General features: G+C 38.8%; 15 protein-coding genes and 1 pseudogene across 16 annotated transcripts; 11 read left to right on the forward strand and 5 right to left on the reverse strand.

Annotated features, from left to right (window-relative positions):
- Nucleotides 1–6464: 6464 nt before the first annotated feature.
- Nucleotides 6465–7409, forward strand: LOC311179988 (olfactory receptor 5M10; the record flags this gene model as incomplete). The annotated part of the gene is made up of 1 exon (XM_084247663.1): nucleotides 6465–7409. The coding sequence occupies one exon, from the start codon at nucleotides 6465–6467 to the stop codon at nucleotides 7407–7409; it is 945 nt and encodes a 314-aa protein (XP_084103789.1).
- A 6054-nt stretch (nucleotides 7410–13463) lies between these two features.
- LOC311179995 (olfactory receptor 5M11) lies at nucleotides 13464–14417 on the forward strand (the record flags this gene model as incomplete). The annotated part of the gene is made up of 1 exon (XM_084247671.1): nucleotides 13464–14417. The coding sequence occupies one exon, from the start codon at nucleotides 13464–13466 to the stop codon at nucleotides 14415–14417; it is 954 nt and encodes a 317-aa protein (XP_084103797.1).
- Nucleotides 14418–23103: 8686 nt separating this feature from the next.
- On the forward strand, nucleotides 23104–24060 carry LOC311170436 (olfactory receptor 5M5; the record flags this gene model as incomplete). Its single annotated transcript, XM_084232810.1, has 1 exon — nucleotides 23104–24060. One exon carries the CDS (start codon nucleotides 23104–23106, stop codon nucleotides 24058–24060), a length of 957 nt encoding a protein of 318 aa, XP_084088936.1.
- Nucleotides 24061–28691: 4631 nt separating this feature from the next.
- LOC311171525 (olfactory receptor 5M8-like) lies at nucleotides 28692–29617 on the forward strand (the record flags this gene model as incomplete). Its single annotated transcript, XM_084234463.1, is given in 2 exon segments — nucleotides 28692–29475; nucleotides 29478–29617. Coding segments are annotated over 2 exon segments (924 nt in total).
- A 5199-nt stretch (nucleotides 29618–34816) lies between these two features.
- Nucleotides 34817–68122, forward strand: LOC311180005 (uncharacterized protein; the record flags this gene model as incomplete). Its single annotated transcript, XM_084247683.1, has 4 exons — nucleotides 34817–35743; nucleotides 35864–35949; nucleotides 53657–53778; nucleotides 67179–68122. The coding sequence occupies 4 exons, from the start codon at nucleotides 34817–34819 to the stop codon at nucleotides 68120–68122; spliced, it is 2079 nt and encodes a 692-aa protein (XP_084103809.1).
- Nucleotides 43042–44001, forward strand: LOC311170399 (olfactory receptor 8U3; the record flags this gene model as incomplete). Its single annotated transcript, XM_084232763.1, has 1 exon — nucleotides 43042–44001. One exon carries the CDS (start codon nucleotides 43042–43044, stop codon nucleotides 43999–44001), a length of 960 nt encoding a protein of 319 aa, XP_084088889.1.
- Nucleotides 48569–49510, reverse strand: LOC311170907 (olfactory receptor 5AL1-like; the record flags this gene model as incomplete). The annotated part of the gene is made up of 1 exon (XM_084233400.1): nucleotides 48569–49510. One exon carries the CDS (start codon nucleotides 49508–49510, stop codon nucleotides 48569–48571), a length of 942 nt encoding a protein of 313 aa, XP_084089526.1.
- A 4634-nt stretch (nucleotides 68123–72756) lies between the features above and the next one.
- On the reverse strand, nucleotides 72757–73698 carry LOC311170880 (olfactory receptor 8K3-like; the record flags this gene model as incomplete). Its single annotated transcript, XM_084233364.1, has 1 exon — nucleotides 72757–73698. The coding sequence occupies one exon, from the start codon at nucleotides 73696–73698 to the stop codon at nucleotides 72757–72759; it is 942 nt and encodes a 313-aa protein (XP_084089490.1).
- Nucleotides 73699–77768: 4070 nt separating this feature from the next.
- On the reverse strand, nucleotides 77769–78710 carry LOC311170875 (olfactory receptor 8K3-like; the record flags this gene model as incomplete). The annotated part of the gene is made up of 1 exon (XM_084233350.1): nucleotides 77769–78710. The coding sequence occupies one exon, from the start codon at nucleotides 78708–78710 to the stop codon at nucleotides 77769–77771; it is 942 nt and encodes a 313-aa protein (XP_084089476.1).
- A 5734-nt stretch (nucleotides 78711–84444) lies between these two features.
- On the reverse strand, nucleotides 84445–85392 carry LOC311170556 (olfactory receptor 8J2; the record flags this gene model as incomplete). Its single annotated transcript, XM_084232958.1, has 1 exon — nucleotides 84445–85392. The coding sequence occupies one exon, from the start codon at nucleotides 85390–85392 to the stop codon at nucleotides 84445–84447; it is 948 nt and encodes a 315-aa protein (XP_084089084.1).
- A 5764-nt stretch (nucleotides 85393–91156) lies between these two features.
- LOC311171818 (V-type proton ATPase subunit G 1-like) lies at nucleotides 91157–91504 on the reverse strand (annotated as a pseudogene). Its single transcript has one exon. The product of its transcript is annotated as a V-type proton ATPase subunit G 1-like (transcript).
- A 7555-nt stretch (nucleotides 91505–99059) lies between these two features.
- Nucleotides 99060–100019, forward strand: LOC311168367 (olfactory receptor 5T3-like; the record flags this gene model as incomplete). Its single annotated transcript, XM_084229768.1, has 1 exon — nucleotides 99060–100019. One exon carries the CDS (start codon nucleotides 99060–99062, stop codon nucleotides 100017–100019), a length of 960 nt encoding a protein of 319 aa, XP_084085894.1.
- Nucleotides 100020–102536: 2517 nt separating this feature from the next.
- LOC311170578 (olfactory receptor 8H1-like) lies at nucleotides 102537–103484 on the forward strand (the record flags this gene model as incomplete). Its single annotated transcript, XM_084232974.1, has 1 exon — nucleotides 102537–103484. One exon carries the CDS (start codon nucleotides 102537–102539, stop codon nucleotides 103482–103484), a length of 948 nt encoding a protein of 315 aa, XP_084089100.1.
- A 3525-nt stretch (nucleotides 103485–107009) lies between these two features.
- On the forward strand, nucleotides 107010–108159 carry LOC311170410 (olfactory receptor 5T3-like; the record flags this gene model as incomplete). Its single annotated transcript, XM_084232774.1, has 1 exon — nucleotides 107010–108159. The coding sequence occupies exon 1, from the start codon at nucleotides 107200–107202 to the stop codon at nucleotides 108157–108159; it is 960 nt and encodes a 319-aa protein (XP_084088900.1). The 5' UTR covers nucleotides 107010–107199.
- A 2852-nt stretch (nucleotides 108160–111011) lies between these two features.
- LOC311170655 (olfactory receptor 8H1-like) lies at nucleotides 111012–112042 on the forward strand (the record flags this gene model as incomplete). Its single annotated transcript, XM_084233031.1, has 1 exon — nucleotides 111012–112042. One exon carries the CDS (start codon nucleotides 111012–111014, stop codon nucleotides 111957–111959), a length of 948 nt encoding a protein of 315 aa, XP_084089157.1. The 3' UTR covers nucleotides 111960–112042.
- Nucleotides 112043–116220: 4178 nt separating this feature from the next.
- On the forward strand, nucleotides 116221–117068 carry LOC311168440 (olfactory receptor 8H1-like; the record flags this gene model as incomplete). The annotated part of the gene is made up of 2 exons (XM_084229913.1): nucleotides 116221–116725; nucleotides 116878–117068. The coding sequence occupies 2 exons, from the start codon at nucleotides 116221–116223 to the stop codon at nucleotides 117066–117068; spliced, it is 696 nt and encodes a 231-aa protein (XP_084086039.1).
- Between the last annotated feature and the right edge of the window lie 27111 nt (nucleotides 117069–144179).

A 144179-nucleotide genomic window follows, 5' to 3' on the forward strand; every position in this document is an offset into this window, starting at 1 on the left:
GATAGAGCCTTGTATCTACTTTAGAGTTTAGACTGGATGCTGACCCCTTTCCAAAAGTCCAGCTTTGCAATGACTCTGTCAAAATGCTGTCTCATTAAAATTTCACCTGTAAGCTACCCTTCCTCCAATTCCTGTGTGGTGGTATTTCTTTATGCAATGGTTCAATAAACCTGAGCATATCTAATTACAGGATTTTTCCCCTAAGATTTATTTATTTATGCATACCAGAACTGGGGAACAGGCCAGAGGTGTGGGGGTGGGGGGGTGAGAGGATTCACCAGAGACAGAGTGAGGAATAGAACAGGCAGACTCCCTGAAATACACTGCTGAGGGGAGCTGGGGTGAGACAGAAGAGTTCTGGGCAAGACAGGAGAGGTCTGCTGCACCATGTGGATTGCTCCCTGGCTGGCCAGAGATCGAACTCATGCTGCAGAGGCTGTGGATAGCTTCATAGTGCTGTGCTTAACCCCTTGCACCACCGGGAAGCCCCTAATTATAGGATTTTAGCTCTAGGTTGTAAGCTGACTCTGTGGACAGGAGAATAGCAAGGATCAGAAACTGAATATTTGGTCAGATGTTAATTAATGGATCATTAATTCATTTGCAATGTACCATCATTTCTGCAGTGTAGTGGTCACAACTTTCATTACATACTACTGAATGACTGCATAAAGTAACATTAAATATAATAGACATATTTCCATTCCTCTCATATACATAAACATATACAATACACGCACTTAGACTGGCAAATTGTGATAAATACCCAGAGGAAATAATCATTGCTGGTGGGTAGGGTGACCTACCAAGGCTGGAAGCAGAGGTAGAAATAAGACAGAGAAGAGCTTTCTTGGTAGATGATGGCTATGAATAAAGATTGTGGAGTTTTGAGAGTTTTCTGTTTGAGGAAATAAAAGAAACTAGTGAGATGGAGAGCAGAATGGTGCAGGACTGATGGGCAGGCAGCAACCAAACCATGCAGCTGGGTTCACTGTAGCAAAGAGCAAGGATTTACTCTTGGAAAACACAAATATTATAAAAAAGTGTGGTATGATGCTACTTAGGTTTTTGAAAGATTTTCTGCATGTGGAATGGAGGACATGTACACACACACACATATATATATATATTCACACACATGTTTCACAAATTTGTGTAAATAAGTGTTTACTGTGCTTTGATGTTTTTCAACCATATCTTTGAGAATAATTATTTTCTGAATTAAGAGAAGAGTAAAACATAATTTAGCATTAATATACCTAATAAGCTTAAATATGGCCTGAAATAGAGACTGTTTCTAAAATTATTTTTCAGTTGCTTACTCACAATTTAGGGTAAAATTAAAAGGATGTGAGATAATCAGCAACTAAAATGCAGGCATCTTCTCACTGAAAATAAAGATTATACACAATCAGTAAGTGAAGTGTCTCTGATGTGATAGGTAAAGTCACATCACCGGTTTAAAAATTATTCAAAAGTAAAAAGAATTTGTGACAACATGGGTAGATCTTGAGGGCATTATACTAAATGATATATGAGAAATATATAGACAAATATATGATCCCACATATATGTGGAATCTAAAAATATGAAAAATTAAAGATATAAACTAACAAAATTAAAAAAAATACAACCTTATACATTCTGAGAACAGGCTAGTGACTGTTAGAGGTGAGGGAGGGTGTTGAGCAAAATAGGTGAAGGTGAAAACTTCCAGGTATAAAATAAATATGTGATAGCAAGTGGTTTACAGGCTTGTGACTATAGTTAGCAAAACTGTATTGCATATTTTGAAAGTTAAGAGAATAAATCTTAAAATTTTCATCACAATATAGGAAGTATATTGTAAGTATATGTGGTGATGGATGGTAATTAGACTTGTAATAATTTCACAATATATAAAATTATCAAAGCATATGCTGTATATTTGAAACTAATATATCAATTATACCTTAATAAAATAATTTTAAAAAGGGAAAAAAGATCACCAACCTAGTAGTCAAATTGATTATACAATAGAGCTTTTTGTTGTATATTTGTCTTGATATACAAATGACTTAATATAGTGGATATTTGTTTAAAACATGAGTGGAAATTGGAAACACTTACTTCTAAACAACTTTCTTCTGAAAAATTTATTTAAAGTTAGGTGGTAGCATGTTAAACTCCCAAGATTATTAAATTAAAACATTATTAAATAATGTTTAGTTGGTTATTTATAAAGGTAAGCTTGAAATAGAAGTATTGAATGTCTTTTTCTTATATCTATTTGTCTAAACAAATTTGCTTCTTGTTTGCCTGAGAGTCAGTGAAGTTTAGAGACCAACCTGTGGTGGTCTAGTGGCCAGGACCCAGCACTGCCCACGAAGCCTGGGATCAATTCCTGGCTGGGAAACTAAACCTGAAAATCTGAAATTATGGTAGCATCAGCACAGACAGACTTTTTGATCTATCCTTGCCTCATGTGTCTGTTCCTGATGTCCTCCAAAGTGGCTGCTTTCATTTTAAGTTGTTAGCATCAGTCACTTCATTTCAATTATACCCATTTTCTGTCAGTCAGGATCATTATATTATCAATATCAATAACAAACACACCCTCATCAACTGATCCTTGCAATTGTAGCAGAGTGACATTACCTAAGGAAGTCACATGTTCAAGTATAATTCAAACAGTGTTTTCTGAAGATTTTCTAGGAAAATAAAGTAAGAATGCATAAAACTGTTCCTGGAGTTAATATTATCTAGCTAAATAAAGACACTGGATGAAATCAGTTCTGACTGGTTCAAAACAACTGAAACTGAAACCAATTGAAACTGGTTCCCACTGGCTTAAACCAGTTCTGACCAACTCAAAGCAATTCTGACCAGTTCAAACTAGCTGAAACTGGTTCCAGGTGGCTCAAACTGGTTCTGACTGGTGCAAACCAGCTGAAACTGGCTCTGACCGGCTTAAACCTCCCTGACCAAACTGACTGGTTCCAACCAACTGAAACTGAAACCAACTGACATCAACTGAAATGGTTCCAATTCATTCAAACTGGATGAAACTGGTTCGAATGACCCATGCTGACTGGTTCAAACTGTCTAAACAAGCTGAAAACAGTTCTGAGTGGTTCAAACCAACTGAAACTGAAATTGGCTAGTTTCAACTGAAACCCATTCAGACCTGAACAGACTGGCTCAAACCTGTTCTGACTGGTCCAAATGGGCTGAAGCCAGCTCCAACTGGATCAAGCCAGCTGAAACTGGCTCTGAGTGGGTCAAACCAACTGAAATTGATTCTAACCTTCCCAAAGCAGTTCTGACCAGTCCAAACTGAAACCAGTTCTGACTTAGTTCAAATCAAGTGAAACAAACTGAAACTTAAACCAATAGAGACCAGTTCCCATTGGCTCAAACTGGCTGAAACTGGTCCCAACCATCAAAAAATAACAAAATATCTATTATCTTTAAAAAAACACATACAAAATATTGGGGAGTCTGGTAAGAAACAAAAGAAAAAAGACACTGGCATGAACTTGCCCACTTATTCACAACCAGTTTATATTTATATGAAAATAAAGACTATGGTAATTGAATTAGTAAAAGTGATACATAAACTTAATTCAATGCTTCTTATATTGCTAAAAGAGATGTTGCTAACAGAGATGCAGCTCATCGATCTCCATTTCTCCTCCCCATCCTTTTCTTAGGTTAATGCATCACTGCCTAGATACATCAGCAACAAACACCATCATCACAGACTGTAAAATATAGTGACAAAAAAGAGATATTATAATATTAACTTCATGGTATATGGTCTATTACAGCTACATAAATTATTTCAATACTTGAGTCTGTAGGAAAAGGTTTAGTCAGTTTCAGTTTCAGTTGGTTTGGACCAGTTGGAACAGTTTCAGCCAGTTTGAGCAATTTCAGTTTCAGTTTGTTTGAAACAGTCAGCACAGGTTTCAGCCAGTTTGAACAAGTCAGAGCTGGTTTCAGCCAGTTTGAACCAGTCAGAGCTGGTTTCAGCCAGTCAGAACCAGTCACCACTCTTTTCAGGCAGTTTGAACCCCTTTCAACCAATTTGAACCAGTCAGAACCGGTTTTAGCCAGTTTGAACCAGTCAGCACTGGTTCCATCTGGTCAGAACCAGTTTCAGCCAGTCAGAACTGGTTTCAGCCAGTTTGAGCCAGTCAGCACCAGTTCCAGCCAGATTGAACCAGTCAGAGCCGGTTCCAGCCAGTCAGAACCAGTTTCAGCTAGTCTGAATCAGTCAGACCCAGTTTGAGCTGTTGTTCCAGTTGGAATCAGGATTCAGAAACTGCGTTCTGAAAGGATTATGAGCATACAATGTTGATTCATAATGAGGCACACCTGAAATTTACATAATGTTATAATGCAGTATTACAGCAATACAAATGTATATATTTTTAAATGTTCATTTAAAAGTTTGGTATGAGAAAATGCTTTCAGCACCACAGAAAAGTAAATTCTAAGTTTATATTTAGAACAAAACTCCAAAACAAAGGGCTCCAAGTATCTCTACCAAATAAATATTCTCAAAAAAAATGTTAGTTTCTGGGCCTCCCCTGGTGGCGCAGTGGTTGAATGCTGGGCTGTGAAGCTGCCCGCAGCCTCTGCAGTGCCACTTCGATCCCTGGCTGCCGGCGTGGGTCCCGCTGCTCCCCTCAGCAGTGTGTTTCGTCAGTCTGCCTGTTCTCTTCCCCACTCTGGCTCTGGTGAATTCTCTCACCCTCCCGCGCTTCTGACTGTACCCAGTGCTTGTATAAATAAATAAATCAATCTAAAGACAAAAGTTAGTTTCCTTCCTCTGTACACTAACCCATGGCCACAAACAAGATCAAATTTCATTAATTTGGTTTTGTTATATTTACTTTCAAACATGTGTTCCCTCTACCAGATTCTCTGAGATTAAAATATATATAATATATATTTATAATAAATATAATATATACATACAAATATAAAATATATAATTAAAATTGGCTATGTAGCCATTTGCCACCCTTTGCACAACAGTACTGGATGTCCAGGAACATTTGTATCTCTCTAGTCATCATCCCTTACAATTTTGGCTTCCATAACACAAAAAATATCATTCTATTTTTCTTTTCTTACTGAGATAACACTGGTTTACAATGCCATGTGTGACCCAGCGGTATAGGATCACACCTTTTCAGTTACATGTCACCAACATCATTCTCTTTGAAAGGACTTTTAAGAATTAGCAAACATATTTTTCCAAATTATTGTCAAACTCACTCCATGTAGTAGCTCTGGGCTTGTAGAAATAGTCTGTGACTCAATAATTGCAACTAGAGCATCAGAAAAAAATTCCCTTGTGTTTCAATTTATCACTAAGGTTGAAGAGAGTGAAACTCCTTAGAGGAATTTCATCAAATCTGTGAGTCTCCCGTGAGTGCAGAGATCACTTCATCCTATTGCATTGGGAGATTATTGGTGACTCTGAAACTTAAATACTTCCTCAACACAGGAATAAAGGGGGATAAGCAAGGAGCTCAGAGACAACAATCAGAGCCAGTCACTATCTATGGATTCTTCAGTATAATCCACCAAGAGAAGAGGAGCCATTCAACTTCTCACCCACTGATAGAAACCAGGTCAGGAAACTATTGCACTTCTTTGAACATTGTGATCCATCTGTGTTCCAAGTCTAAGCAATATTATGATATAGAAATTGGGGTAGAAGCCAAATATCCTGAAAGTTGAAAGCTTGTCAGGCATTCATGCAATTGGAGGATCCAGTAGAATAATGTATGTCTCTGTCAACAAGACTAAAGAACATTTTAATGAACAACCTGCTAAAGATCTATTTGCAGAGATTTGTTGAAAAGAGCAACAGGTCTATTTCACAAAATGAAATTAAATTTTCTAAGGCAGTTGCTGGGAATCTGATTTCTAAACTAAATGCCTCAATGATCCTTATTTTAAGAAAGTTTGAAAATCATTACACTAGTTTGTATATTACTGAACAAGAACTGGCTGCAACATTAGCAACATATATTAAAGCTTCATAATCAAAACCATAAAAGAAAGCAATTGTATATATGCACACAAATCTCTGTCCCTAGATAGATTTAAAGATATATACATATATGTATATTTAACCCTGGTTGTATTCATGAAGATTCTGCCTCAGTGTGCTTGGACACCACTATTGGGACTACAAAGTTACAAAATACCAACATATTAATTTGTTAAAATAATGCTCACAAAAGCTAAATATTAGCACAAGGAATTTAGAACTGTTTTCTGAAATGTGACTCAAGTTTGCTTAACTTCAAATCCAACGTGGGGAATAATTTGAAGTTTCTACATGGTGGGGAAGAGGGTAGATAAAAGTCTTCCATATCCATAAATTACCTGGATGGAATAAATGCACACTCTGGGTCAGAACTCACTTTCTTTGTCACTTTCACTTTTCAAGGCATTGGAAAATGTCTTCCCCAAACCACACTGTAGTGACAGAATTCATTCTCATGGGACTCACCGACGACCCAGTGCTAGAGAGGATCCTGTTTGGAGTGTTCCTGGTGATCTACATCATCACACTGGCAGGGAACCTGTGCATGATCATGCTGATCAGGACCAATTCCCACCTTCACACTCCCATGTATTTCTTCCTCAGTCACCTCTCCTTTGTAGACATTTGCTATTCTACTAATGTCACCCCCAATATGCTATATGACTTCTTGTCAGACCAGAAGACCATCTCCTATGCTGGATGCTTCACACAGTGTCTCCTCTTCATTGCCCTGGTGATCACTGAGTTTTATATCCTAGCTTCAATGGCCTTGGATCGCTATGTAGCCATTTGCAGCCCTTTGCACTACAGTACCCGGATGTCCAAGAACATTTGCATCTCTCTAGTCATCGTCCCTTACACTTTTGGCTTCCTTAATGGACTGTCTCAGACACTGCTCACTTTTCACTTGTCCTTCTGCTCTCTTGAAATCAATCATTTCTACTGCGCTGACCCTCCCCTCATTATGCTGGCCTGCTCTGACATCTACATAAAAAAAATGGCGATGTTCATAGTTGCTGGATTTACCCTCTCAAGCTCTCTCTTCATCATTCTCCTGTCCTACCTATTCATCATCAGAGCCATCTTGAGGATCCATTCGGCTGAAGGCAGGTACAAAGCCTTTTCTACCTGTGGTTCCCACCTGACAACAGTCACTGTATTTTATGGAACCCTCTTCTGCATGTACGTGAGGCCCCCCTCTGAGAAGTCGGTGGAGGAGTCCAAAATATTTGCCATCTTTTATACTTTCTTGAGCCCAATGTTGAACCCGTTGATCTACAGTCTGAGAAACAAGGATGTGATTCGTGCCTTGCAGCAAATGATTATGGGAAATATCTTCCATAAAACCGCAGCATAGACATCAGTTTACTTGATGTAAACCTCTGAAAACATAGTGTTGAAACCTAAGAGTAGCACAGGATCCTCACCATGATAGAGTCCCTGGCTCCAATGTCTTTTTGAGGATTACCAGCATTTTCCCTGGGACTTTCCTTTAACTTATAATAAACTTCACTTTTTTCATATATAGTTAAAAATTTTAAAGTGTATTTAGCTTCCCAAGATTTTGTTTGTTATGAATACTTTTAATAGGCACATTTTTTGTGCTTACAGAATATCAGAGCACTGATATTAGCTATTCCCTTGAAAGCATACTGGGATTCCTTTTATAAACACTTTTTAATTGATGTAATATTGCTCAACAGCACTGTGTATGATTCAGAGGCACAGATTCACAGCTCTTCGGATGTATGTCACCACCCCACACCCAACACAGAGGCATTCAGAGTTAATTTGCCTTTTTTTAAAAAAAGATTTATTTATTTATGCATACAAGAGCTGGGGTACAGGCCAGAGGTATGGGAGATGAGAGGATTCACCAGAGACTGAGTGAGGAACAGAACAGGCAGACTAACTGAAATACACTGCTGAGGAGAGCAGCAGGTGTCATGAGAGGTCTGCAGCGCCATATGAATAGCTCCCTGGCTGGTAATGGAACTCGCGCTGCAGAGGCTGTGGACAGCTTCACAGCGCTGCACTCAACCCCTTGCGCCACCAGGGAGGCCCCTCTATTTGCCTTTTTGATCAGCAAAGAGTGTGTTTCCAACTTGAAGTAACCAGAATGTACTAACATCCAGATGTATAATCCTATTTGGAAAATGTATTTTTGAATCATTGCAAAAACATTCTATATTTTCCCTAAGTAATTGCAGGCTTCCTTTAACTTTTCCATTTTGGAAACTACTATGGCTTTTAGGAAGCAAACTTAAAATCAATCCTTGTCACTCTCTTAATCCAAATGGAATACTAATGTAATCTGCCTTTCATTGTATTCTATTGATTTATTTCTGCTGGGATTTAATTTTTTTCATTGTGTAAGTCTTTAGGTGAAAGTCAGTGCAGAAATTCTTTAGAGCTAGGGTAGAACATAAACCAACATGCATAAAATAATTATAAGTGACACGGTTATAGTTTAGTGTTCACTTTCAATTCACGACTTAATTTAACCCTCATACAATAACTAGTGAGAATTTTATTTTCTTCATTTATAACATTTGGAGTCTTTGGCACAAAGAGATTATTTAATTATTAATTATTTTGGCTTACTCAAAGTCACTCGGCCACTAAGTACCACAAAGGCAAATTTCTTGATTCTGAATTCTCTTTCCAAATAATGCTGTAGTGATTGCATTTCTGGGCACACTGCAAATGCTGAATGGGATGTTAGAGATGATGACCAGATGAGATTATGTTCTAGATGAAATCTGCTAGTGTTGATAATGTAGAGTTGATGTGGGTTGCCTCTGACATTTCATGTAAACCAATAATTTGTGTGCAATATAAATAGAATTGTCTATTGTTCCATATAATATAGGTGATTTTAATATACACAGACATATTTAGACTGTACATATTAATTTATTTTCCAGATTACAAAACAACATACACTCACTATAAATAAATAAAAATGCAGACTGATATAAAACAGTATGGTTATGTCTTAAAGCAATGGATACTTTTATTTTTTTGCGTTCTTACATTTCTCCTCAATAATTTTATATACAGATGTATTATAATTTATAAAGCAATCATATTCCATATACAAATTTAAAGACTGATTTTCTCTTGATAGTATATGCTTGCATTTCTTTCGGACTAAATATTTCTGGTGCATAGCACTTTTAATGTCCTAAATTATTTAATAAATTATACTTAATTCTAAATAAAGCCTGTTGACTTTAGGAAAGCAAACTGGGAGATAATGAAGATGCAAAGAATAAGAGCAAAATTTACTTGTAATGTCTTGCCTAAAGAAAGCTCTCTCAATATTTTGGTTTATTTTTTTCCACTTTGTTTATCTTGCAAACCATTATCATGCATGTCAGTACAGCCTATTATTTTTAAGATTAGCTTGAATTTCTATGTAATTTTACCATTGATTGTTCTTTAGGATACATTCTTAGAAGTGTATCTGCTGAATAAAATATTTTGAACATCTTCAAAGCTTTTGCTAAATTTTCCATGGCTAAATGTTTTTTCTACAGTATTTCTAACAATTCATACCTGTGACTGGTAATGTACTATGTTGATATTAGAAAATACCTAAAATTATTAGATTTTTGTTGTTGTCCCAATGGCTATTCTTAGGGAAGACAAAATGTAGGTTTTTTTTTTTTTTAAGATTTATTTATTTATTCATACAAGAACTGAAGTACAGACCAGATATGTGGGAGGGTGAGAGGACTCACCAGAGACAGAGCAGGGAACAGAACAGGCAGACTGATGAAATACACTGCTGAGGGGAGCAGCAGGCAAGATAGGAGAGGTCTGCCACGCCATGTGGGATCTTTGCTGGCCAGCAGGCCGGGATAGAACCAGTGCTGCAGAGGCTGCAGACAGCTTCGCAGCGCTGCGCTCAACCACCTGCACCACCAAGAGAGGCCCAAAATGTACATATTTTTATACAAGGATGTGGGAGGTAGAGACCATCTCTTAATGCAAATCTCAGAAGGATTTTTATTTGGACAAAAACATATTTGAAACATTTTAACAAATAAAAGAAATTCATGTCTTAGATGATTGTCTTCCCTGCTACTTCTGATGATTCCTCCCATGAAAAATATTTTTATTTGGAAAAATCTTACTGATTTTGTTTATTGTGCAGCTTTCCTTCATTCTAAAAAGTTGCATTCCCATGCTTTTCTTTACGTCATCTGATGGAGGAGCACATTTATTTGAAATCCTCAAAATGACTACTACCCTCATCCCTTGAGTACTTACTAGACACCACTCACCACTATGACAAAAGTATTGGGGCAGATGTTTCAAATGACTTTGGAGAGAACATTTTCTGGAGGACATTTCAGGTTCTTATTGCTGTACCTGCCTGCCTCCTCACCTCAGTGAGGTACGTGGAGATCGGTGAGATTATGAAGAAGATGCTCACATCTGCCTGGTTGTCTATCCAGATCATCCTCTCTATGTCATTGATACACACCTTTTGTCTCAGTCAAACATGCTGATTGGTGAAGGCTATAGAGAGACAGGAAAGGAACAAGAGTTTTCCTACTACTTTGTGTGTCTTAGTGACCTCAGTTGAGAAGCAAAGAACAGAAAGTGTGTCTAAGTCACATCTCAAACCCAGGTTCACCTGTAATAATGCTAGTAACACAAACATCTCACTCCTGTTTAGTCCTCAAGTGATTCAGGATCCAGATTCAATGCCCACTCAAGCTTCTGTAACATAGATTAATCCAGAAATATCCCCCAATTTTAACAAAATGTGTCATAACATTGTAATAATTATTACCGCTGTAACAACCTTTGCAACATTACTGAAAAACTATCATGTGTTGTCCATTCCCAGTCCTGAAGTGTCCAGGCAATGGTTTCTCTCCTCAGACCCTAATGAGAGTTAGAAACAGGAACAAAGTCCTTGGTCACATTTCTCCCCTACACACATCTCACAGTTTTCCCTGGAAATAGTAAATTTGAAATTATGACAACTATGACTAAGGCATAAAATTAGCTTTCTCATTTCAGATCATTCTAATTAAACCCAGAGGGGTAATTCTTGATATAACAGTCTCACTGCTACTCTTAAATCCTTCTGAGATTTGCTTTAAGAGATGGTCTCTACCTCCCACATCCTGGTATAAAAATATCTACATTTTACAGTCTAGAAAGGCATTAAGAAACTTCCTTAAGAGGCTAAGAAAATAGGTTCATACCAGAACTGGAAGTAAGTCTTTGTGTTTTTACTTTCATATTAGTCGACAGGAATTTGTTTTAAAACTCCAAATGGAGGCCCACAGATTATACGAAATTTCATGCTTAAAAAACAGGTTTTTCTGACTTTGAAAATCAGTGGGGCTCATAAACTGTCACTTCTGAGAGCCTCTGCACTCATTGCAGAGCTGGTTTGTTTTTAAGAGTCCCTTAAGCTAGGTTTCATGCTCTGTGATTACTTTGTTGCTGTTATTCTTAATTTTTTGAACATGGGTCACTTACAATTTCATCTTGTACTTCATCCTGACATTATGTCCTAGAAACTATGCGTAGCTTTCTGCTGTCCTATTGCTTCTGTCTCCATCCAATAAAAAGTCTCTCCTGGTAGTGAACTAGAAAACCCCCAAGTGCCTGGCTCAGAAGATACTCTCTCTCTTTTTTTTTTTTTCTGCCCTGAGGGAAGCAATGGATCCTTGGTGTTTATTTCCTCACTAAATACAGGTGATTCATGCTATTTACCTCTCTTCACTTATTAGTACATCTGTTACCGGATTCTGGGTTCTGAGATTTCTGAGAAACAGAAGCATTGGAGATTCTAGTCCTGCAGGTGCCAAGTAAGAACTGATGAAAACTTCTGCAATTCTGAATGTGAATGCCAGCAAGCCTATGGTTTTGAAGGTTGCATTTTGCTGCTGCAGTTTCTAACACAACACGTGGAGTGTTGATGAATATTTGTTTTCTGACCTTCTTGATGTCCACAACCACTTGAGAGGGAGGTAGAAAGACATCGTGGGAAGCAGGTGGCCCACAGTTAAGGATCCTTATATGTTATTAATACTCTTATTAGTGTATTTAGTAAATGTTTACAATATACTTTCTATTTAGATAAAGGAGACATAGGTCCAAAAGTGCTTTTACTACTGTCTTTCTAATACTTACATTAAAGTCAATTTTAGTAACTCCTTTTGAAATGAGAGGGGAATTAACAGTTAAAAAGATTAAGTATGAGGGAAAGGACAAAAACAAGACAGCGTCTTGAGAGAAAGGAAGAAGGGATTCAGCATTAATTGTGACAGTAAATGAGAGAAAAAATAGAAATGGTCATGCCTTTAGAGATCCAACTTGTGATTAATAGCCTAAATAGTATGGACACAAAATATCCTTCTTTTCTGCATTAAAACATCACATTATTGCTGTAGACCATTCTCAAGAAACTGAGTATATATACTCAATATACTGAGTATGTGTCATTGGATTTAAAGGTTGTTCATTTATTTGCCATCTGTTTATGGGATCGCTGTGTCTCTAGCTTTTAAGGTTTAATTCTAGGAACAACTGCATTAGAATCATCTGGATGATTGTTAAATATAAACATTCAGCTATCTCTCATAAGATTTTCTGAAACAAACCTTTTGTGAATTTGCTTGATTGACAAGCTTTCCAAGAATTGCTTTATACACTAAAGTTCAGAACACATTTTTTTTTTTCTCCTAAGAAAATGACACTATGAAATCTTCCTTTCTACATTAGAAAAGTTATAAGTAGAGATGAATCAGATACAGGGCTGAGTAAAACATTGCAACTTAGTCATTCTTAAATGCTTAGACTATTTCTTTTCTTTTCTCTCTAATTCAGTATACAAACAAGTGTTGCAGCTACAACATATTGACGGACTGAAATTTATTCATACCCTTGAAAAACTAACCTATGAGTAAATGCATTCTGGTGCTCTGTATGATCAGGAATAAATTAGAGGTTTATGGGGGTACTTTGGAAGGATGAAACAGAAAGGGTTTAATGCAACCTCATCGATGACAGGAGTGGAGTGAGAAAGGCTCTTAAAACAAGTTTTATTTGATAAGTAGAGTTTGAGAAGTGAAAAGTAGTGCAGGGATATAAAGGATATTTGACTCAGTTGTATTATGTGATAAAGGTATGGTAATAAACACTGTTAAGGTACAGTCATAAGTACAACTGTAGTTACAGAGATAGAAATGGGTAGCTATTCAGTAATCAGGAAAGGGAGAAGAGGTCTTAGTAGAAGTACAAAGTCAGCTCTCCTTTTGCTCCTTTTGCATGTCATATGGAGGTTTAGAGAAAAGGCATTTCACTGGGCAGTAGTCTGATTTGCACCTGCATGTCTGCTTAATTTCTGTTTTTCAGTGCAAACACTGACTCTCAGAAAATGCCCATCATTAATGGCAGTCTAATAACAGAATTCATTCTCCTGGGGCTCACGGATCGCCCCGAACTCCAGCCCGTCCTCTTTGTGCTGTTTCTGGTGGTCTACCTCATCACCCTCTTAGGCAACTTGGGCATGATTCTGTTGATCAGATTGGACTCTCGCCTTCACACACCCATGTACTTCTTCCTCACAAACTTAGCCTTTGTCGATGTGTGTTACACCACCAATGCGACACCACAGATGCTGGTTAACTTCTTATCAGAGAAGAAGACCATCACCTTTGTTGGATGCTTCATGCAGTGTTACATCTTCATTGCTCTTCTCCTCACTGAGTTTTACATGTTGGCAGCAATGGCCTATGACCGCTACGTGGCCATTTGCAACCCTCTGCGCTACAGTGTGAAGATGTCCAGAGGAGTCTGCATCTGCTTGGCCACATTTCCCTTTGTCTATGGCTTCTCAGATGGGCTGTTCCAGTCCATCCTGACCTTCCGCCTGACCTTCTGTAGGTCCAATGTCATCAACCACTTCTACTGTGCTGACCCGCCCCTCATTAAGCTTTCTTGCTCTGATACTTACATCAAAGAGCATGCCATGCTCATATCAGCAGGCTTCAACCTGTCCAACTCCCTCACCATCATCCTGGTGTCCTATGCCTTCATTCTTGCTGCCATCCTCCGCATCAAATCAGCAGAGGGAAGGCGTAAGGCATTCTTCACCTGTGGTTCACACATGATGGCTGTTACCCTTTTTTATGGGACACTTTTCTGCATGTATGTGAGACCACCAACAGATAAGACTGTGGAGGAATCCAAAATAATAGCTGTGTTTTACACTTTTGTAAGTCCAGTGCTTAATCCATTGATCTACAGTCTCAGGAACAAAGATGTAAAGCAGGCATTGAAGAATGTTCTCATGCGAAACGTGGTCACTAAGATGGCAAGCAAACATTGAAAGTTTGCTTCAAATGTCCTTGTATTATCAATGAGTTTTGATCTTCTATGGATTTGTCTCAAATATTTTAGATAAGGAGCACAGGTCTGGGTAAAAATGAGTTGCAGCTATTAGTGTAGGATCTAAGTTCTTCCACCTCTGGTCCACGAACTAGCAGCAACAGAATTGCCTTGAGTTGTGATTAGCAATGTAGTTTTACCTTCTGTACCTTTATTTTTTTAAATATATTTTTAAAGATTAATTTATGCATACAAGAACTGGGGTACAGGCTACATGTGTGGGAAGGTGAGAGGATTCACCAGAGATAGATCAGGGAATAGAATAGGCAGACTGACTGAAATACACTGCTAAGGGAGCAGTAGGCAAGACAGGAGAGGTCTGCTGTGCCATGTGGGTATCTTCCAGCCCAGCCAGGATCAAAACTGTGCTGCAGAGGCTGCAGACAGATTCACAGTGCTGCACTCAACTGTCTGAGCCTCCTGGGAGGCAAACCTTCTGTACCTTCCATTGCCTATTTGCCAATCTGTATTTCAACCAAGTCCTAGGTGATTTATAAGCAAACGAACTTCTGTGAGAATTTTCCCCTTGTTGTGTCCTGCCACACTGTTGTGATGTCATTGTTTACAACATTAAACAGGATAAATGTGCTCTCAATTGGATACCTTGAATTCATTCTATTCTATCATCATCTATCAATTGGGGCTAGGAGTCTTTAAATTATATTCTCCTCTACTCCTCCTCTCACTTACGAAGTGAAAGATATCTTGGGTCATGCAGCAGCTTCCTGTTAATTACCAGTGTGCTTCTGTAATGGTTGGCATAACAAAATGGATATTACTAGAAATATTAAAATCTCATGGAGCTATTTGCCTATGGGAAGGAGTGGGAATGGGTGTAGGAAGTCATGGGTGATTTAGAGATTTCTGCAATGCATCAAAAGATGAAAAATAGTAAGATGATTGAAACAGAGTTTTGGAAATGACTTTGGAGGAAAGGTATTAGGGAATAGTTTGGATTTCTCTTCTTATACCTCCACATAACTATCTCAGTGTTTTGAGATTGGTGAGCTAATGAAGGACTGTTGCAGTTTCCTGGCTTTTAACACAAGGCATGCTTTTCTCCTTTTAAATATTGATGCTTCTCTATCAGGCATGCTATTTTGTCCTGGCTCTGGAATGGGAAGGATGGAGCAAGACTTAGCCTATTGCTCAGCTACATATGAGGGACTTTAATCAGAGGAAAGGAGCAGAAAGCATGTCTAAGCTGCATTCTCCAATCTTTCTTACCCAAGATACACCTCAGTAGGAGTTTTGTTTGGAAGAATGCCATCAATCTTTCATCTTAAACTTAAGCTGGGAGAGAATAAGAAAAATAGTTGAGATACTCTATCTCCCACCTCTAGCATCTTGCTAGTTTCTCCATTGGATCAAACTCAAGTGGAAACTAGACATAAAACTCAACTGGAAACTATGATCCACAACATTTGGTTAAATTCCAGGTGGACAAAGGAAAGTAGAGAGGAAAAGACAACAGGTCTGGATGGACAGGGTGACAAAGGGTGAATCACCAGCATGTGGGTATCATCTGTAGCTGCATAATATTGACATACTTTTATATTTTTATTTCTATTAAAAAGATAAAACACAAAGCTCTGAATCAAGAAATAACTAATCTAAGCTTACAAAAATTAAAGTTTTTCCAGATTCCAAAACTAACCCTATACAATGAGCTTTGCTATCTTACATTTTATAAACAAGAGAACTTAATATTTCCCTCAGTCAACAAATATCAAATCATTCAGGTATAATTTAAAATCAATAATAAATCCCCCTTGCTTCAACATTCTCAGGAGATTTGATTCCCTGATGATACTGGGGAGTTTTCAGAGGACAAGCTTAATATTTTCCAAAGGATAAAGATAGTGGCTGTTGTTATTCTGAATGACTTTGTGCTAGAAATAATTGAACCACAGGGATTTGGTTCCCTCTATGACAATACTTTTATAAACTCTTCAGCTCTTCCTACCTAGCATGCCATTGGGAACCTACTCTTCTTTCACAGATAGGATTTGTTATTGTCAAAATATATTCTGGTAATAAATATTTTAATTGATGAATATGAAATTATGGGCAGAAAGTGTTCTGATGAAGTAATTGATGTCTTGATTTAAATTCTGCGATTCTGAGACTGCTAATATTTGTAATCGTACAGTAGAGTGGGTCCTTATAATGAAAAGAAACCAGACAAAGAGAATATTTAATCCATCAAAAATTATTAATTGTCCATATTTGGGAAAACACTCCTCTAGGTAGTACTGAGGCTGAGTTACAGATTAGGTTCTTGTCCTTGGCCTAAAGGTACTCGTACCTTCTATACTCTTTGGGTGACTGGGTAGTGGCAGCAAGCATCTGCTTGAGTGACCCTCAGGGCAAGGCTTAATGTCAAGAGTGCAAAGAATGCAATGACAAGAAGAGCCACTTTCGTCCACTTGCAAATACTTCTCTCAGGGGTTCCTTGCTCAAATCATGTAGGATGTTGTGTTTTATTTCTTCAAAGGATGGTTATTACATTAAGCACTCAGTTAAATTATTTGGAATGTCCATTGCTTGCATTGCCTCATTTTCTCAGAATAAAAAAAAAATGAATAGAGATTTTAAGTATCTGGCTCAATTAAAATTTCAATAAATAGATGCTTATTAAGCTTACATCTTTTTTTGGGTAAAGATTTATTCATTTAAGCATACAAGAGCCAGGGTGCAGGCCAGAGGTATGGGGGGTTGGGAGGATTCACCAGAGACAGAGTGGGGAGCAGGACAGATACTCTGCTGAGGGGAGCAGTGGGCAAGACAGGATAAGTCTGCTGCGCCATGTGGGTCACCTCCCTGGCAGGGGATTGAATTTATGCTGCGGTGGCTGTGGATAGCTTCACAGTGCTGCATCCAACACGCTGTACCACTGAGGATGCCCTATAATGTCACCTTTTAAAAGTCTGATCTGGAAGAATCTGCGTTAGAATCTCTTGGATAATTAATAAAAATGAAGATGACAGTATCCCTCATAATGTTTTTTGAAATAAATTACCTGTTAATTCGCTAGATTAGTAAACTCCTAAGCAATTGTTTCATACACTAAAGTTGGAACCGGACTTCATTCTCCTAAATTTATGCTATCTTGACAAAGTCATTGGGAATACAGAGATGAGAAAGCCTTCCAGTGTATCATTCTTTTTTGTTTACAATATTTTGTCTTTTAAAAAAAAGTTCAATATACAAATGTGTGCTTAGATTTCATAGTAAAATAAGGAGATGGAATTTGTTCCTATCCCTGATGAATTAATAGTAAGAACATTCTGGTGGTGTGCATGCTAAAGAATAAATGAGAGGATTATAGGGTGCTCTGGAAGCAGAGAGAGAAAGGGATAAATGCAATCTCATGTATGACAGTAGTAGAGTGAGAAAAGCTTTTCAATCAGGACTTTAAACTGGGACTTACAGGATAAGTAGAGCTTGGGAGGCAAAATATAGTGCAGGGAAATCAGTTGTATATGTGATAAAGGTATGGTAATAAGCACTGTTATTTGTAGGTAAAAAAAAAAATCTGTAGGTACAGTCATAGGTACAACTGTAGTAACAAAGATAGAAATGGGTAGCTATTAAGTAATCAGGAAAGGGAGAAGAGGTCTTAGCAGAAGTACAAAGTCAGCTCTCCTTGTGTTCCTTTTGCATGTCCATCCTCTTTGTGCTGTTTCTGGTGGTTTACCTCATCACCCTCTAAGGCAACCTGGGCATGATTCTGTTGATCAGACTGGACTCTCCTCACAAACTTAGCCTTTGTCGATGTATGTTACACCACCAAGATGACACCACAGATGCTGGTTAATCTCTTTTCAGAGAAGAAGACCATCACATTTGTTGGCTGCTTTCTACAGTGTTACATCTTCATCACTCTTCTCCTCACTGAGTATTACATGCTGGCAGCAATGACCTATGATGGCTATGTGTGAAGATGTATGCCATGCTCATATCAGCAGGCTTCAACCTGTCCAACTCCCTCACCATCATCCTGGTGTCCTATGCCTTCATTCTTGCTGCCATCCTCCACATCAAATCGGCAGAGGGAAGACGCAAGGCATTCTCCACCTGTGGTTCACACATGATGGCTGTTACCCTCTTTTGTGGGATGCCCTTCTCTCTGTATGTAAGACCTCCAACAGATAAGAGTGTGGAGGAATCCAAAATAATAGCTGTGTTCTACACTTTGTAAGTCCAGTGCTTAATCCATTGATCTACAGTCTGTGGAACAAAGATGTAAAACAGGTCTTGAGGGATGTACTCAGACAAAATGTGGTCACTAAGATGGCAATGCCATAAACCATAACTGTGAAGGTTTGTTTCGAGCATCTTTGCATTATATGATGACTGTTGATCTATGGATTTGTCTCAAATATTTCAGCTAAAGCTCACGGAGTGGGTAAAAATGACCTGAACCTGTTAGTGTAGACCCTAGGTCCTCTACCTGAGGTCCATGAACTCGCAACAAGTGCATTGCCTTGGGCGGGCGGTGGTTAGATATTTGTCATATATATGTAATTTAGTTCTGTTGTCATAGAACATGATATCTTGTGATTTGAATATTAAAAATTTGTTGAGAAGCATTTCTCCAACTTTACTGATATATAATTGAAACATGACCCTGTAAGTTTAAGGAATATAACATAATGGCCTGATACACTTAACTACTTTTAAAATAATTATCGCAAAAAAATTAGTGAAACCCTGTATTGCAATGCATACTTATTTCTAGTATTATCCAAGTAAAAATTACAAAATCATAACCCATTTAAATTGATATTAATAATATCTGAACATTAAACACAGCAATGGAGATATTTTCATCATTCCCAAACTTAATTTTTATTCCCCTGCAACAACTCTTTCCCTGCATATGCAAAGCTTTGATAATCATAGATCTACTTTTCTACCTATAGTTCATGTAAATGAAATCAAAACATAAATAGTGCTGGATGTGTGGGTTCTTTAACCTAATAAAATGTTTTTTTTTAGAATCATCCAGTTGTTGCAAGGATCAGTAATTTGAAGCATTTTCTATAACTGAATAGGATTACATTATAAATTATTTCTTAATCCATCTGTTATTAGATTCTAGGTTGTTTCATAAGGGTCAAACTGTCTTAAGTGTCAGGTTTAACGATGGTGTGATGGTGGGGTGAAATGCATATACTTCCACCAAAGTGATATACATTTACATGGAACATATGTGTTTATGACAACGAAAAATCATAACTTTCTGCCTTTATATGTGGAAAAATGTCCTGTTCTCTCTTCTTCACCTAATAAAGGCACTGTGGCTAGAAAGTCAGCACCTCTGAGTTCTCTTGTTAGACTTTTGTGGGTAGAGTGATCACTTTCTGAATTGTTTCTCTCTTCTATTTTGTAGCAGAAAATTTTAGTGCATCTCATACCATGTACAATACTGTGATAAAAAACCAAATTTGTAAAGTTGGGTTGGCTGTTAATAATAAAAGTTTAGTTGTCACAAGACCAGAATGTCTAGATAAGTGGCAGAGGGAGAGAGTGACAAAGAATGCAGAGACCATGGTAAGATCTTTGCAGATATCAGTGGGAGAATGAGTCACCAGTGAAGTGTTGACATATCTCTCTTCTTTACAAGTACATTAAGGAGTATTTGAGCTCAAGAATCAGATAATTTGTATCTCTTGGTTGAGGATGAGTGGATAATTAGATACTTGATAAATGAGAAAAAAAAGGTAGCACACTGTTTTCACTTCTACCTATTTGTTCTATGTGTGGGGAAATAAATAACACAATGCTGAATTACATTTTCCAAGTTTTTCATAAATTACTACTTTCTAATACTTGAACGTAAGACCTTGAACTATTTCTACTACAACTCATTATGGTTCTTGTCCAAATGACTTTAATTATAGGTTTTATATTTTAACAATTTTATCCTAGATATAAAAAATTCACTCACTAAACATTCATTCAATGGTCCTTTTGTGTACCAAAACAAACAAAAAACCCAAAACCAAAATCAAAAGTCAGACTGAAAAGGTATGACAGAAACATCAAAATCCATGAACTTATCATTATTTTATATCTTTATTAATTATGCTATTCATTGGATTGGAATAGATGATAATCTGTCATGCAAAAAATCCCATGAGAATAAACCCTTGATCACCCACAGAAATCAGATCAAAAAGATTACAAGCTAGTGCAATCACATTGTGTAAATCCCAAGACTCTAATCCATGTGAGTCTATATAAATTATTTTTTTCCCTGGAGTTTTCACTTGTAGATAACATTGCAATTATAATTTTTAGGATGAGTTGAAAATACTTTAGGGACTCCAGATTTGAAGACTCCAAATTGCAAGTTGGGTATAAATCATTCCCAGCATCTCATCCCTTGGACCACTAGTGTCTGTGAGAGTCTTTTCTGGAGTCAGGTAGGAATGAAAATTCTGACTTCTATAGTTGCACTTTCTGTTTTTGTTTCAATTGTGGATCTTTATCAATAGGAGTCAGATGACAACAAAAGCAGATTTACATGTTAGCTTAATTTCTTAGCCAGTTAAAATGAATCAATGTGTATATCTTATTTAGATTGGTCACTAGAAAACATTTAAAAAATGGAATTATTTTTACACTAATTTTGGGTTCATGCATTTTATCAGCCACTGTACTTTGCTCTTATATGTGTGAGATGCTGGAATAAAAACCAAGGTGAGGGGGAGGAAAATACAGAGGTGTGATTTTTTTAAAAGAGCATCAGTGGAATACCTTCAAGAGAGAAAAATTAAAATGTGTGCAAATTATATGAGATTATTTAAAATATTTAGAACTGTCTCATGGGATTTTTGCATATATGCTAATTTGCCATATGTCTTATCTCAGATAGACAACTAATAAGCAACCATTGTCAATTGTTAAAGATGAGATGATGAGCAAACAATTTAGGGCTATTATTTAGGGCTTAGCTGTTCAGATTCTGTGTTTAAGGGTAGAACAGGCTTATATCTTCCTGTGATTAATATATAAGCTCCGGTATAACATATTCCATTTCCTCTGAGTGCTTAGATTTTTTTCCTGCCCATTCATATTCCCTCCCCATTTATGGGGTGCCTCTTCCAAGCTCAATCTTTCCTCCAAGCAATTTTTTTTTTTGATCATGATAAATTTAAAAGTGCCTTAAATTTAGTATCTCACCAGTGGTATTACTGAACAGAGTTTCATAACTAATGCAGAGTATATCTCCTTGTACTTTGTTTAACTGTTGAGATACAATGAATTTCACAGTCTTTGGGGCTTGCTCAGAGTGGAGTGAAAGATCCTTGGCCTAAGGAGAACACTGGAGATGCTACAGGCTCCTTCAACGAGTAAGCATACAAAAGGTTGCATATTCTGCCCACCATCTATAGTTTCCTAACTCACTTGCTTACATAAAAGACTTGGACATTTACTGCAATGTAGAAACCACATTTTGAGTTGGGGAAACTGTTATATTGGAGTTTGGAGGTGAAGATGGTGGGGGGAGGGTGGTCTAATTCTGAAACCTTGCTATGTAGTTAAAAAGGTTGTGAAAAGAGTAACTAAACCAGTCATGATTGGTGTATTTCTTAGCTATAAATCAGGGTTGTTAGGTGTGATAAATTTTGCCCATGAATCCTCCTTGGTCTTACCTTGCCTTGAGACAAGACATTAGCCCCAGCCGGACTGTGGATGGCAGAAATGCAGTGTTGTTGCTCTGGGGACTTGTGAGAGCCATTTCCTGTCCTGATAACCTGATCTTTGCAAAAAGAATGATTCTCCCTTGATTAGCTTTTGTTTTATAGCTTCTGGACATTTCAGTGTGTGATAAAGAAGGTTGAACTAGTAACATATGCTGCTAAAAAGCATGAAATACAATTGTTGTTCCACCAGTAGCACCCCGTAAATGCTTTCTGGGGTAAAGGAAAACAATGGGATAAACGAAATTCTGGTCTAAGTTTTGGTGCCTCCCCTTTCCCCGTATCCTTCTTTCTTTTACGTCATTCATACAAACTCTTCTGAGTGAAATTCCTTCATCAATAATTCAGAGATTTGTTGTGTCCAAGTTTGGGGTCTTCATCTAGGAATATTATGATTTCCTGTATTTTATGGATATAGCAGTAAAACTGGTCTCAGAATATTTCTTTCAAATACCTATAATTTATGACTCTCAAAGGCTGAACTTCTAAATATGTATGCACTGTAAATGAGTGTAAAGTATCGTATTTTCAAATACATCACCATTTTTTTGAAACTAATCATGGGCTCAATGATTAATCCCATGAATTTATAGCGAACAGTAAGTGGTAGTTAGTTGGTGGTGCAATCTAATTTTAAACAAATTTTGGGTCATAAGTCCCCCATTCCAAAATAAGTTGATGGCACAGGGACTGTTCTCTTTGGAAATCATCTGTGTATTTACGCCCAAATAGTAGGGGCCATGACATTTCTGAAAGTGCCAGAACCCATATTCTCAGACTTTGTCTCATAACTGCTATTTGTGGACATGAATGAGAGAGAAAGAAAAAGAGGGAGAATGAGAGAATGAAAAGAAACATAAGATGGACTGCTCACTCACTTTTTAAATTTATTTTAATTCATTTAAGTCAACAATGCTGGCATCTAAGAAAATAATGAGAGGGAATTCCACCCTGGTGACTGAATTTATTCTCTTGGGATTGACTGATCGTCCAGAGCTTCAGCCTGTCCTCTTCGTGCTGTTCCTGGTGATATACTTGATCACTGTAGGGGGAAACCTGGGGATGTTGATATTGATCAGGATAGATTCCCACCTCCACACCCCCATGTACTTCTTTCTTGCCAGTTTGTCCTGCTTGGATTTGTGCTATTCCACTAACGTGACTCCCAAAATGTTGGTGAATTTTCTATCAGAGAAAAAAACCATTTCCTATGCTGCTTGTTTAGTCCAATGTTATTTTTTCATTGCCATGGTGATTACTGAATACTACCTGCTGGCTGTGATGGCTTATGACAGGTACATGGCCATCTGTAACCCTTTGCTTTACAGTAGCAAGATGTCCACCGGGGTGTGCGTTCGCCTGATTGTGGGTTCCTATGTCTATGGGTTCCTGAGTGGCCTGATGGAAACCATGTGGACCTACCAGCTGACCTTCTGTGACTCCAATATCATTAACCACTTCTATTGCGCCGACCCGCCCCTCATCCGACTCTCTTGCTCTGACACTTTCATTAAGGAGACATCCATGTTTGTGGTAGCAGGATTTAACCTCTCCAACTCCCTGCTCATAATTCTCATCTCCTACGTCTTCATTCTCTTGGCTATTCTGAGGATGCGTTCAGTGGAAGGCAGACGCAAGGCATTTTCTACCTGTGGATCCCATCTGGTGGCGGTGACTGTGTTCTACGGGACACTGTTCTGCATGTATGTTCGACCTCCCACGGACAAGTCAGTGGAACAGTCCAAAATCATCGCTGTGTTCTATACCTTTGTAAGTCCTATGTTAAACCCCATCATTTATAGTCTGAGGAACAAGGATGTGAAACAAGCTTTCTGGAAACTCATCAGAGGAAACGTGCTTTTGAAGTAAAAATCACAGTGTGTCTTTCTTTATAAACTAAATAAAAGATATATTTATGAGAACCGGATCCAACGTTAACTGCTTTGACAGTAAAGTCGATTTTAAGTTGGTGATGAAAGGTATAATCTAAGGACAAAGCATGAAAGACATGGGTCTCAAAGATCCACTATTTTATGTGTAACATAAGAGTAGATTTTGTATGTGAAGAGTTGAAAGTTAAGTATATTAAATACAGAGAGGACTTCCTTTATACGCTTTTAACTTTATAAATGTACATGTTACTTTTACATTATAAAAATGATGTTCTTGCAGTAACAGATGCAGTCTCTCATAGAGTATAAAGTCAGAGTTAAATATCTCCTCCCCGCCCACTCTAATCTTCCATTCTTACCTCCCCAATTCCTGCTATTAAGTTTCTTATGTTTCCAGATAATCTCTGCCTACCTACAAACCGTTATATGATCATATATGCACACAGGTACATAAAATTTTTCACACTCATGTTGACTGTAAGGAGCTAATTTTAGTACCTTAAGATTCTGTAGCATTTACTATGCAGGGGCTTTAATCCATGGGTAGGGGGGTGACACTAGTGCCATTCTAGTGCTGGTGAGACTTGCTGCCACCTCCAGGAGAGAGAACTGATGATAACATCTTCTGCCCACACCTGATATCTTGTCCTGGAAATTGAGAGTCACTTTTCAGCAGCTGCATACCTATGGGTGCTATTACAATGTTATGCCAGACTAGTCAGAATCTGAAAAAGAAAAATGTTAGAACCTGTTGTGCTCACACAGGTAGAGGCTACTTTCAATGAAAAAAGAAGTCAAAAACTGTAATCAGTCATGCCTCCAACAGAAACGTTCTCTTGATTGTACTTCAAAACTTGCTTTTCTACCTTATGGCTTATTTCTGTTCAGGATTTCCTAAAGGGTAACATTTTTGTTTTCATTAATTTTATATTACCCCATATAATTCATTCACATTTTTATTACTTGGGGCTGTTAGTTAAATACATTTTGAAAGTCAAATTGCCTGCAAATATTTTGAAACACACATACAAAAATATAACTGCTTTAAAAAATAGTAATATTCAATTACTAGTTAATTACTATGCTAAACTTACTATTAATTAATTACCTATAATTACTATACTATACATGATCTATTACTATTAAAGTACACACATACCTGTTCAGTTATGGAAATGTTCCAAACTTTCTGATTTCTGGGTCCATGTGTCCTCTTTTATGGTGAAACTTGGCACAAATAAAAATTCAATAATGATTGCAGTATAAAAAAAAAAAGTGAATCCCCTGCTGCAGGGCCTGGCAATGGCTTGATAGTGCTGTCTTTAACCCCTGCACCACCAGGAAGGTCCTGATTTAATTATTGAATGAATCTTTTGGAGTTTAAAGTGCACTTTAGAAGTGGGGTGATGCTCTGATGCATGAACTTAGAAAATCAGAAAGCCTGAGAAAGGAACCATCGATTTGGGAATTGCAATAGATCTAAAAGCATTATTCTGATGATCTTGGGTTAGGAGATCTATCATAATAGAGGTTTCTAGAATATTTGGTTACCTTATTTGTAACCGGTTTCACCTGGGCAGGACCAACTTGTTATATTGATGTCAAATAAAATGATTAACTTACTTTTTTGACTGCAGCGCCTCCTGCTGAGTGTTGGAGGCACTGCAGAGCTCATGCCCAGCAGTGCCTGGATGGCAAGCAGTGGTGAGATCACTACCAAGGGAGATGAAGAAGAAAACACAGAAGAAATGCTTACATCATTCTTAACTTCCATGGTGCAGTCCCTGAGCTATCTTCAAGAAACTTTTAATTGGCAGAATAATTGCTCAATCTTGATTTTTCTTATGCCATAGGGGGCAGGAATCAAACTTATAAATGCAAGCTATAATTTCCCTCACTATTTTTGGAGGCCTATTGATGATTTTCCCTCTGTTCATAGGTAGGCTTCTCTATTTGTTTGTGTTAAGTACTATTCAATGTGTTTCTGTGGTTACTTGAGATCCAAACTCTTTTGATAACAAGTGTATGGTTAGATGTAATGATGTTCATAATTGGAGAATTTTTGTTTCTTCTAAATATTAAACAAAGGGGAGACAGAAAGTATGAAATTCTTGTGATGGACATTTATGTTTCACACATGGCCTAGCATTTACATAAATTAAAACTTTTACATCCTCAGGGGAAAAAAATCACCCTGCAACAACTTCTTCAAGGTGAGAACACTAAGGTTTATTAAGGTCACATTTTCTACAATTGTAGAGCTAATATGTAACACAGTTGTAAGTTTGCAAATCAAATCTTCCTGGTTCCAAAATCTATGAATTCATAAAACTATGAGTTATTCTGTGAGCTGAAGAGCAGCAATAAGCATACCAGAGACATAGTAGCATGACTAATTTTTAAAATTTGGGGAAGTGAAAAGATACAGCAGTAGACCATGTTTCAGAAGTTTGCATCTAAGACTAGGGCTTGGGCGCCTGGAAGGGTATGAATGATTCAGTTTCAGCTTCTCTGCTTAGAGATGATAAAAGACAGGGAGACCCCCCCCAGCACACAGACTGCATGAAAACACATGTACACATGCTGAACAAAAGGCAGCTGCTCAAAAGACATGGGGAGGAAGACAAGGAGTTCTTGAGGTTATTCCAGAAGTGAAGAGAGGAGGTGAGAAGTAGTCAGGGTTGGTGGAGAGAGGAGAGCCAGACCTATGTTGTCAAGTTGGAGATTAAGTTCTGCAAACAGCCAGTGGAAAAGTCATCTGTGGTTAGGGTATGAGAGGAAATTTAAAGAATAAATATGCCTAATGCTTATATTTCATTTTTCATTCTTTGGCAGCAAATACTTTCTTTTTCCTGCACTCCATAGACATGCTCTGTGTGTGTGTGTATGTGTGTGTAAGCATTTTGGATTTCTAAATAGCCTAAATTAATAAATTAATAGAAAGACGTTTTAAGGAAATTTTAAAAGGTCTCAGGAGGTTATCATCTGCATTATCTAAGCATTAACAGTTTTAAAGTCACAGTGAGTTTTTTGAGCATAAACCTCTGAGGGATTAATTAAATTCTAACTAATAACTTTCACTGGATATAACATTATCTTATACAGTCAGCCTTATGGTGATCTTGAACCCTAATTCGAGAAGTTCGTATTAGACAATGATTTCAATTCCTGCAAGAGCAAAAGAAAATGATGGTTAAACAAGGTATTCAGTTCTCATTTATGCAAAAGTCTGAGCTGGTCTGTCAGTTAAATTGTGCCCTATTTCAGGCATTCTGACACATTTACGCCGATTTTTCTGCCGTTTCACTTGATGACCCCCGTGTCTCACCTCTACCTCCACTGTCGGTCTCCCAGGGGAAGGCAAAGGAGCAGAGAAATCTTAGAAAGGGGGAGGGGATCAGAAGTGCACATATCTCTTTCATGACGTCACTTCATTAGAACCTAGTTTTTGTTGTAGCAAATTTAGCTTGAGAATAAGGGAAGAAAAAGGATGTTTTTGTGTTTGTCTTGCTTTATTTACTTTGGCTTTGCTGTATTTTTAAGACCCATGTAGCTCCCAGGACCAGCACGTGGGGTCAGGGGCTTCTGTGAGCTCTGCCCCATGTTGCTCTTCCTTCCCTTTTCACAACTGTGGACAAAATACTGGACAACATCATTTCTGTGGTCAGCGTCATTTTGGGTTGATGATCTAAAAATCCAACTTTGCCAAGGTGTTTTGAACTAACTGCAAGTTTTAGAAGATTTTTTGAAGGCTTGCCTATACATTATATTGGTTGCTATTCATGACAAGATATTGTACATGATAGGTGATAAGAGTCAATCTTTTAGATTTCTCTGTTTCTACTTTTCCTCCAAATAACATCAAGTAATGCTAAAATAATAAAAAAATGGCTTTTTATAACTTTTAATTTATCATTTAACTCCCTTTCTCACACACACACACACACACACAAAAAAAAAAAAAAAAAAAAAACAACCTAAGGGATTGTTTTGTATTATGATCTGGAAAAAAAACTATTATCTGGACAAGAACTTCTGGTGTCAGATTCTCTAATTCTTATTCAGTTATCCAGTAAATTCATTTAGATACCTGGTGAATGATGCTTAATGGCACAATCTGGAATGAAAAAAATTGATTGAGATTAGAAAAAAATTGAGTGAGGTTAGGTAAAAATGCAGAACATAGACTAAGTAGAAATGGAGTTGGGCAAGAAATATAGTCATAGGAACTAAAACAGAGAAAGGGTCAGGAGGACAATTAGCAAAGGAAAAGACTTACTAGTAATGGAGACCCAGAGTCATTTTGAGAGTTTGCTAGCATTTAATAAGGTCCTGGCCTAATTAAGCCACTGTCTAGTGTCTCCTGGGACAAGACAGTCAGAGCAAAGAAAAGAAATGCAGAGAATAAAACTAAAACAATGTATGAAGACAATATGACATTTCTTTCTTTTAAAAAATGTCCGGGAGTTAGTCTACTGGAGCTCTTCCAGGTGTATGGGGGTCTTCAGGTTATCCTCAAGCTTCATTTCACATTTTTGCCAGTCAAGAAAGAATGGATGAATGAATGAATGTCCTGATCCAAAATTCTCATTTCCATTTAAGGAAATTATGAGAAGAAACTTGACTTCAGTGTCTGAGTTCATCCTCCTGGGACTGACCAATTGCCGGGAACTGCAGATTCTCCTCTTCCTGCTGTTCCTGGCTGTTTACCTGGTCACCGTGGCTGGGAACCTGGGCATGATCATCCTCATCCAGGTCCATGCCCGGCTCCACACACCCATGTACTTTTTCCTGGGCCACCTGGCCTTCGTGGATCTGTGCTTCTCTTCCAATGTGACCCCAAAGATGCTGGAGATTTTTGTATCAGAGAAGAAAACCATTTCCTACCCTGCTTGTCTGGTGCAGTGTTACTTTTTTATTGCCCTGGTCCACGTGGAGATCTATATCCTGGCTGTCATGGCCTTTGATCGCTACATGGCCATCTGTAGCCCTCTGCTTTATGGCAGCAAAATGTCTAGGAGTGTGTGCATGTCACTCATCATGGTGCCTTATGTGTATGGAGCCCTCACTGGCTTCATGGAGACCATGTGGACCTACAACCTGGTCTTCTGTGGTGCCAATGAAATTAATCACTTCTACTGTGCCGACCCCCCACTGATCAAGCTGGCCTGCTCTGATACCTACAACAAAGAAACATCCATGTTTGTGGTAGCTGGATGCAACCTTTCCTTTTCTCTCCTCATCATCCTGATTTCCTACCTTTATATTTTTCCTGCCATCCTCAGGATTCGCTCCACTGAAGGCAGGCGCAAAGTGTTCTCCACCTGTGGCTCCCACCTGACAGCTGTGACCATATTCTATGCCACCCTCTTCTTCATGTATCTCAGACCCCCTCAGAGGAATCTGTGGAGCAGGGGAAAATGGTGGCTGTGTTTTATACCACAGTGATCCCCATGCTGAACCCTATGATTTATAGCCTCAGAAATAAAGATGTGAAGGAAGCCTTAACAAAGGAACTGGTCAGGAGAAAATGATTTATTTAAAAAAAAAAAAAAAACAACACAGAGAGAACTGTGTCCCCAAACTATTAGTCCCCAAATTATTCTTAGATTTTTTTTTGTTCAATTTCCAGAAAAGAATTGGTGATAAAATGAAAAAAAAATATATGGGCACCAAAGGGAGATTCTGTTTTTCGTTTTTTTTTTTTTTTTTTTTTTTAAAGCTGTAATGCCTTTTTAAAAATACAAATACAAAAAATAAAATTTTAATGACAAATGTTTGCATGTCATTCAATTTGCCCACCAGTGATATTTTTCATTTCCTTCCCTTCTGTGCACATGATAGCTTTACAAATTCTTTACATGGAGTGTTGAGGTGGGGTAATATCACTAAAAAATGAGTTAGATTGTAATTCTTATGTGTCACTTTTCAGTTGGGTATTTCATTGTTGAAGGAGAACACTTTTCTCCTGCTCTGGTGACCAATGGACATGCTCTTGAGTGAGCACACGGAATAGATCATCAACCATCTCACAAGAAAAATAGACAAAGGACAAGAAATGCTCTTGTTTTCACAAGCAACCAGGGTATGTTAAGTTGCTTTTTTCTACAGCACCGTTCACCTCTTCTAAATGATACATATTCATTCTATAAAATCCAAGTATACAGAAGTATAGAAAACAGAAATTAAACTCTACTCCCCTCAAAGAAATAAAATTGAGATTTTATGATCTTCTAGCCTTTTTTTCTATATTTTTACATATAAGCATGTGCTAGTTAAAATTACTTATAATCATTATGTAAAATTACTAGTGTAAAACATGCATATTGCATGTCCTTCAGTCCTCATAGATAACATATTCTTGTTATTTCCTTTGGTAATGAACTCATTAAATTATATGCTTATAGAGACATGACTGATTGGCACCATTTTATTAAAGATAAAATGTTAACATTTTCCCACCATCCTCTGCATCCTTATCCCATTTCTTTAACCGTCATCTTCACAATAAAATCACATTAGAATTTTTCTTAATATTTATTGTTTAACAAATGTTGGCGAGGTTCTGGAGAAAAAGGAACTCTCCTGCACTGTTGGTGGGAGTGCAAACGGGTCCAACCACTATGGAGAGCTGTGTGGAGATTTCTTGACCTACTAAATATAGAGCTTCCATATGATCCAGCAATTCCACTCCTAGGTATTTACCCAAAGGACACAGAAACATCAATTCCAAAGAGCACCTGCACCCCTATGTTTATAGCAGCACTATTTCCAATAGCTAAGCTTTGGAAACAAACCAAATGCCCAAAAGTAGATGACTGGATTGAGAAGATGTGGTACATATACACCATGGAATATTACTCAGCATTCAAAAAAGATAAACACAAGCAATTTGCAGCAACATGGATGGAGCTGGAAGGGATCATGCTCAGCGAAATAAGCCAGAAAGAAAAAGAAAAAATACCAGATGGTCTCATTCATAGCAGGAATCTAGAAAACTTAAATAAGGGACCAGGAAAAAGAATAACTATAAGAAAGAAAATATCAAAACAACAAACAACTATGAACCAGAGACGCTCTATGGGGGTTGGGGGCCAGGGAAAGGAGGGGTTCGGGTCAAAATAAGGGGGTTGTAATTGTATGGGGAATATAAAAATAAAATTTAAATAAAACATATTTTTTGTTTAATATTGCTGTGAATATATAATTAGTTATAGTATGAGCAACACAATGAACAGTATTAACATTAACAATAATTATTAATATTATGAGCAATATTATAAATAAAATTCTCTTTTTACATATTTCTGTTTTCCATGGAGTTAATATTTGTCTTAAATTTTGATTTGTTTTTGAACCTACTTTCCTCTCAATTCCACAGAACTATAAAGCAATTTTCATAGGGTTAAACCCAATAGAAGACCTACAGTTTCCACATTTTCTCCTTGGAAGTGCTCTGTCTGCCTATTGGATTCTGCCCTGGCTGATCTCTGTGTCCACTGCAGGATTATTATTTGAAAACAGTGATTCTAACATTGATTCAAGTGTTTCAGTCATTTAATCTATGTTGAATACTGATGAATACATTAGAAAAGGAATGGAAAAGTTATAAACAAGAGAGAAAACATTTTATTTATTTATTTTTTATAGAGGCATTTTTTTTTTTTATTTGTTTGTTTGTTCGTTTTGTTGTGTTTATACATGCACTGGGTACAGTCAGAAGCACGGGAGGGTGAGAGAATTCACCAGAGCCAGAGCGGGGAGCAGAGCAGGCAGAAGGACCGAAGTACACTGCTGAGGGGAGCAGCGGGCGGCAGGAGAGGTCTGCGCGCCATGTGGGCCCCTCCTCTGGTGGCTGGGGGGCAGCCGGGGATCGAACCGGCGCCGCAGAGGTCGCGGGCAGCTTCGCAACCCAGCGCTCAACCGCTGCGCCACCGGGGAGGACTCTTTAGTACATTTTAAATGTAGGTGTGTGTAATGGAGTTAGATAGCTGGATATCTAAACAAAAAATTAGCAAAATATTTCAGGTATTGATAAGTCCATGGTGAAGGTAAAGATAATTGTTCACAGTATTTCCTCATACTCATAGCAAACTATTGACTTGAACTCCAGTGAGCTATACAATAAGAATTAAACAAAAACTTGATGTGAGAAAGCATATTGTAAACAATTAGTATTTCTGTCTATGAGTATTTCCACTGAGATTCCACTTTTAATTGCTTCTAGTTGAAACATTTGGGGATTCTCCAGAGATAAATGTTGATGTCAACAACTTAGGTATAAATCCTATTGCAATGACTAGGATTTGACCTCTGGGGTCATTACCAAGACATTTTCACAGGTAGGAGAGGAAATGTGTTTGTGTTGTAGCTTTCAATATGTAGTTGTGTATTCTCTTCATTAAATTGTATACATTTTAGATAGTGATGTGGTTAAATAGGTTCTTTTAGGGGAAATTTGCATAGACAATGCATTTTCTGTGAAAATATAAAGGGTACTTACTCAGTTTGGTTTTTCTCTTTCATGATATATCAGTGTTTTTGGATTATCTTGGTAGAATTATATAACATGGAACTCTAGCAGATGCTTCACTATAAATACTTTGAAATGATATTCTTTTTGTGTTTTCCATGTGCCTAATGCTTGGTGTGGTAATTGTCAGAAGAAAAAGACACATTGGAACTAACTTGGAACTTTGCAATTTATTAATGCTTTAAATGTTTCTGACCTCAAGAAGTAAAGTGTAGGGCTTCCCCCGGTGGCGCAGCGGTTGAGCGCTGGGTTTCTAAGCTGCCCGCCGCCTCTGCAGCGCCGGTTCGATTCCCGGCTGCTCCCCGGCCACCGGAGGAGGGTCCCACATGGCGCGCAGACCTCTCCTGCCGCCCGCTGCTCCCCTCAGCAGTGTACTTCGGTCCTTCTGCCTGCTCTGCTCCCTGCTCTGGCTCTGGTGAATTCTCTCACCTTCCCACGCTTCTGACTGTACCCAGTGCTTGTATAAATAAATAAATAATCTTAAAAAAAAAAAAAAAGAAGTAAAGTGTATTCCCAAAAATGCTTTTCCTTGTGAACATTAAATATATGGACTAGCTGGCCAGATTCATGTGTATGTGGATCTACAGGGTTTGGACTAGAATATCTCTATGACTTTTCTGGTATTTTTACTTATAAGATTCTGAATTATTTTCCAATGCCTTGTTTCCATTAAGGACCTTGTTTTTTACAAGTCATTCTTGCACTCCAGGAGAACATTTTTCTTTTCAGAGTATTGTTCTTTCTGCTTTTATTTTTACCAAGGAACTTGCACTAGGAGTATCTGATAATACTCAAAATATTAAATTGGTCCAAAGACCTTATGGAAATAACTGATGAAGGGGATTCTCATCCCTGTCCAGCCATGTGGCACTTGTACCCAATGGACTTGTCAAAGTCACCTAATGCATCTGAATGTTTGCTGTTTCTTGCCTTTCAGTCTGACAGATGTCCCAAGTGTTCTATTTTTATACTAGTTGTCTCTCTTTTCCATTGTCTGGTAACTCTAGAATTATGATCAGTGATAATGGTTTTTATGAAAATGGCATGTGCCTGCGGCCACTGAGACCTGAGAAAAGTTGGAATGCTCCCTACAGACCAACTCAGTGCTAACAACCAGATCTAGGACTGGAGAAGTTGTTCACAGGTTGTGAGTTAAAAAAAGAGCTCTTGGCTCCCAGATGAATCACAAAAATGAGGCACTAATCTAGACTCTTGTCCAAATGTCTTCCTATTTTTAACGGTTGCAACACTGATACCTTGGCTGCCTGTCTTTCTTCTCACCCTGCCATCTGTCATGGTTAGAATGTCTTTCCTTATTATCTATGACTCAAAGAAAATGCTAGCTCGTTTCTATTTTATTCATATGTGTTTTTTCTTCCATTAGTCCATAGTGCAATCATTGGTGCAGATTAAAGAGACGATGATAGTATATAAGTTGAATTTTAACATTTTGTCAATAGTTATCATCTTTTCCCAAGCTGTCCACTCAATTGAAAGGAATTGACAGATTTTCTTGGGAAAGGACAATGTTACAGAGGGAGAACACTAAATTAGGAACTATACTGTGTCCTATCAATACCACATACAAGAAATAAATAAAATTTCTTTTTAAATTTTTTTTAGATTCTAGACAATGAGTTGGACTTGATAGGAAATAGCATAGGAGGAGATCACTAAACTGGGACATTCAGAACAGGATCTGACTTGGAAAAACCACTTCAAGTCCTTGGGTTGCAGTTTCTCCATGTTCAGAGTAAATGACTTCACCTGTGCTATTTTCATAATCCTCTCCAAACTGCTGTATATCTCTAGCTGCTCTAACCGTAGGCATTCTAAATATTTCTAAAATTCTCTTATGATTTCTTCTTTGACATATAAGTGATCAAGTTTTTTTTTAACTTTCCCAAAGTATTAGGATACTTTTATTTATAATTGTGTCTTTAATTTCCAAGTTGGTAGCACAGTGTGATTATAAAGACTGCCTAAATTATTTAAAATAAATTAGACTTGTTTTATTGCATATCTACTTTTATCTAATTGTGGAAAAACAACTGGTACAACATAACTAAATCCTTTTGAATCATTCTATAATATTTAACCTAGTATGATAGTTAAGCAGTACTTCAATGATTTAAAAAAAGAAACATTTTTTATTTCTCCTTAGATTATCACACCAGTGCCTCACATATGAGCCAAAGGAATGTCCAGACAAAACTACACTGAAGTGACAGAACTTATTCTCTTGGGTCTCACAAGCCGTCCAGAATTGAGAATCATTTTCTTTGTGCTGTTCCTTGTGGTCTACATAGTCACTGTGTTAGGGAATCTTGGCATGATCATTTTAATCAAAATTGATTCTCGACTTCATACACCCATGTACTTTTTTCTCTCAAGCTTGTCTGTTCTAGATCTATGTTTTTCCACAAATGTCACACCCAAAATGTTAGAAAATTTCTTATCGGAGAAGAAGACAATCTCCTACGCTGGCTGCCTGGTGCAGTGTTACATTGTCATTTCTGTGGTCCTCACAGAGCACTGCATGCTGGCTGTCATGGCCTATGACCGCTACATGGCCATCTGCAACCCTCTGCTCTACAGTAGCAAGATGTCCAAGAGTGTCTGTGTCCGTCTGGTCATTGTCCCTCATGTGTATGGCTTCCTTCTCAGTGTGATGGAAACCTTGAGGACCTACAACCTCTCTTTCTGTGGTGCTAATGAAATCAACCATTTCTACTGTGCAGATCCTCCTCTTATCAAGCTGGCCTGCTCTGACACCTACAGCAAAGAGCTGTCGATGTATATAGTAGCCGGCTACAGCAACGTCCAGTCTCTTCTGATCATTCTCACATCATACATGTTCATCCTCATTGCTATCCTGAAAAGCCGTTCTGCAGAAGGGAGAAAGAAAGCCTTTTCCACATGTGGCTCCCACCTGACAGTGGTCACAATCTTCTATGGCACCCTCTTCTGCATGCATTTGAGACGCCCCACAGAAGAGTCCGTGGAGCAGGGCAAAACGGTGGCTGTGTTTTATACCACAGTGATTCCTATGCTGAACCCCATGATCTATGGTCTCAGGAATAAGGATGTAAAAGAGGCATTGAAAAAGGCATTAGGGAATCAAAAAGTGGGGAAATAAAAGTGCCAGCCGACTATTAAAACATTTGTAGTCATAGTAAGATATGTTATTATTGAGTTAGATGTCTTATTTAGGACTAGTCTTGCACAATACATTTCTATTCTGTAGCTGACTAAGTTAAAATTCCTGAAGGCTGTTGATGAAAGTGGAAAGAATGGAATTCCCAATTTCTTCATGTTTCTGTATCAGCTAATGTAGTTTCTTACCAAAAAACTATAGGTTAACCAAGACTGAATTTTCACTTTGTTTGTTTTTATGTCAGATAGAAAGATGTACAAGTCTCTATCATGTATGCTAACTTTATTATGTTTAGTGTCTATAGCCCATATCACATGTTTTATTTTGAACACGGCTTACATACTTAAGGTCATTTTATGATGCAATATGGCAGCTGGAAAGAGAACCCACTTGTGTGCATGTTTTTCAGTGAGTCTAAATCTATCCAGAGTCTCTCCTTATATCTTCCAGACCAAAGCTTAATCTTATCTTCAAACTTCCCTGTGAGAGGATCTTGGAATGTTTATCCCAGGATACTGTGATTCAGGCTACAAGATGAGGATTCTGTTGCTATCCCATTGTTGAATAGCACTCCTCATGTCCATGGGAAAAAGGTAGACAGAATAATTTTGATGGGAGAATAAAGAGATGTATTCCAATTATTGCTCCCTTCTCTCTCTCTGTGGAACATTTCTGCATTTCTGTTTTTCAAAAAAACCTGAAACCCAGTCCCTTGATTTCTTTTCAAGTTAAAATCTTTTGACAACATCTCAACCATTTTGTTCAGTACTGATCCAAATCAATACAAGCATATGTATATATATATATGTGTGTATATATATATATATATAAACACTAATGAGTGTGATAATGTAGACCAGTAAGAAAACCACAATGAAATAGAGTTGTAATTCCTGATGACTAGTTAATTCCAAAAGAATAAATTTTGTCACATCATAAAATTGAGCATTTGAAAAAATTGATCCAGGTAGAGACACATTATCTACTAAAACAAACAGAATTTGATAATTATACATACCAAATATAGCCATTCTTTATTTATCCACTCTTTACCCATTCCTTTTCAGTTCCCTGATATATTTTTATGTGTCCATTCTTTTTTCTTATATATCTTTTCTTAGCAATATTTCTTTCTCTTATGTATATATGAGTTTTTTTTTTACAGAGATCATGGTAAATAACACCAGTATAAAATATAGTGGCAGAACTTATTGTCTTTAGTTTTTCTTGTATATAAACAAATATTTCAGGAGAAATTTTATTCTTGCAATCTCTCTTGGAAAAGAACATATCTTTTATTCATACCCCCAGTTTTTCAGAAGTGCATATATTTTATTCACTAAATTTATAAACTTATAAGTTCTACAATATATTCAATTTTTTTCAAAACCACAGGAATGTTATGAATGTTATTGGATAATCAGGAAGTTAACTGGAACTTCCATTTAGCACCTTGCAAATTTAAAGTACTTTTAAAAATGACTTAAAACTTTACAATAAATTAATAAATTGTTTATATAAATTATCCTCATGATAAAAGGGATCTATTCTCTTATAATATCATATAATTAGTGTCATTCACACTGTAGATAAAATTATCCTGAGTGTAGTTTAGATAAATAAATTTTGGTTTGGAGCTATCCTTGTTACAGTTGAACATGATTGCCTAGAATATTTTCTACCTGCTCCTTGATCTATATTTTGTGTGATATATATAATTTCATAAAAACATAATAGGTATGCATTTAGTCATAGTATCTATGACTATAAGGTATGATGTCACCTCTAAATGTTTGAGATCCAAAAGCTTTGTCAATTAATCTTTGTCAATTAGTCTCTACATATCTATATCTCTTCTTCAATATTTATTTCCTGTTGTGATATACTGGTTGACCATATTTATAAGCTAAAGACTCTCAATGTAACTCGTCCTACCAGTACCCTCCTCTGAATTCTAGACTCCTATATCCAAGAGAAAACACCATTTTAAATAGGTTGACATTACAAAGGTTTACATGACTTTGCATGAAGAATCATCTGGACAGAACTTCATTTGTATATCTTTCATTTTTATTTAAACACACATATATGCAATTATTTCCCTAAAACTTTTAAACTGAAATGTTTATTCTTTCAGGTAAGTTTGTTTTTCATGAAGTGACTTATTTGTTTAATATTTTTTAATACAATGCTTGACTTATGACAAGATTTTTCTGTCCAGTCTGATTTCTTGAAAAAGATCAAACCTTAATCATAAACATTTGATCATATTTCAGCTCATAATCCATATTCTGAAGCTATGCAGAATCCAATACTTTAATTATTTCAACTCACAGACTACCCAAACTGTATATGGCAGTGTATGCCATTTTATCCAGCCAGTATGTCTACTTTGCATTTGATATTTAGTCCTAGTTCCATTTGAGCAAGACTCCTTGGCCAACTTTTAGATTTCCTTGTTTGGAGAATAATTATATATCCACTTGTATTTTTTAGTGCATGGAAGCAGAAACTTCTGGTCATAGCATATGTCAAAAACCTTAATTGTGAAAAATGCAGTGATCTGTCATTGAATTTGAAAAACTTTGTTCAATGATCATATTCCTGAATTACTTGGTATAGGTTAATACTCTATTCTGTACTGCAGGATATATGTAGATAGGTAGATAGAAGGATAGATATGTATCTACTTATTGTTCTATCATCTATCTATTTATCTATCTACCTATCATCTACCATCCATCTAGCTAATCTCCACTACAGAATGGAGAAATTTCCAGTTGCCTGATGCCTCTTATCTTATATAACATGAAATAATTATGTCTGTGTTTCCATTTCTAGTCAAGCTGCAAGAGTTCAGAGTACATGGAAATATTAATTTTCTATAGATATTTGCCTTTATCTTTTGATTTTCATTAAATAATAATCGGTTAAGTAAATAGAAACTAAGAGTTTTCTTTAGTGTTAATGGTGAAACTCTCTCTGGGTCTTATTACAAAATTCTTCTTTGCAAACTGAATTCCCTACTGTCATTGCAAAAAGTAGGTTTGTTGCTAACCAGTTTCAAGGGGCCTTATTAAACTGATGGGATTCTTAGCGTTTACATGGGGACATATTAACTGAAACCAATCTCAATAAACAAAGTTTCAACTTAAGCTTAATTAATATGCAATCTAGTTTGACTGGGTTGAGATAATTATCTGATTCCTTGGAGATGACTATTTCCTCTTCATTGGCGTCCTTTCCTTTGGGAGACAAGATAGTGTAGTGGGGCTAGATATAGGCTGGTGCTTAGTCTTTCACTATCTGCCCATGTGCTCTTGGGAATATTATAAACTTTGAGCCTCAATTAAGAAATGAAAATGCTGCCTTAAAGCACAGGGTTATTTTAAGGTGCAAAGACATAACAGATATTAAATAACCTTGACAACTGCAAATTGATGAGGTTGCAATGATTACAGGTAGAACAGTAATGGCAACAACAAAAATATCAGAAAAAATGATTGCCATGTAAACTCTTGTCATATTGGTATTCTGTGAAATTTCTTAGATTCTATGACAGAATGCCATAGCTTAGCTTTTGCTGCCAGAATAGATCTCACCTGATAGCTTTCAAGAGAGGTCTTATCCTTATTTAGCTCCATGTGCATTTCACTTCAGATATATGCATTTTGAATACGTGAATAAAATGTAATATTTTTAGTATATAGGTTTAGTAGATAGTGGATAAGTTTTAGTAATTAAGTTAATGCACCTAACAGAGAATCTCTTCATTTATAGGATAACATTCTCACTCATTCTTTAAGTTGTGGTTTAGGTGCTTCCTCTTTTCAAAGGTCCTAGAATACACCTTCACTGAAACACACAAAGGTGATCTTTCTTTCTAAGAAAATCCTAAAGCATTTTATTATCTTGAAAAGAAATGCAATGAATTGCAACAAAGTCAGAGAATCACTGGTCAGAAACCCTACAACCAAAATATATAATTTAAGTGAAGAGACATAAACAAGCAAGGGATAGTGATATACCAAATATCTAGCAACAGTGTAATCCTATCATCACCCCAAGGACTGAAAGGAGAAGCAGGGGACATGTAAGGACAAGATTGTGAATGAAAGGCTGACGGAGGGAGCTGGAGAAAGGGTGCATCTACTGCCAGTGTCCTGATGTCAAAGCTGGAGAGTGCTGGACCAGAGACATAGTGTCCTCTCTCCCCCTCTCCTGTCACAACATCCTGTTGGTTGTATGCAACTGGATCCATATATATAAACACATGTGCACACACACAAACACACACAAGAACTGAAGTCAGGATCTATAGTAGAAGAGATAGATGCAGTCCTGAGTTCATTACAACATTGTTTGCAATGGCGACAGTATGAAAACAGCCTGAACATCCATGGACAGAGGAATGATAATTGTGGCAGGAAATGTGAGATGGAGCGGGATACATGGATACAATGGAATTTCATTCAACCTTAAAAGAGAAGGGCATTCTACCATATATGACAACAAGGACAAACCTAAAGGACATTTTGAAGCCAGTCACAGAAGGATAAACACCCCATCATTTCACTTATATGAAGTATTTAAAACAGTCAGACTCAGAGAGAAAGAGTAGAATAGTAGTTGTCAGGAAGTGAGAACTGAGCAATGGATAGTTATCTAAGGTGAGTTCTAGAGATCTGCTATATGACCTTTGGTCTACAGTCAACATTACTGTACTGTGCACTTGAAACATTGTCAGGAGGGTAGATCTCAAGTTAGGTGTTCTTATCAAAAATAAAAAATGAATAAAAACAAAGAACACAGTATCACAAAAGACAAGGAGTGAGGCAGTAGACGACATTTTTAAATTTCAAAGAAAAACAACCAATAATTGAAAAACTGTCATATTTATCAATAGCATGTAGATGATCTGGAAAGCTGGCCTCAGTGATTAGAAAGGGCAAAAGATGGTTGGTTAGAAACTGGAAGCAGTGGACAACTTTTCAAATATTTCGGCTACTGTTGAGTTTTTTACATATACATACGTCTAGTAATATATGTGACATTTATGAGATTTGAAAATGATTTTCTATTTTGAAATTTCACAAGAAACGAGTTCACCATTGATAAAAATACATCTCCTCTCTCCCATAGATTCACCAAAATAGAGTCTCAAACTGTGCTAAAGAGGTCCTGTTTTCCAGGTAAGTTTTTGAGTATTGTGCTTTTATTTACAGTTCTGATTCCTCTTAATTTTTAAGCAAATATCTTATGAACACTTACTATTTACCAGAGTTTACTGAGTCCTTTACACACATTAGTTCTTTCAACACTCAAAAACATAAAATATATGCAATTTATATACCATATTTACCAATAGAGACATTGCCTATGGTCCCATAAATTATTTAGGATTTAAATGCTTATCTTTATCCTTTCCTAAAACTTAAGTTCTTACTCAAATTTACAAGGATTTATGGCTTTTTTATGTTGTCCCAGTGTAATAAGTTATCTTTGCCTGCATGAAAATGTCTAATACTTGAATCATAGTTCCTTCAGGAATACAGACAATTAAACACTTTTTAAATTCCCAGTATAATTTTTCCAGATCATCTTACCTTGAAAGAGAGAAAAAAAATGTTACCTATTTCATATATCTCTGGAGATTTCAGTTTAGACCCAAGAGGATCCAGGAAACACACAAATGACTAGTTTGGGTGGTTTATTAGTAAATAAACCACTTAGAATTTGTTCATTGGGAGGTAGGATGATGGCTTAGCAGGTGAGTCTTTCGAGTTTGTAGGTGGAAAGAATTGCCAACCTCCCTTTGAGAAATCCGTCTCTTTGGTGAGTTTTGATATTAAATGAAATAAGTTTACAAGCTCTAATGTCCTAACATTTTTTACATACTCTGCTTTCTACTAGTTTCCAAAGGATGTTTGTACTTATAATAGTATTTGGTCTAGTGCTCAAGTATTCTCTTTCTCTCTCTTTCTCTCTCTCTCTCTCTCTCTCTCCCTCCCTCCCCCAACCCCTCTATATCTCTGTCTCTCCTCTCTTCTCTGTATGTTTTTGTCTCTCTCCTTGTCTCTGTCTCTGCTTCTGTATCTCCTTTTCCTCTCTGTCTCTCCTTGGTCTCTTTGTGTCTATCTGTCTCGCTTTCTCTCTTTCTCTCTCTCTTTCTCACACACACACACACACACACACTGCTTAAGTGATCTCATAAGTGTACAGAAGATAATCTCCTAGATGACTCTTCTTCCTGCAAGCAGTACCCACAAAAAGGGCTGTTCCTCTCTGAATGAAGGAGGAGAGTTAGGAGGACAAGTGTGATACAAATAATTGCAATTACTCTGAAGCACACATCAAGAACTCGCTCTCAATTATCTATCATCTATCTATCCATCCATCCATCCGTCTACCTACCCACCCACCTGTCTACCTGTTTATCTACCTAGTTCCCATAAAACCTTATTTACACAGATTATTTCCTTAGGATATATGGCTAAAAGTGAAACCACTAGAGTAAGTGCTTTGGATATTTTAAGTTCTTGAAATCTATTGACACAAATTTATGGGGAAAGACATCTCCATGTAGTTTAAAATAATGCTATTTATAAGCAACTTAATTTATGCTAACTCTTTAAGAACAACCCTCAAAATGTGGTAAATTTGGAACTGAAAAAACAGCATGTCTCTTTAATGCCTATGAAGTAAAATTGTATGGCTTCTGTATTTCTGATTGACTTTCTTTCAGCTTCTATAGCATTAAGTACTTAATCTATGTAAATGAGGGAGGGAATATAGGAAAATGAAAAAGTCAGTCATAGAATTTTTTGCTATATTTTAAAGTTATGTGAACATGCACAAAATTGAAAAATGTGAGTATAAGTATAGTTTAATTTATGAAGTACATATTTTTATTTTGCCCTAATTAGAGATGTATGGAAAAGACAGCGGGAGTTAAAACACTGAAATAGTAGTGCTGAATGACTCAAATTTTTCCCCCGGTGTTTAACTTTCACCCAGCATTTTCCCATAGTTTCAAAAATGACAAAGCAAAATCATACTTAAGAAGACTATTTTGAGAGTAAAGGAACCCAGCCTGGGCCAAGAAAGATATTTCAGGAAAAAGGCTGAGCTGTGCTTGTCGCCCACACAGTAACATAACTCAAGACAAGAGGCCAGAGCTCTCCTTCCTCTTACACTGGCGAGGACCATGAGCAGCGTCATTTTTATTCTTCCACTTGCTGCAAAATCCATAAAATCCGCCAGAATAAATGGCTGAAGCTAATATCACTTATGTCACTGAATTCATCCTCAAGGGAATTACAGACCGTCCAGAACTGCAGGCCCCGTGCTTCGTGATGTTTTTAGTCATCTATCTGGTCACAGTGCTGGGCAACCTTGGCCTAATCACCTTAATCAGGATTGATACTCGACTCCACACACCCATGTACTATTTCCTTAGCCACTTAGCTTTTGTTGACTTTTGTTACTCCTCTGCTATCACCCCAAAGATGATGGTGAACTTCGTGGTGGAACAAAACACCATCCCTTTCCATGCATGTGCAACTCAGCTCGGCTGTTTCCTCACGTTCATGATCACCGAGTGCTTCCTATTAGCATCCATGGCCTACGATCGCTATGCTGCCATCTGTAACCCCTTGCACTACACAACGCTCATGTCAAAAAGAGTCTGCATTCAATTAGTGGCAGTTCCGTATATCTACAGCTTTCTGGTGGCCCTGTTCCACACCATCGTCACCTTCCGTCTAACTTACTGTGGTCCCAATGTTATCAACCATTTCTATTGTGATGACCTTCCCCTCTTGGCTCTCTCCTGCTCGGATACACGCATAAAAGAAATTCTGATCTTTGCCTTTGCTGGTTTTGATATGATTTGTTCCTCTTCCATTGTCCTCACCTCCTACATCTTTATCATTGCTGCCATCCTAAGGATCCGTTCTAACCAGGGGCGCCGTAAGGCTATTTCTACCTGTGGCTCCCATATGGTGGCTGTCACTATTTTCTATGGCACACTGATATTCATGTACCTACAGCCCAAATCCAACCACTCCCTGGACACTGACAAGATGGCGTCTGTGTTTTACACAGTGATCATTCCCATGCTGAACCCCCTGATCTATAGTCTAAGGAACAAAGAGGTTAAAGATGCCTCAAAGAAAGCTTTAGAAAAAGGTTATGAAACCTTAAAGATTTTAAAATTGAGAAAATAATAACAATAATTGAATTAATAACTACAAGGAAGGAAATAAATGGAGTTTTTCTTCTCAACTATATTTTGTTTAGTTTTTTCCCCAATTAACTGAAAATGTGACTGTTACTTAAACAATCTGAACATTTTCTACAAGGACCTGGATCAGTACTGGAAAATCAGTATGATTTAAAGAGTTCTGTTTAGACCATCGTAGACCTTTTTTTTTTTTTAAGATTTATTTATTTATGCATACAAGAACTGGGGTACAGGGCAGAAATATGGGAGGTGGAAGGAATCACCAGAGACAGAGTGAGGAACAGAACAGGTGGACTGACTGAAATACACTTCTGAGGGGAGCAGCGGGCAAGTCAGGAGAGGTCTGCTGCGCAATGTGGGTTCCACCGTAGCTGGCCGGGGATCGAACTTGTGCTGCAGTGGCTGCGGATAGCTTCATTGGTTGTGTCTTAACCCCTAGCGCCACCAGGGAGGCCCCATCATAGATCACTGATACTTATAGATCACCTTATAGATCACTGATACTATGTTCACATATAAATGCAAACACTCTCGAACACACAAATATGTCCTGTGCAAAGACAGAGCATGCTTTTGTTAGAAACCAGAACTAACCTGACTGCCTATGTTTGAATGCCATTTCCTTTCTTTCTTAGCTTTGCATCCTTGGAAATGGACACAAATTCTGTGGGGCTCTCTGATTCTGGGAAATAATAGGTCTCAACTCATTGGTTTGTTGTGAGCAATAAACAACTTAATATTTATGAAGTAATTGGGACAATATCTGTGATAATATATGCTATGTAAATGTTTTTTATAAGTAATTAAAGTTGAATTTATTGAGTTGCTAAAGGTTTAGTGAGCATTGAGTAAATTGAATAAAGCCAGGCTATGTTTCTATTACCCATGGCTACTTATTTATGTAACTTTACTTAGTAAATCAAACAAAAAGATGTATGAGGTTTCACCTCTGGACATCAATTATTTATAAATTGCCTAAGGTCACATAAGTATCAATAGTAATATGAAAACCCTACTGCAAATTCATGACTATCTGAATTTTGCTTTCTGAACACAATGGGAGTTAAGAATAAAGGATAACATAGTATTGATTATCTAGACTTAAATGGGTCATTCACAAATTTTTAAATGTAATTGGAAGAACATGGTTTATAAGAAATTATGTCTGTAAATGAATAAGTTCAATGTATCTACATATTTGTTCAATTCAAAATTACTTCAGGTCATGATGTCATTTCTCTGTGTCTGTTGTTTATCAGGTCACCCTCATAGGAGCATAATGCTCAATTTTAGAATTGGTGAGTTGATATGCTTTTAACACTCATGGAAGGTATCTAACTTAACGATTTTTTTAAAAGATTTATTTATTTATTTATACCAGCACTGGGTACAGTCAGAAGCGTGGGAGGGTGAGAGGATTCACCAGAGACAGAGTGGGAAACAGAAAAGGCAGACTGACGAAGTACACTGCTGAGGGGAGCAGCGGGTATGGCAGGAGAGGTCTGTGCACCATGTGGGACCCTCGTCAGGGGCTGGGGATCGAACTGGCACTGCAGAGGCTGCGGGCAGCTTCGCAGCCCAGCGCTCAACCGCTGCGCCACCATGGGAGACCCTCTAACTTAGCGATTTAATATTACTTTAGCATTTTAGAAGAAGGCTGTTATAGCTGCAGTCTTTATATAGAGTACAGTTTGAGGTTGCAATACAAAAAGGCAATTATTTCCTCGTCAACAATCAATTTGTAAGTAAGCCAGACATCCTGCCATGGGATACTTTTAGAACATAGAGACTTGAATGAATTCTCATATTTTGAAAACAGTTTTGACAGAGAAAGATGGTGTTTCTGTTCACCACACTGTCTTTTGTGCATATGATTCTATGATAGTTACACATCTTCTCATGCATCACACACAAGGCAGGCAGAAGTATTATAATCTCTTTTTACTGACAAAGATTCAGAATCTTTAGAAGCTATAGGATATTTCTGCCCCACTCCAGGACACTGCTCTTCAGGGGTTTAACTGCACCTTTCTGCTTTATAAAATTATTTATAACACCAATGCTTAAGTACTAGCTGAACTGAGGTTTTCAAGTCTCTAGACAAATTTAATCTTACTATTAGTGATCACTTCTTAAAGTAAGCATGGATTTTCAGGGTGATAAACTATGAAAATCAAATGTACTTGGTAGCCATACTGTTTCAGCTTCTTCTGGGATGGACAACACAGTTCAAGCAGCTTCTAAAACCAAACTCCAACAATCGCCGGGCGGCTGCACTCACCACATGAAACACTAGCCCTCAGTCCAAACAGCAAAATCAATAAGTGTTCATTTTTTTCTCAGGTAGATTTAGAGAAAATGTTGGTATGTACACTCTTCCTTCTTTGGACTCCCTGATACATACACATACATAGATAGAGATATACCTGTCTGTCTGTCTGTCTATCTCAAGTTAACATCACCCATAAGCAGAGGTGTAAAAGACAGACTTCCTTGCCCCATCTCTGGTCATTTCCTCCTTACTTAATTATCCCCCACCTCTCCTCACCAACTCCCCACCCCTGCATGCCCCAGTGTATGAGCAGCAGTGGGGAATCTATTTTCCATGCCAGATTCAAACCAGTAACAAAATTCAATGTGTTTGTTCTCTTGGTGGGTGTCTGGGCTGAATAAAAGACACCCCGAGATGGAGGCACAGTATTTATTTTTTAGTAACAAGAAAAGGAGACAGTAAAACTAGCAAGTCCAAAGAAACTATCTCCTAGAGGGGACAGGGTGGAAAGTTATAAGGCAGAGTTTAGTGTGGGCGGGGTCTGCAGGAATGTCAGCTCCTGGTGCGGCATCTCCTGGTCCTTATGGTCAGCCTGGAAAGTCTACCAAAAGACACACCTTCAGGGAAACACGAAAGTTTGTCATATATGTGATTCTTACCGCATCTGGGGTTTTATGTTCAGTTCAGAAGCTTGGAGTACAAGGGGACCTGTGCCTGGTGACCTGGGTCAGCAAGGAAAATTCCTTAGATCTTATTACCCCATGCTCACAGGGTCACATATTTTTTAGTATTTTTTTAACTTATGAAAAATGTAAGTTAAGTGAAGGTGCTGAGTGACATTATTGTAACTGACTATTCAGTTTTTTTAAAAAATGCCAACATATGGCTGTAGCTGGAAATATAAGAGAGTCATTAAAAAATTAAGTTTCATAGAGTTGAACTCAAAACCTTGTTTTTGTCCTGGATATTAGCTACATGAGTGTTAGTGAATTACAAAACTGCTTTGAATTTCTTTGTTCTTTAAATATGCCTCCCAGTAGGGTTTCACTAAAATTAACCAAGGGCATCCACTTCTTCATTTTGTCCAGCATCTGACACAGAGAAAAATATTTAATAGATGTTCTAGTTTTACTTTGAAAGTTTTGGAACTAAAAAGATTCAATTTATTAATCTAATCTTTCCTGCATGTAGCCAAAGTGGTTTAATTTTGTTTTTAAGAAAAATGAATTATTTTAATATTTGAATGGGAGAAACATAAAAACATTCCATTTAATATGTTCATAAACACAAAAGGAAACTTAAAATGACTAAATTGCTCTAAGGATCAATATAAAATAGCTCCTTATCATTTGTGTTTTCATTTTATTGATTTAAAAATGAAACATATTGTGTTGCCTTTTCTAAAAAACGTTATTATCCTATCACTTGAAACAAAATAAAAGGATGATGATGCATTAACAATGTTAATAATTAAATTTAATATTCAACATTTTTTAATCAAGTGCTTGCTATGTACTAGGACCTGTGTGATACCTTATATATTTAATATCTTACTTAATCTTCACCATCAGTCCAAGAAAAAGGAGCTATTATTACTGCCATTTTTCCATTGAAGAAACCAAGATACAAAAACAGGAAATAAATTTACCAGTGACAACAGCTATTCTTTGGGAAATATAAAATTGCTAAGCAAAGTGTGTACAGGAGGAGTAGCCACCTAATAGGAACAGACAGAGGGATCTAGTGCTGTAACATAGCTCAAAGAACTAAGCTGACTCATCATCGGTATCACTGGGTGTTCAGTGTCAAGTCAGCCCTGCTGGTGTTATCCTTTCAACTGAATGCAGAGAGTGGAGTGTTAGGGAACTCATCCACCATCTATGCAAATTGGACATGCTTTTCTGTTTATCAGCACATCAAATCTGAAATTCAAGATATCAGGTGTTGATTTATTTCAGTAGAATTCACATTTCTCAACAGGGCACAAAATTCAGATAAAGTTGCCATTTTCCATTTGTTTCTTTATGAATAAGATCTCATGCCCACCTAGGATTAAGTTCTTTCTCTCTTTGTCTCTTCTTTTATAATTCAGGAACGGAAAATTTACACATTGCCTTTCCTATGAAAGTCACTGAGAATGAATGGTGGGTAAAACATATTTTTCATGAATCTGGGCACTGGAAATTAGGGATTTGACTATCATTTACCCGCTTCAAGACTAGATAAGATACTATTTTGCAAATGGTGCTTGGCAAGCTTCCTGTATAATACTTTTCATCTATTTAATAGCCAAAACCAACTTTTCTATAATTTTTTTCAGTGCATTTTTTACCTCCTGATTCCTCAAGCTATAGATCAATGGATTTAACATGGGAATCACTATCACATAAAACACTGAAGCAAACTTATCTCTGTTTAAAGATTGGCTAGACTTGGGCAGTAGGTACATAAAAATGATTGTCCCATAAAATATTGTTATGGAGGTCAGGTGGGAAGCACAGGTAGAAAAGGCTTTGTGTCTTCCTTCAGTGGAATGAATTCTCAGGATGGCAAAGAGGATGAACACATATGAAATTGTCACAATCAGTAGAGAACAAAGGATGTTCAATCCAGCAATGATTAGCAACATCAGCTCTTTGACATGCGTGTCAGAGCAGGACAGCCCGATCAAGGGAACTTCATCACAGTAGAATTGGTTGATGACATTGGAGCCACAAAAAGACAATTGGAAGGTGGTCACAGTCTGTATGAGACCCACAGTCAATCCATAGATGTATGTGCTGGCGATCATTTGGTTACAGAGTTTCCTGGGCATGAGAATGACATAGAGTAAAGGGCTGCAGATGGCAACATACCGGTCATATGCCATGATTGAGAGCAAATACATCTCGCACACGACAAAGGTGATGAAGCAGCACACTTGCACAGCACAGGCATAAAACCCTATACTTTTAACTTCACACAGAAAATCCACCAAAGTGTTTGGGGTGACGGATGAAGTAAAAGAAAAATCAACAAAAGCCAGATGACCAAGAAAAAAATACATGGGTATTTGAAGTTGAGGACTGATATGAATTAACACAATCAAACCAATATTACCCAAGACACTTGTTAAATAGATTATCAGGAATACACCAAAGAGAAGGACTTGAAGCTCTGGATTATCTGTGAGTCCCAAGAGGATAAATTCAGACACTGCTGAATGATTGCTTTTGGCCATGGAATAGGCTTGAAGGTCTTTTACATTTTAAAATCCTCCAGAACATGTATTCTGAGTGGACTGGTCTCCATTGGGAATAATCAAACAGAAGTTTGGTGCCGGTTATGACCCTTCATAATCTTACATTGAATGTGTTAAAAGGTGAATCTTCATGTTAATTCTGGTTTCAGGATGAAATGATATTCTAGGCAGAAATTCCAAAAATGAAATTGTGGAGATTTGCAGAAAGAGATAAAACTGACCTTTTATTTTAAATTTTATGTAATTGAAATATCTATCCCATAACTCTTTTAAAAGAGAAAGTAAAGACCGAGAACTATTTGAACAAATACATCACTAATAGATTCCAAGACAACTTTATTAGATATTCTCAAGATGCCTAAATTTAAATGCTTGAAATAGAATGAGCAATTCAAACACCACCCTATCCAGCCCAAATGCCTGGAGCACATTATCCTGGGTGAATGATGCTAGCTTCCAAACAGTTATCTGGTTAAAAAAAACATATTACATCTATTCCTCTAAGTTCTACTAATAAACAATTAATTATTGAGTACTACTAGTTGTTTAGCTTACTTTTAAAAAATCAGTGTATACACCGTGGAATATTACTCAGCATTCAAAAAAAATAAACACATGCAATTTGCAGCAACATGGATGGAGCTGGAAGGGATCATGCTCAGCAAAATAAGCCAGAAAGAAAAAGGAAAATACCGGATGGTCTCACTCATAGCAAGAATCTAGAAAACTTAAATAAGGGACCAGGAAAAAGAATAACTATAAGAAAGAAAAAATCAAAAGCAACAAACAACTATGAACCAGAGACACTCTATGTGGGGTGGGGGGCGGGGAAAGTATAGGGAGCTGTAAAAGTATAGGGAATATAAAAATAAAATTTAAAAATTAAAAATAAATAAATAAATAAATAAAAATAAAATAATCTGATGTAGTCAAGCACAGGATAGAGAGGAAGATCTCTAACTAGAAGACTTTGAGGGGGTGGGAGGTCACGGGAAGGTTTCCCAGCATTATCAAAAGCAAGAAGGAAGGATTTAAACCACAGAAGTCTTCAAGCAGACAACCTGAAAATGGGCATTAAGTGCTATGCACACAAATACATAATCATTCAGCCTTACCTTCTAGACCTGGCTCTGCAACTAGTAATCTACATAAGCCTGGGGTTATCTCTTGAACATTTTGAGTCAACTTATCTATGTATATTTTTAAAAAGGTGGTTAATTATGTTTTCTCTTTACTTCCTTCCAGTTCAATTTTTTTTTTTTACTTCTAACCAAGTTGCTTTTAATACTTTTAACAAAACTCATATAAAATCAGAAAAAGCACTATTAAACTTTATTTTACAAAATATACTCCAATTTTTTGTTCCAGTCCATTGCATGATACTGTAATTTTCAAAGCTCTTATCTTGAACTACTAAGGCCATGTTGTTACACACCAGTGAGGCAAAACCACAATCCTGAATATACTCTTCTAACCTACCTGGGTACTGGTTGCTCCTACTTCTCCTCCCAGTGACTCTGGGAGCAGTTGACTCAGGTTTTTGTCAGTATTTCTGTCCCAGAGGATCTTATCTCAAAGCACAATGCAAGTAGGATTATCAGAAAAATTAGCGTCACTGCTTAATTGGGGTGCCAAGATTTCTTAATTTATGAAGATTTATTGATGCAATTCCCTGTTTTTAAATAACTGTTTATCTTTGGCTCTGTCTTGAGTATAAAATTGTTGCTTTATTGTTCTCCTAACTCTTAAAATATGAATATTAAAAAAATATTTTTGTGTATGTAGAGTGTCAGTCTTTTTGAATTTGACCTTTAAGGCAGGTAGGAATTACCTTTTTAAAATTCTTACAAATAACATCTTATGAAATGAAAAATGTATCAATTTCCTCCAAGGTTCTTCTTCCTACTATGTGCACAAGGCACTGGGCAAAAACTCTGGGCATTAAATTTCATACTAGTCACTCTGAACTTGGATAGGAATAAGGAATATATTGTTAGTTTAGTATGTGGAGAAAGAAGATAGTGCACTTTATATACTGGTTATATATGTAAAATTTGTCACTTAATTTTTTTCTATTAAATAAATATATATAATTCTGGGATACAGTATAATAAAGAAGGTGGTAGAATCTTACATTTCTTTTTCCTGGTGTATGAACAAGATATTTTGACTGAATAAGAGAATATAGCAAATACTTAGAAATCACAACCTGGTAATATTGTGCAAATGATAATCAAGATAGGAATTATATACGCTATAACTATATATGTTCAAGGCATTAAATAGCTATCTGGATACATAGTGTCTCTTCTTTTTTCTAATTGGGAAATGAATCTGGTGCAACTGAATGAATGATACATCTTTGCTTGTCTTTATATGAAACATCATGACTTGTGGTTTGGTAATGAGATGCTTGGTCATTATGTACAGTGCAGTAAACAAACAACAAACAGACAGACAGACAGACAGACAGACAGACAGGTGGTGATAGGTCTTTGTGGTTGGACTCTGGTATCATAAGTACATCAAGGTCAGTCTCTATTGAATACCAGGTGTACCAGACTTCAGAGGAGTTTCCTAAGTCTCATATGTCTGCTAGATTTTGGTATGCAGAAACTGACAAAATCTATCAAACCACAGAAAATACTTATGAAAACAGTGAATTTTTCCTTTAATGATGCAAAGAACTTACTTAAACAGGCCCACTGAATATCTAATTATGTCACAGGACAGTACATACATTACACATATTATGAAGACTAATCCAAAAAGCAGGGAGAAAGGAAAACTCTTGCCAAATCCACTATCAAATAGTCAATCAAATAGTATCCAAATTGAAAGCACACAAAAAAAGTACATATCAATTGGAATACAAATAATTATGATCATATTTTGGTTGGCTTCAGAATATAAATTTATTATTATTTTATTTCTCAATTCAAATGACATGTTACAGTTTTATTTTAAATATTCTTGTCTAATTTTGTTAAAGTGCAGTAAACAAGTCTTTAGCCATTTGTAATTACAGTTTTTTTTTAAGACGCTGATCCCCTATGCCCAAACATACCCACGAAGAAAAGAGGAAGGAAAAAGAAGAAATAACTACTTCCCTCTCCTTTATTCATATTTCATTGCTTCATTTTAAATTATTTAATTTTTTAAACTTCTACCTCACCTGATTCCTGGATACATTTCTGTTAACATATCAATCTGCATACACTTTGGCTAAGTTAATGAATAGTGATTTGTTCCATATTACCCTCAAGAATCTAAGAGTTTTGGCTTAATTTTTATTCTACCTATTCCTTGTAAATTCTCAGGATTACATTTAATCTATAAATCACTCAATTAACCTTTGCTTTAATGACAGCCTATACTGACCATCTCTTCATTTACCTATAGATTTGTAAAATTATATTGATTTAACAGCACAGAATGAATTGGTCAGAAATCTCTTTGAGGCATCCTTCACATCCTTATTCCTCAGGCTGTAGATCATGGGATTCAGCATGGGGATCACTAAAGTATAAAACACAGAAGCCATTTTGTCAGTATCCAGTGAATGGCTGCTTTGAGGCTGCACATACATGAATAAGAGTGTCCCATAGAAAACCATGACTGCCATGATATGTGAAGCACACGTGGAAAAGGCTTTCTTCCTTCCTTCTGCTGAACGCATCCTAAGGATGGACAAAACAATGTTGGAATAAGATAATACCACTGTAATCATGGAAAAAACCAAATTTGTTGTTGCAGATATAAAAACTACTGTTTCTGGAAAGTAAGTATCAGAGCAGGACAAGGGTAACAGAGGGGCAATATCACAGAAAAAGTGATTGACCACATTAGAAGAGCAATAAGTCACAGAGAATACACTGTATGTTGCCACAATAGAAGTAGAAACCCCATAGAAGTAGGTGAGGGACACCAGCAGAAGGCAGAGCCGCCGAGACACCACCACCATGTAGAGCAGGGGGTTACAAATGGCCACATAGCGGTCATAGGCCATCACAGCTAATAGGCAAACCTCAGAAACAATGAAAACCAAGAACACCCCCAGCTGGGTGGCACATTCATAGTAAGAAATTAATTTATCTTTTACTAAAATGTTGGTCAACATTTTAGGGGCAATGACAGTAGAGTTGCCAAGATTGATGATAGCCAAATGGCGGAGGAAGAAGTACATGGGTGTCTGGAGGCGAGAGTCTACACTGGTGAGGGTGATGATGCCCACATTTCCTGTCACGGTCAGTCCATAGATGACCAGGAAGATAAAGAAGAGTGGGATCTGGAGGTCTGGATGATCTGAGACTCCCATGAGAATGAATTCTGTGATTCTGGTGAGATTCCCTGGAGCCATGTAAGAGACTGGGGGTTCATCTGTTTGGAGACCAAAAAGAGAGGAGATTACAATCTTCAAGGAATCACTTCAAGGAATCGCTATCCAGGACTGTCAAGAGCAATTCATTGGGTAAGATTTCCTGGAATCATGTATAAAATGTCATTAAATTCAAGTTTCTAGATATAATAAAAGTATTTAGTAATCACTGGGAGAGAATAGAAACAAGACTGATAAATTAAATGGGTGATACAGCATCATGCCTTTGTGGAGGATTTACGTCCTCAGTTTCTTCTTCAACAATGAATAGATAATTAGTTTGCAAGCAGTAGTAGCCACCATTAATTTCTCTTGTCTTCTGCATTAAGTATAAGGAAGATTTGAGGTATTGAATGCCTCCAATTAATTCAGTGTATCTTAATGATTTCTTTTCTCTGAGATTTCTTACATTCTTCCAAGAATAAATGATTTAGATGCCTTCTTGGCCCATTTTCTTTATTCTTAGTTTTCTAAAACATTTATTTGATGCACATTGACTTTTTAAGTTATACTATCCATATCTATTAATAGATTATTCTCTTTTTTCATTTTATTAACTCAGATAAATTAAACAGATAAAAGTCTTCAGACATTTTTTTAGGTTAGTGGTCTCTTTTCAGCTTTTAAAAATATAATCTTTGAAAAATAACCATTTTCATAATTCTATCGTACTAGGCTTTCCTGGATACTGCTTGCTTTCTCTCTTCTCTCCTAACTCTTTTTACCCCATAATTTGATGCAATTCCACTTATTCTTTTTATTGTTTTAATATTTCTTAAAGTTATATGATGTAGCATTATTTTTTAAATTTATGAAATATAAAATCTGACCTTAATTTTTAGTTGAACTTTGTCTTAGCAGTTTAACACATTTTTACATTTTTTATAATAAGAATAATAAGAAGAAGCATCCTTACTTTTAGAGCTTGCCTGACGGTTGTGTTTTATGTATTTGCCAAAGATTCTGCATGCCATTATAAGCAAACCTGAATATTTTTCAAGTGATGGTTATTTCAAGACTCTCACCTGCTCCTATGTAAACTAGAAACACTTCCCAATCAGAACGATAGTTTTATTGGCCAAGAGGTCCTGTCATAGTCTCTCCTGAAGATTTGAAGATAAGTTCCAGAGAGTGAGGACCATATGATCATTTAATATTGGTTTGCCCCTTTAGCTAGAAGAATGCCTGGATATGGACATCTGTGTTTTATCTGGAAACTGAATCTTAGTAGATTCTAAGATTCTAATACGTGAGATCAATGATGATTTCTTCAGATGTTTCTTCCTTCAACTTTACTTGCAATATATGAATGCCACTATCAACTTTCACAAATCAACTGCTCTCTAACATCTTGTCAATTCATAATGAAAAAAAAAATACCACACTACTCCAGGAACCCAGTTAATGAAGGACAATGAATTTTTGTGGTATGAAGTATCAGCTATCAGTGACTATAAGTGTGTCCATGTCATAAACCAGGAATCACAGGGAGTTACTAAGACTCAGCTGATAAACAGAATCAAAACTCTTACCTTTAACAGGAAATTATACTTTCTTCTCCCAAATTACTACTAGTTTTTCTTTGGGTATTGGGAATTTATACTTTCCCTCTCCCTTTGTGATACTCCCTAAGGAACTCCCTTGTAATTCATTCAGATGATTATACCAAATCATCTGAGAATTTTAAAACTTTCCTTGTGGTGCTAATTTTTAGGACACCCTGCATGTTTACCAGTGAGAAAATGTAAGGAATATCCAAAAAGGAAAACACTAATCACTGTCAGGGATTCAGTAACAATGAAAAACCCTCTGACATGAACTTTAGCCTATCCGAACTGGCACAGTTCGTAGAATTGTAAATGAAGCAGGATTTTAAATTTGAATTTATTTTTTTAAAAGAGTATGTACTAGGCACTGGGTTAAAAAAAAGATATCATTAACATTGTGAGATAGATCTCATTATTACCATATTCAGATGATACCAAGCTCAGATAAAGTATGTCATTAGCCCAAAGCCAAATGATTGATAACTGAAAGATTTGACATTATGCCTCATCTTTATCTGAGCCTTGTATATGTCTTGTTTACTCTTATGATGTGAGATTTGACTGCATGCCCCATCATTGTCTGCTTTTCTTTCTTCTCCCCTCTGCCCCTCTTCCTCTCTCTCTTGCTCCCCTTCTGTTTTTTTAGTTCTCTTTCCTAATTCTTCCTTACTTTCAGGCATTGTGATATACTTGGGCTCGTCCTATAGATTTTCCTCTCAGTCCTGAATCAGTCAAATCTCAAAGGACCCCTGCCAAGGGGTCCTTTCCTTTCATCAAAAAATGCTACTTGAAACTAATATCTTGGCAGTAGATGTGTTTGTTGCTAGTGAGATGTTCCATCTTTACTACTTGTTTTAATTAAGTAATTTCATGTATATTAATATAATTAATTATAATTAATCAGATTAATTGTAATAGTTAATCAGAATTGGATCATTTGTCTCTAATCTTTGGTCATAATAGATGATATAAAATTTTTAATTCTCAGCTGTTCTTTTGTATTCCTCTTTAAGGAATTTTGAGGACAGTTGACTTTAGGCTAGGAGTTATTTTTATTGTACTTTAGCATGGATGCTTATCTTATGGTTAATGCATGCTCAATGTCTTTGTGATTGCCTCTATTATCATAAGTAGACCACAATAAACAGTGTGAGTCCCTATTAAACATCAGAAGCTACTAGGCTTTATGGGAGTTTCCTAAGTCTGATGTGTTGGTTTCTGATTCTTTGGTTTCTCTGTGACTAATATGCTCAAGTGACATTTCAGAAATACCACACAAGCTTTTTGGGTCAGTGTAATATGATTTTTTTCCTTTGTGTTTTTCTTTTCTTTTTTAAAGATTTATTTATTTATTTATACAAGTACTGGGTTCAGTCAGAAGCTCTGGAGGGTGAGAGAATTCACCAGAGCCAAAGCGGGGAGCAGAACAGTCAAAAGGACCAAAGTACACTGCTAAGGGGAGCAGTGGGTGCGGCAGGAGAGGTCTGGGCACCATGTGGGACCCTCGCCAGTGGCAGGGGATCAAACCAGCGCTGCAGAGGCTGCGGGCAGCTTCACAGCCTAGCGTTCAACATCTGTGCCACCAGGGGAGGCCCCCTTTGTGTTTTTCTAATTACATGTGCTCTTCATGACATAGTTTATGACATGGTTAACTTATAAATACATAGAATATATCCTATGGCAGCTGTGGATATACACAGTCTAAGGTACACTATGCCATCCTATCATCCTTTATTCCAATTATATTCACTGTCATTTCCTTTTGGTTTTTTCTCTTACCACATTCATGTTGACATGCTTAACTTTTTCATCCTTGATAACACCTTTTGCCTCTCATATCATACTGTTTGGCATGAAAGAGTATTGCTTTTGGTTGCCAATACAAGGAGAGCTCTCTTTTTTTTTCATGAATAATAACTTTTACAAGATTATCCCTTTCTATTTACAATGGTAATAATGGTGTCTACACATTTATCGATGTACAAAATTCAAAGTTCACTTGATTCCTCTACTCATTGTGTTTCTTCATGTGACTTCTTAAAAAAGATGAACAATAAATTAAAATAATTGATGAAATGCAATGCCCAGATCCATTGGAAAGAAGAGGGAGAAACAGAGATTATAGGAAAATATTCCCTCAGTGCTTTTACAAAGAGACTTCTGAAGATTGAGAAACATTTTTACATTGTTCCTTCCAAAGTTCTACTCATTGCACTGTTAGTGTATAGAACATGAAATTTTTAAATAATATAGGCTTGATGCCTTTTGTCTCTTAACACTTAATGTCTTAACATTCTATCTATTTGTAAATCAAATGAAATGTAGTATTTTGGGGGATATTCTTGACATGGCTAATATAGAAGTACAATTGTTTTAAGTCAATTAATTTCTAAGAAAGATTACTATTCTTCTTCATTGAAAACGCCCAACATGGTCTACTATGTAAATGGTAATTTCTTTATTTATTATCACATTTGTTAATACAACTGAGTTTTCATAAATCTGAGATCATCTCTGTATATTCACAGTTGCACAACTGTTTTCAGTTTACATTCACTGATCAAAACCTGTCAGAAAACAAGAAATTTATATAATAACAATGAAATTTTTCTTCTAATGACATAGGAACTTTGATAAACATGGCCCATTGAATGCCTAATAATGTTACAGGAAATATATCTAATGCATCCTCATAAGAACACTGACACCTCCAGTGGAAAGAAAGGAAAACTTAGAGAATCCACTGAGTTTATCAATCAAATGGTACCCAGATGAAAAAGGATATTCAATGATATGATTCTGTGTCTATCATAAAAATGTATTTTTACATCAACTGGAATAAAAATAATTGTAGTCATATTTTGGTTAATATTCAGGATATAAATTCATCAGTAGTGTTTATTCTTCATCAAACTTTTTTTTGAATATTTATATAAATATACCTATTGGTTTAATTTTGCTTATTTACTTCAAAAAAGGTTTTAAAGATCTGGAATTGCAGTTCTTCAAGTGACAATGATCCACTATCCCCTAATACACCCATGAAGAAAAATGAATTCAGGAACAATCAATTTACTACTCTTAATTATATTTTTTGCTACTTTTTAACTTACCACTTAAAAATTACTCAATTTCCTGACATTGGGAATTATTCCTTTCAATCTATCCACTCGCATTCTGCTTGACTAAGTTTGTAAACATTGCTTTTTCTGTATTAATACCATAGCTCCAAGAAGTCAGTTTAATTTTTCATTCACTGTTTCCCAAATCCTGGCTTTATTTCATTCTCAGGATTTCTTGTAAATTTATGTCAGTCACCTAACCTTTGACACTGTGCAGCAATGCTAACCACCAATTCATTTACCTATGAGTTGTTAAATTATACTGATTTAGAAGCACAACACGAATTTGTCAGCAACCTCTTTAAGGCATCCTTCACATCCTTATTCCGCAGGCTGTAAATCATGGGATTCAGCATGGGGATCACCAGAGTATAAAATACAGAAGCCATTTTGTCAGTATCCAGTGAATGTCTACTCTGAGGCTGCGCATACATAAATAATATTGTCCCGTAGAAAATCGTGACTGCTGTGATATGTGAAGCACATGTGGAAAAGGCTTTCTTCCTTCCTTCTGCTGAATGCATCCTGAGGATGGCCAAAGCAATGTTGGAATAAGAAACTACAACTATAGTTATGGAAAAAATATTATTTGCACTTGCAGATACAAAAATCACAGTTTCTGGGAGGTAGGTGTCAGAGCAAGACAATGCTAACAGAGGGACACTATCACAGAAAAAATGATTTATTAGATTGGAAGAGCAATATGCCACAGAGAATACACTATATGTTGCCACAATAGAAGTAGAAACTGCACAGAGGTAGGTGAGGGATACCAGAAGAACGCATTTCTGCCGAGACATCACCACCGTGTACAGCAGAGGGTTACAGATGGCCACATAGCGGTCATATGCCATCACTGCTAACAGGAAAACCTCAGCTACAATGAAAATAGCAAACATCCCCAGTTGGGTGGCACATTCATAGTAAGAGATAGTTTTCTTGTTTACTAAAATATTGGTCAACATTTTAGGGACAATGACAGTAGAGTTGCCAAGATTGACAATAGCCAAATGGCAGAGGAAGAAGTACATGGGGGTCTGAAGGTGAGAGTCCACACTGGTGAGGGTGATGATACCCACATTTCCTGCCACAGTCAGTCCATAGATGACCAGGAAGACAAAGAAGAGTGGGATCTGGAGGTCTGGGCGATCTGAGACTCCCATGAGAATGAATTCTGTGACTCTGGTGAGATTCCCTGGAGCCATGTAAGAGACTTGAAATTCATCTATTTGGGGTCCAAAAGGAGAAGTTGTTACAGTCTTCAAGGAATTCATATATACACTTGCTATTAGATGGCAAGACAATACCTTGAGGAAGATTCCAGTCTTTTCGCTACCTGAAAAACAACAATTCTAAGTAAAAACATCCTTTCCATCCTCTAATTTTCTCTTTCCAAACTTTGTGTACTATTTTGGCTATTTTTCCTAAAAAATATTCCTGCCCTAAACATTCCCCTCTTCTACTTCCTTGGTCAAGTTTTCCTTAGTACCGTCACTGACAGTTGCAGTGTGCAAACAATAGAAACCACATTTATATCTTATGTTTTTGACTGACTGTGAGGAATTTTAAGTCCCAACTAATGTCTTTGTAATTGATTTTTTTATGAGCTTTCATATTATTTTGTTCAGAATACATGATTTAACCCCTATCTATTTTTTTAAATAAAAGAGTGTTCTTGTAGTTATGAAGATAATAAATTGGTGAATTAAAATAGAAATTATGAGTTGAAATTTAAAAAATGAAAAATTAATTGTTAGAGAATTTTCTTTTTGGTGAAAGTTAATGTTAACATGGACCAAACGGAAAAAAAAAATCAGAGATAGGGAGATGAGTCTACCATTTGGAAGCCAAAACAAGATAATATCTTTATCGTAATTCATGTTTGGACATACCTGATAGAGAAGAGTGACAACAAATGGGGGAGGGGAATAGATCAAACTTTTGGGTTTCTTTGCAGTTAGGTCAATGTACATGATATTTGAATATTAGAGGCTATAATTAAGCTTTGCATGTGTAGGAAACAATCATTTAGACAGCTAATATTTAAATCTAGAAAACACTAATGTGCTTATACTTGCAGATGGTAAAAAAAAAATCAATCTAGATGATAATAGCATGTATACTTCCCAAAAATGTCTAATCAACAAATCCTAATATATTTCTAAATTAATCTGCATTCTTTTTCACTGAGAGACAAGCCTGTTTTGAGATGCTGGCATTCCGTTTATCCCCAAACACTATACTATAGGATATTGCTTCTGTGTCTCCACATGCATTTTTCTTGTCTTGACTTCTCTGTGTTTATCAGTATTAATATGTTATCTGCAGCTTTCGGTCTCTCCACAGTCTCCCCTGGCAAACATCTACTTTCAGACCAAAGGAATATTTCCAAATTGTATCTACTCTATTTATGCTCAAATCTAATGTGTTGCTGGTTATATACATCATTATAAATTGCAACAGTAAATTTCCCAGAAAAAAATTTTAAACAAAGAACATCTTACTCATTCTCTAATTTTGTGTAAGAATATTTTATATGGCATTATGCCAATTTCTATAATTACTTTCCCATCCTAAGCACCCATCCATCCTCTTCCTTAGGTCACATTTTCATTAACACTGACATTGACTATTGCACATTTTTGAGCTCCATGTCATGACTTTCTGAGATAAGCTGTGGACAAGCGGCAGTCATTTAAATTATTTGGATCATGAAGACATTATCAGAGCTATTTTTTAGAATAATTGAAAAATATTTTATTATTTTCAATGCATTCACTGTCAGGTCCCTATCATTTTCTAGTCATTCTACCCTAGCAGGCATACATCACATGTGGATTTCCATCGCTGGCCCTCTGTGTCCATGTTCATACTGGTTCTTTGGAGACTGTTTCTTTTTGTTTTTTGTGAGAGGTGACCTATTATATGAAAGTTTGCTCAGCATGCAGTGGCCCCATCTGATCAGTATCTAAAAGTGTTAAATGAAGCTAAACGACTTGATTTTGGAGTATTTATGCATGCTATTTTTGATCACAGAGGAATTTTCGATATTCTTATGAATTTCATTAAGTAAGTGGGAGGCTAACATGAGAGGTGGCTTTTCTTTAAATTAGCATAAAATTTATATCACTAATAGGTTATACTAATAACCTTCAAAAGCATTATAGAAATAGTTGAAGCTTAGAATGTTCGTTTGTTATAAAATTATTAGACAAAGTGAAAAGAAAGTTAATTTGCTTTTGAACATTTTCAGTCCTGTTAAGGGTAACTTGGGAAATGAACATTTCCTTTCTGAGTTTTATGTCTCCTTGAGTGTATTTCTAAAGACTCTGTGCTATGAAACAAGGAATCGGGGGCTTTGCAGTTCCTTAGGGTTTTGCACCTGCTTATGAAATAGTTCTTCTCAAACATATCCTTCTTTTTGAGACATTTTCTACTAAAACATTGACACATTTGTTTTAGTATAAGATAGATGATTTATCTAAAAATGATCCATTATTGCATTGATTATATGTTATGCTTCTCTAAATATATTTGTGTGTATGTGGCGATTTAATGGATAATTTTCCTAAGGAAATTTTTTCTCTCACTGGTTATTCTATGAGACATGCTATCTTAGCTAAAATCACAGAAATAAAATTATGATATAGGTGATGACAGGGAGCAAGTACCCATTACTTCAATAGTGAAGTAATAGTAAGTCCATGAGACATAATGAGACTAGTTCTAGGAGGAAACTGAAAACCTGAATCACATTTGATGGTCTGTGTCTGCTGCCCCCAAATCAATGAAACCGGAAAACAGACCTTAATTAAACAGTCATGTTATTGGACTATATACATACTGCATAGAGCCATCCAAAATGAAAGTTAATTTGTTCATTTTAAGGTACAGTGTTGGAGCTTTTAAAAAACATTATATGAAAATAAGACAAACGTTTTCTACCCACCTCTAATGGAGAAACTGCTGCAGTTCTCAGGGAGAATCTCTACAAAGCTGTGGGAATGAAAATTGATGGGAATTTATAAGCCTTTGAGACCCTAACTCTGGAGCACAGGTGATTCTAGGGCCCATTAATTGTATCCCCAGAGATGTCACCCAGGGTTGGTTCCTTAACAATGTCTCCATCTAGAGGCCTCAAAGAACCCCTCCTCCTAGTCTTCTTGGCAGCATTCTGAGCCTATATTAAAGGGATGAATTCAACTTCATGACAACTTAAAGACAGTGATGAAGTTACTTTGTCAAAGTAACTCATCTGCATCCAAAGATTTATTATTGTGAAAAATGGAATATTGAAGAGCTAGCAATGAATTTAGAATAAAATCTATTCATAAATGATATTTTTATTATGCCGTTATCCTTTGCATGTCTCCCCCTTCTTTTACTAAAATTAATACAATTAGCACAGTCATTATTTAAAGAAATGAAGTGAATTTTAAATGAAGAATATGCCTTTCAAAAAACAATCCTCAAAAAGGTTATCATAGTACTTTTGAAAATGATTTTACTTCTGGTGAGAAAAGGCAGAAAATAAATACTAAAAAGGAGTCAAATAGCATATTTAAAAATGAAGTTTCTGTGTTATGTTTGAACTTTTCTATAAATTTCCTGTCACACAAATATATTTTAACCACTGGATATTTTAAATATACATTTTTATGTATGTAGTGGCTAATAAAGCTAAGTAGTATTCCAAATTTAGTTTATTTTGTGCTACTGAAGTAAGCACAAGACTAATCGAACTCTAGAAATAATTATTTCTGGTATAATTCTCTTCTGTGGTGGTTAAATCCTCTTTGCAGCAATACTTTTTTTTGGTCACAAAATTTTTCTCTATTGGTCTTAAATTTACAACTGGAAGTTGAGTTATAGGTACAAGGTCATTTATAAAAGTAAAAATGCATGAACATGGAATAGGAGTGGATGTTTTGTAAGAACACCAGAAAACAAGTCACATGAATTACCTCGGTATGATTACTTTCACACACTGTAATGTATTTGGCTCATCATATAAATCTCCCACCCTGTTCTCAAATCAGTCAGATATCATAGGAGTCCTAGTTGAAGAATGTTCTTAGAAACTATTATCTGGGTGTTAGTTGTGTTTCTTGCTAATGAGATGCCCACATATTTCCCAGCCTTTTCAATGAGTGAGCCAGGCAATTTACAGACATCCAGAGGATTGGTTGTGGATGTTTAGGAAATTTGTTTTGTTTCTTGCCAGGAGGCTCTTCACGGCAAACAAGAGTCATTGATCTTCTGACTCCAAGCTCTTGGGCAGAGGGCAGGACAGTGGTAAAAGTTTTACAAAATTTCCAGTAAAATGTAGAATTTTCTTTCTTTTTTGGGGGGGATGCTCTCATGTGCTTAAACACATATAATTATTTCTACATATAGTCCTCAGAATGCATAGTAAGCTGAACACGAGTTTATTCTGGTTAACTGACACTAGTGCATTATCACATAAATCATTGGGGTCTTCTTGCTTTTTCTGTAATCTCCTACCTCAGCAGTGAACAACTAGCTAGCACTGATGATCTATTATCCATTTACTTCATTTTTTTAATTCAGCATACCTTTATAGTGGCTTAAGAATTTTTGAACCATATGCCCATGAGAAACAACTTTATAGCTAGAGGACAGAGCTACAAACAGTTATTTTTTTAAGAAACCAAACCTAATTTATTATTATTTCGAGGTAAGGGTGGTTGACAACACTGTAGTTACAGTTAAATTCACATTAAGTATTACATACTTGTTTTCAATGATATTTTAGTAAGGACCTTGGTCAGGAAAGTTTTATCCAAAATAATCTTCCTTTTGTTAATAAACTTATCCCGATCTTTTTCAGCCTATCCTTTTGTGTAAACCCTTGTTATATCTAAATAGAATGCTGTCAATTAGGTCTCTAAATTTGTGAATTTTGTTTTTCAACACTAGGATGTTGCTTCCTAAGCAGTTTTTTTTTTTTTTTTAAGCAAAGAATAGTCATTATCAAGCTGGATTTCACATGTGCATTTTTGCCTTATCAGGTTGTGGCTTTATCCATTCAATATCTTTATAAGATGCTATGTAATTTAGGAAAATCACCTGCAGTCAACATTTCTCAGTTGACTCCATGTTTTGTTCCATTTTTTTGGTAACATTTTTTCATATGTAACTTACTGAAAATAACTTCCACTGGGATACCTTGACAAAGTCCCTTAAGAAAACAGAACATAATCCAAAGTGCAATTTTGTTGTTACTGTTCATTAGTGTAATTAATGCCTAAGTTACAGGGATTCTAACCTCATTAGAACAAAAATAAATTATATATATATAATTATACATGTCCTCTCTTTCATTCTTTTCTAGGAAAGAAGTAAAGATGTAGAACCATTATTTCTTTTTTTCCATTATGTTTGTTTTACACAATTTTTGTTTTATCTGAAATGATCTTCCATTAGCAACTATTAAGATAATGATCATTTTGAATCTCAGAAAAAGTCATTAAAGGATTCCAATTCTAAGGTGAAAATAAGAAACCATGTAGATGGATATAAACATTCTAGGTAACTAATACATCAAACATTCTTTTAATCTTTGGTAAGTTACTCATTTTTAAAAAAAATATTTCTTTTAATTTTTCATATTTATCATTTATTCTGCATATGATTGAAAATTTGACATAAGATAGAATTCTATGCATGGTTTGAATCTTAAAATTCATGTTTGTTTAATTCCATTTAAAATGTTACCAACAAGTGTAATGTGGTGACATCCATCTGAAGAGGCAATCAGTAATTCTGATTTTTATTTGTGAGTGCATTTTGTTGTCTACCTTTAGGGACAATGTCAAATTTCATGAAGAATATAATTATTTTATTAATAATAAATGCAGTATTAGCTTGATACTAAAGTAAGTAAATAGTATTTGTGGATTTCAGAAATACTCTAAAATAGAACTGTCCAATTGCAGTATTTCCAAAGTTTAGTGTTATCAAAAATGTACTAAAGATATCAAACACTAAATGTATATCACTGTTCTGTCTAGCTAAGTTTATCTCATACAGCTGTGCAGCTATCTTCAATTTAATGTTCTATGTTTAATTTATTCTCAAAGCAATACTAAATGTCTTGTTGGAGTTGTCTCCTTCCATCCTCTCAACAATCTTGGAGATGTAAAGTGTAATTCTATCCCGGATCTAGGAAGTTAAATAAGTGGTCCAATGAAATGAGGTCAGTTATTGGGCCTCCCTGGTGGCTCAAGGGGTTAAGCATCAGCACTACGAAGCTATCCACAGCCATTGTAGCACGAGTTTGATCCCCGGCCAGGGAGCAACCCACATGGCGCAGCAGAACTCTCCTGACTTACCCGCTGTATTTCAGTAGATCTGCCTGTTCTGCTCCCCACTCTGTCTCTGGTGAATCCCCTCATCCCCTCCCTCGCACTTCTGGCCTGTACCCCAGTTCTTGTATGCATAAATAAATAAATCTTAAAAAAAAACAAATAGTTTTTTTCACAATACAATTTGACCAAGGATTAGTGGATTTCTGCCATCTCAACATTATGACAATTGAAATGTTTTAATTAAAATAATTAAAATATGTATAGTTATTACTATAAACTATAGTAATCTCCATTTATTATCATTTCTAAAATGACACCTCAATTTAACAGAGAAGAGACAATTCTGAAACAAATGTGAATTTTGAGCACATAGATATCCAACAATCCCATGGAATTTGTATTTTTACAGAGGCTTAAATTGCTTAAATTATGTATTATAAAGTTGAATAATATGAAGAATGATCACAGAGAATTTGGTGATACACACACACGCACACACTTTCTGAACTAGTGCTTTTGTTTGCATTTCTAAAATTATTTAGATCTCAGAAAAAGCAGAAAGTTTCCATCTGGCCCAGATGTGCAGGGTTAGTGAGCTTCCATGGCTGTGCTCCATCATGGCCTCGGGAAAGACTGCCCAGAAGCAAGGATCTGGCTATTTTTGATAGGCATCTTGCAAGACATAGGATTCTATTTCATGAATTTCAGAGTTAGGTGTTGCGAGCCAATGCTCTCCGATGATCATAGAAGTGAAAATCCTTGTTATTTTTTAATGCCATTACTGTAGGTGCCCAAATCTTTTTACTATATGGTTGCGGTCACTTTGTTGCCTAATTATGTATTTGTAGATTAATTCCATATATAACTTCAAAACAAATATAATTTTAGTGCCTCTTTCCATTTAATTATTTCATGCTGACAATTTCACTGAATAGAATTGAATTTTCCACTGATATGCATTATACATGCTATTATCATTGCCTGTGGTGTTTTCTTAGTGGTATTATCATTTGGCTTATTGAAGTAGACATTTGAGAGACCTTTTTCACATATTAATTTTTATGGAATATAATCATGAAAAGCAATAAAACATCTTCAAGGGACAGAAAATCAACTAGCTCCAATTGTAATCATTATTGATTAAAAATACAGATTCAAAGAAGGAATATTATTAATCCAAAGAATGCCACTATTTTATTTAATCTTAATATATTTATACTTTGTGCTTCCTCCTAATAAATTGTAATTGCTATGATTTTTTAATGAAAGATTTTATGAAAAGAAAGAAACAAATGGCTGAAGAGAATTTTACAGTTGTTACAGAGTTTATTCTTTTGGGATTGACAGAACGCAATGATCTAAAGGTTATATTATTTGTATTGTTCCTAATGATTTATGCCGTGACTTTGGTGGGGAATCTGGGCATGATCTTCATAATCCAAACCACTCCCAAGCTTCACACACCCATGTACTTTTTCCTCAGCTGCCTTTCTTTCGTGGACGCCTGCTATTCATCTGCGATTGCACCCAAGATGCTGACAAATCTGCTTGCTGTAAAGGGCACCATTTCTTTCTTTGCTTGCATCGTGCAGCATTTGTGCTTTGGGATGTTCGTTACCACGGAAGGTTTCTTGCTGTCAGTAATGGCATATGACCGCTACGTGGCCATTGTGAACCCTTTGCTTTACACTGTAGCCATGTCTAAAAGAAAGTGTATAGGGCTGGTCGTTGGTTCCTGGGTATGTGGGACAATTAACTCCTTAGTACACACGGTAAGCTTGGGGAGACTATCTTTCTGCAGACTGAATGTGGTCAGCCACTTCTTCTGTGATATTCCCTCCCTCCTGAAGCTGTCGTGTTCTGACACTTCCATGAATGAGTTGTTGCTCTTAACCTTCTCTGGGGTTATTGCCATGGGCACCTTCTTGGTTGTAATCATTTCCTATGTATTTATTGTTTCTGCTATCCTGAGAATCCGCTCAACAACAGGCAGACAGAAAGCCTTCTCTACCTGTGCCTCTCACCTCACTGCTGTTACCATATTCTATGGCACCTTAAGTTTTAGTTACATTCAGCCAAGCTCCCAGTATTCCGTAGAACAGGAGAAGGTGGTTTCTGTGTTTTATACCCTGGTAATCCCCATGTTAAACCCGCTGATTTACAGTCTGAGAAACAAAGAAGTGAAGGATGCTGTGAAAAGAGTTATGAGTTAAACATTTCAGCTGTTAATTTCAAATCCCTGTTAATTCTGTAACATTCTACCAGCTAGTTCTCACTTTCAAACATTTGTGAATGTTAAAACCTCTAAGGATGGGACAAATCTTTTCTTTCTATCATTTGCTTGTCATGTGAGGAAACAGCCAGAAAGGGGAGCTATTTCATTATAAAGCTGTGTCACAAGAACAATAGTCTATTATATTGGTCTTCTGATATTCTAAATTGTGAGTCAATACAAAATACAGTATTATGTTTAGATTTTTCTGTCATTTGAAGGAAATAACCATATAATAATACTTACATTTAAGGACATAAAAATAGGGTACTAATTAAGAAAAATATAATTGGTTCTCACAGTTCCAAGAAAAAAAAAATATATATATATATGTATGTATATAATTGTATAGTTGAAATTTGCCTTCATTGATTTATCTTTTAACCGGTAGTTGTGATGTTGCAATTGTAATTACACACACACACACACACACACACACACACACACACACATATTTGGTTTTCACCAGATTCTGGTAGAGCTCCTAAACCTTTGGAATTTCCTAAGTGGTAAGAGCCTTGATGGTGACTTTTGTTATGTTAATGAGACAACTTTGGAAAGCACCTAGGGATAGGGGTTGGTTGCCATGGGAATTGACCTTGAATAGATTGTTGAAGATTTTAGTATAGTCCCACTTCCCAATTTTGGGAGAGGCAATATAGCTGGAGGTTGAATCAATCCCTATCAATGACTCAACAATGATCTAATGAAACCTCCACAAAAACCCAGATGTTAGGTTGTTTGAGAGCTTCCAGGCTGATGGACGGAGCTGGAAATTCTGTGATTCTATAGATTTTCTATTCTATAATGTCAATTTTATAGGCAGTATAGGCAGCTGATGATGGGAGGGGAAAATATTTGCATTAACCATAAATTGACATTAATTGAGCGCATTTTTCTTTATCTTTGATTTTCACATACTACCATAATTAATAGAAGGAATATGGAATACTTAAGGTTCATGAAACAGCTGAAGAAATGTTGGTGAAAAATAAAAATGGTACAGGGGACTCCCCGGTGGCGCAGTGGTTGAGCGCTGGGTTGCGAAGCTGCCCGCAGCCTCTGCAGCGCCGGTTCCATCTCCGGCTGCTCCCTGGCCACCGGAGGAGGGTCCCACATGGTGCGCAGAACCTCTCCTGCTGCCCGCTGCTCCCCTCAGCAGTGTACTTCCGTCCTTCTGCCTGCTCTGCTCCCCACTCTGGCTCTGGTGAATTCTCTTACCCTCCCGCGCTTCTGACTGTACCCAGTGCTTGTATAAATAAATAAATAAATAAATCTTTAAAAAAAAAATCTTAAAAAAAAATAAAAATGGTACAAATAGTTGAAAAGTTTGTTATATGCATCAGTTTTTAAGAATTAAGCATGAATTTGTAACAGGGTGGTCCCCAGGAAAGGGGGAGGTTCCCTGCCCCACCCAAGGGAGGGTGGAGCTGACAGGAAGAGGAGAAGCTGAAGAAGAGACTGAGGTAGGGAGCAGGATGGAGCCAGGAGACCTGGAGGGTCCGGTTGTTTGTGACCCTTTTCTGTGGGTCCCCACTGGAAGGTGCTTTAGACTCATGGCAGGCTTTGGGGCCTTGCTCTGGGCCAATCCCATTTGGATGGACTTTTACCCACGAGGGGACGGGTAACTTTGGGTGCTTGATTTAGAAACTAGACTCTTTGCCTTTCCTGTATTGTTTCCTAGTTGTATTAAAGTTCCTTTTCATTAAAATCTCCTATGTTTTGTGTTGATGCGGCGGATGGCAGAACCCATTTAGAATAGGCAGGTTTGCGGGGTTTTGGGCTGCCCCTCTCCCTGTCCTATAACAAATTTAGCAAATATTTAGCCAATCCACTCCTTTGTATTTACGTAGGAGAAATGATAGCATCTGTCCTTAAAGGCTTATATATGAAGATCCATGGCAAGTGCTAGAGTTCAAGACATGCCATCCCAAAATATTGCTTCCTTGGCATGTTGATTCCTTTGAGTTGAAGTCACCAAAAAAAAAAAAAAAAAAAAAGAAAAAAAAAAAAGAAAGAAAGAAAGAAAAAAAAAGAAAGGGAAAATGAAAACCTTCAGGAAGAGCTATCTGAACTCATTTATTTTGTAATTTTATTATTTCTAGTTTTTTTGTGTTATTTCTTATTGAGGTAACTAACATTGGATTTCAACAAATACCTCTTTCAGATGGTACCTCTATTCTTCCATATAGGCACCAACATTCAGATACTGTAGAATGTATATTGCTAAGGTTTAGATTTGAATTTTGTTAATGAGTTTTGATGCTGAACAAGATTTTATGTGCTTTGGTGATGTGATTGTTCAAATATTGTGCTCATTCTGGAGATCTTTTTTATTATTAAGCCTGAGACTTCTGTATTTATTGTAGAAGCATGATTTTTATGATACATTAATTGAAAATATTGTCTCTCAAAATATAAATTGATTTGCACCCTCTTAATAGTGTCCTTTGAAATGAAAATTCTTTAAATTTTGATTTTGTCCAATGTATCAGACTTTTATTTAATCAGTTTATCTTTGGTGTTGTATCTAATAAGTTTCTGATTAACCTGAGGTTGTGAATATTTTCACAATACTTTCTCCTGAAAGTTTTTATACATTTAGGTATTACAATTATACCTGTGTTCCAGTTTTTGTGGAACTTTGAGTTATGAATCTGTGCTTATTGTTTTGCATATATGTATGTGGTATAGATGAAACAAATCTATATAGATTGCATATATGTATATATTACAGTATAATATATAGACATATATGTAAAATTGTTGAAAAGTCTGTTCCTTGGTTTCATCATATATAGAATATAGAGAAGTGAAATAAAGGGTCAGACAAAACAAAAGCAATGAAAATCCCATCTATCTGACTATAAAATTCACAAAAAGTAATATTAACATTACACAGTATCTCTGTTCAACTCATGCTTTCTAGAAAGCAAAAACTTCTTCTATGTCTATATTTGCAAAGTATGTAGCTTTTATAATCACTTTAAAAAATTAACTCTAAAATTTTGAGTAATATGCATCCGCGCATGACAATATATCTAACACATATTTTCTTATTCTGATAAACTACTCTTACTCAAATTGAGATTACATAAAAATTGTATTCCATGGTAGTGGAATATAGTCTTAGTCTCTTGATGTTGTAAAGTCCTATGAATGTTAAAAATATTAAAAATAAACCAAAAAGTGGTTATTTAGGGAGGATTTGAAGGAAGGGAGTCAAGAAGACAAAACTGTGGTATAGATTGTTATATTTCAAACTGTACTTTCACTAGGAACATACCACAGATCAAACCATGGGATTATTTCCTTTTATTTCTGGAAAAAAGGGCATATTAAATCAATACAGATAATAGAAGTCAATAAAAATATAATGTACATTCATCTGAACTAATGTTGAGAAGAGTCAGCCACATGACAGAGAATCAACAAATTTAATCCTCCATAGAGTACACCTCTTACCAACAAACAATTACAACACACCTCTTATAAAAGAAATATTCTTATTATCCAAAGAGATAAGGAATAGTGATAATCCATGAGCCAAAAATAAGCAACCTGCAATCAAGGTCAAGCTGGTAAAAACAAACTTTAAAAAACGGAATCTTCCATAGGAGTCTTCAAGAAATTTATCTTTTCTTCCAGCTTTATTGAGATATAATAAACACATTATACTAAATTTAAACTATACAGCATGTTGATTTTATATACATATGAATTGCAACATAAGTACAACAGCATTAAATCTCTATCACATCATATTAATTGCTTTTTTTGTAGTATGAACACTGAAGATTTACTTTCTCAGTAACTTTAATGTACACAATAAATACATTTTGTTAACTATAATCAAGGAAAATTTATTTAACTACTAAATCTACTGGTATAGAGAAATTGCATCAGGAAAAAAAGACACTGATCATGTGAGTTGCTGAATTGCTAAGTATGCTGTTATTAGACCCTCTAGTGCTCATATAGGAGCATAATAGTACTAGTGAGAAAAGAGAGGACCTCAACATCTCCAAGTGATATGGAACATTTCAGCAAATTCAGATGACTGCCAGCTTCAAATCAGTGCAGCACACTGAACCACCTAGACACCACAATTATAAAGTTAGATTTTTAACATCTGCCATAGAAGACTATGAAGGCTAAAACAGAATAATGTGTTTGTACACCTACATGCACAATCACATGAAGACAATGAGTTTTTTCTAGCAGTTGAGAATAATATAGATCACTGTGACTCTCCTTTGTACCTAATGTTTCTCCTTTCTCCCCCAGGCTGTAACTACAATGTTTTCTTGCTCTTTGGGCTTATAGTTCCCTGCCCCATTTATTTAATTATTATTTATAATTCATCTCTCCATGTTAATTCAGCCAATAATTAGGCCAAGCTTTTTCCTGTTTTGTTCACTATCTGCAGCACACAGCAGTGTGACTGGTGCTTACTTAGAAGGTGACCTTCAAATATAAGTTGAAAACATTTAGTATGCTCTATCTCCCAGAGACACACAGAACAAAGTTTGAGGCTCATAATCTAATTCATAGGAATCATGTGGTATGTGAACTTTAAGAAAAAAAATTGTAAATTTTTTTCCACACCCTTTGTAGTGCATATTTTACATCTTTGTTCCTCAAGCTATAGATTAAGGGATTCAACATGGGGATAACAAGGGTATAAAATATGGAAGCCACTTTATCAGTGTCAAAGGAATGGCTGGACTTGGGCTGCACATACATAAATATTAGGGTCCCATAGAACACAGTGGCCACTGTCAAGTGGGACCCACAGGTGGAAAAAGCTTTGTGCCTCCCCTCAGCAGAGTTCATCCTGAGAATGGCCACAAGAATAAGCATGTAAGACACCACAACTATCAGAAGAGAGAAAATCAAATTAAACCCTGCTAAGATCAGAATGATCCATTCAATTTCATTCGTATTTGAGCAAAGCAAAGATAACAAGGGGAGACTGTCACAGTAGAAATGGCTGATAACATTATAGCCGCAAAAGGATAGTTTGAAAATCTTTATGGTGACTAGAAGAGAGACAAATGTGCTGTAGAGATAGGGAATGGCCACCAGCACCATACATACCCTTTGTGACATGACCACTGTGTAGAGCAGGGGGTTACAGATGGCCACGTAGCGGTCATAGGACATTGCCGACAGAATAAAGAGTTCGCTAATAATGAACACCAGAAAAAAAGACAACTGTGTGGCACAAAGACAAAAGGAGATGGTATTTTTCCCCGCAACAAAATTTACTAGCATTTTCGGTCCCACCGTTGTTGAATACCCGAGATCAGTAAAAGCCAGGTGCTTGAGAAAGAAGTACATGGGTGTTTGTAGCTTGGCATCCATCTTGGTGAGGACGATCATGCCCAAGTTGCCCACCAGAGAGAGCATGTAGATGGTGAGGAAGAGCCCAAATAATGGCGCCTGCAGCTCAGGCCGGTCTGTGATTCCCAGGAGAATGAACTCAGTCACTACTGTTAGGTTCTGCTTGTCCATCCACGTCAATCGGAAAAGATATCTGGAAAGAGATAATAGCACAGTCAATATATTTTATGTCCTTTTCTGGAGAATGATTATTATATAAAGCAGTATAGATGATATGCAAACTTTGCAATTTAAGATATTTGAAAAAAAACTCATCTCCCACGCAACTGAGAGTTGAGATGTTCCTGATTTTTCATGTTTAGAATTCAGTAAAGTTACTAAGTATTAGTTCCAATATCCAGCACACAACAAAATCCAATCAATAATAATAACAGTGCCATGGCTGAAAAACCCTTTTCCTATAGATATTGGTAGATGGGTGATAGGTAGGTAGGTAGATAGATACACAGTTACAAAAATATTGACATATAAAGCAAAAATAGTTAAAATTTCATGCGTTGTGTATATGGATGATTATTGTACTGTTCTATAACAATTTTTATTTATCATTTATTTAAACAATAACAATTACACTTATAAAATAAATTTATAATATGACACATATATATGCTATGATAAAGTAAAACCTTCAAACCACAAATTCCCATATATACATAATAGATAGATAGATAAAAATAGATGGATAGATTTTATCATGCCTTAAATTATGGTATAAATAAAAGATTATTTTGGGCAGAATAAAACAGAAGTTATCTAAAACTCTTCATTCTTGTACCTAAAACTAACATTTCATATCAGGGTTATTGGGAAGAAAGAAAGAGGATTCAATGATTCAATTTGTATTTTTTTCTGGAAGAAGTCATCAAATACCAAGTGCATCATGATTTTAAAATTTAAAAATGGCAATAATAACTTACCTGAAAACTTTTCTTTACATAAGTCGATTAACATCTCTGGATTTGATTCTACTTCCTCAGCAAGGTTATACTGATGGTGAGGAACTGGTTAAACAAAATGTTCTCATTTTTTCCCTCTCCCCATGACTAAATTTTAACAAAACATAATGAGAAACAAATTCAATATTTATTTAAGTAATCAGTATATGTTAAATTATTTTGGAGAGGGTCACCAAAGAACTAAAATCCACTAAACAACTAGTTAGAAGATCAATATTAGAGACTGCATAACTGCATTATCTTAATTTTGTCAATTAAAAAAATCATGTTTGCTAATTGTGCTTCATTTGCTCTAAGTTTTGGCATTTTCTATTAGAGATAAAACATATAAAACAAATATGTTATAAGTGGTTTGACAAAGTATCAAAGTGCTTCTGATCAGTCAGTACCTGAATCCATGTGAAAATATTAATAATAATAATAACATGAAGAGACCAAGGGCAGGGGTCCAAATTCTGCTCAGGCTAGAAAGGAAAGAGAAACAAAATGTTTTTTGCTAGGGCTTTGCATTTGGATTAAAGCGGAACTCCACATTACTGTGAACACTGGTAATATGGGATCGCTTGTGAAATATGCTATGTTTTTACCTGTAAAGCAGTATCTGTCTTGATTCCCACATGTGTTTCTGAGCAGGGCATATTGAGAACAATTTATATATATTTTTTTCACATTTTGAGACTCTCCCTGAGGAGATGCCAACCAATTTGTTGATTATGCTGAAAGCATATGAGAACTTAATAAAATACCTGGAGGTCGGCCATTAATTCTCAGGGACAACTGGTATTCACCAGTGAGTACACTTGTTTGCTTGTTTCATTAATTAATTTATTGAAACTTCTATTTTTTTTTTTTTGCTTTCCATTTGTAACACAAGAGACTCTTTTTTTAGATTAGTGATTTTTAAAAAAAAAAATTTCTAATTTAAAATTTTTTGTTGAGATAGCATTTGTTCCACATAAGAGTCTTGATTAAAATGTTGTTAGGGTACACTGAGTACCCATTTCTGTGGTGGTCTCCTCAAATAGGTGACACACTAGAGAAGTGACTAAATTCTGCTTTTTTATATCACTCAAAATGTACATGAAATTAAAATATATGTTTTGCAATTTAAGGCATTGTTCACTGATGTTGTTTTGTCTCCTTAAAGGTAGAAATTACCCTTTTGTCTCATTCCATAGTCAGGTTCCATTACTGACTTCTTACAAGATTTTATTGAGAATTTTTCTATAATTTTTAATTTTGGTTTATTTTATTTTTACTATCAGTACAGTATACTCTGAAAATGTAACATTTTTGTGGATATGCACATATTACTATACATTTACTATTCTCTAAATTCTATTGCTACATTTTCAGTCACTTTACTGCTGTCCTCTGATGTTATGACTCTTTTTCTATTAGAATCCATGGTATATTCTTTTTTTAAAGATTTTATTTATTCATGTATACAAGAACTGGGGTACATGTCAGAGGTGCGGAGGATGAGAGGATTCACCAGAGACAGAGTGTGGAGCAGAACAGGCAGATCCACTGCAGTACACTGCTGAGGGGAGCAGTGGATGAGACAGGAGAGGTCTGCTTGTGCCATGTGGGTTGCTCCCCGGTGGCCGGGCATGGAACTCATGCTGCAGAGGCTATAGATTGCTCCATAGTGCTGTGCTCAACCCTGTGTGCCACCAGGGAGGCCCCCCCCATGGTATTTTCTTAAAAACTATTGCTTCTTCACTTATGTAGGTAGATATTTTATTTCCTACTGTCCATTATTTTCAACACATTACAATGTGTAGCATAAAGGGAGAGCTTTGAATCTGTCCCTCTAAAAACGATGTGAATGATATTCTATGTGGCATACCTGCCTCATATCTATTGTTTGTGAATATATATGTATATATGTATCACTCACAGAAACTACACTCATAGAAACTATATATATACATATACATACATATATATATATATATATATATATATATATATATATATGAGAGATTGTTCTGATGACCAGTACCTCTTATGCTCCCATAGCTTTCCTGAAGGGGTTATTTTCTTAATTTCCTTTCTGGATTTTTTGTTATTGTTGTACAGGTACACAACTAATTACAAAGTGCAGTGCATTAATACATTTGAGGAAATTTGTCCACGAGAAATAAGTGAATAAATTTTTACAAGTAGTATGACACCTTCTTAATTAACATTGCATAGAACAAACAATGGGATTATCATCTTTTACTTCCTAAAAGAGGAATTATGAAATCAATGCAGTGAAACAATGGGTGGTAATAAAAATATAGTAAACCCTCATATGAACCGAATTTGAGTAAATTCAGCAACATGAAAGTCAGACAACAAACAATTCATCATAAAATAACCCTATCTGCAAATATACAAAACTTTAAGAACATATTTAAGCAATATTCACTTTTTAATTTTGCAGAAATTAAATACTTGCACAAAACACACACTTAGGAGTAAAATTTGAGTTTATAAAAAGGAAGATACTTTAAGCATCTGTGGGAGAAATCAACACAGTCACTTTAATTGAAATGTCCATTGGTATATGCAACCCACTGAAATAGACAAAGCTAAATGTTGTACTCATCTGGGTTGCTGAAACTTTATGTTGAATTCAGAGACCTTTAGGACTGAAATGTGAAAACAATGGTATCAATGAGAAAGGAATAAGATCCTAATATCCCAATAGAGAATGTGGACATTAGAACAAATTCAGTCGACTGATTCAACAATATCCCACTACAATACACCTCCTAAATCACAATCTGATCCTACCATGCCTCACAGAAAAGAAGGCTAAATGAATGTGCTTTCGTAAAACATACACACATGCACAAACAAACATAGACACATGAACATTTATTTGAAAGGTTGTAAATAAAACAGTCACTTTACCCCCTTCTGTACTTAGTATTTTGCCCCATATAACACAACATATCCCCTCTTCTCGCATGTTCTCATGGGCTATAGCACTTTAACCCACCTTATTGTATCATAGTATTTACTTAATTATTAACTTCTATTTACTTTGTTCCCCTTAGAGGTGACAAATAATTTTAATGGTTTGTAAGTTACGTGTTTATAGACATAAAAGAATTACTGGTCAAACAAGGCATTCTCTAAATACATGAAGAACTTGTTTGTTTTTCCCTATGAAAGCAAACATGATAATGTTTGATTCCTAATTTACAGGAATCAAATTGAGAATGAACTTTAAGAAAAGACATTGCAGAGTTTATTCCATGTTCGATGCAGTGCATGCTTTACATCTTTGTTCCTTAAGCTATAGATCAAGGGATTCAGCATGGGGATGATGAGAGTGTAAAATATAGATGCCATTTTATCCGTGTCAAAGGAATGGCTGGACTTGGGCTTTACATACATAAATATTAGGGTCCCGTAGAACACAGTGACCACTGTCATGTGGGACCCACAGGTGGAAAAAGCCTTGCGCCTCCCCTCAGCAGAGTTCATCCTGAGAATGGCCAAAACGATGAGCATGTAAGACACGAGAACTATCAGAAGGGTGAAAACCAAATTAAAAGCTGAGAAAATCATTATTAGGAATTCAATTTCTTGTGTATTTGAGCAAAGCAAAGACAACAAGGGGAAGTTGTCACAGTAGAAATGATTGACAATATTATAGCCACAGAAGGGTAAATTAAAAAGCTTTATGGTGATTAGAAGAGAAACACATGTGCTGTAGAGATAGGGCACTGCCACCAGCCCCAGACAAACCCTTTGTGACATGACCACTGTGTAGAGTAGGGGGTTACAGATGGCCACGTAGCGGTCATAGGACATTGCCGACAGAATAAAGAGTTCACTAATAATGAGCATGATAAAGAAAGCCATCTGAGTGGCACAAGAATAAAAATAGATTGTGTTGTGCTCCACAACAAAATTTACTAACATTTTGGGTCCCACAGCTGTTGAATAACCAAGATCAGTGAAAGCCAGATGTCTGAGAAAGAAGTACATGGGTGTTTGCAGCCTGGCATCTATGTTGGTGAGGACGATCATGCCCAAGTTGCCCATCAGCGAGAACATGTAGATAATGAGGAAGAGCCCAAATAAGGGTGCCTGCAGCTCCGGGCGGTCTGTGATTCCCAGGAGAATGAACTCAGTCAGCATCGATAGATTGTGTCTTTCCATCCAAGTTTATCAAAAAGTCTACTCTGAACAGAAGGATAGTAGAGTCAATAGGTTTCTTGTAGTAAATTCTGGAGTTTTTTTTTTTGTTGTTGTTGTTGTTTGTTTGTTTGTAAAGCAGGTAAAAATAAAACAAAATAAATTCAGATTTATTACTTAGACTTTATTAAAATATTATGTCCCCTGAAAATATAACATACATATTTAGAAATAGAAACAGCAATGATATAAATTTGTGGTTTTCATTTGAGAAGATCTATCTACCCAAGAAATATTTGATAATTTTTTATAATGTTTTGAGATATTGTCACAGCTGGAGGAGGATGTGATACTGGCAACTACTCATTAACATCGGTTATGTTGCTAGTAACTCTTTTTGTCAGGGTGGCCTCCCACAACAAGGAATTATATAGTCAAAAATGCCAAAGGGCCAAGTTTGGCAGGAAAAAATATATATGTAAGCATGTGTGTATGTATGTATGTACGTATGTAGCTATTATTGATAGAGATGGATGGAGGGGTAGATGGAGTTATGGATAAGATGTACATATTGATAGATGTAGACATAGAAATCAAAAATTTAAAAAATCGTACAGAATTTATGTGTTGGTTTTATAGGTGATTATTAAAATTTTCCTTTTTTATATAATGATAATTTCATAATTACATTTACAGAGCTACTGTTACTTAGTATGTCATGATGCCTATTTTAATACATAATTATACAATCCAAATTCTAATTATGTGTGGAAGGTTTAGAAACTTCTAGTTTAAACATGTTCCTGTGAACACACCTATGTCCATAGGTGCAACAGGATGAAATGAAACCACAGCTTTAAAATCGTTACATTACATATCAGAATACTGGCACGATAAAATATATATTTTAGATATAGATATGATTACATATTTATATATGCATTCTGGAATGTTATTTCACATCTGTCTGCACTTTAAACTCACAAATAATTGTACTATCATAGTATAGCATTTAATGTGGACATACATAAGTATAATGAAATAAAGATGTTTATAATATTACCAATAAATCACCAATTATAAGAAATACCAAAGTAGAATGAGGATCATGAGCTAAAGTAAATGACTGACTTGTTTAAAAATTGTGCTAAAGTTTATTTAAAGAAAAGAAAGAAAAAAGTATTTATTCCTGATTACAAAGAAAAAAAGCATGGGTATCAGAAACATTGAATGAGCTCTAAGAAAGAAACAGAAAATACATTTGTAACATTAAATTATAAACATGTTTAGAGGAAATTCACACTCATCTCACATAAACCTTGTTTATAAGGTTATGGCATTTTGATCTAATACCCACTCTTATGTCAGAAATACTGAACTATAAATAAGAAAAATATTTTAAGTGAATTCGATAAGAAGCAATATAAATTAGGTTTAGATAAAAAGATGAGAAATTAAAGAAAAAATCATATAGGAGAGCATTAACTTTTCTTATAAAATATTAAAAGATAGAAGGTCTCTTATCACCAAATTTAGACTTTTATAGAAAATATCAAAGTTCTTTCTCATATTTTACTATTCATAGCATTTCACATTTCCTTGTAAGGTGGAAATCTGGTTTCCTGGTGAAGAGATAAAAATTTTCATGTTTACACAGATTTAAATAATCTGTAATTATCATAATATTTCTGGGAAGGGAAGAGACATCTTAGTCAATAAATGAGGATTTAGAAGGACAACTAGAAACTTAATACCTACAGGTTCCATATTCTAATATCTGATATCATCTCTTGAAATCCCCGGCTCTTGAGCTTGGATTTCTTTATTGTCAGTTTGAGCTCCATTTTTTGATTAAGTATTTATGCTGACATAAATACTGGACTTTTCAAAGATGCTCTTTAGTATTTATGAAAATGTTTGAAAAATTAGTATGAAGAAAAAAGAGAGCAGTTCTATTCTGCTTGTGCATTATCAATAATAGAATGCACACAGAATTGAATCAGAAATCCCTAATACTTTTCTATTCTTGGCCACTGAATAAAAGTTCTGTCTCAAGAATGTCACCAAGCTATTCAGATGTTGGTAATTTATGACACTGCATGTAATACACTGTTTACCTATAGTGAAGTCTCTGTCTTGCCTCTCCCAGGTGCTTCGTAACCTGGCACGGTGAGAACAATTTATGGACTCTTTTTACTCTTGGAGTCTCTCCCCGAGGAGATGACAATTTCTTGCTTGTCCCTGAAGCATTTGAAAGCTTAACAGATGCATGGGGAGGGGAGTGCTTAGTAATTGTTTAAAACGATTTTTATTCACAGGTAAGTAAGTCTGAGTCAGATTTTTTTTTTTTTTGTATTACATTCCTATCTTTTACTTTTGATTAGTGTAGTGGCAGGAGGGGCATAGTGCAGGTTTTCTATGATTGGAGCAGACAGGTAAAGGAGGAGAGAGTCCTGGGGCCCTCAGTGGCTTTTTCAGGCTTTTATTGAGTTTACCAGGTACACGGCAGGCAGGGGTACTGGGGGGCTTCATGGTTTGAGTGAACATCAGTCTAGATGTTCCTGTGAAGATAATTTTTAGATGTTACTTACATTTAACTCAATAGCTTTTGAATTCAGCCCATTACTTTTCCCAGTGTGGGTAGGATTCACCCAAAGCAGTTTAATGTCTTTTTTTTTAAAGATGTATTTATTTATTTATACAAGCACTAGGTACAGTCAGAAGCGTGGGAGGGTGAGATAATTCACCAGAGCCAGAACGGGGAGCAGAACAGGCACACTGATGAAGTACACTGTTGAGGGAAGCAGTGGGTGAGACAGGAGAGGTCTGCACGCCATGTGGGACCCTCAACGGTGGCTGGGGATCGAACCAGCACTGCAGAGGCTCTGGGCAGCTTTGTTTTTTTAATTATTATTTAAATTTTATTTTTATATTCCCCTTACAATTACAACCCCCTTATTTTGACCCCAAGCCCTCCTTTCCCCACCCCCCAACCTCCATAGAGTGTCTCTGGTTCATAGTTGTTTGTTGATTTTGATATTTTCTTTCTTATAGTTATTCTTTTTCCTGGTCCCTTATTTAAGTTGTCTATATTCCTGCTATGAGTGAGACCATCCAGTATTTTTCTTTTTCTTTCTGGCTTATTTCACTGAGCATGATCCCTTCCAGCTCCATCCATGTTGCTGCAAATTGCATGTGTTTATCTTTTTTGAATGCTGAGTAATATTCCATGGTGTATATGTCTTAAAGAGCAAAGACTACAACATCAAAATTCTACCTACTTTCCTGTCTTTTTATTCAAGACTTTATTTCAGTTCTGGCAGCGCTGATCTGCTTTGTAGATTTCTGTCTGAAAATTCTCTTTTATCTCTATTTTTCTGTAGCAATATAATCTCTTTTCTCTGTGTGTCTCTGGAGTACCCTTATTAACATGATCATATAGGGAAGTATGCTTAATATATTTTATCTTTACAATAAGTTTGTCAACATTTTTCCAGTTCTATACTGGTCTTCTCAAATGGATAGTGCATTGGAGATGTATATGATTGTTATCCTGTGGCATTATTTGAAAGATTAAATGACTACTACTAATAATACATTGTGCATGTAATGTGTTGTTCCTTCCTTAAATTTTTTTATTTATTTATTTTTTTACCTCTGTTGTGATCTCAACAAATCCAGCTACTGGAGAACTCCTTGGAGATGGGCAGAACTTACCTGTAAGGCTTAGGTAGTTGGTATAGGCTGAGTTTTCCACTACAGCAATCTTAATTATTTCGAGGTAAGTTTCTCCACTCATGCTCAAAGACTTTTTACATCTGCTTTGTGTAAACCTTTCCTTTCCACGTCATCCCTTCTTGACATTTGGAACACACAAGAGTGATCACCTCCAGGTCCTTGAAGGCAACTACTTTCTTGTCTGTGGCCATGACATCACTCATGAGGGCAAGGGCACAGTCATGCAATTCAGGAGGACACCGTACAGTAGACCCATCATTGGAGTGGTAGCCAACAACACAAGAATCATAGGCTGGTCTTTAACAAAGACATATCCATTTCCAATACTGCACAACAGTGATTATTCAATTTGACTGCTGCTCCAATCACAAGGACTCTGGGTGGTTCAGGTATGACTGGGAAATGAGCAGACAATCTTAGCACCTGCAAAATGAGCTTCAGGGAGTCAGATCACCCCTACTGCCTAGGTACCATTCTTGTACTTTTGCATCTATGGCAACTGAATTATGCTCTCACTTGTTGTATAATATTGAAACATGTGCTTCTATTACTCACTTTCTTCCTTGTTGAGGTTTGATTTCTTGACATGCTTAATAATCAAACAACTTTATATCATTGAAAATTACAGGCAGAAAATACATTACAAAAATGTAAGATCTCATGTTTTGACATTTGTATGCATTTAAAACATCATCAACACAAACAAGGTAAGACAGGGTCTTACTTTATAGCTGTGCCCTGCATCTCCCCTAAGCACCTAGACACAGATGCCTGGAACTTCTTGAGCACTCGTGTAGACATAACCTGAAGTATAGGTGTCTTAATGTCTCAGAGGAGGAGCTTTGACAAATAGGAGATGAAAGCTGGCAGGTAATTCTTTTACCTGTCATCATTGATAACTGGGGTTTGGCTAATGTGTTTGCCTGGCTGGCTGATTGAGTTGATTCTTCATTTCTTTGAAACAAGTGATATGTGAGTCCATGTGTATTTGTGGACATGCTGTGCAACCTTGGGCCCAAATGCTTTTTGTTTATCTTTCACTCAAAGAGGTTTTGTATATAGTTTGTTTAGAGCAAATTTTATAGCCAAGTTTCATAGAAAGGGTATAAATTGCCTTAGTGTTTATGCAACTATCTTATTGTGTATTAGTGAATGAGACAAGTGCAATATCTAACAGCATCAGGTTTCATTACATATGCCAATATAGTGTACATATAAATATTGTAGGTGGAATAATGAGTTCCTCCCACTGCATGAAATATACCCATGTCCAAAGCCCCAGAAGCTGTGAACATGCTATTTTCCATGGAAAAAGAGATTTGCTCGTGTGATTAAATTAATCACATTGGATTTGGACATAGGTCTCTCCTGGATTATTTCAATGACTCCAAACTAATCATCGGGAGAGAGGGAGGCAAGAAAGTGAGAGTGAGAGGAAGTGATTTGGCAGTGGAAACAACAGATGGATTTGCTGGGAGGAGAGAGGGGGCCACAAGTCAAAGGTTGGGAGAGACAAGGAAACAGATTCGACCCTAAGGCTCTGGAATGTATGCAAACTGCTGGCACCCTGATTTTAGCCAGTAAGATCCATTGTGAACATCTGACCTTCAAAATTTTGAGATTAAAAAAATAAAAAAACAAATAAACTTTGGCTTGTTCAAAATCACTGTTTGGGGCATTAGTTTTACAGTGTGATAGAAAACTACTACTACTGGCAACACAATTACTTTTTATAGAATACAAACATGTAAACCAAATTAAAACATAAAAACCTTTTAGTAAAGTACATTTTTTTATTTTAAAATGCATTTATTTTCAAATTATTGTCTATTGCTTATGTAAGTGTATGTTCCATATCTAATTAGCATATTTTTTTCTACAGGAAAGTTTGGAAATTTAAGGTCAGTATAAAAGGATCCAGATTTTTCCCATTGAAATGAATAGAAGTTTTATTTATTTTACAGTAGGTCTTTCAGGAACATAGAGTGATTATTAAATGAAAAGAGTTACAGTTTCAAATTCACATGAGTTTGAATGATTGACATGGGCCTTTCAGGAATCTTTTCAATGCATCCTTCACATCCTTGTTCCTGAGGCTGTAAATAAGGGGGTTCAGCATTGGTATCACAAGGGTGTAGAAGACTGAGTACATTTTATCAGTATCTAAGGAGTGATTGGTCCTTGGTTGCAAATACATGAAGAGAAGTGTCCCATAGAACACAGTGACAGCCATCATGTGAGAAGCACAGGTGGAAAAGGCTTTCCGTCGCCCCTCCGAGGAGCGTATCCTCAAAATGGCAAGGACAATATTAAAGTAGGATATCAGAACAATAATCATGGAGAAAAACAAATTGGTCCCCGAGAATGTGAACACTGCTGTTTCTGGAATGTAAGTGTCTGAACAGGACAATGCCAACAAAGGGACATCATCACAGTAGAAATGGTTGATGACATTAGAAGAGCAGTAGGACACTGAGAACACACAGGTAGTCACAGTCAGTGCTGTGGTCATACCATGGAGGTAGGTGATGGAGACCAGCAGAAGGCAGATCTTTGGAGACACCACCACCGTGTAGAGCAGGGGGTTGCAAATGGCAACATAGCGGTCATAGGCCATGGCAGCCAGCATGAAAATCTCAGCCACAATGAAAACTAAGAAGCCACCAAGTTGTGCTGCACATCCATAGTAAGATATGGTTTTCTTTGTTACCAAGAAGTTAACCAACATTTTAGGGGCGATGACAGTAGAGTTGCCAAGATTGATAATAGCCAAATGCCGGAGGAAGAAGTACATGGGGGTCTGAAGGCGAGAGTCCACACTGGTGAGGGTAATGATGCCCACGTTTCCTGTCACGGTCAGTCCATAGATGACCAGGAAGACAAAGAAGAGTGGGATCTGGAGGTTTGGACGATCTGAAACTCCCATGAGAATGAATTCTGTGACTCTGGTGAGATTCCCTGGAGCCATTTACTTTGTTGCTTTCATCTTTTAATGGGGAAAATGAACATTAATAGATGGCAAAATCACTTTTTTTGTAAACAGCAGATTCTTAATGTTTCATTTAAAATCATTTTTTTGTTCATAAACAGTTAAAAGTTTCAGATACTAGTTTTATTCACCATCATTTCACAAAATTTAGAAATAAAAACTCTCCAGACACCACTTTCAGGTTCTTAGAACTAATTGACAGAGCTATTAATCTCTTTGCCGTTGGATGCAGTTTCTATTACATACATAGTACATTAATTTATTATATTATTGTATGCACTGATGTTTATATGCATAGATCAATTATATTAATGTGATAGTTTATGAAAACCTACATGCATGCTTTTTATATGTATATGTGCATGTTTAATATATGTGGGCTTTTTCCAAAGATAAAGATAGTTTTGTTTAAAAAGGTGAAGAACAAGAGTGACTTCCAATTATCTTCTCTTCAGCTGCCACTTGCCTTCTCTTCAGCCTATACCTTGTCTCATTTCTAGGAATGTAATATTTTAACATTTTCAGTACCCTGGGTTTTTCTTTATCAACTTTTACTATAGCTCTTGGCATCAGTGCCCTATCAAGAGAACTACCCCTCAATATTGTTTTTCCTTTGTACCATTCAGAAACTAAATTCTCTTTACTTCATCTCCTTTCCTTTCTTCTGCCAAATAACCAGTCCTGTCTGACCACTCTGATTTCTAGATGTTCAAACTCTGCTCGATTATGTTCTCCTGGTAGCCCTTTTTTCCCTTTCCAGCATATGTCATTTTCGTTTAAATTGTTTACCACCAAATTTATTTGTTAAAATTTCTCTTGTAGTTTTAATTTGTTTAAGTTTGATTATTATTTGTTTAGAGAAATAAGGAGGGCACTAACATTACTTACTATGGTGTGAATTTTTTGTGCTGGAACTGTGCTAAGTATTTGAAATAACAAGCTCATTACATAGGAATGTCTATGAGATATATGTAATTATTTTCTAAAGCTGATGAAGCAGTGGAGGCCCAACTGTGAGCTAAGTGACTCTAAGTCACGAAAAGAGTCAGTAGAGGCTATTGATCAATAATAGGGTCTTATATGGGTTTTATTTTTTATGTTTTGTTCTGTTTGGTTGGTCAGTTGGCTAGTAGGTTGTTAGTTCAGCAAATAGTTGTGTGATTTATACCAAGTATTTATATTCATCTATTTGTGAATTAAATGAGTTATTGTATATATGTAGGTTAGCACAGAACCTGTTGACAATGAATGCAAAATAATTGATCCCTGCATTTATTTTTAGCATAATAAATAATCTGGCTTCTTATTTCCATCCCAGTAAATCATTCTACCTTGCTGAAGGCTTTTATAGCTGAAGTAGAAATAGTCAATGAATTACCACTTTACATATTCAGAAAACTGGTTCACACGATATCTAGTTATGTATTTAACAAGCAAATTAAGTTGTGCTGTTCTCTCAAATCTGTGGTGTGTATTTGTTTTAATTTAAAGATACTTCACTGCATATATCAAATATATGTCTGGCACCAGACACTCATATTTCTTGTCTTCTCCCAGTGCATCTATAAGGAACTGTATAGGTAAGTTTATGATGGAAAACATATGGCATCAGTTTCCTTAATCAATCTATTTCCTGTTTGTTTGTTGTACATAGAAGCAATTTGATGAAGTTTCACTCTGAGATATAGTATTCAATAAACTTATCCTTAATTTAATAAGAACAAAGAAGTATTTACAATAGCAACCATTGTCTACTTGAATTTATGAAACTAGTTTTTTTAAAAAAAGTATTTACATGTAACCTTACTTATTAATTCTCTCTTCTATTGAAATGTAACTGATGGCAAAGTTAGGTTTGCATTTTATTTTGGTAAGTATATGTGATTTAAATAAAATTTCTGTGGAATATCCCAATATTGTCTTTTTTCTCAGGGTCTTTATTTGATTTAGCATTTATTCCTAATAAATCACTTCTAATTGTATAAACATATGTGGGTCTGCTACTCCAAGGCCACCATTTTGTCACCTAAACAAGGTCAAAGTGGTCCGGCCAGTTAGGAACAGGAGCCCTAACCCTTAAACCCTTCAGATCAAACAAGAACACAAAGCTGCATCACACTGGGAAGGTTATGCATCACCAGGTATGTCCAGAATGCCCAGGGGCTGAGGACCAATGCATAACATATACTCCCGATTTATACATCAAGAGGTATGACCGGGAATGCCCAGGGGGCCGAGGACCAATGTATGACAAGGGACCCCAGAAGCTGATCAGTAGAGGGCCTTGTTGATGAGATTAGAACCATGGCTGGGGATTAGGGTGTAGCATCAAGTAGATTAGAAGTGCCTGGAGGGCAGACACACAATCCCTAATCTTCTACACCCTTCCCCTTTCCTTAATCTCCCTTATCTCCTAAAAACCAATTACATGTGTCAATAAAAGGGCCAGGATCTTGCTTTTCAGCAGCAGCCTGCATTATGTAGCCTGCTCCATGACTCCCGTTTGTCAGTGTGGTGAGCCCAACGCCACAAATATAGATTTTCAAATTTGAGCTTTGAAAAGAAATATTGTTAGCATATCTTAAAAGTATAGCTTCTCAGTATATGAAATAAAAAAATACCCAGTATTAATCAGTTTAACCTTAAAATTTGGATGAGACATGGTACTGCATATTAATTTTTCAATATTTTCTAATGCAATTTTGAGAGTAAGTTCCACAGGTCTCACATTGTAGAGTTTGTCTAAAATTAATCACAAGTTGTATTAGGGACAAAAACCACATCTTTTTAGGTGCTTTCAGTGTCTACCAGCAACACAGAAACTAACAATTAACACTAGGGAGTCTCTCCAACCTGGACTTTAATAGCCTGTCTGATGCAAATCCAGGAGGGGGAGAAAAACTTGCTTTTATTAATCTTAGGAAATTTTATAAATTTTTCTTGGAGATATGGAATTTTATATTTCAAAGACATTTAACAAGTTTCCTGTCTGCTTGTAGAGTACCTTCTGAAGCATTAATCAATTCTACTAGTTCTGTGACAGAAAGCATTTCTCGTTATGTTAAGATGAAATATACTCCCTGTAATGACTATTCATTGTCCTGTATAAATGCTCACTCAGGCAAATTTATCAGGAGGGATGCTGAATACTATTGTTTAAGTTTATCAACATCACTTTCATTTAGCAATCAGTGGGCAGAGATACGATTCACTTGGAAAGATTTTTATTTCTGTTATGAGTCTGATTTGAACGAGATAAAGCTTCCAAGATACTTGGTCTCCCATAAGGAATTAGGTTTAACCTACCTGTGCTTGGAGATCTGCTGAGACCCTCTCCTAAGGTTGTTGCCTGTAGAATGCTAAAGAGTTTTTAGAGTGTATGATGTCCCTGAAGATCTTCACATAGATACACTTGTTTTTTGCCCCAGATCCCTAATATGACATCCAGAATTCCCACATATAGGTCTGACTCCCCAGAGACAAGAAGTCCAAATGATTGCTCATTAGTCAAGTCTCTTTGCAAGGTTTTACCTAGAATGAAATTGTGCATATAGCCTAGGGACTATAACATGTGATCTTATAGAATAACAACCCATGCAACAATCCATTCTGCCCTTGGGCTTGAATTGTATCCTTACACTAATGGGATGTTGCCCCTGTTTATGGGATGGAGAAATTCCAACACTTAGAGAACATAATAATCTGATCCCAAAGTTGAAATTTTTTGTTTGTTCTGGAGTTTATTTTTCCACTTCTTAATCTCATCTGCCTCCCATCAACAACTTCTGTTATTTTTCCTCTTTTTTTCCTCATGGCCATGCCTTTGACCCTTTCTGTCCCCTTCCTCATTACTAGCCCCAGAAGCTTTAGTTTCTTTACTAGTATCTGCTACTTTTTACAAGCTCTTTTCTTTGTCAAAACTTCTGTCATGTGAATGCCCAGTATTTGTCTTTGTCATTATGACTTGATTTACTGCACACAGTTCCTCTGAACTCTTTCCATTTTGCTGTAAATGGCAACATTTCATTTTTCCTGATGACTGAAAAATATTCCACTGTGTGAATATACATCTTCTTAACCCAAACCTCTATCATTGGGCACCTAGATTGTTTCCATGTTTCAGTTGTTGTAAATAATGCTGCAATAAACATTGTGCATATAATTTTAAGTTGTGGTTTCATGTTCTTAAGATAGAGCAGCAAGAGTTGGATTGGTGGGTTAGGTGGTATTTCCATTTTTAGATTTTTAAGGTAAATCCAAATTGCTTTCCAAAATGACTTTACAAGCCTACATCCTCACCAACTGTGTAACATGAATTATGCTCCATAATCTGTATTCATAGAGTGGAGGACAATTTGGGATATATGTACTCATATTTTCATTGCAGCAATATTCACAATAACCAAGCTATGGAAACAACTTAAGTGCCTAAAGACAGATGAGTAGATTATGATGTGACATACACACAATGGAATACTACTCAGCTCTCAAAAAAGATAACTTCTGTCTATTTGAAACAACATGGATGGAGTTGGAGAAGATTATGCTAAGAAAAATATGTCAGAAGTAGAAAGAGCTAGATGTAGAAAGACAAATACCAGATGGGATGGTGCCACTTATATGTGGAATATAAAGAAGTAAAACAAAAGATGATCAGATAAAGCCAACTCAATAATCAAACCCTGTTTTTAGAATTGACGCTGCCAGAAAGGTGGTGGGGAGATACTAAAGAGGGGGCAGGAGGACCATGGACCACAGTGAGCACTGTGGGTGCCTTGATTGTGGATGTGGTGTGGTAACAACACCTGGAGGGGGTGATCCTATATTTCTGTATCATAAACAATGTGTAAGCCAATGTTATAAGAAAAAAAAAAGGACAAACATGTAAATTAGTCACTGATTTAATGTAGGAAAATATATAAAAGCAAAGTTGTACAAAAATAGAATTCCTAAAAGTAATTTTTTGTTACTAAAATGAGAGGTGTTCAAACACTTAGTGGGGTGCAGAGGATTAAGGTATGCAGTAGAGATTCAGGTAATGTGACCTTTCAGGTACTTTTCATCTTGGGAAGCTAAATAATTTATTTATTTATTTTTGGGGAAAAACACATGACAAAGAGTCTTTACTTTTAAATGACTGAGTACACCAAGTAATAACATGTAACAAGTTCTTGAATTCTATCTTCTAGTAATTTTGATTAAGAGAAACTAAAAGCAGATAAAACAATTATACTAGTTATTCATTGTTCTAAGCCTTAGCCAGAAAGGACTACAGTAAGGCTTGGTGCTGCTTCACACAGGTTACAAATAACTATTTACTACTTTTTCATAGATAAGGCCCCTGACCTTCAAGAAAGCATTAGGGAAAATAATATTTAATCCCTTTCTTTCTTTAAAAAAATAACAAAACTTCTTTTTAACTACATCTAAGAAAGAAAAAGTCAGTTTTGATATATATGTTGCTTGAGTTAATAGCACAGGAAAACAGACAATGCCTATCCATTAAATTTCTAAAAAAATATGAGGTAAAAAGATGAAATCTTTGGATAAGCTCTAAGTCTGTACAAAGAAGCTAGATTTGCTGTTCCTCAAAAAGTGAAGGGATCGACTGTATAATATATGGAAATAATTTAATGCCTTTACAGAAGAATATAACTCAAGCCTTGCTAGAGCTTCATATTCCAGGATCTAAAATAGCATCTAAAATGCCAATCCATGGAACAGGCACTTCTTTCTTCTCCCCTTATCCATTTATGCGACAGTTTTGATGGATTTCTGGCTTGATATCACAGACAAAGGCCAAAAGGTTATCTAGAACTTCATCCCTGTTTTGCTGGAAGTAGGCCTGGAGGATGGTCATCTTCTGGGTCTCCTTCTCCACCTCAGTGCTGCAACTGCCATGGGATCCCAGAGCCGCAGCTTCCTTGGCCTTGAATTCCTTCTCCCTCTGCAGGCTGTTCAATTTCGGCCTGAGCTTCTTCTTTGGCCTGCTTCGGCCTCCGGTTCTTTCGTTTGCGAGCCTCGGACACCTTCTCGGCGGCCCGCTTCTCGACCTGCAGGAGCTGCTGATGCCCTGCGACTGACTGGCCATGGCGGCGGCGACTGTCAGGGAAGCTAAAGAATTTTTATTTCACTTGTATTTTTTTTTTAAGATTTATTTATTTATTTGTTTGTTTGTTTGTTTATTTATTTATACAAGCACTGGGAACAGTCAGAAGCATGGGAGGTTAGATACTTCGCCAGAGACAGAGCAGAGAGCAGAACAGGCAGACTGACGAAGTACACTGCTGAGGGGAGCAGCAGGTGGCAGGAGAGGTCTGCGCGCCATGTGGGACCCTCACTGATGGCCGGGGATCGATCGGCGCTGTAGAGGCTGCAGGCAGCTTCGCAGCCCAGCGCTCAACCGAGGCGCCACTGGGGAGGCCCACTTGTGTTTTTAGTAAAGGGAAAACAAAATGTCAAAATAATTTAGGAAAGTCAAAGTGGAAATTGTAAAGTGTTTGCAAGTGAGCAATCGTAACTGTATTTTACCATATTTTCAAAATAAAATAAAAAAAATCTTCACAGAAAAGGAATCAGTCATTCCATAAAATTAAAGGATGGCACCAGGAATGGGAGAAAATATTGGAAATCCATATATCAGATAAAGTATTCATATCCAAAATATATGGGAACCTCTACAACTCAACAGCAAAAAATAAAATAAATAACCAGTTTTTTTTAAAAAAAAATGGGCAAAGGACATGAATAGACATTTCTTTAAACATACAAAGGCCAGCAGGTATATGGGATGGTATTTAACACACTAATTATCAAAGAAATATACATCAAACCACAATGTGACACAGAGTAGGTTGGCTATTATTTTTTAAAAAGTAACAAGTTTTGGTAAGGATGCGGAGAAAAGTCAATCTTGGCACACTGTTGGTAGGAATATAAGTGAGCACAGTCATTATAGAAACTAATATGGAAGATTCCCCACCCCCAATTTGAAATTTTTATCTCACAATTATTCTGGGTAAACAAAAATAAGAATTATATCTAGGTCCTCAGACATTTATGCCAGTCAGTGTAATGAAATAATAGATTAAGTGGAAAAAAGTATGTAAATTTTTTTATGAAAAAAGAAAAAACATAAGAAGTGGGAATAAGCAGGACTAGCCATTTCAACATTGAGGGTAAGTAAACCCACGGAAAATGGTTAAACACCATCTGTCAGGAGAAAAATAAGCAAACTTTAAAACAAGCTTTTGATCCCATACACCAGTCAAAATGAGTAACGTATCAAAGTTTGCATATTTTATTCACTCTGCTTCTTGTTTCTTCCTATATGCCTAATTCCTGTTTTGTCCCTGACTCTTTAGCAAATATTTTGCACAAGTCTGGGTTGTTCATTCCCTTCACAATGTCTTTTTGCAGAAAATATCATTTTAGTTGTGATGATGTGGACCTTAACACTTTTTCTCCAGTGGTTCATATACTTTGACATTTACATAAAATTCTTTGCCTAACCCATGGCCACAGAGCTGTGCTGCTTTTACTAGAAATGTGACAGTACTAGGTTTTATATTAAGGTTGAAGGTTCATGCTGGAAAAAAAAAGTTTTATATGTGGTGCAAACAATGAGTCAAAAATTTTTGTGTATGGTATAAACCAAATTTCATTTTTTTAAAAATATTATCCTTCCCCCATGGATTTTCCTTAGCACATTATCAAAAAATCAGTTGACCGTATATGCATGACTCTCTTCCAGAACACTATATTTGCTCCACTAATCTTTGCACTAATACTTTATTCTCTATTTTAACATTATACTAACACCTAAAATCAGATTATGTGAATATACTACCTTTATTATTCTTTTCATTTTTTTTTTTTGCTTTTCATGAAATTTGTAGAATCAGCACATTTCTGTGATTACATATACTTTCCACTTCATAAAAATACATGCTTTAATTGGGGTTGCTTGATTCTATCAAACAATTTAGGATTACATTTAAAAGATTGATTTTTCACAGTTGAACTTCAGGGAGTATGCTTTATTTTCTCTTCTTATTTGCATTCAGGTTCCAACATTTCTGATTTATTAACTTTTAATCTGTGGGTATGGAGCCTAAGTTTTCATGTATTTTCTATAATTCTTCTAAGAGGGTCTCAGGTACTTAGCTAGCACTGGTTCATAGATTATTCTATGGTATCCACAAGAGAAGATTTTCCCTTACAACTCAAAATGTTTGACTATTAAAATATCAATAAGCTTAAATAATTTTCCAACATAATTCAGAAAAATAGTATTTTAAAATTTGAAAAAGTATAATTTTTTAATTAAAGAATTAAAAACTTCTAGGTTATGCTTCTTTATTATATTTCAGCATGTATATGTTTATGGGATTTTTCAGAGAATTATGAGAGGTTATATTTTCAGGAAGAGCATACTGGTTTCTAGAGAAATGAATTAATCAACTTAATGACATAGGCTACTTAGTAGCTGAGCCAGGCATATGTCAGGAATCATTACCTTTCTTTTCCACTAAGGGATCATACTTTAACCAAGGCCAAAGTGCATTCATGTAATCATTTTCATCATATACTTCATTCTCCAGAGTCATTCACTGTTTACTATGAAAAAAAAAAATCATGCTGACACTTTAATGTCCCAAAAAAGAATGTTGTTTTCCTCTTGGGGCATCAATGTGAACTTGAAGGAGAACTCAAGATTATATAAGAATCCAAATGCCTAATATTCAAAGCATGCCTTAATTGAGTGAGCAGTTCATTTACACAGGTAAAATGCATAGATTTTCATAAATCTTAAAACATGTTAGAACCAATTCCTTAAAAAATTAGAGACAATGCCTTAATATTTGTATTTAAGAGAAATGATTTTAGTGAACTCAAGATGATATTAAAAATGGAATCACATCTTTCAGGGAAATTGACTTAGGAAAAAGGAAAGACTTGATATATATTTTGGTCAATTGAGCGATAAATTAGAAATTTTCTCATTTAAGGAAAAAATTTCCTTAATGAAGGATAATGATCAGAATAGGAGTACTAGAATTAAGGTGTTACTAGTTTTAGAAAATTATTAACTGGTGAAAATACCAACTATAAGCAAGCCACTTTGAGAGCATAATGTTTTTTCTGATGAAGGAATATACAAATTTTCAATTTAATTTATTACTTAGCCAATGGACCTGAAGCCTGTTTAGTTTTAAAAAAATTGTGATCCATGGAAACTTAATTGTTTTAAAAATAAATTTGAATGCACACGGATGCATGTTACATTATTTCTAGGTGACAGCATTTCCAGAATGATGGCATGACACTGTGGGCTTGCTATGATGAAGTAGAAATAGAGGGTGAAGTCAGAGAAATCTAAGATTGGATCCTCATTCTCTTAAAAATTGCACGACCTTAGGACAAGCTATGTGCCTATTTGGCCCTTGTTTTTCTTCTCTATAAACCGATGTTGAATTATCTATTTTACGGTTTCTGTGCAGATTACATTAGATGATGTGCACAAAATTCTTAATCCACATAAGGATAATTGTAGCTACAATTATTGCTTTCCTTCTCATTGAGCATGGTGTGATACTGTTTTCATAGATGTCTGATGCTTTGTATTTTTTTTAAATTTATATATTTATGCATACAAGAACTGGGGTACAGGCCAGAGGTATGGTGGGTGAGAGAATTCACCAGAGTGGGGGACAGAACAGGCAGACTGACCAATAACACTGTTGAGGGGAGCAGTGGGCAAGACAGGAGAGGTCTGCTGTGCCATATGGGTAGTTCCCTGGCTGGCCGGGGATCAAACTTGTGCTGCAGAGGCTGCAGATAGTTTCAGAGTGCTGTGCTCAATCCCTTGCGCCACCAGTGAGGCCTGACACATTGTATTTTTTTGATTGTGGGACTTGAGGAGCTGATACCATTTTTGTCTTTTGATAGACCACGTTTTGGTAAAAATTGAAAATCTACATATCTTTCAAGCTTTTGTTGAAGTGAAAGAGTGAAACATAAACACAGTTGTGATTTCTTTAACAGTTAACAAAAATGTCTGTAGAAAGACCAGTTTGGATGGATTAGTTAAATCTCATATTTTTTCCTCTATTATGATTTGATTCTATAAGTAAATACATAAATGATCTAGTGGTACATGATTTGGAGTAAAATATACCTTCATCCATAAATCACTTTCTTGATATTCTGGCTAGGTCAAACACAGCAAAGCTTATTAGAAAATTATGTTGACAAGAGTACTAAGGAAATGAAAGTAAGCATATTGCTATTTTATGGACATGCCCTCAGGTAGAATACAGTGATATTAATTCATTTTTTTGAATGTCTTATGACATAGAATAGCATCTGGATAGAATAGTGTCTTAATATATACTTAGTATTATAGAAAATTTAGTTACATCTTTAAAAAAATATTGGTGCATGTATTGGGACCCATTACTGTTTGATGATTTTATTTTGAAATTTCTATTTTGTTACTCACCTGTTTTGCAGCATTTAACTGCAATTTGGAAGAAATGTCATGTGCACTCATCTTTCACATGACCAACACATTGATATTTTAATGCATCTCAAAAGCAAACACTGCACTTATACCATGTTTTGGTCATTGAACAATATATTCATTCTAGTCATTCTAGTCATTCTTTGGTTTGAAAGAAGCAATTATTCCAAGTTCCACTGTCATTAGGTGCTAAACGTAGTGATAGAGATATTTCATACGGAGTTTCAGAATTCAAAGATAAAGTACTTAAATTTACCAAATTGTGTTATTGCAGGCATATCAGTCAAGTAAAGTTTTCTTTACTCACATTTCAATAAATAGTTCAATAAATATGTTTTGTCTAATGGCACCTTTAGAAGACTACCTATTATTACATTTTTCAAAATCTCGTTTGCATTTTTTTTTCTTTAACTGTTGTTCTTTCCATATGCCTGATTCCTGTTTTGAGCCTGACTCTTTACAGGAAATATTTCTGTATGTCATACATGGATTCCTGAAAACAATAAAAAGAGGGAGAGAGAGGGGGATGGGAGAGGAAGACAGGGAGAGACAGAAGATGGGGGAGAAGGGGAGAAATGGAGAAGGGAGAAGAGCAAGAGAAGATTGGTGGAGAAAGAGAGAATAGGAATATTTTATTTTTTTAAATAAATTTTATTTTTATATTCCCTATACAATTGCAATCCCCTTATTTTGACCCCAATCCCTCCCCTCCCCGCCCCCCACCCCCCATAGAGTGTCTCTGGTTCATAGTTTTTTGTTGATTTTGATTTTCACTTTCTTATAGTTATTCATTTTCCTGGTCCCTTATTTAAGTTTTCTAGATTCCTGCTATGAGTGAGACCATCCGGTATTTTTCTTTTTCTTTCTGGCTTATTTCACTGAGCATGATCCCTTCCAGCACCATCCATGTTGCTGCAAATTGCATGTGTTTATCTTTTTTGAAATGTATTTTTGCTAATGCAAAAAAATACAGTCATGCATATTTATACTATTAACTGTGTCTTTGTAAAATATTTATTATTATTTATAACATTCTAAACCAAATTACACATAATCACAATTTTTCTGTGACTTGGTGCATGATCTCATGGGTAATATGTAAATTGTCTAGATTGGCACAGCAATCAAATTGATTTATATTTCATACTATATTTTATAGTATATTATTGCATGTTATAATAAGTGATTACATTTATTGCATTTGATTCTGCTCTAGATTTCTTAGGAGTCAAATGATTACTGTTTAATTTTGTAGGCTCATGTTCATGGAGCTACTTCTTGTGTACATTAGAAAGTCTTCCATGCACCTGGGGACATTTCTATGAAAACACAATTTTTCTCTTTCTAAGAGTGTTTTTAGCTTATTAATTTATTCTCATCTTTACATATGACTTCTCAATATAAATATCCTGTGTGCGTTTTACATCATGAACTTCAATAATTAGAATGTCTTAAATTCAACCTGAACCTGTGTATGATGGGGTTTTCACCTCTTTTAAACAGTTTTTGGTTATGACATATTGAAGGACACACAAAAGTCAACATGCTGAAAATTTTCCCCTCAGTATGAAAGGAGGAGTATGTCATTGTGTATCCTGAACTGAGATTTTGTCCAGGTATCTCTGTTTTTTTTTTTTTTAACTTATTTTAAGTCACACACTTGCCTTGATTTACACGCCACTGAACGAGAAACAGTATAACACTGGGAAAGAAAAACATTAGCCACCAACCGACTGAAATCAGTTTTGGCAAAGAGAGTGATTTTGCACTTTTGAAAAAAAATGCAGAAAACATTTTTTCACCTCTTGTCAAATGACAAAAATTTCAGTTATTTTGGAAATTCCACAATCAACAATAATATATTAAAACAATGGTCATAATTTATCGTTCATGGAAATCAAAACTTCTTCCATAGATTTTGCGGGGTTAATAGGAGTAAAATTGAATTGCATCTCAATTAATATGTAGATACAATTAGAAAAAAATAACAGGGCAATAAAATGAGGAGAACAAGATTCAATGACTTACTATGTATTGTATTGTGACAAAGTAAATATGCTAAATATGATTGTTCCCCAAGACTGTCTGTTGGTCCTGCAGAGAAAAAAAAAAAAGCAGCAGCACCAGCATTATCATTTCACTGTCTTTGCTTGTAAACAAGGAGCCTCAGTCCCCAGAACACTGTCTCCAGCTCTGTTCAGCACTGCTCTAAAATGAAACTAACAGAACAGGATAATTACCAAAAAAGGGCATAGGCTAGATTTGTTGGCAAAGGGCTTCCTGAGTAGATTGAATGTAAGCTTGAGGTATGTCATTTTTTTTAGTGTTTCAGATGCATTCTAGAATTAAATGACTTTCCTAATATTTTTCTCATTTGAATTAACCCTGACTTGTGATGGAAGTGTGCTTACTCCCATCTTAAAAGCTGTGAACAGGAAAGAAAGGAATTTCATGGATTGTAGAAAATCTAGAACTACTCTTCAGAGATATATTTTCCACTATGATATTTTTATTTTATTTACTTATTTTTTTAAAGATTTATTTATTTTTATGTAAGAAGTGGGGTACAAGTCAGAAGCGGGGAGGGTGAGCTGATACATCAGAGACAGAGCGGGGAGCAGAACAGGCAGACAGATGAAATACACTGCTGAGGGGAGCAACAGGTGAGACAGGAGAGGTCTGCGTGCCATGTGGGTATCTCCCTGGCCAGCCGGGAATTGAACCCGCGCTGTAGAGGCTGCGGACAGCTTCACAGCACTGCACTCAAGCCGCTGCACCAACGGGGAGGCCCTATGATTTTTTTCAATTAAAATATCCTGATCTACGTTGCCTTTGTGAATTTTAAGATGGTGCAATGTGAAGACAGGTAATAAAAAATGACAGAAAATACATTGGAAATAAAATAATTAAATTTTAATATAACATGAGTCACCAACTGAATGAAATCATTTCTTCCTCTTAATTAGGCAGAAAAAATGCATCCACTTCTACCCAATACCTTAGTCACTGCGGAGATCATCATGATGGAGGAAATCTTGATTTCCTGGCAAGAAACTGTCACAAACATGTAACTGCATGAGCTATTTGACTTAGAACCTAGGAATAAAACCTGAATGTAGGCATGCCCTCACATTCAGATTCACACAGGATTCAGTGGGAAAACATGACTCAGGTCACCATGTTTATATTAACAGGCTTCAGGGGTGATTTTGAGATGCAAGTCTTCCTGTTTTTACTGTTTCTGGCAATTTATCTGTTCACCCTGATAGGAAATTTGGGGCTGGTTATATTGGTCATTGGGGATTCCCGGCTCCACACCCCGATGTACTACTTTCTGAGTGTGTTATCCTTCTTGGATGCCTGCTATTCCTCCGTTGTCACCCCCCAAATGTTGGTCAATTTCTTGTCAGAGAACAAGGCCATCTCTTTCGTTGGCTGTGCCACCCAGATGCTTCTCTTTGTGACTTTTGGGACCACGGAATGCTTCCTCCTGGCCGCGATGGCGTATGACCGCTACATGGCCATCTACAACCCGCTCCTGTACTCGGTCAGCATGTCCGCCAGGGTCTACGTGCCGCTCATAGTGGCATCCTACGTGGGCGGCATCTTGCATGCTTCCATACACACGGGGGCCACATTCAGCCTGTCCTTCTGCGCATCCAACGAGGTCAGGCACGTCTTCTGTGACATTCCCCCTCTCCTTGCTATTTCTTGTTCCGACACGCACGTAAACCAGCTCCTGCTCTTCTACTTTGTGGGCGCTATTGAGATAGTCACTATCTTGATTGTCCTGATCTCCTATGGTTTCATCCTGTTGGCAATCCTGAGGATGAAGTCTGCGGAAGGAAGGAGGAAAGTCTTCTCTACGTGTGGCTCTCACCTGACAGGGGTGACAATTTATCACGGAACAATCCTCTTCATATACATGAGACCGAGTTCCAGCTATGCATTGGACCATGACATGATAGTGTCGATATTTTACACCATTGTGATCCCCATGCTGAATCCCATCATCTACAGTTTAAGGAACAAAGATGTGAAGGAAGCAATGAAAAAAATGTGGAGAGAAATCAGTTCCTAAGTAAATTGCATTTTCAGCGTTGGGTAAAACTGCAAGGAATGTTGATGTGAGTCTGCTTCTCTAAGTTCAAGAACTAGAGAAGAAAATGTTTTGCTTTCAATTACTAGCTCCTGTATATTCTAGAATTTGCCCAAATTGAGCATTTATCAGCTTTCTCTGCAACATTTCATGAATACATAGAATTTGTATCATTTGTAGGCTGTTGACTATGTTCAAACTGACCCATACTAAATAATCATGGGGATAAGTTTATTGCTGTTGTTAAGGATGCATAATTTGATTTTCACTCATGTGACAATAAATTATATCCTCAGGATTCTTAGACTGCTCTATTTCCACATTGCTTATAGGAACTTTCAGTGCTCATTGTGAAATCACTCTCCATGTGGAGTCCTTGTGAATGACCTTTCAAATGTGACTTCTTTCACCCTCCACATACTGTCAAACAGTAAGATACTCCGAGATGATAGGAATGCCTTTTGCACCAGTTTAACACCATGTATTTCTAGTTCATCACAGTCTTTCCTTCTATTGTCCAATCAGCAATTGATTAGGTTCATTCTGAAACTCCAAAAGTTTCAGAAATTAGATGATCACATTTATTGAGCGTATACTCAAATCTTAGGAAATGCAAATAAAACACATTTAGAGAAAAGTGACAATAGCCACCCTAGAAAACTGAACTTTCAGACATCGTATAGTGCACATGTGTTCGTGTATGTGTGTGTGTGTGTGAAGGTGTATATATCAGAGTGTGTGAAGAAAGAGCAGAGGATGATTGAGTTTTCCTGAATGTGTGAAAACTGCATAGGTGGAGGTGTGGTTATGATCTTTATATGAAAGTGTGTACCACAAATATAAAGATGCTGCAAAATAGTTTTCTATATCATTTCAATTGTGAGTCAAAGAGCTGAATTCTTTATTTGTTTCAGTTAATGGTCACTGTGAAAATTATATTTTTGTTGATACAACCAATGTCCATAATCTGAATGAGATCATAATAAGAAATCATTACAAAATATAAAAAATATTTCACTTGGAAAACAAATCACTTTATCCCTGATGGTTTCAAAATACATTAGTTAAGTGTGTATCTGGAAACTGTTTGTTCATCTCCCCAGTCAAAAATTTCGAGCTCCACTAAACAAGACCAAGCTAAGATCTTCATTACATGGTTTCAAGGGAGAAGGCAACTGTGTCCTCAAAACAAAAATAATTGTATTGAGTCCTTGAACTTTTCTCCTTGGAAGCAGGCCAAACACTTCTTTGGGAATTGGTCTCACAAGGATGACCAAACCTTGCATCATCACCATCCCCAATATATGAGGTGCCATGAAAATATCAGGATCAAAACAACTCGGTATGCTATTCTCAGAACTCCCCGATATTCTTTAGAGGCATCACTCCAGGCAAATTTCCACTTGACCAGGATCTGAAAAAATTCCTAGGTTGATTTAACATCAAAAATAAAAAAAAATGAGTGCACGAAAATTTAAAAAGAACTTATCTCAAAGAGAACACACATTGCAGAAATTTCTGACTCAATTGTTTTTTATATTTTATCTTTGAGAAAAATTTTAGGTTGACAAATGTCTAGACAGAGGATACTGGAAGAAGGTTTTGCTTTTCCCACAGTAAGTATTATGCTCACAGTAAGTATTATGTTGAAAATTAGAGGATTTTAGTTCAAATTAAATAAATGGATAGAGTCAAGAAAGAGCATAACACACATGATATTACACCTGAGACTAAATGATGCAGTATTTCTGGAACCAAGCACAAAGTTAATGGAATCAGGGTAACAATCAATGACAAAATTACAGAAAAACAATTTAGTAAAAAATTTATTTTCAAAGGTCAATTTAGGAAAACATTTGTCTTCTGGTACTCGGTATTAAAATTAATATTAATAGTGCTAATACACCCAACTGAAGTCCTTTCAGCTTGAAAAATATTTGTCGTTAATGTAAAACAAGAAACAAAAGATTAAATATTGCACCTTAATACTATATATTCATTGTTTTTTATATATAATGTTTGTTTCAAGCATGGTGACATTAATAATGGGGAATATGATATGTGATCAGCTCTCTGCGGCAATTTATCTTGTAAACTCACAACATCTTCATTTACTAGCTCTGACTTAGGATAAATTAATTGTCTATGCACTCTTCCTCATCTAAAAAATATAGCTGATAGTAGGACCAATGATATAATATTTTCATTTGAAATGTCAATAAATGCATTACAAGGAGAAACATTAAGATCAGTGTCAGTTTCATTCCAATTAAGAAATATACTGGTTTTATTACATCATGAACAATGATCAATTTATATCCATTACTACATTGGACAATCAAGTTCAATTTTTCAATCATATTCGGTGAACCAGTCATTGTTAAACATTTACCTAATATACATAAATCAGGTCATTTTCATAAAAACCTAAACCTTTTTGAAGTTATTTCTTCTAAGTATCAACTTTGACTTCTTAACAGGTAAAAGCAGTGGAGCACAATGCATAGAAAGAATAACACAATCGTACCTGACTTCATCCTTTTGGGATTTTCAGATGCTGAAGACATGCAGGTGGTGCTCTTTATGCTCTTTCTCCTGATATACCTGGTCACTGTGCTGGGGAATGCAGGGATGATACTGCTCATCCGCCTGGATGCCCAACTTCACACCCCCATGTATTTTTTCCTCAGTCACCTGTCTTTCATTGACTTCAGTTACTCATCCATCATCACACCTAAAACCTTAAAGAACTTACTGACTTCCAACAAAAAGATTTCCTTTGCAGGTTGTTTCATCCAAATGCACATTTTTGTCCTGCTGGTTGCTGCTGAATGTGTTCTTCTCTCCTCCATGGCCTATGACCGCTATGTAGCCATCTGCAATCCTCTCCACTACCCAGTTGTCATGTCCCCAAGACGCTGCTGGTCCCTTGTGTTTGGGCCCTATTTAGTAGGTGTCACAGACTGTTTTGTCACTGTGATTGGCATGAGGAAGCTGACCTTCTGTGACTCTAATGAAATCCATCATTTTTTCTGTGACACATCCCCTTTTATAGCCTTGTCTTGCACTGAAACCCAGGACACTGAAATTATGATATTCTTTTTTGCTGGCTGCACCATGCTGGGGTCTATTATCACAATATCATTTTCCTATGTGTCCATTCTCTCTGCTATCCTGAAAATTAAATCCACTTCAGGAAAGAGAAAAGCCTTCTCCACCTGTGGCTCGCATGTGGTGGCAGTCACCATCTTTTATAGCACTATGATCTTCAGTTACTTAAGACCAAGTAAATCCTACTCCTTGGGGAAGGATCAGGTGGCTTCTGTGTTTTACACTATTGTGACCCCCATGCTGAATCCCCTCATTTATAGTCTTCGCAACAAAGAAGTGAAAAATGCTGTCCTTAGACTGCTGCAGAAGAGGGAAGTTTCCAGGCACTTGAAATAGTGATGCTGAATTTTTTTTAAATAATGTTTTTACTTTTTATTCAAGTCATATCATACATCCATAATACTTTTGCTATTCAGGTAACATTGGTTTACATTGCTGTTTATATGTTGGAAGAGTAAGATCTGTTCACATAATGCTCCCACCATCAAAGTACCCTAGTCCACTCCCATGGACCACATGCTCCCTGCTCATTTGTGCTTGTCCCTCTCCCTGCTCTTACCCCTCTGAATGTCTCAGTTCCGTAGTCAGGTTTTATATTATACACTCTGAGTTTTGCTTGTTACCATTTCTTTGTTACAAAGATAAGTGCCACCACTGGATATTTGTATTACTCCTTCCGACTTAGGTCATTTATCATGATCACTTTCAACTGCATCCATGATGCTAAGCTTTGAAGTTTCTCTTTTCTTTCTTTACTACAGTGCTTTTCCTTAAGGTCTAACTAAAACTATTGACTCCTTTCATTTACTTGTGTTTCTGTTGACCAACTGTCAATTGTCCAAATATAATCTTGGGCATTTCAATGAATATGTCTTCAGAAATCCATATTGTTGTGTAAGTCACAAAATAGTTCTAACCCTTATGATTATGTCAACTTAAGGACAGCTGATGAACCAAATATGAAAAGAGATTTGTCGTATTTTAAATTATAAAATACCAATATCCTTGCATTATCCAAAAAATGTATTATGGAAAATCTTTCCACTGTTGACTCAATACAAACAGCTTCAGCAAACATTGAATCCATTATATTCAGAAGAAACATGGCAGAGTGACTATGAGCACATCTTTAGACCAGAAACTTCACTTTAGATTCTAGATCTGCTTATGTGTTACCTATATAACCTTCAGTAAGTCACTCAAACTTGGAGTCTCAGTTTCTAAAATTGTACAAGAGAACAAATAATCTCAGGTTTGTAGTGTTTTGGTAAAGATTAAATCTGATGATAAATGCAAGACATTTAAACCATTTCTAACTAATATGCATTATCATAAGGAGATTTACATTTCTATATTTTCAATATACAGTGGTTTTTCTTAAGAATAGTCTCTGGTGTTCTATGAATTAATATTGATTGATTGATTGATTAGACGAGCTCACAAACAACTAAAAAAGAAAAAAATCAATGCTTCACAAATTTGGATTTGTTAGGGCATATGTTGACATTGGAAAAGCATTGAACATATTGAAAAATAGAAGGAAAGAAGATTGCCCTAATAATTACTGACAGCTTAGTGTGTCCTTTAGTTATTTACATGTGCATATGTATTGCATATATTAGTAAAATTTATGGTGTTTGTTATGTGTTTTATGCAGCTTTCTAATGCACTTGCAAGTTTAAACTTTTTTAATTCCCTCATTGAAACATTGTTAGATGAATGTATTCTTGGTCTAGGAGGCAGCCAGATTCCATGGTGTGGATTTGAAGCATAGTCAGTCCATTGATTAGAACTCAGAATGCAGTAAAATCACTGTTTTCTTTTCTTTTTTTTTTCTAAAAGATTTATTTTCTGTATATAAAAACTGGGATACCAGCCAGAGGTGCAGGAGAGAGAAAGAATCCACCAGAGACAGACTGGGGGGCAGAACTGGCAAATGGACAAGAAAACACTGCTGAGGGGAGCAGAGGGAGAGACAGGAGAGATCTGCCATGCCATGTGGGCATCTTCCTGGCAGGCTGGGAATTGAACCCACGCTGAAGAGGCTGCAGACAGCCTCACAGCGCTGAATTCATCCCACTGCACCACCAGGGAGGCCAAAAATCACTTTGGTTTCCACCTGCTAAACACTTAAACCTTTCTGTGACATGTTAATAGATTCAGTCAACCCTAAATTGTTGAAATTCTGTATATTTACAAACCATTTCCTGTCTACTGGTTCTAAGTTCTGTTATGCTCTTTACAAGTAAATTATTGAAACAGACTCATGGTTCTCTTGTACTTTAATGGAGAAAGTTGTAGAGCTAATAATTGGTAATAAATTCAGATTATGTGAGAACACATAAACGCGCACCTTAGTTGAATTACACGAAATGTTTTTGACAGTTCCCTATGTATAGTATCACCATATGTATTGAAACTGTGATGAGTCTGACTTACTGAGATATTACATGCATTGATAATGTAATTGACCCTAATGATGGTGATGTGGAACCAATTTGAGATAGAGCAACATCACTTCTCAGTTTAAAAAGAGCCACTTGTTTAGTAAGACATTTATTGGTAAGCAGACAATGTGTAACAAGGTCAGATTAAAAAATAGTTATCCTGAGAGTCACTGTGCAAACCAAATTAACAGATGGTCTTGATATCATGTCTCTTAAAAGTGGCCAAAATATAGGTAAGGGAATTAAACCAATAAGGAATCCCTATGCATCTCATGCATGTCACCATCTTAAAGTTTTCTCCAGATTTTGGTGAGATCCAGCTGGCACTCTCATTTGGAATTGTGATGTTCCCTTTCCTGCAGGCAGCTGCCAGACACTCCCTGTGCTGAGTCACTCCTGCTCTGCCTTACCAGGCTCCCAGAACTTGCCAAAAGGCTCAGACCCTTCCACCCTTTGATGCCAATTGAATTGTATGCTTACCTTTTTGTAATGGTGACCCCTTGAATAAATTTGTCATGTGGTTGTGTGCATTTGACTAGTTGCACTCCAACGGAGTTAGCACTTCAGAGATCTGAACATGATACAATAATTATTTATTCATTTAGGGAAACTTTATGAATAACAACATCTCAGACATTGGTCTAGATTCTACACTAAATTAGAAATAAGTCAAATATAAGTTAAGGAAATTTAAGTGCACCTTATGTATGTAGTGAGATTTGCAGTGGATGCATTTACGAAAGAAAGAATATAAGGAGATGTAAAGAAGTTGAATTGCCAAATATTGCCATGATAATATAGTGAAAGACATCTCACATAGAGAAATATTCAAGGAAGGAATCATATGATTAAGTTTGTGAAGAACATTCTGAATTAAAAAAAAGTGCAAACAAATTGCAAGAGATACATTGAGGAAAGAGCTAACTCTACCAAGTAGTGCTGAAGCATTATTTATTTTTAAATTCATCTTTAGGGAAATCCCTTTAGATTACTCTGTGTTGTTTTTTTTTTTTAGATTTTTATTTTTATTTATTTATACAAACACTGGGTACAGTCAGAAGCGCAGGAGGGTGAGAGAATTCACCAGATCCAGAGCCGGGAGCAGAGCAGGCAGAAGGACTGAAGTACATTGCTGAGGGGAGAAGCGGGCGGCAGGAGAGGTCTGAGCGCCATGTGGGTATCTCCCTGGCCAGCCAGGAACTGAACCCACCCGGTAGAGGCTGTGGACAGCTTCACAGCACTGCACTCAAGCTGCTGCACCAACGGGGAGGCCCTATGATTTTTTAAATTAAAATATCCTGATCTAAATTGCCTTTGTGAATTTTAAGATGGTACAATGTGAAGACAGGTAATAAAAAAATGATAGAAAATACATTGGAAATAAAATAATTAAATTTTAACATAACATGAGCCACCAACTGAATGAAATCATTTCTTCCTCTTAATTAGGCAGAAAAAATGCACCCACTTCTACCCAATACCTTAGTCACTGCGGAGATCATCATGATGGAGGAAATCTTGATTTCCTGGCAAGAAACTGTCACAAACATGTAACTGCATGAGCTATTTGACTTAGAACCTAGGAATAAAACCTGAATGTAGGCATGCCCTCACATTCAGATTCACACAGGATTCAGTGGGAAAACATGACTCAGGTCACCATGTTTATATTAACAGGCTTCAGGGGTGATTTTGAGATGCAAGTCTTCCTGTTTTTACTGTTTCTGGCAATTTATCTGTTCACCCTGATAGGAAATTTGGGGCTGGTTATATTGGTCATTGGGGATTCCCGGCTCCACACCCCGATGTACTACTTTCTGAGTGTGTTATCCTTCTTGGATGCCTGCTATTCCTCCGTTGTCACCCCCCAAATGTTGGTCAATTTCTTGTCAGAGAACAAGGCCATCTCTTTCGTTGGCTGTGCCACCCAGATGCTTCTCTTTGTGACTTTTGGGACCACGGAATGCTTCCTCCTGGCCGCGATGGCGTATGACCGCTACATGGCCATCTACAACCCGCTCCTGTACTCGGTCAGCATGTCCGCCAGGGTCTACGTGCCGCTCATAGTGGCATCCTACGTGGGCGGCATCTTGCATGCTTCCATACACACGGGGGCCACATTCAGCCTGTCCTTCTGTGCATCCAACGAGGTCAGGCACATCTTCTGTGACATTCCCCCTCTCCTTGCTATCTCTTGTTCCGACACGCACGTAAACCAGCTCCTGCTCTTCTACTTTGTGGGCGCTATTGAGATAGTCACTATCTTGATTGTCCTGATCTCCTATGGTTTCATCCTGTTGGCAATCCTGAGGATAAAGTCTGCGGAAGGAAGGAGGAAAGTCTTCTCTACGTGTGGCTCTCACCTGACAGGGGTGACAATTTATCATGGAACAATCCTCTTCATATACATGAGACCGAGTTCCAGCTATGCTTTGGACCATGACATGATAGTGTCGATATTTTACACCATTGTGATCCCCATGCTGAATCCCATCATCTACAGTTTAAGGAACAAAGATGTGAAGGAAGCAATGAAAAAAATGTGGAGAGAAATCATTTCATAAGTAAATTGCATTTTCAGCATTGGGTAAAACTGCAAGGAATGTTGATGTGAGTCTGCTTCTCTAAGTTCAAGAACTAGAGAAGAAAATGTTTTGCTTTCAGTTAATAGCTCCTGTATATTCTAGAATTTGCCCAAATTGAGCATTAATCAGCTTTTCTCTGCAGCATTTCATGAATACATAGAATTTGTATCATTTGTAGGCTGTTGACTATGTTCAAACTGACCCATACTAAATATTCATGGGGATAAGTTTATTGTTGTTTTTAAAGATGCATAACTTGATTTTCACTCATGTGACAATAAATTATATCCTCAGGATTCTTAGATTACTCTATCTCTACATTTCTTATAGGAACTTTCACTGCTCATTGTGAAATCACTCTCCATGTGGAGTCCCTGTGAATGACCTTTCAAATGTGACATCTTTCGCCCTCCACATGCTGTCAAACAGTAAGATACTCCCAGGTGATAGGAACGCCTTTTGCACCAGTTTAACAACATGTATTTCTAGTCCATCCCAGTCTTTCCTTCTATTGTCCAATCAGCAATTGATCAGATTCATTCTGAAACTCCAAAAGTTTCAGAAATTGGATGATCACATTTATTGAGCGTATACTCAAATCTTAGGAAATGCAAATAAAACACATTTAGAGAAAAGTTACAACAGCCACCCTAGAAAACTAAACTTTCAGACATCGTATAGTGCACATGTGTTCATGTGTGTGTGTGTGTGTGTGTGTTTGTGCAGGTGTATATATCAGAGTGTGTGAAGAAAGAGCAGAGGATGATTGAGTTTTCCTGAATGTGTGAAAACTGCATAGGTGGAGGTGTGGTTATGATCTTTATATGAAAGTGCGTACCACAAATATAAAGATGCTGCAAAATAGTTTTCTAAATCATTTCAATTGTGAGTCAAAGAGCTGAATTCTTTATTTGTTTCAGTTAATGGTCACTGTGAAAATTACATTTTGTTGATACAACCAACTTCCATAATCTGAATGAGATCATAATAAGAAATCATTACAAAATATCAAAATATTTCACTTGGAAAACAAATCACTTTATCCCTGATGGTTTCAAAATACCTTAGTTTATTGTGTATCTGGAAACTGTTTGTTCATCTCCCCAGTCAAAAATTTCGAGCTCCACAAAACAAGACCAAGCTAAGATCTTCATTACATGGTTTCAAGGGAGAAGGCAACTGTGTCCTCAAAACATAAATAATTGTATTGAGTCCTTGAACTTTTCTCCTTGGAAGCAGGCCAAACACTTCTTTGGGAATTGGTCTCACAAGGATGACCAAACCTTGCATCATCACCATCCCCAATATATGAGGTGCCATGAAAATATCAGGATCAAACAACTCGGTATGCTATTCTCAGAACTCCCTGATATTCTTTATAGGCATCACTCCAGGCAAATTTCCACTTGACCAGGATCTGAAAAAATTCCTAGGTTGATTTAACATCAAAAATAAAAAAAAAATGAGTGAACAAAAATTTAAAAAGAACTTATCTCAAAGAGAACAGACATTGAAGAAATTTCTGACTCAAATGTTTTTTATATTTTATCTTTGAGAAAAAAATTAGGTTGACAAATGTCTCAACAGAGGATACTGGAAGAAGGTTTTGCTTTTCCCACAGTAAGTATTATGCTCACAGTAAGTATTATGTTGAAAATTAGAGGGTTTTAGTTCAAATTAAATAAATGGACACAGTCAAGAAAGAGCATAACACACATGATATTACACCTGAGACTAAATGATGCAGTACTTCTGGAACCAGACTCAGAGTTAATGGAATTAGGGTAACAATGACAAAATTACAGAAAAACAATTTAGTAAAAAATTTATTTTCAAAGATCAATTTAGGAAAACATTTGTCTTCTGGTACTCAGTATTAAAATTAATATTAATAGTGCTAATAGACCCAACTGAAGTCATTTCAGCTTGAAAAATATTTGTCATTAATGTAAAATAAGAATCAAAAGATTAAATATTGCACCTTAATACTATATATTTATTGCTTTTTTATATATAATGTTTGTTTCAAGAATGGTGACATTAATAATGGGGGATATGATGTGATCAGCTCTCTGCAGCACTTTATCTTGTAAACTCACAACATCATCATTTGCTAGCTCTGACTTAGAATAAATTAATTGTCTGCACTCTTCCTTATCTAAAAATTATAGCTAATAGTAGGACCAATGATATAATATTTTCATTTGAAATATCAATAAATGCATTAAAAGGAGAAACATTAAGATCAGTGTCAGTTTCATTCCAATTAAGAAATATACTGGTTTTTGGGCCTCCCTGTAGCCGCAGCGGTTGAGCGCTGGGTTGCCAAGCTGCCCGCAGCCTCTGCAGTGCCAGTTCGATCCCCGGCTGCTCCCAGGCCACCGGAGGATGGTCCCACATGGCGCACAGACCTCTCCTGCCGCCTGCTGCTCCCCTCAGCAGTGTACTTCGGTCCTTCTGCCTGGTCTGCTCCCCACTCTGGCTCTGGTGAATTCTCTCACCCTCCCATGCTTCTGACTGTACCCAGTGCATGTATAAACAAAACAAACAAACAAACAAATAAATAAATAAAACATGCCTCTATTAAAAAAAGAAGAAATATACTGGTTTTATTACATCATGAACAATGATCAATTTATATCCATTACTACATTGGACAATCAAGTTCAATTTTTCAATCATATTCGGTGAACCAGTCATTGTTATTAACTGGGAAACATTTACCTAATATACATAAATCAGGTCATTTTCATAAAAACCTAAACCTTTTTGAAGTTATTTCTTCTAAGTATCAACTTTGACTTCTTAACAGGTAAAAGCAGTGGAGCACAATGCATAGAAAGAATAACACAATCGTGCCTGACTTCATCCTTTTGGGATTTTCAGATGCTGAAGACATGCAGGTGGTGCTCTTTATGCTCTTTCTCCTGATATACCTGGTCACTGTGCTGGGGAATGCAGGGATGATACTGCTCATCCGCCTGGATGCCCAACTTCACACCCCCATGTATTTTTTCCTCAGTCACCTGTCTTTCATTGACTTCAGTTACTCATCCATCATCACACCTAAAACCTTAAAGAACTTACTGACTTCCAACAAAAAGATTTCCTTTGCAGGTTGTTTCATCCAAATGCACATTTTTGTCCTGCTGGTTGCTGCTGAATGTATTCTTCTCTCCTCCATGGCCTATGACCGCTATGTAGCCATCTGCAATCCTCTCCACTACCCAGTTGTCATGTCCCCAAGACGCTGCTGGTCCCTTGTGTTTGGGCCCTATTTGGTAGGTGTCACAGACTGTTTTGTCACTGTGATTGGCATGAGGAAGTTGACCTTCTGTGACTCCAATGAAATCCATCATTTTTTCTGTGACACATCCCCAGTTATAGCACTGTCTTGCACTGAAACCCAGGACACTGAAATCATGATATTCTTTTTTGCTGGCTGCACCATTCTGGGGTCTCTTATCACAATATCAGTGTCCTATGTGTCCATTCTCTCTGCTATCCTGAAAATTAAATCCACTTCAGGAAAGAGAAAAGCCTTCTCCACCTGTGGCTCGCATGTGGTGGCAGTCACCATCTTTTATAGCACCATGATCTTCAGTTACTTAAGACCAAGTAAATCCTACTCCTTGGGGAAGGATCAGGTGGCTTCTGTGTTTTACACTATTGTGACCCCCATGCTGAATCCCCTCATTTATAGTCTTCGCAACAAAGAAGTGAAAAATGCTGTCCTTAGACTCCTACAGAAGAGGGAAGTTTCCAGGCACTTGAAATAGTGATGCTGAATTTTTTTTTAAACAATGTTTTTACTTTTTATCCAAGTCATATCATACATCCATAATACTTTTGCTATTCAGGTAACATTGGTTTACATTGCTGTTTGTATGTTGGAAGAGTAAGATCTGTTCACATAATGCTCCCACCACCAAAGTACCCTAGTCCACTCCCATGGACCACATGCTCCCTGCTCATTTGTGCTTGTCCCTCTCCCTGCTCTTACCCCTCTGAATGTCTCAGTTCAGTAGTCAGGTTTTATATTATACACTCTGAATTTTGCTTGTTACCATTTCTTTGTTACAAAGATAAGTGCCACCACTGGATATTTGTATTACTCCTTCCGACTTAGGTCATTTATCATGATCACTTTCAACTGCATCCATGATGCGAAGCTTTGAAGTTTCTCTTTTCTTTCTTTACTATAGTGCTTTTCCTTAAGGTCTAACTAAAACTATTGACTCCTTTCATTTCCTTGTGTTTCTGTTGACCAACTGTCAATTGTCCAAATATAATCTTGGGCATTTGAATGAATATGTCTTCAGAAATCCATATTTTTGTGTAAGTCACAAAATAGATCTAACCCTTATGATTATATCAATTTAAGGACAGCTGATGAACCAAATATGAAAAGAGCGTTGTCATATTTTAAATTATAAAATACCAATATCCTTGCATTATCCAAAAAATGTATTATGGAAACTCTTTCCACTGTTGACTCAATACAAACAGCTTCAGCAAACATTGAATCCATTATATTCAGAAGAAACATAGCAGAGTGACTATGAGCACTTCTTTAGACCAGAAACTTCACTTTAGATTCTAGATCTGCTTACGTGTTAGCTATATAACCTTCAGTAAGTCACTCAAATTTAGAGTCTCAGTTTCTAAAATTGTACTAGAGAACAAATAATCTCAGGTTTGTAGTGTTTGGTAAAGTTTAAATCTGATGATAAATGCAAAACATTTAAGCCATTTCTAACTAATATTATGCATTATCATAAGGAGATTTACATTTCTATAATATTTTCAATATACAGTGGTTTTTCTTAAGAATAGTTTCTGGTGAATTAATTAATATTGATTGATTGATTGATTGATTGATTGATTAGACGAGCTCACAAACAACTAAAAAAGAAAAATCAATGCTTCACAAATTTGGATTTGTGAGGGCATATCTTGACATTGGAGAAGCATTGAACATATTGGAAAATAGAAGGAAAGAAGATTGCCCTAATAATTACTGACAGCTTAGTGTGTCTGTTCTTTAGTTAGTTACATGTGAATATATATTGCATATATTAGCAAAATTTCTGGTGTTTGTTATGTGTTTTATGCAGCTTTCTAATTCACTTGCAAGTTTAAACTTCAATTCCTTGTCATTGAAACATTGTTAGATGAATGTATTCTTGGTATATGAGGCACCTAGATCCCATGGTGTGGATTTGAAGTATAGTCAGTCCATTGATTAGAACTCTGAATGCAGTAAAATCACTTTGTTTTCTTTACTTTTTTTTCCTTAAAGTTTTATTTTATGTATATAAAAACTGGGATACCAGCCAGAGGTGCAGGAGAGAGAGAGAATCCACCAGAGACAGAGTGGGGGGAAGAACTGGCAAATGGACAAGAAAACACTGCTGAGGGGAGCAGTGGGAGAGACAGGAGAGATCTGCCCTGCCATGTAGGCATCTTCCTGGCAGGCTGGGAATTGAACCCACGCTGAAGAGGCTGCAGACAGCCTCACAGCGCTGAATTCATCCCGCTGCACCACCAGGGAGGCCAAAAATCACTTTGGTTTCCACCTGCTAAACACTTAAACCTTTCTGTGACATGTTAATAGATTCAGTCAACCCTAACTTGTTGAAATTTTGTATATTTACAAACCATTTCCTGTCTACTGGGTTCTAAGTTCTGTTATGCTCTTTACAAGTAAATTATTGAAACAGACTCATGGTTCTCTTGTACTTTAATGGAGAAAGTTGTGGAGCTAATAATTGGTAATAAATTCAGATTATGTGGCAACACATAAACGTGCACCTTAGTTGAATTACATGAAATGTTTTTGACAGTTCCCTATGTATAGTATCACCATATGTATTGAAACTGTGATGAGTCTGACTTACTGAGATATTATATGCATTGATACTGTAATTGACCCTAATGATGGTGATGTGGAACCAATTTGAGATAGAGCAACATCACTTCTCAGTTAAAAAAGAGCCACTTGTTTAGTAAGACATTTATTGGTAAGCAGACAATGTGTAACAAGGTCAGGTTAAAAAATAGTGGTCCTGAGAGTCACTGTGCAAACCAAATTAACAGATGGTCTTGATATCATTTCTCTTAAAAGTGGCCAAAATATAGGTAAGGGAATTAAACCAACATGGAATCCCTGTGCATCTCATGCATGTCACCATCTTAAAGTTTTCTCCAGATTTTGGTGAGATCCAGCTGGCACTCTCATTTGGAATTGTGATGTTCCCTTTCCTGCAGGCAGCTGCCAGACACTCCCTGTGCTGAGTCACTCCTGCTCTGCCTTACCAGGCTCCCAGAACTTGCCAAAAGGCTCAGACCCTTCCACCCTTTGATGCCAATTGAACTGTATGCCTACCTTTTTGTAATGGTGACCCCTTGAATAAATTTGTCATGTGATTGTGTACATTTGACTAGTTGCACTCCAATAGAGTTAGCACTTCAGGGATCTGAACATGATACAATAAATATTTATTCATTTAGGGAAAATGTATGAATAACAACATCTCAGACATTGGTCTAGATTCTACACTAAATTAGAAATAAGTCAAATATAAGTTAAGGAAATTTAAGTGCACCTTATGTATGTGGTGAGATTTGCAGTGGATGCATTTACGAAAGAAAGAATATAAGGAGATGTAAAGAAGTTGAATTGCCATATATTGCCATGACAATATAGTGAAAGACATCTCACAAAGAGAAATATTCAGGGAAGGAATCATACGATTAAGTTTGTGAAGAACATTCTGAATTTAAAAAAATGCAAACAAATTGCAAGAGATACATTGAGGAAAGAGCTAACTCTACCTAGTAGTGCTGAAGTATTATTTATTTTTAAATTCATCTTTAGGGAAATCCCTTTAGATTACTCTGTGTTTTAAAGAGACTTTTCAGTTGGCGTCAATAGGGTCTTCACAAAATAAAAATAATCACCACACTGATATTATATAGAATGATATTAATCTTATGGAAACTGGAATGAAGGACCTCTGCCACTTCAAAATAAGTTTTAAGGACTCATAACCTTACAATGCAAATATGGTCTGTTGGAAGCAAGGCTATATATGCACACAGTAGGGCTGCTTTCTATTCCTTGGTGGTTGGCCTGAACACTGAGAAGTTGTGGGCTCTGCAAGGGTATCACATGTGGGAGGGTCAGAGGAAAACCAAGGCAAAGCTGAGTGGGCACCAGCTCATCAGGGAGACCCATACAGCTGTGCTGAGGCTCAATTGTGGGAAGAGACAAAACAACCAGACCGCCGTAGTTTAACTCTGAATGGTGTTCATCTCATCATTCCTGAATTTAAGTGCAGTTTTGATAAATTTGTGTGCCCACTTCATATATTCCCAGAAATAATGGGTGGATTTATTGCCCATGTCTGGATGAAGAAACAAAATAGGAAAAATGCCTCCTTAGAAACCAGCATGCTGATGACTCAGGAATTTGGACATTATCTGTGGTCCCTGGACAACAAGCTGTGTTTACATTGCTGCCAATGCTCTCTGCAGTCAATCTTGTAAAATCACAATATCATCATTTAGCACTTCTGACTCAGGATAAATTTGTTAAATTTCCTATCTAAACCTCATATAAAAAATGGATAAGCAACACTAATCAAAAAATATTTTTATCTGAAATAAATGTGTTAAAAAAGAAATCATTCATAACAGTGTCAGTTTCTTTCCAATTAATTTATATATCTGGTTTTATTACATCATGAACTGTAATCAACTTTTACCCAGATTGGCGATCAAATTGTATTTTTTTCAATCATATATTCTGTAAACCACTCATTAATATCAACCTGGAAACATTTAACTGTTTTATATATATATGTGTGTATATGCCACAATATTACATATATGCCATAACATACATATATCATATGTGTGTCATATTATATATATATATATACATGTCATAATATTCATAGGTACCTAAACATTTATGATGTTACATCTACTAAGTATCAACTTTAACTTCTCAACAGGTAAAAACAGTGGAGAACAATGCATAGAAGAAATAATACAGATGTGCCTTACTTCATCCTTTTTGGATTTACAGATGCTGAAGTCATGGAGCTCGTGCTCAGTGTGCTCTTTCTCCTGATATACCTGGTCACTGTGCTGGGGAATGCAGGGATGATACTGCTCATGCGCCTTGATGCCCAGCTTCATACCCCCATGTATTTCTTCCTCAGTCACCTGTCTTTCATTGACCTCAGTTACTCATCTGTCATCTCACCTAGAACCTTATATAACTTACTGACCTCAAACAAGAATATTTCATACATGACTTGCTTCACTCAACAGTACATTTTTGTCTTCTTTGTTGCCGCTGAATGTGTTCTTCTCTCCTCCCTGGCCTATGATCGCTATGTAGCCATCTGCAATCCTCTCCACTACCCTGTTGTTATGTCCACAAGACGCTGCTGGTCCCTGGTGTTTCGGCCCTATTTAGTAGGTGTCACAGACTGTTTAGTCTCTCTGTTTAGCATGAATAAATTGACCTTCTGTAACTCCAATGAAATCCCTCATATTTTCTGTGATGCATTCCCTCTTGTAGCTCTGTCTTGCACTGAAACCCAGGACATTGAAATCATGATTTTTTGTTGTTGTTGTTGGGGGCTGCACCATTCTGCACCACTCTGGGGTCTCTAATCACAGTATCATTTTCCTATGTGTCCATTCTCTCTGCCATCCTGAAAATTAAATCCACTTCAGGAAAGAAAAAAGCCTTCTCCACCTGTGGCTCGCATGTGGTGGCAGTCACCATCTTTTATAGCACTATGATCTTCAGTTACTTAAGACCAAGAACATCCTACTCCTTGGGAAGGGATCAGATGGCGTCTGTGTAAAACACGATAGTGTAAAACACTATCGTGACCCCCATGTTGAATCCCCTCATTTTTAGTTTTCGCAACAAAGAAGTGAAAGTGAAAGTGTCCTTAGACTCCTGCAGAAGAGAGAGGTTTCCAGGCACTTGAGATAGTGATGTCCAGGGGGTCGAGGGTCCCGGGGGTTTCTGGCGCCATGGGACATGGGGGCATTCCTAGCTCCAGGGGTGAGTGTGTGTGTGTGTGTGTGTGTGTGTGTGTGTGTGTGTAAGCGTCTCCTCAGGTCACGTCTCAAAACCTGAAATGAGTCCTCCTTTTAATGCAGACTCACACACACACGTGTAACATCCCAAATGCTGGCAGCTCAGTCCAGAAGCGCGACACCACCTTGTTCTCTTCCCCGAATGCGCGAGAATCGCTATGTCAGCGGGTTTTTGCCTCCACGTCATTCTGTCTCCCCATCTTCAGGGCTCTGACGTCATACACTCCCGCTTCCTGCTCCCCCTCTGCGCGGGCCCCCCACGACTCTCCGTGGTGCATCCTACCCCACCCCCAGCCCGGCTGACCCGCCCTCGGCCTCGGCTCCGAGCCCCTGCGCCTCCCACCGCCCCTGCGCCTCCGCCCGCCCAGGTCTCTCCTCGGCCGCACCGCCCCTCCGCGCCACCAGGCGGCGCGCGCCGCTGCTCCGCCCCTGGCTTCCCCCACGAGCCTCTCCTTCCTCGGCCTTGCACCGCCCTCTGCGCGTTCACGTCACGTACTGCTCGCTGACGCGAGAGCGGCGGCGGGAACGGAAGTGGCGAAGACATGGAAGCCAGGAGCACCCGCCCCGGCGGAGCCGGCCCGCAGGCGGAGGAAGGAGAAGCCCCGCGGGGGGAAAGCACAGGCGGGGGGAGCGTGCGCCGCCTGGTGGTGAGGCGGGGAAAAGCGGCCTCGCGGGGAATCAGGAGGAGGCGCTGGGGCGGGCGAGGCCTTGGCGGGCGGGGCCGGGGCGGGCGGCGCCGGGGTGTCCCCCGCGTGTCTGTGATGCACGTGGACACGATCTGCTGTTTTACTGGCTGCGGAAACTCTAGGTTCACAGCATGTTCAGAGACGTGGTCTCTTCGCCTCCGCGTCCGCTTGATTCTCTGAACTTCAGCCGCAGCAGGACGGGCGGGGGCGCCCCCGTGAGCACCCCGGGGCCGACCCGCTTGCCCCCGGGTCTGGAGCGCCCCCCTACACCCCCGCCCCCCGCAGCCCCGCCCCGCCCCGCCCCAACACTGGCTCCTGCCTCCCCGGGCCCGGGCTCGCCTTGGCACCGCTTCTCCGGACGTGGGGTGAAGTCCCTGCCCGCGGGACCCGGCTTCTTCAGGAGCCGCCCCAGAGCGAGGGGGGGCGAGGACGTCTCCCGCCGGCGGTGCCTGCAGAGCGGTGAGTCGGGGGACCCGGGCGGGCGGGCGGGCTGTGGGGAGTCTGCGCGGGCCATTTCGGGTCCTGGAGTAACATGGGGGTCAGGACCTTCCTGAGTGTGACCTGGGGGTGCCCGGCGCCCCTGAATGAGAGCGCGTCCCCGTGTTTGCTCGTGGCTCCTCCCTGCTGCACTGATCACCCCCGGCTGGGTTTTCTGGGCTCCCCGTTCTGTTCCGTTGATCTGTGTGTTTTATTTCTGTGGCCTAGAATATAATTTGGGGAATGCATTGTACACTTTTCTGGGGCTAACGTTCCCCTCCCCACGCCAGGTCTGGCAGCAGGAGGGCAGAGTCGAGTCCCAGTCTCCCGGGGTGCAGGTTCTGACCCAGTGGGTTGCGTGGTGCCTGGGGCTCTGCATTTCTCACGGGGTCTGAGATGCTGCCCGTGCTGGGCCTGGGCCCACGTTTGGGGTCTGAGGCATCACTACCTGTCGTGCAGGTGATGTGGCCATTCAGAGCCTTGAAGGGGGCTTTGACACTGGAAACTGCCTCATGAGGCGACTTTAGACTCCCCTTGACTAGAACCAGGCTGTCCTGAGCCTTGAGTGACCAAGAGCCACACGGCTGCCACACTCTGGCTACAATGTTTGGTTTTCAAAAATGGGTTTGTGTTCACCGATTCAGTGTATTGAAACCTGTGGCCATCTCTGTATCACTAAAGGTCACCCCGAAGATTCCCACAGCAGGGACAGCTGGGCGCTATCACCAATGCAGATGGAAGGTCCTTCATGGGGAATCATCTGAGACACTGAAGGGCCCATTCCTAGGCTCTTGGGGTCTGTTCTCTACTGATACCTGGCCCTACGAGGATCCCTCCTGTTTCAGCATGTGAATAAGCCACAATCACTCATTCCCTTGGGAAGTGGACATTTTGTAGATGCTTTACTGTTTAATATTTATAATCTGTTAAACTGATATTACCTCCTTTGTCATAAATCCTTTTATGCTTGCTTTGGAGAGAAGTTGAACAGGTCAGGGGAGGGGAAAGAAATCCATGTTTATTGAGCACTTGCTGGAGATTACTTGACCCTGTGCAACAAGTTCTTTACTTAAGTTATGCAATCTCACTGATGACACCATAAAGACACTGTTCCTACTCCGTAGTTAAGAATCCTAAGGTCCAAAAGAGACAAGAAACTTGTGTTAAGATCATACAAATAAGGACAAAGGTCAGGGGTTTTTGGACTCCATATTTTTGGCCGAATCAGAGTTTGTCAAATGAGGCTAAGCTGTAAACCCCCTCAAGGCCAGGGGGAGGGGAGGACTGGGCGCGACCCTGTCCATCCTCAGGAGGCTTCCTCCTCCATAAGGAAAGAGCCTCAGGTTAAACTAAAAGTTTAATGTATCACTGTATTACATGCAGATGCTGTCTTTAATGTTGCACGCGATTTCCTTAATAGTTTTAGAAGTAGCTCTAGTCCCAAATGTGGTTGCTACTCATAAGAGACTGCATTTCAAAATAGCCCTTTCTGTAATGATTCCCATACAGCAGGCTAGGTGCTGTACCTACCAGAGGGAATTCCTGGAGATCTAGAACAATCGATAAGACAGGGATGCCTCAGCAGTGCCTGCAGTAGTATTCAGGATAAGACCTCCCCCCTTTAATTGTTATGGATTTGATCTATCTCGTCTATACAAGTGGGAAACATACTAGAAGCAGTGACTGGTGTCCTCATGATGTTGGTATTCATGGTGATTGTTTTGTTATTCATGCTTCCTCTGTTGACAAGTTTCTCAGTGAATTTGTGTCATTTTGTGATTAGATTTAAAAAAGATTATTTGCATAGTTCTAAAGTTTAGATTCTTGCATATCACTCTTAGTAATTCTCTTTCAGTATCGAAGAGCACACATCCATTCTCTGAAATGATCTCAATTATTTTTGTCATTACAATGAACCGAATGTGAAGTTGAGTGTGAAGATGTATGTCCTACTTTAACAAAATGCCCTGGAGAGTGAGGCAGCTCTCTCTCTGCCTCTGACTGTGCAGGTGTTTCTTTGCACAAACCTTTTGGTTTGCAGCTCTTTCTGCCTGCTGGTGTCTGTGCACTGTCCTGTACTTACCTTCAGTTTTAAATTGTCCTTTGGATATAAACAAAATACAAAACAATTCTCTGGAGATAAAAATAGGTCTATATCATCATGATACATGTTCTTAAGCATTTTGTGACAAGCGTTTCTCTATCCAAGCACAGGCTGTGATCATCTGTCTTTATTAGGTTTGCCATAGTGGGCGTAGGGCCAGCTCCAAACAGCAGACTGAGCAAAATGAATTTCTTTGCTTTAATAGGTGTACTTACACTGCACCAAATAAAAGGTAGTACAGGCACACCTTGGAGATATTGTTGGTTCATTTCCAGAATATCACAACAAACCTAATATTGCATAAATCAAGGCATTACTTTTTTGTTGGTTTCCTGGTGTGAATGAACATTGTTTGCTCTATAGTGTAGTCTATTAAGTATGCAATAGTATTTTGTCTAACAAGAAAATACCCTAATTAGATATCACTGAGACATGAGGTGAGCATACATTTTTTGGAAAATGGTGCTGCTGGACTTACCCCAGTCCAGGTTGCCACACACCTTCAATTTGTGAAAAGCAGTATCTGATAAAGCAAAGCAAGCAGGATGGGGTGTGCCTTTATAGACACTTCTGAGAACAATCCTTTGGGTTTTAATAAAGTATCCACATCTGAATAAGTAGACTTTAATTTAATGATGATGTCTGTACATAACTATTTTTTTTTAGCAGTTATGTCAGCACAGGAGGATGTGTATTCTTTTCCATGATAGAAAATACTATGAACACTCAAGACAGTGAACAAGGGTTAGCTAAGTGCCTGCAGTCTGCCAGGGACTGGGCTATACACACAGCCTTTTTAAAATTTATTGTGGTCTTTTAAAAATGTCAAAAACTTATAGGTATCATTGGTTGAATCTCAGTTGTAAGTAGAAAATAGGGAGTTTAGTTTTTATTATGCTATTGAACATCTACAGAGGAAATACATATGACTTGACTTCTGGCCAAATCCTTCCCCAGGCTGTAAATCCATGTGTGTGCAGTGAGGTAGCCAGTACTCCCTGCCACCACACTCTGATCCTTTTGCTCCCCAAACTGGACATTACTGTTGACATTTGGAGTCATGGTACCATTGCTGTGCTTTATTGCTTTGAATAATTGGTGTTTTTTTAGATTATTTTTTTAGAAGATTTATTTATGCACACAAGATCTGGGGTACAGGCCAGAGAAGCAGGGGGTGGAAGGACTCACGAGAGACAGAGTGGGGAACAGAACAGGCATACTGATGAAATACACTGCTGAGGGGAGCAGCAGGTGCGACAGGAGAGGTCTGCCATGCCTTGTGAGACCCTCACCAGCCGGCTGGAATAGAACCGGTGCTGCAGAGGCTGCAGACAGCTTCACAGTGAGGCGCTCAACTGCCTGTGCCACCAGGGGAGGCCCAGCAATGGCATTTTTAAAGTAATTAGGAAAAAGACACCTAGGGTTTTCTAACCCCTCTTCAATCTCCAAACCCATCTAAATCTTTCTTGGTTTCTTTTTTTTTAGCAAAGTCTTAAACTTTACTTTTAGCCCGTAATGTTAGTCGAATCATTATTTTTAGTAAAAATTCAGTTTTGAAAGCAAAACATTGTACATTATTTAAAAATTGTTCTATTTCTAAATGTATTGTACTCTAAATTGCTTCACCAATTCTATTATCATTATTGGGATGTACCAATCTTTAAATAATGTTAAATTTCCACTTAATGTTTAAAATTGTACTTTTTTCTCTTCTTTAGTCTTGAATAATAACTTGCTTTCATATAATCAATCTCAATCTTTCCTTCTTCAGAAATCTGCAGAACCTGTCCCTTTCACTTGTGATATTTCCAAGAAAGTGTGACTTTATGTATTGCTTTACAATTGAACAGGGTTTTCTGAACTCTGGAAATTCAGAAGAATTTTTTTTTAAACTCTACCAAATTTATCTCTCTATATCTCTAACTCTGTTGATCAATCAACCTATGATCGATCAATCTATCCACCCCTCCACTATCTATCATCAATCAATCAATCATCTATCCAGTGTTTTCACTGTGCTTTTTTTAAATATTTATTTATGCATACAAGAGCTGGGGTGCAGGTCAGAGGTGCGGGGGAGTGAGAGGATTCACCAGAGACAGAGTGGGGAACAGAACAGAACAGAACAGAACAGGCAGGCTGACTGAAATGCACTGCTGAGGCGAGACAGGAGAGGTCTGCTGCGCCATGTGGGTTTCTTCTTGGCCAGCCGGGGGATTGAACTCATGCTGCAGAGGCTGAGGATTGCTTTACAATGCGGTGCTTAACCCCTTACGCCACCAGGGAGACTTTCACTTTGCTTTTTGTTTTTCTTCTCTTGTACAGGCACAACAACAGTTTTCACATTGATTTTCCATTTGTTATGTTCCCTAATTACAATTTCGTTTTATGTCTTTAGTTAATTTGTATTTTTGTCCTCGAAACAGTAGGAGATTTTTATCAAACAGATTCTCAATGTCTGATTCATCTCGATGTTTTAATTCTGTTGTTTTCTCCTCCTGATCATGTTTGTCAGTTGTACAATAGCATTCACATCTTCATTCTGTTCATAAATAATCTTTGCATCACTTTCTATGACTTTATCACTCCTGTTTCAAAAGAGTAGTTTGGGAGAATTTCTGAGAGAGTGGGTTGTTTTAGCCTGCAATTTCATTTTGTTTCTCTTGAAAATCATCCATCACACTTCATTCATCTCTATACTGCCTAACATTTCCTGTTTTCCTCTTTTTTTTTTTTTGCTATTGTACTTGTAAGATAACTGTGTAAAATTCATCTTGTTGGGCCTCCCTGGTGGCCCAGCAGGTTAAGCACTGTGCTGTGGGGCTGTCCGCAGCCTCTGCAGTGTGGGTTCGATCCCCGCAGGCCGGCCAGGGTCCCATATGGTGCGGCAGACCTCTCCTGTCATGCCTGCTGCTCCCCTCAGCAGTGTGTTTCTGTCGTTTGCCTGTTCTGCTCCCTGCTTTGCCTCTGGTGAATCCTCTCACCCTCTTGCACCTCGGCCTGTACCCCAGCTCCTGTATAAAAAAAAAAATTCATCTTGTTGCTGTGTTTTTCTTTCCCTTTGCTCATTTGTGAAGAAATGCAGTTCTCTGTGTACTTAATCTTTAATCAAAAATATTGTGATTAGAATTGCATGTATTCTTCTTCCTGCTTAAATGTGTGATTTTTAATTGTTGTTATAGAAATTGCAAATGGGTGATCTCAGGGTTGATATTATTCATATTGTATTTCATTCTTGGAATGTCTTATGTTTGTGGGAGAATAAATGGGGTAAAAAGAAAGTCAACACCCAGGGAAACTCTTCTGGAATGATCATTTCTGTGCTTGTCTAATAAGATTTGCATACGGTTCCCATAAGATCAAAGCGTGCTCTGTCCAGTTGTGGGCCCTCTGAAAATGACTTTCTCTTCTTTAGAACTTTTTTCATGGCCTGTGTCCTTGACCAGGGCTGCTTTCTGTTCTCTTATAGCTTGTATTTTTCAGATAAAGTGGATATCAACAGAGTTTTATGTGTTCTATTTATTTCTTAAAATCAAACAAAAAGCAGTGAGAAGTAAATGTTAAGACAAGGTGGAAGCTAATGACCAGTCCTGACTGACTAATTCACTCATTTATTCTACTTTCAAGAAGATATACAACTTTTAGACATTATGAAAATGTTTTCATTCTTTTGTTTTAAAGATATAATTTCTCTTTAATGTAAGTGCAGTACAATAGGAATCAACTATATTAAATGTCAGAATAAAAGTTATTTTCTCAAAGCGGACATGCAATTCAAGGTCAGGGAATTGTTCTCACCTTTCATGACATCTGGGTTTACAAAGGATGAAATGTGGAGATCCAGGCACACATCATCCCTTTTTCATTTGAAATCATTTCAATAGTCCAGCACCTCTCTCTTATATGTATTACTATAGAGAGAAAACTTAGAAACATTTTTCAGAAAGAAGGTTATTTTTCATGAGTTGGAAGTATGTAACCATAATCCATTTTGACAATAAAATGAAATTATCCTTTCTCACAAAGTTAAGGTGGTGAGCAGCTATATTGCTTATTATTTTTTGTTTCTGGAGACAGGAAATGCATAACCTATACAAGTATAGAGTATCAAAGGTTGCCGGGCTTTATATATAACTGGAATATATATACACACACACACACACACACGCATATACATGTATACGTTTTGAACATGGAGTGGGGAAGTGTGAACAAACAAGCAAACTCATCTTCCACAGAGAAGCATGTTCTGAAGAGTAATAAAGTAGAGACTGAGTTGTCTCTCCCAGGGTATGTGCCGTGAGAATGATCAGAAAGTCCACAGGGATGGAGGTTCCTGCCTGGTCCCCCTGAGCCCGCACTGGCCGCGCCCGGGTGGCCTCCGGGGTCCACGCGCCGCCTCTGGAACGGGCCGCAGCTGCTCCGAGTCCTTCGTCGCTTTTGCAAATACATTCGTGTCCGCGGGACACAAAACAAAAAAGGCATAAAAACGAGACACAAAACGGCGCGTTTCCCTGTGACTGTGGGGGGCCTTGATTTCCCTTTCAGTATGTCTGTACTCTCCAGACTTTCACACATGGGTGAAAAAGTTTTTCCATCATAAAACGATTTTTAAAGACATGTTCCGACTTTGGCCTTGGCCCCCTCCTTCCTGCTGTCTCCCCATCTGTGGCTCAGAAGCAGTTCTCGCCAGAGCCGGGGCGGGGGCCCTGGAAAGTCAGGGTCCGCCTTGGAGCGCCCCGGCCGGGGCTCCGCCGGGTGGACGCTGAGGCTCGCCGCCTCGGGGGCAGCCCGGCGAGGGGGACCTGCGTCCAGTGGGCCGGAGCCTGGTCCCGAGATCTGCTCGGCGACTTCTTTGCTGGGAAAATGCAAATCGTTCTCATCTTTCAGACGCTGCTCGCCGTCCTGGGCGGGAGGCGGCGCCGGTGCTCCGTGTCCAGCCCCTGCGGCCTCAGGAACATCCTGTGGGAAGGAAACTGCTGGTGAGTCGGGGGAGCCCGCCCCCCAAACTGGGACGTGCACGGAGAAACGGGGAGGAATTTTTAATAGTGGGTGGCGTCAGGTGTCCCGTCCCCACACACATCTCTCCAGGGAGACACGAGCAGGTTTCGGGGGTCCTCGGACCACAGTGGGCACCGCCCTTGGGCCAGGGGAGGCTCTGGGGGGACAGCAGCCGGGAGAGGTTGAGGCACCGGCCCCGGCAGGGGAGATGGACCCGCAGACCCCTGTGAGCTCCCCCACCTCGGGCAGCCCTGGGCAGGGGGAGATTCAGCTCCTGCTTTGGGGGGGGGGTAGGGGTCAGTGTTCTTGACCCAGCTTTTTGTCGAGGGCCTGTCCTGCACTGAATCTTGGGCCACAGCGGCATGGGGTGGGGGGCGTATTCTGCTCCCTTGCAGGTAGAGGGGTGCATGGAGGTGCAGCCTGCTGGGATCTCCTCTTACATGTTCCCGTGGACCCTCCCCTGGCGAGCTGGAGACTCCCGTGCAGAAGCCTCCATCTTGGGCAGGTGTTTGCCCTGGGGGATGTTCCCACAGTGGGTCTGGGCATCACTCTGCAGCGTGGGAAGGACTGAAAGAGGCAGGGGTAGGGGGGACAGAGACCCCTGTGGCTCAGGCACGTTGTTCCGGCAGGTCCTTTCAGGACATTCACGGGAGGCTGCGGAGACCCCCACTGCAAGTCCCCAGAACTCAGGAGCCTGAGGGCAAGTCAGGCATATCCTCTCTCCCCCCCCCCAAGACCCTGGAGGGGGGACTTGCAGAGAGGACTCGCAGGCACTGCCCAAAGCCAGGGGAGGTCACTGTGGGGGTCATGGGACTGTGACCCCGTCCTGTCCTCTTCACCTTCCTCTCTGGCCGCTGCAGCTCATGCGACCTTGGCGGGATTCCCGAGGCTGGATCTGGGAGCCTCAGAGCTAGTGGGCTCCTATGTCCCTGTCGCCTCTTGTCAGGACGTGGGTCTGGGCTCCTCCTCGGAACTGGCAGAGCACCTCTCCCCCGGGCTCCACGCACTTACCCCGCAGACATCAGGCCACCAGACACATGAGGCCGCTGCACCTGTCGACAATAGAATTTGGGCCACAGCTGTTGTCACTGTCCGGTACTGAGCCGCGCTGAGGATGAAGGCAGTGTGAACTGAACTTAGATCAAGCTCTGGTAATACTGTAAACACCCTCACATACTCGTTTTTTCAAATTCTTTCTTCTCTATGCTATTTTGTTTTCTATTTTGCAGTCAATTTCTTAGGTTCTTCCCATCACTGGCTATTAATGCTATCGAGCCCCTCTGCTGTATTTGTTATTTTTTTTTAATTTTCTTCATCATTGTTTATTTTTGGAGAATATTTGACTTCCCCCTCCCCCCACCACAGCACCCGTGAACCATCAATGTCAGCGTAGTCCCTTGTGACCTTCCCTCCCCTGTTTTGACCCCCTCCCTCTCCAATGCCGTGTGCCTCAGACCTTTGGGTGCCTCCCAGTTTTGTGTTTTTTCCTGATCTTTTATTCAGTTTCCCTACATTCCACCTGTAAATGAAACCATCTGATTATGTCTTTCCTTCTGATGTATCTCACTGAGCACCTTCCCTTCCTGCTCCATCTATGATGCTATGAGAGGCATGAGTTTATCTTTTTGATGGCTGAGTAGTATTCCATGGTGTATAGAGTCCACATTTTGATCCGTTCATCTGTTTGGGGGCATTTGAGGAGTTTCCATTACTCGGCTCTTGTTCATGGTGCCGCAGTGAACATCCAGGCGCAGGTTTCCTTCAGATCAGTGTGTCGGTGTCCTAGGAGTGGGGTCGCTGGGTCCTGTGGCAGGTGCATCAGATATTAGTTAACAGACAGAATAAGCTGCATCCCACACTGCTGCTAAGATGCGAAGCACTTTGGCCACTTGTCCTTGGGAACCTGGAGTCTCCGGGCACAGCTGGGGTGCATGGCTGCTTGGCCTTGGCCACCCCCAGGGCGGTGCCTGGAGGCTGAGCGCCCCCATCATTTATTGATAATCTATCGGAGTTCTACTTTCTGTTCCAGAAAGGAGTGTGTTTTATGTTCTAAATGCTGAACAAGGGCCTCTCTGGTGGCGCAGCGGTTGAGTGCTGGGTTGCGAAGCTGCCCGCAGCCTCTGCAACGCCGGTTCGATCCCCGGCTGCCCCCCCCCCCCCCCCCCGGCCTCATGGCACGCAGACCTCTTCTGCCGCCCGCTGCTCCCCTCAACAGTGTACTTTGGTCCTTCTGCCTGCTCTGCTCCCCGCTCTGGCTCTGGTGAATTCTCTCACCCTCCCGCGCTTCTGACTGTACCCAGTGCTTGTATAAATAAATAAATAAATAAATAAATGTTTAAAAAATAAATAAATGCTGAACAAGACGCCTGGGAACGGTAGCCGCAGGGACTGGTCACTGAGGGGACTGGTCACTGCGGGTCACTGAGTGTTTCTAGTCAGGAGAGCCATGGCCGCCAGCAGCTCACACACGCATTCATGCCCATGTGCTTGGCTCATGCATTGTCCTGTGGGACCCCATGCGAGTGCCGTCACCCAATCTGGTGAGGGACACCCCTTCAATTAGACCAGGGGTGGCTGACCATGTTTGGAGACATCTGTGGGTGTCAGGACTGGACGGAGAGTGAGGAGCTGCAGCCATCCAGGGGGAGAGCCCAGGGACGGGGGAGACCCCAGCCATGCCCAGAACAACTCCCCGCAGACAGCAGAGCTGGGGTGCAGGCCTGGGGTGGAACAAGACGCGGTAAAGGAGGGCAGCTGCTGCCTCCCCCCAGTCCCCCAGCGTCTGCGGGTTACCAGCGCAGCCAGTGGGCAGGGAGCCCCCAGAGAAGCTGCCAGGAGGAGCGCCTGGAGGGCCGCGGGGAGCAGCAGGACAGGCGAGGCCCCCAGCGGCTGGCCCAGAAGGTCTGAGCACCCCCCAGCCCGGCTCCCCACCCCAAGGGGCGCAGAGGGAGGCGCCTGTCCCACCCAGGCTGCGGGGCTCGGGCTGCCAGAGACGCACCGCAGCAGCAGCGGGGGGGGGGGGGGGGGGGGGGAGGGACACGGGCGCCCCGGCCTCCCCCACCAGCACTGCCCTGGGTCGCAGCGCAGGGTCGCCGCAGCCAGAGCAGCCTCTGGCGGGGGAGCCGCGGAGAGGCGGGGGCCGGGTCAGGGTCCCCACCTTGGGGCTCAGGGCGGGCAGGGGGCTCCGGCGGGGGCGCTGGTGTCCCCCACCTGCCTCCGGGGCCGCGGGACAGGTCAGCGTGTCCAGGAGGCTGGGACGGCGGCCGCGGGGCCCTTCCCTTGGGGGTGCTCGGATCTCGCTCCCTCTCCTTCAGCCAGTCCCGCCCCCCCTTGCCAGGCCCTGCCCGCTGGGGCCTCAGAAGGGCAGCTCCGGCCTCTGCGGCCTGGGGGGGCCCCTGTCGGGGGATTCACCGCAGGGTAGGGGTGGCTCTGGGTGCCTCGTTGGAAAGCAATTGTGGGTTTTTTTTTTTTTTTTTGGCTTAAATTGAAGGTTTTTAAATTTTTTTTTATTTTATATATTTTTACATCATTTTCATCTTTGCACAATGTATGCATCTTGGTTATAGTCCCTGTAAAATTCCCACCCCCTTGTTTGGATCCTATCCCTTCTCTCCCCCCACCCCAGGGTGTCTCTGGCTTATAGTTGCCTGTTGATTTTGCTTTTTACTTTATTATAATTAGTCTTTTTCCTGGTCCCTTATTTGGGTTTTCTAGATTCCTGCTATGAGTGAGACCATCCGGTGTTTTTCTTTTTCTTTCTGGCTTATTCGCTGAGCATGATCCCTTTTGGGTTGCTTCCAGGTTTTCCCTATTGTAAATACTCCTGCATTAACCATAGGGGTGCAGGTGTCCTTTGAATTAATGTTTTTGTGTCTTTTGGGTAGATTCCTAGGAGTGGAATTGCTGGATCATATGGAAGCTCTATGTTTAGTAGTTTAAGAAACCTCCACACAGCTCTCCATAGTGGTTGCCCCAGTGTGCACTCCCACCAGCAGTGCAGGAGAGTTCCTTTTTCTCCACATCCTCGCCAGCATTAGTAGTAGTTGTTGCTAGTTTTTAATATGTGCCATTTAATATGGTGTCAGATGGTATCTCATTGTAGTTTTGATTTGCATTTCCCTGATTGCAACATTTTTCCCTGATTGCAACATTTCCCTGATGCTGAACATTTTTTCTTATGCCTGTTGGCCATTTGTATTTCCTCTTTGGAAAAGTTTGTTTTTAGTTCTTCTGCCCATTTTTTGACGGGGTGATTTACTCCGTTATTTTGTTGAGTCTCGTCAGCTCTTTGTAGATTTTTGTGATCAGTCCCTTATCATTACTGTTGTGTGCGAAAATTTTCTCCCCATCAGTGTGTTGTGTCTTTGTTTGGGTTCATGTCTCTTTCACTGTTCAGAGGTCTTTACCTGATGTCATCCCGCTGTGTATCCTTTCCTTCACTATCACTGCTTTGGGTGATGTGTCTTTAAAGATGTCACTGAGGTGCATGTCATGTAGTGTTTCTCCTCTATTCCCTTCTATATATTTTATGGTTTCAGGTCATGTCCAGTTCTTTAATCCATTTTGAGTTGGTTTTTGTGCGTGGTGTGAGGTAGCAGGCAGCCCTGAGGGGAGTGGCCTCTGCTGAGGGGGTCAGTGAGGAGAAGGCCTGGCAGGTTGAGGGCATGGGCAGGCAGGAGGCTTTTGCCCTGCGGAGGGAGAGAGTTGGTGACAGGAAGTGTTCCAAGGCAGGGGAGGAGCACCCCGGACCCCACAAACCTGCCTACTTTGAATGGGTTCTGCCAACCGCTGCATCAACACAAATAAGACTTTCGAGGGAAGGAACTTTAAAACAATTAGTGAAGAATACAGAAAAGACAAAGAACATAGTTTCTAAATCAAGCACCCAAAGTCACCCGTCCCCTCGTGGGTAAAAGTCCATTCTAGCAGAATTGGCCCAGAGCAAGGCCCCAAAGCCTGTCACAAGTCTAAAGCACCTTCCAGTGGGGACCCACAGAAAAGCATCAGAAACAACCAGACAAGTCTGGGAGGAAAGAGCAAAATCAAGACAAAAACCGCCGTTGTCCCATCCCCACGGGGCTCTTACCCCCGTCTGTGACACCCAGTCCACGATCAAAAGGCAGGTGCAGTTTCTCCACATGTCTCTCTGCTCCATGTGCCTCCTCCAGGTCTCCTTCTGGGTCCATCCTGCGTCCTTCCTTCCTCAGTCTCCTCTGCAGCTTCTTCTCCCTGCTCTGCTCCACCCTCCTTTTGGGTGGGGCAGGAAACCTGGAACCTCCCCCTTTCCTGGGGACCACCCTGTTACAATAGCACCTGCATAGTCATGGGTGGGCAGGGGGACAGCTGCCCCTCGCCAGGGCAGAGACTGCACGGGTACAGTCCTTTTCTCTTTGGGAGGCGTCAGTCCTCTGTGGAGTGGCCTGTCTGTTGCTGAGGTTGGATAACTTGGCAAAAGTAGAAAGAGGCCCCGGGTTCCAGGAGGGACCCAATCTCCCTATCTTTACCCTCAGGCCTGTGCTCCACTCCCTAGAGCATCTCATCCTGCTTGGGCCTTAGGCCTTGTGACAAAGCTCTGTGCCCGAGGGCCTTGATTTCTACACTGGGTTAATGGTCGTGTTACTGCCCTCTACCCCCACCTCCTTGTGTGAGTCAGGTTCTGGTCTCAGGGCACTCCCTTTCCAGGTTTTTCACTCTTGCCCTCCATCAATTCTTCCAAGGTAGGAAACTCAATTGGAGACATGTTTGTAATTGCAGTTTGGCAGGGGTGTGTTCTTTTTTTCTTTTGACTCATTCATTCATCACTGCTGATAACAGGGGAGTACCCCCGTCTCTGCAGCTTGGCCTGACTCCAAGGCCTAACCACCAACCACAGAACAGACTCAGGGATGTCAAAGTCTGGGCCACAGTGTATTGTACTGCACCATGATGTGCAAAGAGAAATGTTATATGTGGAGCCGAGAGCCTTCATTTTTCTCATAATGTATTTTGATAACAGCTGCTTTTTAAAGAATATTTGTTTATTTATGCATACAAGAGCTGGGGCACAGGCCAGAGATGCCGGGGTGGGGGCAGTGAGAGGACTCACCAGAGACAGAGTGGGGAACAGAACAGGCAGACTGAAGTACACTGCTGAGGGGAGCAGTGGGTGAGTCAGGAGAGATCTGCTGTGCCATGTGGAATGCTTCCTGACGGGCCAGGTGATCGAACTCTTGCAGAAGTCTGCGGATTGCTTCACAGTGTGGTGCTTAACCTCCTGCACCACCAGGGAGGCCAGATAACAGCTGTTTTTTAATGTTTGCAATAGGATCCATTTCAGGATCTGCAGGTAAATGACTTTTTAGTCATGCTTTATTTTATTTTACTTTTTTTTTTACAGATTGATTTACTTATGAATACAAGAGCTGGGGTGCGGGCCAGAGGTGTGGGGGTGGGGGTGAGAGGAGTCACCAGAGACAGAGCGGAGAACGGAACAGGTGGACTGCCTGAAATCCACTGCTGAGGGGAGCAGCGGGGAGACAGGAGAGGTCTGTGGCGCCCTGTGGGTCACCTTCCTGGCTGGGGATGGAACTGGGGCTCCCGAGGCTGCGGATGGCTTCACAGTGCGGTGCTTAACCCCTGCCCACCAGGGTGGTCCCTTGTCATGCTTTTATGTCAGCTTCAGGTAAGGGCATTTTTCAGAATGATTTAAAAAAAAAATAATCTTTCCCAGAAACGGCAACCTTGTTTGCCATTTTAATGACTAGCGGACACTGTAGGGTCACAGTGTATTGGGCGAGGAGGAGACATGTGTCTGCATCTCAGTATTTATTTGCGAACCCTCCCGCCAGCGCTGCGGCCGGGTGGGCGTGGCTTCCGGGAGCCCCTGCGCGGCCGGCCACGCCCAGCGCACCTGGCTGCACCTGCGCTGCTACCGCGCATGCTCGCTCGCCCAGGCCCGGCCCCTGGCCCTGCTGGCCCCCGACTCGGGGTGAGGTTCTGCTGGGGTGAGCCTGGTCCTTCAGGAGCCCCGCGGGGGCGCCGCTGCCCTTGACCTGGGGAGCGGGTGGCGGGGAGCGGACAGGTGAGGCCGAGGGAGGGAAGGCGCGAGGGCTTGGGGCGGCCCCAGCGCGCGGGCTGGGTGTGGAGAAATGGGGCTTTGGGGCTCATTTTGGGGCCGGCAGGACGCAGGGGTCCGGGTCCCTCCTGCGCGTGGCCCCGCTGCTCCCTGAGGCGTTTGCTCCCGACTGCGGCCCGCAAGGGCGCCCCAGCGGGTCCTGGGCCTCCCTCCCCCCGCGGGCCTGTGCGTTTCCATCCCGCGGTCTACAGTGCAGTTTGGGGACCGGGTTCACGTTCCTGGGGTCCATCCCCCTCCCGCCCCTGGTCCAGCAGGTAGGAGGCCGAGCCGTGTCCAGTCTCCCCGGCGCAGGGTCTGACCAGTGCGTCGCGTGGGCCTGGGGCTCTGCTTTCCTCACGGGGTCTGGGATGCTGCCCCTGCTGGGCCTGGGCCCATGTCTGAGGGCTGAGGTGTCACTTCCCTGCCGCGCAGCCGATGTGGTCATTCCGAGCCTGGAAGGGGCTTTCACACCTGGAAACTGCCTCCGGAGGCGCCTTTATATATATATATATTTATTTTTTAAAGATTTATTTATGCATGCAAGAACCGCAGGCCAGTGGTATGAGCGGGGAACAGAACAGGCAGATTGACTGAAGTACACTGCTGAGGGGAGCCGCTGGCCAGTCAGGAGGGGTCTGCTGTGCCATGTGGGTAGCTCCCTGGCCGCCTGGGGATCAAACACAAGCTGCAGATGCTGCAGATCGCTTCATAGGTTGCTTCTTAACCCCTTGCACCACCAGGGAGGCCCATGGGCTGACTTTAGACTCTCCCTTGAGTAGAATCCAGGCTTTCCTGAGCCTTGAGTGACCAGGAGCCCCAGGGCCTGCCACACTCCTGCTGCAAGTCTTTGGTTTTCTAAAATGGGTTATTATTAAGAGAGTCAGTGTATTTAAAGCAGTGGCCCTCTCTGTGTCACTAAAGGAGCCACCTCTGAAACACCACAGGTGCAGCCGGGCGCTGTCACCAACGAGGGTGCAAAGTTCTTCATGGGGGATCATCTGAGACCAGAAGGGCCCTTTCCTGAGCTCTTGAGATCTTTTTTCTAGGACACCTGGTGCCAAGAGGATTCCTCCTATTTCAGGGGCTGCGTCAGCCACAGTGACTCATTCCCCTGGGAACTGGGCATTTTGTAGATAATCCATGTTGCCTCTTATCCGTTCTAATGTCTTAAAGTGATGTTACCTCCTTCCTCGCAAATCCCTGTTAATGAGGAGAAGTTGGGCTTCTCAGGGAAGGAGAAAGGAATTCCGTTTACTGAGCACCTGCTGGAGGTGACCTGAGGCCCTGCAGTGATGACTGAGTGAGTGATCTCCATTAATGACACTATAGAGATGTTACTCCTACTCCGTGGTGGAGAACCCTGATGTTGGCGGCTCCTTGACATGGCTCTGGTTATGCTCACAGGTGTTTTTCCTTCCTCATTGCTTCATTGGAGTCTTAGCACCCAAATAATTGACGATGCTTCTGGCCTCGTAGGGTTGGCAAGCCTGCCTGGAAGTCAGCCCATGGCTGCACTTCCACAAAAGTGGGACGCTCTGTGTTTCTGCCACCATCTTTCTTGAGATCACAGGGTTGTATCTTTCTCAGTCTAGAAAAATGGTCATGAATTGTGTACATTATTTGGTAAGGTTTTAGAGAAGTCAGCACATACGCATCATTGTGCAAACCTGAATCTATTACAACAGTATTTAGCAAGGTGTTCGTATTTCTGAAATGCCACAATAGCTATATGAAAATTATCAATATTTACATACAAAAATTGATAGAATTTGTGATTACTGAATAGTCTAAGTTGTCAAACTCATCCAGATACTTCTTTTACGTCTGAGAGAAATGTGTGCTGTTACGGAGCATCAGATAAAATCCAGCGGTACTTTAATCCCATTTCAATCTATCCTCACAGAAAATATTGACTATTTTTTTCCTGCAGACATTCAACTGTCAACTATCCTGCTATTTGTCTAGATTTGCATTATAGTTTTCTTTCCTACCTGTTCCTTTTCATCTAAAACACGTGTTCCATGAAACAACTTTCACTGTCTGAATAACGAAGGCAGGAAGTGAGGTCTCATCACACCTGTCAGAGAATGTTCATGGGCACAGCAAATAATATGGGATAAATTTAAGGGAATGTAGTTCTTTTAAGAAGTGGTAAAATCACTACTTATCTACAGGCATTGTTAATGTCATGGTTATCATTCCAGTAACGATTCCATTTCATACCAATCTATATGACCAACTGCTCCCTTCCGCAGTAAATTGGATAACACAATGCAATAGCCACAAAATATGTGCACTCGAATGAAAACAGATGAAGTTACAGAGCCCCTAGGGAGATACATAGACTGAAATCTCTGGAATTAAAGATTTGTAAGCAATAACAGAGAGTATATTCATCATAAAGATTAGTGAAGACACACAAGATTGTGGTGATAATTAAATCCAAATACAACAGTTCAACAGAATAAAACATTTTTTTCTTATAAAATGATTCTTTCTAAGAAACAATTCTGATGGAACCAGTTTTATCTTGCGAGGTCTTGCAAGAATACTAGCAACCTCTGGCTCACAGATCAAGTATCCTTGAAAATGTCATAGCATATCACATCCATTCTTTGGGTGTGGACTAAGAGTTCATTGAGAAGGAACATGAGTTTCTTAACATGTCCAGAGGTGACATCTGTCACATCTGTTCACTTTCCATTGGGAAGAACTAGTCACATGATCACTCAGAACTGCACAGGAAGGGCCTCCCTGGTGGCGCAGCGGTTGAGCGCTGGGTTGCGAAGCTGCCCGTGGCCTCTGCAGTGCCAGTTTGATCCCCGGCTGCTCCCCAGCCACCGGAGGAGGGTCCCACATGGCGCGCAGACCTCTCCTGCCGCCCGCTGCTCCCCTCAGCAGTGTACTTCGGTCCTTCTGCCTGCTCTGCTCCCTGCTCTGGCTCTGGTGAATTCTCTCACCCTCCCATGCTTCTGACTGTACCCAGTGCATGCATAAGCAAAACAAACAAATAAATAAATAAAACATGCCTCTATTAAAAAAAAATCAACTTAAAAAAAAAATAACTGCACAGGAACTGGGAAAGCTACTTTTGCCTCATTAATTTCAGGCTATCACTATATTATGGAGTTGAAAAACAATTTCTAGGTAGCTTTTTGTCTTTGATATAGAGAAATGTTGCTATTCAGTTGTTCTGAACGTAAGAGGGTTTTTTGTTGCTGTTTTTGTGGTATTTTTGGTCTGCTTATACTTTGCCTGCTCAGTTTTCTGGCCAACTAGGTACATATAAAGCCCCAAATACAAAGTAACTCATATTGGGAACAATAGTATGAAATAAATCCACTAAAATGAGGTCATTCTATAGAGCTCATCTCACTAAACAGGGGAAAGAATTCAATTCAATATTCTATATCCATGTGGAATGCATGAATTTCTGTGAATAAGGCAAATGGATTTTAGACTTTGAGATTAATGTAACATTCACAGTGATGATACCCTAAAACCTCATTTTTATTTACATTATAAAGACCCATTATATTTTTGCATATAATGAATAATATTCTATATTCTGAATCTTATAGGAACTTCCAGGGAAATGAAATAATGCCCCAAGCAAACATGCAGGAAATGTATTAGCTTCATAGAGTAAATGCCACATCTGGCCTTATACGGTAGCAGCCCTGTATGTGTCACTGATATGGTTTTAAAATGGAAATGTTTGCTGGTAGCCCCTGGCCTATTCTTTTCATATTTTTCTCCCAGCAGAAATACTCAGTGAGTACAAAGGAGATTATTTTATAATAATAAACACTTTAATTTCACAAAGTAAAAGGAAAGTAAGAGGGCTCATTTGCATGTCTGGACCTGGGATTTCTTGCATGGCGCTCCAGCAGTAGGCACGACTCTTGCAATGTCCCCAGACCCAAAGCTTTCCCTGTGGTCCTTGTGCTCCAGAAAATTGGTGATCTTGGCTTTCTTTTCCTTATATAATATTTTTTTTTTCTTTTCTGGATTTATTGAACTGTTTTCTATTGAAATTTTCATCTTTCTCCAATCTCTCTCTCTGGTCTGTAGGTGGAGTGTACTGATGATGAGCCTGATGCTGGTTTTCATGGAAAGCCTTGTAGGTGATATCTACAGCTCTAGTTTTGTGAGTTATCCTTTCAGAATGCTCAGGTGACAGTGCCAGGACGAGGTCCAGATCCCAGCACCTCTTAGCAAGTTTCTGTCATGGACTGTGCATATGTGGGGATGGACCCAACCTCCATTTCTGGAGGACTGTAGGGCAAGGAGAGGATGAAATAACATATTCAGAATAGAGATAAAATATACGAGTCACAAATATCCTAACCTGCAGGATTGTCCTATGGAGATGAGAGAGTAATAATGTTCTTCCCAGACAAACAAAAGCTGAAGAAGTGGTCCACTAACACTAGATCTTCCCTGAAAGAAATGTTAAAAAAAGATCTCCCATATAATTTAAAGAGAAGAAAATGCAGGAAAAAAAAAAAGAACGAAAGAAAAAAGAAAAAGCTGAGCAGGGAAATAGAACCAGAAAACTAAAGTCAAAGTGGAAGTAGAAGATCCTCTATTGAACTCACCCATCCAAAGGCAGAGAGAGGCCAGCCTCGGTTCAGGAAACAAAACCCAAGTTTATGCAGTCCCCGGGAGACCCGTCTGAGCCCCAAAGATAAACACAGGCTCCCGACTCAAGGCTGAATATTACACCAAACCACAGAACAGACTCAGGGATGTCAGAGTCTGGGCTACGGTGTATTGTGCCGCACCATGATATGCAAAGAGAAACCTTCTATGTGGAGCCGAGACCCTTCATTTTTCTCATAATGTATTTTGAATAGCAGCTTCTTTTTAATGTTTGCAATAGGATCCATTTCAGGATCTGCAGATAAAGGATGGTTTTAGTCATGCTTTTATTTTATTTTACTTATTATTTTTTTTTACAGATTTATTTACTTATGAACACAAGAGCTGGGGTGCAGCCAGAGGTGCGGGGGTGGGGTAAAGGGATTCACCAGAGACAGAGCGGGGAACAGAACAGATGGACTGACTGAAATCCACTGCTGAGGGGAGCAGCAGGGAGACAGGAGAGGTCTGCGGCTCCCTGTGGGTCACCTTCCTGGCTGGGCATGTGATGTTGGCACCAGATGACGTGACGAGTCCCTTTGTGGTCATCAAAATGTTGTAGGTTGCAGAGTGCGTGTGAGTCCTGGGGTTGACTCTGGCAAAGGTGTCCCCAGAGCTCCCGTTTCAGCGGCACCTGGTGAGTCCCCCAGGCACGTTTCTCCACGGGACAGAGACAATAGTTATTGTTAAAGAGCAGGTTTATTAGGAAAAAGAAAGGGACAGGTTTTGCTGAGAGAGGCCTGCATGGTTGCAGGCGGGCGGCCTTGACAGGTCACGGCAGGCAGGAGGCTGCTGCCCTGCAGAGGGAGAGAGTTGGTGAAAAGAGGCACCTGCACAGTTACGGGTGGGCAGTGGGAGGGCTGCCTCGAGCCTGTGCAGAGACTGCCCCGATACAGTCCTTTTCTCTTTGGGAGGGTCACTCCTCCGTGGAGTGGCTGCTTGTTGCTGATGTTGGGTAACAGGCAACCCTAGAAAGGGACAAGAGGTTCCAGGGTGGGCCCAATCTCCATATCCTTCCCCTCAGGCCTGTGCTCCACTCCCTAGAGCATCTGATCCTGCTCAGGTCTCCTGCCTTGTGGCAAGGCACTGGCGCCTGAGGGTCCGACCTCCACAGCTGGGTTAAAGGTCGTGTGATTCCCCTTGACCCCCACCTCCTTGCGTGAGTCAGGTTTTAGTCTTGTGAGGCCTCCTTTCCAGTCTCTCCATTCTTGTCCTCCATCAGATGGATCTAGCGCTGCAGAGTCTGCGGATGGTTTCACAGTGCGGTGCTTAACCCCTGCACCACCAGGGAGGCCCCAAGCCTTGCTTTTATGTCAGCTTCAGGTAAGGGGATTTTTAGCAATGATTTAAAAAAAATCTTTCCCAGAAATTCAAGCAACCTTGTTTGCTGTTTTCATGACTTGCAGATATTTTAGGGTCTCGCTGTGGTGGATGCTGTCAGTGAAAGGCTGAGAGTCCTGGAGCCTGCCACAGACCCGCCCGTGCCTCCTGCCCCAGCCCGCCTGCCACAGCCCACTGTGACCTGCTCATTAGCTGGAGTTATGTTGGGACAAGGCCTGGGGGTGGACTAAAGGTTTCAGGGAGTGACTGATGGACTTTCTCTGGCCAGGGGCCTGACTGTGCGTCCCAGATGACCAGGTGAGCTCTTGGAAGTCTCCTGCTTCTCTGCCCCCCTGCTTGCTTTAAGGTGCATATACGCCTTTGCTGGGGCGATGGGTGCTCTGTCGCCCAATGGCTCAGGGCTCGGACTTTGGAAAAAAGATCACCTCTGGGCCTGCGGGATAAATAAAGACGAAATTCTTCCATAACTTCTTACAATCTAAAAATCAAAAGGGAGAGGGTCCTAACACTACAGGCAAATAAAATGAGGTATTTGTTAAGAATTGTATTTAAAATAGGGCCTCCCCTGGTGGCACAGGTGGTTGAGCGCAGTGCTGTGAAGCTGACTACAGCCTCTGCAGCGCAGGTTCGATCCCTGCTGGCCGGAGAGGGTCCCACATGGCACGGCAGACCTCTCCTGTCATGCCCACTGCTCCCCTCAGCAGTGTATTTCAGTAGATCTGCCTGTTCTGTTCCCCACTCTGTCTCTGGTGAATCTTCTCACCCCCTGCATCTCTGGCCTGTACCCCAGTTCTTGTGTGCATAAATAAATAAATAAATCTTCTTAAAAAATATTATTTATGCATACAAGAACTGGGGTGTAAGCCAAAGATGGGGGATGAGAGGATTCATCAGAGACAGAGTGGGGGACAGAACAGGCAGACTGACTGAAACACATTGCTGAGGGGAGCAGCAGGGAGACAGGAGAGGTCTGCTGCACCATGTGGGTCAGCTCCCTAGACAGGGATCGAACACATGCTACATTTGCTGGTGATAGCTTATAGTGCAGCGTTTTAACCCCTTGCACCCCCAGGGAGGCCCTTCTGTTCTATTATTTTCTTTTTTTGTAAAGGCAATGAACTAGTCACAAGGAGGAGCTTTCAGTTATGTAAAATTTTGTTTTATGAAATATCATTATTTTGTCCTGCTCCTCTCGTAGGTGTAGACAACTTTCTTGTATTTGGAAGCTGGAAGGGCTCAGATTTTGAAGTACGGTCTTGATTTCACTGCTTTATTTTTAATTAAAGCTATATACAGCTGTGCATTCAACAGAATAAATTTCTAAATTTAAAAATGAAGAAAAAGGGCAAAAGATGTTTATTTGGGTTTAAAAGCTAGCCGGAGCACAGGTTCAGGCTAAAAACCCAAACCCCTCACTAAAAAAAAAAAAAAAAAATGAGGTGACCTTGACATTAACTCCCAGCGCTGCTGCTCGCCTGCATGACTAGCAGGAGGCCATGTTTCATCCTCAAATGTTTTTCTGTAACCACATGGAATTCAAAAGTATTTTAAAAATTAATTTTCCCCTGCCAAGGAGCAAGGAGGTAATTTTACCAATGGAGTTTTCATCAGCTTCTATTACTGGTCCTGATAATGATAGGGAGTTGTGTGTATTATAGAAGAGTAGAATAAAATAGGATGAACAGTATTAAAAAGTACTTTTGTGACTTAGCATGTTTCCTTCCTAGTTTTTTTCCCATATTTGCAATTGTGAAATAGAATGCCTGTGTAGAAGGTAGGTAGTAGCTTGAGAATTATAAAATGAGCTTTAAATAGGTCAAGAAATGTAAAGTCACATCATATCATGATCTTCGTCCATAAGGAAGCCCCAATATGGCTGTCGCTAATTTTTTTCTTTGCTCTTCACTACATATCCAGGTATATATCCACTGAATGTACCATTAAAATGTGATTTTAATTTGTCTGGTATTTAATATTTAAATAAATTAAATCATGTTCTGTTTCTGTCTTGAATGTCACTCAACAGTATGAAGGCAAGGCTAGTCCACATTTTGGATGCAGCTTGAGGGTTTTATTTGCACTGCTGTATAATATTCCACTCGGTGTACAGTTGTTGTTTACATTGTGTTTTACTCACACATAAGGGTTAAGGAGAGTATGCTTACATCATCGCTAAAAATTTATATTCTTCTTCATCATTTAACACTGCACTGTAAGTACTCTCCACAGCATTAAAAACTATTCAGCGTTACTCTATCTGTCCAGTCTTTACATTTAATTTTGTATATATTGGGGTTTTATATTTAGATACTTTCAAATCATTTTACTGTAAATAAAGTGTTGGTGAAAAATTTTACACAAAGATTTTTATCTGAATTTGAAAACATTTCCTTAGGTCATTTCCAAAAATAAAATTACTATTTCCATTAAAAATTCAAGTATTTTAAATTCAAAGTTCCCTGCAGAGGGGTTGTGAACTTACTTCTCAGGATTAGTGAGGGCAGGTTTCCTAGTCTCACTAACAGTCTATCCGGTTTTTCTGGACACACATTTCCATCGTGCTCTGCTGCTCCTGCCTCTGCGCTGGCCGCCCCTTCCCCGCGGCCCTCATGGCTGTTTCCCGCCGTCACTGGACTCCACCCCACAGGCCCCCTCGTGGTCCCCGAGCTCGGCCACCTGCGCCTCTCCTCCCCTTTGGCCGCTTGTCAGGGATGCCCTGTCTCGCCACTGATGGCCACCAGGCGGCGCCCTCCCCGTTATTTTTCACATGGTCCTCACTGCCCTTTCCATTGCCTGAAACACGTCTCTGCCTTATTCAAAGTCCAGCCCGCACATTATTCCGGGCTTGGCCCCGTTACCTCGTTCCTCCTCCCGTTTCCGGCTTTCCTCTCCACCTCTCTCACCCCTCCAGGCGCTTTACCTTACCCATCCCCCTGCCATCATCAGTCTGCGTTTCCCCGCATTACCCCCCCGGGCCACAAGGCGGGGCCACCCGCTCCACCAGCGCCTTCATTACGCGGCCTGGAGCCGCTCTTGGCGCCACCACTTATGGACCCACTCGCGTTTCGGGCCACATTCCCACGATACCACCCCAGTCCACAAGGCGGCGACACGCGCTCGTCTTGCTCTTTTATTTTTGCCTCCGGGAGCCGCTCTTGGCGCCGCCAGTTCTGGTCCAGCTGCTGCCTTGCACTGCGACTTTGCAACGATACCACCCCAGTCCACAAGGCGGCGAGATGCGCCCATCTCGCTCCTTCAATTTCCCTCCAGGAGCCGCTCTTGGCGCCGGCACATCCGGTCCTGCTGGCGTTTCTAGCCTCGATTTTCCCACGATACCACCCCGGTCCACAAGGCGCCGACACTCGCTCATCTCTCTCCTTTAATTTACCTCCGGAGCCGCTTTTGGCGCGGCCATTTACGGTCTGGCTGGCATTTCAGACCGTGATTTTCCCACGATACCACCCCAGTCCATAACGCGGCGACATGCGCTCCACTCGCTTCTTTAGTTTGTTTCTCCCCCACCCCCCCCCAGGAGCCGCTCTTGGCGCGGCCGCTCACGTTCCGCCAGGTGCATTCTGGGAGTCGCAGAGTGATGACGTACTGCCGAGGGCGCGCTTAAAGGGCCAATACTTCAAAGGGCTGCTAAAGGACCGGCCAGAGGCCTGAGAGCGGTGCAGGCCGCGCCGGGCAATGGCGGAGCTGAGAGGAGGGAGGCCCGCGCCGCGGCGCAGGGGAGGGCGGGAGGCTTCACCAGGACAGCGGGACAGAGCAAGTGACGCAGGAGAGGAGACCTGGCCTCACTGTTCCTGGGAAGTAAGTTCGCAACCTCTGCGGGGAGCTTTGAATGTAAAATACTCACATTATCCGTTTTTTTTTTAATCTTTATTTACATAACCGCGGGGACGGGCCGGGGGGCGCGGGAGGGGGCGAGGCCGCCGCAGAGACAGGGCGGGGAGCGCACCGCCGAGGGCGCAGCCGGGAGACAGGCGGGTCTGCCGCGCCCTGGGGGCTGCTCCGAGGCCGGCGGGGATCGACCCGGCGCTGAGGCTGCGGACGCTTCACAGCGCGGCGCTCAGCCCGCTGCGCCACCGGGAGGCCCTAAAATACTTACATTTTCAATGGAAATAGTGATTTTATTTTTGGAAATGACCTAAAGAAATGTTTCCAAATTCAGATTAAAAAATCCTAATGTGTAGGGCCTCCCCCGGTGGCGCAGCGGTTGAGCCTTGGGTTGCTAAGCTGCCCGCAGCCTCTGCAGCGCGGGTTCGATCCCCGGCTGCCGGGGAGGGTCCCGCATGGCGCGCAGACCTCTCCTGCCGCCCGCTGCTCCCCTCAGCAGTGTACTTCGGTCCTTCTGCGTGTTCCGTTCCCCACTCTGGCTCTGGCGAATTCTCTCACCCTCCCGCACTTCTGACTGTACCCGGTGCTTGTTTAACTAAATAAATAAATAAATCTTTAAAAAATATCCATATGTGTAAAAATGTTTACTAACACTTTATTTACAGTAAAGTGATTTGAAACTAAATAAAAAACGCCAGTATATACAAAATTAAATGTAAAAACTAGATACAATAACACTGAATAGTGTTTTTTTAAGATTTATTTTTTTATACAAGCACTGGGTACAGTCAGAAGCGCGGTAGGGTGAAAGGATTCACCAGAGCCAGAGCAGGGAGCAGAACAGGCAGAAGGACAGAAGTACACTTTGAGGGGAGCAGCGAGCGAGAGGAGAGGTCTGGCGCCATGTGGGACCCTCGCCTGGCAGCTGGGGATCGAACCAGCACTGCAGAGGCTGAGGGCAGCTTAGCAACCCAGCTCTCAACTGCTGTGCCACCGGGGAGGCCCAACACTGAATAGTTTTTAATGATATGGAAAGTACTTATATTAGTGTTAAATGTTGACAGTGGAGATTTCTAGCAATGATGTCATTCCACCACAGAAGGAAAATATTAATGAAACATCCTCTCCTTACCCCTTACCTGAGTAGAACACCATGTAAACAACAGCATCGAGTGGACTGTTATACAGCAATGAGAATAAACACTCTAGGTGCATCCAAAATGTGGACTAGTCTTGCCTCCATACTACTGACTGACAAATGAGACAGAAACAACATCACACAAAATTAAAATCACATTTTAATGATAAAAAATGCTGTGATACATACCAGGATATGTAGTGAAGAGCAAAGAAAAAAATTAGTGACAGCCATATAGGGGCTTCCTTATGGAAGATCATATGATGTGATTTTACATTCCTTGACCTATTTAATGGAAGCTCATTTTCTAAGTCTCAAAATACTACCTACCTTCTACACAGGCATTCTATTTCACAATCGCAAATATTGGGGAAAAAAACTAGAAAGGAAACGTGCTAAGTTACAAGAGTATTTTTTGATATTGTTCATCCTGTTTTATTTTACTTTTCTATAATATACAATTTCTATGATATACACAACTCCCTATGATTATCAGGATCAGCAATAGAAGCTGATGAATACTCCATTGGTAAAATTACCTCCTTG

This window comes from Talpa europaea, assembly GCF_964194135.1.
Source record: "Talpa europaea genome assembly, chromosome: 1".
NCBI classification, from domain to species: Eukaryota; Metazoa; Chordata; class Mammalia; order Eulipotyphla; family Talpidae; genus Talpa; species Talpa europaea.